Below are 109,864 nucleotides of genomic sequence, written 5' to 3'. Positions count from 1 at the left end.
CTGAAGGAATGTTATATTATAATTACATTTTCCAATGGCAAGAGTCTCTGTTTCCAGTAGAAATGTTGTTGTTGTTGTTGCTGCTGTTATTGACTATTGTGGTTGATATTGATGTTGTTGCTGTTGCTATTGTGGTTGTTGTTATAAGTTGTAGTATTATCTTCAATGCAGTAGTAGCAGCTGTCCAACTTATTTTATTATAAAAGATCAGTTCCTTACCTATCTCACAGTTGAGTTGTAACGTTGGAAACCATGTTATGTTGTGTTATGTGACGTTAATGTTTGCTCTTTCTCTCTGTTGGCGTTTGAGTTGACAAAGTGAGATGCACTTCCATATTCATTCACGTCTGTCTCTGTAGACATCAATTGAGAAAAACTTTCGATTGAGTGGCAGTTGTTGTAGCTGATTGTAGTTGTGGTGATTGTAGTTGTAGTTGTGGCAGTTGTTGTAGTTGACGCAACAACAAACGAGAACAATAGAAAAAAAATGCAATCAACCAAACAGACACAAACAACAACAGCAAACAACATCATAAATACTAACAAACTGCAAACAAACTACAAACAAACAATCAACAATAAAAAACAACATCATAAATACTAACAAACTACAAACAAACTAACAACAACAACAAACAACAACAACAACAACTTTATAAATGCTAACAACGCTAGCAGGTGGTGGATGACTTCAAATGGATGGTATAAAAATGTTTCGAAAATGTAACACAATTGATGAGTTCTGTAAAGTGGTTAAACCTCGTCACCATCATCATCATCATCGTAGTCTCCATCATCATCGTCATCATCTTCATATTCGTAAACACCATCGTCATCATTGCCATTATCTTCATCTTCGTCATTATTGTTCTTATCATCTTCTTCTTCTTCTTCTTCAGCATCATCATTGACCCCATCTTGGTATGAACTCTATGCGATGAGGATGATTGTGATGAGGACGGTGATGATGAAGTTGAGGATGATGACAACGATGACGATGATGATGATGATGACGACGACGACGATGATGATGAGTTTACTGATGACGATACTAATGATGATGACAAGATGATGCTGATGACAAAAGATTCTATAAAAAATGAGTGTGTGATAAATTTGTAATGGATGACGACGATGATGATAGTAATGATATAAGAAAGATATAATGATAACAATGATAGCGTTATGGATAATGATACACTGACGACTTGTTAGCAATAACGAAATATATCAAAAGGTACGAACACGTTGGTTATGTTAGTAACAGTTAAAAAGATCTACTCTTGTTTTGTTTGCGCTCTGAGACAAAATTGTTTGTTTTCTTTGTGTTTTTTTAAATTTCTGTTTTTTATTTCGTTGGCTGTCGTTATGTTGTTTTTTTATTAATCACACACACCACACACACACACACACACACACACACACACACACACAAAGAGGAAGAGAAGAAAATTACTTGTCTATGTAGTTCATTTATTGAAATCTTTACATTATTATTTGTTGTATTATTTATTAGAATATTATTGTAGAATAATTAAAATACGTAATTATATATTTTACTAATCATAAAACATCTTTTAGGCATTAACTATCATCACCATCCACTCATTTATTATCACCAATTCAATAAAATTCATCCTTATCATCAATTGCCGTGCCATCATTACATCACCGTTCCCACCAACAATATCATCATCATCCTCATCATTATCTTCGATATCATTCTTCTTTCGAAGCAATTGTTCGAAAAGCCCAGCAACCTGATGAAAATTTCCAGCCAATCAGCGTCCAGCTCCTCTGAGACTCCTCCCACAAAAACAAACTCGCGACTGTTATAGGAACATATGGCTGCGTCCTATTTTTACCTAATCAGTTTGATATTCATTTATTTGTTTGTTGCATTTGCATGGCGTGCCTTCCGTGCAATTTACTGCAAAATATTTCTAATTGATTGATCCAATTAGAGCCAGATGCTTCTTTATTATCATTACCGTCATTATTGTTTTAATTATTATTTATATTATTATTATTATTCTTATTGTTATTATTATGTTTTTTTTTTGTTTCTGAATAAGATATAAATTTAATTTATTATATTATTACCTTTCGTATGCCGTTATTGAATATGAAATCTTGTTAAAAAAAACACTGTCTAAATCAATAAAAAAGAGACAAATAATAATAATAATAATTATTATTATTATATAATACATATATCACAATTAATAATAATAATGTTAGTTTTTATTCATTTTTTAAACACCTACTCCATCTGTCGATCCTTCATTTATCCACTCATTCATTCATTCTTGCATGCATGCAGTCTTCGTATTATTCGCAGTTCGTCTGAAGGACGGCTGTTTCCAATAACCTCCATCACCACCACCATCATCATCTTCATCATAATCATCGTCGTCGTCATCATCATCATCATCATAATCATCGCCGTTTTCATAATCATGGTCGTCATCATATTCATCGTCGTCATCATAATCATCATCGTGTCGTCATCCTCCTCCTCATCATCATTGTCGTCGTCATTATAGTCATCATCGTCATCATCATCGTCATCATCATCTTTCTCATTATCCTAATTTTCATCGTCATCATCACATCATCATCGTCATTATCATCATTGATGATGATATGTGATAGCAATGGTAATGTGTGCAAATAAGCCGATAGAAAAAAATTAAAAATGTGAAATAAGAGAGAACAAAAAGAAAGAGAAAAATAGGGAGAGAGAGAGAGAAGGAAAAAGAAAGACAGGGAAAATAGTGAGAGAGTAATAAAGGATTGAAATGTTATTAGAAGGTAAACTTTAAAATTGAAACTTTCCTGGAAGTGACACTAATTGCTTCATTTTGTCGGCTGTGGTTAATTTATTTTCGTCATCAATTTCTTCATCTCCGTCATCACATCATCATCTCTCGTTAGTTTTATTACAATTGAATATATAGTATCATCAGTTTAATGATGAGATAGTGATGATGAATTTGTCTAATCATTTAGTGATGCAGACTCTAAGTATAATTCAGCAATTAACTATGTGGCAAGTGTAAGGTTGATATTGCACGGCAAAGGTCCAGTATTGATTCAAAATTTCAAAGTTTTTGCTAAATGCTTTTAAAATTCATTTCTTTTCAACAGCTTTTCAACGTGATTTACATAAATTAGAAAAACAAAAATAAAAATTGGTCAGTATTTATTGTAATGATTTTGTTGCTGAAATGTTTATGTAATCAGGGTCATAGTAATGTTGTTGTTATTGATGTCATTGTTGTTTGTAATGTTTCTCTCATTGTGGACAACCCCTTAATTTGTTCACGTCACAACTTCGGCGTGTCAGTATGTATGTATGTATGTATGTATGTATGTATGTATGTATGTATGTATGTATGTATGTATGTATGTATGTATGTATGCCCACTAACATAGTATATATATTGTTATGTAATGTATGTATGCATGTATGTATGCATGTATGTATGTGTGTATGTATGTATGCATGCATGTATATGCATGCATGTATGTGTGTATGTATGTATGTATGTATGCATGCATGCATGCATGCATACATGTACGTATGTATGTAGGTATGTATGTTTGTATGTATTGATAACTGCAGAAAGAACATTAAAACTTTGTAGTTGGAACTTGCACCGATCGGTCAAAAGCCTTCGACCGCATTGACCATAGCATTTTGATGGGAAAGTTTAAATATTGTGAAATTTGTGGAACACCTCTAAGATGGATCGGTAGTTACTTGACTGACAGGAAACAGTTTGTTAGATGGCAGAATAAAATTTTGACGATACAATCCAGTAACTTTGGAGTTGCTCATGGAAGCATATTGGGTCCATTAATGTTCGTGATTTTTATAAACGATCTTTCCAAAGATTCAAATTTTTTGATTTTTTTTGTTATGCCGATGGCACTGACATTTTTTAGCAAAGGTGAAAACATCCATGAACTTTTAAATGATCGCAAATACAGATCAAAATTAAAAAAAAACAAATAAATTATTATTTACAATTTTTTTTTGTCAACTAACAAAATAAATCAAATTAATATATTTTTTCCGCAAGTATCAATTATATATAATATGTACATATAAATATATATACTTATAGCAAACTATAATATATATATATATATATATATATATATATATATATATATATAGCAATATTCTCTTTAAAATGGAAATTTTTTTATGTCCCTTGAAATTTTACATATAAAACTTTCTATGAAACAAAAACAACTTCTCTGTAACGAACAAAATTTATTCATAACGATAACGAACAACAATTTCCATAAATTTTTGCACATTCCACCTCAATTAATTTCAATGGAATCGAAACAATCGTTGCGTGGAACAAAGAATAAATTTCCCTTTCAGAGTTTTATTTTTTACAATTGCATCCTACATTATTACTTTTTGTTATCAATAATTAATGACTAGAAGATTGTTTATCATAAATATTTAGCATATAAACAAACACCTTTTTGGCAACGTAGAATTTTTTCCCGAACAAATTCAATATAACGAAATTATTATATAACGAGTTTTTTTCCTGGTACCATAAAATTCGCTATACGGAGGTCCAACTGTAATTCAAAACATCTTCACGTCTTCTTCATTACTAATCACAAATTTCACTGATTGAAATTTAATACCAACAGTGAAAAATCTGACAGTGCTGAATCTATGAAGAATAAAGCGAGAATTAAATCTTTTCCAAAACTCTTCTAAACTAAAAGCGATGATGTTTTCATCCAAAATACCTTCACAAACATATACATAAAACTCTTAAATAAAAACACAGGTAGAAAAACTTTTCTAAAAATTTAAAAAATGTAATAATTGCGATTGACAGTTTTAGATTTACCAAGCCAGGGCAACCTCCTTCTCCCAACAAGAAAACTTTGCATTATTTCTGCATTAAAAACCTTTTGGAGCCCGCCCAAAAGTCAGATAGATTCTCCACATGGCAATAACTGAATTACGGAATAAAATATTTCAATACATTGCTCTCTTATATTTGTGCAAATATAAGCATATGTTTTTATTGATAAACGTACATGCTATATAAATGCAAACGTGTGTGTGTGTTTATATATATATATATATATATATATATATATATATATATAATTATATAATTAATAATTATTTCCAATGTTTTACAAAAGTATCTGCGTAGTAAAATTCGACAAGTATTTTATGGACGTTGCACACACGCACACAAACAAATACACACACACACGCACCACACACACGCACCACACACTCGCACATAAATGGCATCATTTAATAATCATCGTTTCAGCATGCATGCATATTCCATATATAAGAATAAATAAACATATATATATATATATATATATATATACATATACATAGGCTCGATATATATATATATATATATATATAGGATATATACTTATATATATACATATAAGTATATATATTTATAATAACCGAAATTCACATAAGCCTACCGTTCAAACCTACATATTTTAAAAATGTATTGCTTACAATAATATGTATGATATAATGATAATAATGATAAAGAAAAATTAATTCCATAAGGTCTTCAATAAATATATACATACATATATCTATATGCATAGGTATATATAAATACATATTTAGAAACATAACTATATATACATATATACGTTAATAAAAAGTGGAAATGTTAATGAAGAAATGTTTAATAGTGAATTTAATAATAGATGGAAGTTGGATGCAGTTGTTGTTAGTTGAGTGTTAACTGTTGTTATCGTGTTGTTGTTGTTGTTGTCACAGTGTTGCCAGCTTTGTGCAATATAATTAATGGACTTTGAGATCCAAATTTGTGAGATTAAAAAATTATTTATTCATAAGTTTATTTATCTTTTATTTTTATTTATTTTATGCCCTAGCAAAAATTTGTTAAAAGATACACTCGTTCTAACTTCAGCGCTGCTACGATTTTTTAATGTTCAAAGTTTACAGATAATTTCTTCAACATGTAATTTTTTTGGGAGTTTTATAATAGAAGAGTCACATTTTATGATTTTATTGCAGAACCATCTTAGTGAAGATTTTGTTTTTAGCTAACTAAAAAAGGCAGGTTAACATCAGGTTGAAAATATTTCAAACTGATGATCATCTGGTCGTTTGCAAGTTAACAACTTTTCAACACAGGAATTTCTCTAACTTACATCGTAACATCGAATGATATGATATGTTAGCCACAGGAACAACTATTATTCTCAATATTTTATTTTATGCGTATTCTAATAACGGTAGCAACAACTACACCAACATCCAGAACATCATCAACAACTACATTAGTCATCTAATTGATTACTTGATAACGAAAAAATAACAATAAAATAGTAAGTAAAAAGTTACAAAGATAAACATTATGGCTCTACCATGGCCACTTTGGTATTTGGAGGCTTGCAAAGCTCTCTCATACCCCCACAGTAACAACAACAACAATAATAATAATCAGAATAACAGCAAAAACAAGTTAAACAGCAACAACACTGCATCAATTCAGCAACAACAACAATTGTTGGCTTTTGAAATGATGCAAAGAATGGCGTACCAACAACAAATACAACAACATCAACAGCAGCAAAAGCAGCATCAACAACAACATGTTAATGATAACAGCAGAAACGACAACAAAAATATTTTCAATGGTAACGATGACGTCAGCAAACGAAGTAAAAGTAAAAAGACCAAAAACCTCTCCAGCACAGACGAGAATATTGATAACGGGGATGATGATGATAACAGCAGTGTTAGTAATGATGATGATGATGAAGATGGTAATGATGATGATGAAAGGATGAATACAGCAGCTGATGTCGACCAAAGTGATGATAAAAAATCAAACCATAGCGTTGAGTCTGCCTGTAACAAGAACAACAATAACAACATTAATAACAACTTCATTGAAAACAACAATAGATACAACAACAGTGGTTATCTTAAAAATGATCACTCACCTCTAACTAACAACCACAACAACAACCACAACAACAAATACGAAGATGACCAACACTGCAACGAAAATTACCGCTACAACAATGACGACAGCAGGTCTTTTAAAACGTCATCGGCAAACTACTTCAATTTCAAAAACAACAGTAGCAATAGCATCGACAGCAACAACAACAGTACAAACATTCACAACCACAACACTGATGCCACCAGTAAATCGAAATCAGCATCTAAAAAGAAAGAGGAGAGCGACAATAACAACAAAAACAACAACAACCAAACAAACAATAACAACAAACGCCGTAAACAACCCCGCAAAGCTCTGCTGACAACTCAGCAGCGTAGACATGACGTCATCAACGGTTACCATGACAACAACGACAAAGAAACATACAAAATCAATTCATTAAAACTTAACAAACAAATTCGACCGAGTGGTCCAACAGATGACAAGCCACAGGATACGGAAACAGCGGGAGATGAAAGGAGGATACAACAATGCAAGCAGCTGGGATTGCTGGCTCACCATGGAATTGTCACCTCCCTCTACAAGCCACAAGATGGCTGCCACTTCCAGTTCAATGCATCGGATGATGGAGCTGATGGAGAACGTAGTGTTTCGATGGAGCATGATCGTTAGTGCTTTATTGGTGTTGTCGTGTATGGTATGTGTGTGTGTGTGTGGTGTGTGTGTATGCGTGTGGAAGCGTGTGTGGAGTGTGTTTACACAATGTAGTGAAACCTAGTAAAGTGATGAACTTGTAATTAAAAAACTTGACTTGAAAATCAGGCTCATCATCTCATCATCTCTCGTCATTTTTTTATTTTTTAAATTGTAAGAACATCACACATCTATGATAAAGGATACATTTAAATGCAATTTGTATAAACTTACTACAGAATAGAAATTATTATTTTACGTGGAATGAACCTTTGCTGTCACACAATGAAAAATTTGTGTATGTGTATGATTTATGGAAATTATTCTACGTACGAGTGATGTTTCAATAAACTTTTTTTTTGTAAAACTTCGTCAAAAATTTCTTTGAGTTCTCTAGCTTACTCTCCTTCTTTCTTCTATTTTTTCTATGTGTCTCTTTATTGTTATCTTTCTCGCTCTTTCTCATTTTCTTTTCCTCTTTCTCTCTCTCTTTCTCTTTCTCTCCCTCTCTTTTTCTCTCTCTCTCTTTCTATATATATTATATATATATATATATAAACAACTTTATATATATATTTATATATATAATGTATCTGTTTTCCCCAACTAATTGTTTAACGTTTTGCAAAATGGAATGAACTGAATTAAAATATTTGCACGAAGGCGTCAACACACCCAACTCCTTATCATCGAGCACCGACAACAACGAGGATGCTGGTGGTGACGATTTCAACAACATCAAGACTGCTGCTGCTGTTGCTGATGATGATGACGATGACGACGACGATGATGGTAGGGATGGTTCTCGAAGGAATGTCCAAAATATAAAGAATCGTTCCACTGATGATGATGATGATGATGACAACCAAGATGATGATGAGGAGGAGGAGGAGGACAAAAAGAAGAAGAACGATAATGATGATGATGATGCAGAAACTGACGATAATAACGGATGTGATGACGAGAATGATGATGACGACATGATGGATGAAGAAAGTAGAGCTTTGTATGGATTGCTCAGGAATCCTGCATTCAACCCTTGGGGATATGCTGATGGATTGAGTGAGTTGTTTATTAAATAAATGAATGATACTTGTATATATCATCAACTGATCAATTACAATTTCATGCTGAATCGCTATTTTTTAAGTGTTTAATGGTTCATTATTGCTTAGTCAAAAACACAACAAACAGACTGCAACATGTAGTCGCGCAAAATAGCACAACCAATATCTGTCAACATATGAAACGTTGGAATCTGTTCGCTTTCGAATCAGGTCACTGCGGCATTGAAACCGACGATCCAACCATTCAGTTGCTAGGCTTAGATCAATAATAAACAGAGGAATATATAATAATAGTGAACTAATCTAATGAATGATTAAAAATAGCTTGTGCAGAATTTTTTTTTGATGGATGAACAAGTATTTCTTCAGAATGCAAAAAAAATAACAAATAAAAAGCAACTGAGAAATAGGGCACAGAAAATTATTTCAATCTAAAAATCTTTCAATCTTCCATTATAATCAAGTGTTATCATTTATTAAAATATTTTTTTGAATGTGTGAGAAAAAAATCTATTTTTCCATATGCAATATTTATTTACTGAGCATCAAATATTACAATGACTTCAATCTATATAAAAACAATTTGATGTTAACCGCTGTAAACTTAACGGCTGATGATGTTGACTACACAAGCTACAGACGACGCAGCGTCTCCGAGCCACAACAACGTCATGAACAACAACAGCAACCAACATCACCATCGCCAGCAGCAGCAGCAGCATCTTCAGCACAACCTCACGTTGATGGACCACAGGTTTATGCCCTCACCACCCCTCTCACCGAACTCACAACAACAACAACAACATCAGCAACAACAGTGGACTTTTGAAGAACAGTTTAAACAGGTCAGACACACACAGACAAACAAACATACAAACATAGATACATACTTACTTATATACAAAAAACAAACAATCAAACACACATTTATTTTCCTTTATATAGGATTTTGTGGTTGTATGTAATGTTGGAATGGATTGAACATTATTTGAGGTTTGCATGTCTGTATGTTTGTTTCTTTCATATTTGTATGAATGTCTGTATAAGCATGTTTGCATGAATGTTTGTATGTATGTATGTTTGCATAAATGTATGTTTGTTTGGATGGATACTTGTTTGTATGATTTTATGTTTGCATAAATGTTTGTTTGTGTAGTTTTGCATTTTTAGTACAATGTTTACTTTGAATTTTTTTCCTCAATAAGTTTTCAAATTTTATTTTAAATTTGTTTCTTTTTATGTCACATAAATATCCTGATCACTAACTAAATCTATAGGAACATTTATTTGTTCATTTTTTTAAACAATTATTTGTTTTTATTTTTTTAATTAGTTGTTTGTTGGTTGGTTGGTTCGTTCGTTGGTTCGTTCGTTCGTTCTTACACTAATTTCAACTTTTTAAGAGGGAAAATTTCAAGCCGCAACTTAAGGTGAGTTTTACTTTGACAAAGGCATACAAAAATAGATGCTGAAAATAATTTTAAAATATGAAACATTTGAAAGACGCAGATTTACATTTTTCGAAATTTGAAATGTTGTGATGAAATGAAAACAATTAGGATGACAGTTGAAGCTCTCTGATGATGCAATAAATGTCTTTTTAATGGTTGAAATAATAACACTAAAAACAAAAAATAAGAATAAGTACAAGTTATAATATAACAACGTTATCCTAATTAGTTATCTTGTTACTTCATTGTGATTGTTGTATAACATCTTTAACCAGTTTTAACATACTTATTAGTTCATAGCAGTTTATAACATTTTGATATGTAATTATATGCTTGTTTAATTATTATTTATGATTATTTTCATATCAGTAACTGCGGAAATAAACATTTCCATATATGGCGGCATTTATAAACAAAACCACATCTCAACGGTACACAGTGGAAAAGTTTGCAATCTTGCAAACATACCTCAAAATATGACGGAATTCATTGAGGTTCATATGAAAGCTCAACTACTTACCGTATATAAATCTTGATAATATTACAATGTTTGTTCTTCCTATTGAAGAACTTGCGACACAAACGAACAGTTCACTTTGCACTGTCAAATAATTTTATTATAACATTGAAGCACTTAATTTAGGATGTAACGTAATTACTTCAAACCATACTTTCAGCTTGTTCAATCTATATTGTATATGCTTTTATTCATTATTCAACTTAATTCATAAATAACTTTTGAGAAAAATTTAATTTTAAACTCTTCTTAAAGTCAACGAGACATTGAAATGATTAATGAATACATAAAAGAAGTGTAACAGATTGAATACATTGCCATCAATCAGTCCTAATGAAACCAGCATTTTGCGGAGGTACTTCTACTTACGTAACGCGTTTGACACTTTGTTCAACCAGCCAAAAAAACAAATTTAGTAAAACTAGTTTAGGTTCGTTGATTGATAAACTCATAAAAATTGAAACAGGCAGAAAGACAGATGATGGATGGATGGATGGATGAATGGATGGATGGATGGATGGATGGATAGATGGATGGATGGATGGATGGATGGATGGATGGATGGATGGTTAATGGTTGGATGGGTGGGTGGATGGATGGATAGATAGATAGATGAACTTTTTATTCATCTACTACAAAATTAATAACCATTCGTATGGACCTCAAATAAGATTTGAGGATTGCGTTTCCAAGTATGGCTACATTGTCATGCACCGAATGTCAGAAGTGTTAAAAATTTTCAGAATTTTCAGTCATATTTTGAATCAGCATTAACGGTAACTAGTGTGGGAGCCTGGCTGCCGTTGGTGGAGAAGAAACAAAAAAATATCAAAAAAATTCAAACTGATTCGTCACAGAACATAAAAATCTGAATTATATTGATATATAATCATAAGGATAGTATAAAAAATGTTATAAGAACAATTTATTAAACAAAATCTGTGATCCAAATAAAATCTGTGTTCCAAATAAACTCGATGAAAAATAATTTCTTAAAAACCATGTTTATAAACGTAATAGAGTACGCTAGGCAACGAATCCTAGCACATTTTCGGCATTTAGTTCGTCTTTTCGATTTTTTATCTTTCAACGAAAAAACATCTTAAAAGACTATATATAAAATTTTTTCAATGATTATATTTTTTTCTAATGATATTATTATCGTGACATCATCATTGCTAACACAATCATCATCATCATCTACACATTCATCCAACGCCAACAACAACATCATCAATTAACATCATCATCAATTAACATCATCATCATCATCAATTAACATCATTATCATCAATTAACATCATCATCATCATCAATTAACATCATCATCAATCATTTAACATCATCATCATTATCAATTAACATCATCATCATTATCAATTAACATCATCATTATCAATTAACATCATCATCATTATCAATTAACATCATCATCAATAACATCATCCTTTCAAATGCGTATATTGCACGGCACAGACGAACGAACGAACGTAATAGTTAAGAATGATGCTTACTGATGCTTGTTGACGTGTCGGGTCATCTGGCAGATGATTCACATTTTGCTTGATGGCTCCGTAACATTTGAGAGTAATAACCGACCGGCTTCAAATGCGGGTCGATTCATCTTCAAAATAATAAAAGATTAATGACGTTTGTGGTTTTGACTGGAAATGAATTTGAAGCAATTGAGATAGTTGACGTTGTCTCAGCGTCTGATTGATCTGTGTAGATTGAGAGAGAGAGTTGAATTGACTTTCCTAGTTGAGGAACCGAACAACACCTCTCAACATTGTAATCGCTGCTGACCTCAATCTTGAAAGCAAAACAAACATCCACATCTATCAGATGAACCACCAAACTACTGAACGAAAGTTCTAATAAAATTTATTAATTAATAAATCTCGTTTAAACAATAACTAAACGTCTTGATTGTGCAAAAAAATTTGATAGAAATTGAATTTCAAACAAATATTGAATATTTGTTTTGTAAGTGCCAAAACGACAACAACAACATCAGACGCAATAACAACAACAACAAATACAATAATAATAACAACAACAACAACAAAAACTACAAAATATTAACAACAGCAACAACACACCAACAACAACAACAATAATAATATAATAATAATAATAATACAAATAATAATAATAATACAAATAATAATAACAATAATAATAACTTGAAACAGTTGTACGAGTTGTCTGATGACCCGAAGAGGAAAAATTTCCTGGATGATTTGTTTTCCTTCATGCAAAAAAGAGGTGAGTGAGGTTGATGATGATGACTATGATGAAGATGATGATGGTGATGATGATGATGGTTGTGATGATGGTGGCGATGTTGATGATTTTGATAATCATGATTATGATTCTATGGTGACTACAATTATTATTTGATGCAAAAAATACTAGTCTGATGATGATGACGATGTAGTTTGATGATGACGATGTAGTTTGATGAAGATGATGAAGATAATGATGACGATGATGATGATGACAAGAATAGTAACAAAAGTAATAATAATATTAACAACAAAATACTGATGATACTGACCAGAAATTGTGAATAAAAAATGATGATGATGAAGTGATGAAGATGAGTGAAGTGACTGGAGTTGGGATGTAGATATCGTAGCGATGAATTTATTTATTTTTCTTTTCTTATTCCTAAAAGTTATTTTGATTGATTTACAGTGCGTACACATATGTGGTTCATTTAGGCTTTTTGGCGGCCAGCGTATCTCAAATCATCCTACCTACCTCATGGTCATTATCATCATCCCCACCACCATCATCACCATCATCGTAATTACATCATTATTATTACTATCATCATAATCGTTGTCGTCGTCATCATCATCATCATCACCATCATCATCATCATCACTACCATCACCACCATCATCATCAAATCATCATTATTGGCGTCATCATCATCACAACATCACACATTATTTTGCGATTCTGAATGTATATTTAAATACTAATTTATTACATTTTTATATAGCAATATAATGTATTTGTATAATCCTATATGGCATTTCCTCCTTATCTCGCCACCTTTTGAAGGGTCCAGGTACGTATGTAGGAACGGGGGGCTAGATTAGCCCTCCTTCTCCTAATCATCATCATTTATTTTATTTATTTATTTATCATTCGTCATTATCATCATCATTTTACGTAACATCATCAAATTTTCTTTGCCATCACCATTAAGTGCTTGTGCTTATGTGCGCTGCAGACGAGTTAATTATGTAACACCTACAAATACGTGGAGAAATACCCATGCCACCATTCAACACGCAAAATAACTTTTATAATTTACTGCTAATATATAATGAAGCAGACAACATTAAACAACTTTAGCGTGTAGTTTTATCGAATTTATTTCATTATTTATTTATTAAATATTTCTAAAAATATTTATTTAATAGAACTAAAAAGGAATGAAACATTTTGACGGATCCAATGAAATACAAAAATTGTTTTCTAATAAAATAATAATTCAAGTGCCACGGTTCCAAGTATTATAGCACATTATTATTTAGAGGTTTTAAAGTAACTAGCCTTTTCACGTCGGTGTTTATAATTTCTTCCTCCTACTAAAAACTGAACAAAATCGACATACTAAACTCATTGAAGACATTTTGGTTTGAGATAAAGTTTACCTTGTTTACGAAAGGTATGGCCAGCTGTGGACACAAAAGTCTTTTGATATTTTCCACCCACACCAACAAATAACAACACAATCTTTCCAGAGATGCATTCAATTTCTTCTGAATGCCGCAACCAGGGCGGTCACTGGCGAAAAAAGTACCGATCTATTTTACGCCAGGAAAATAAAGTATTGACCAAAAATAAATAATACTTGAGACGACTTTCAAACCGAACGAAGAACAAAATTCAAAATCATGCTGTTGGTCAGGGATTTTCTTGCTTGTATCTGGCATCTGGGTATCTTGGTGATGGGTTGGTTCTAGTATTCAATTTTCTGTGACAACGTAACCTAAAGTCTGTTGAGGATGGGAACCTCTGGCTGCCAAAAATCAACTTGTCACGTTAAGGCAAACGACGATATTCAGTGCCGTCTGTTCAGTTCTGGAAGGTTTCTCCGGTAGATCTTAAGAGATATGATGGCATTTCGTAAGGCGAGCTAAAGAAACGTTTGAAGCATTTCTATTTTGGCGGTCCATAAAATCGCCTCTGAAGTAACCACACGAGTGGTGCAGCAAAAATTTCTTATCCTCATCCTCACCATCAACATCACCATCATCAGCGTCATCATCACCATCATTATCAACAGCAACAACGACGAAGAAAGGTTACATATACAAAACCCATCGAATACAAATTTATTCATTGGCCCACTATCAATGATAGAAACTAAAAGGAAGATTGGAAGTCGGTTTTCAATGATGCCTTCAGATGTCATAGCAGAAAGGAAAGAAGAGCTGATGTAAATTGCATGAAAGCACTCACAGTGTCATTGTCGTAATCTGCCTACTATTATAAATTAACAAAAATATTTTTTTTAAATAAATAAATTGTTGATTTTTTTCTGCAAACCACAGAACAGAAAATAAAAAAAAATCAACCTTGGTGAAAATAAAAATAAAACTGACAATGAGTGCCGCCGACACAAATTAACAACAGCAATCATACGAACAATAAAAATAAAAACTAAAATGCTATCAACCAAAAGTGAATAATAAAAGTAAAAAATAAGCATGGCGAGCTGAATGGAAGAATAAATGAATGAATGAATAAATGAATGAACGATCGAACGAACGAACGAACGAACGAGCGAACGAACGAACGAATGAATGAACGAACGAACGAACGAATGAATGAATGAATGAATGAATGAATGAATGAATGAATGGATGAATGAATGAACGCATGTATGTCTACTTGTGTTTTCAATTTAACGTGACGAGCGATTAAATTTTCTTTGAAGTCATAAAAATCTTACTGTCGACTTGTTCCTTTCTTACGAACGAGTATCATAAACCGGGTGTGCGTCTGCATTCTACATGAAACCTATCTCTATATATAAATTATCGTTATACATTATACATTATATACACAGATATATGAATAAATACATATTAAACTATAAAATACTGATATATATATATATATATATATGCGTGTGCGTGTGTGTGTTTGTTTTTTTTTAATTTTTTGTGCTATGATGATCAGACATGAAAAAAGGGAGGAAGAACAACTGGTCGGCTTGTGACATTTGTAAAACGTGTGTGTGTGTGTGTGGTTGTGTGTGTGGTTATGTGTATGTCTAAGTATGTGTGTGAATGTGTATGTGGTTGTGTGTTTGTATTGTTGTCTTGATTGTCTTGTGTGGTTGTGCGTGTGGTTATGTGTATGTCTAAGTATGTGTGTGAATGTGTATGTGGTTGTGTGTTTGTATTGTTGTCTTGAACATATGTTCGTTCCTATGTGTTATGTATTGTTTAAATGTGTTGTTTAAATGTGTTGTTTACGCGGCAGGGTAATGTGTTTTGTATAACAATGAATATATATCGGCTTTGAAAAAGACGATCGTTTAAAGTATTAACTGAAAAACATGTGAATGACGATTAATTTTACAGATTGTTATGTTGGTTTAACTTGACAAATATTTCTTTTCAAATCCTCGTCAACAATCGCTTCATTGAAACTAAGCTTTAATACCTAAAACAATTTCGGTTTTCTTGGAACATTCGTATCTTTTCTGATGAACACTTTCTTATTGAATTTGGGATTTTAGTTAGACACAGAATTATCTATGAAACATCATGTGAAGATGCTTGCATCAACATGTTTGTTGCAGATCAGAAAACTAAGGCTAATTCGCGATTCAGTCAATGACATACATGACATAGCAGACTCTGGCACACGCGTTGGTACGCGTTGGCGTTTGCATTACTGCAACAGTTTGTTCTTCAGTATACCGGACCGGACAAGACTATCAAGATACTGCAGTCAATTCAAAATCACGTTGCCAGAGTAGTTGCTGGACGGAAAAAATATAATCATGTTACGCCCATCTCAAAAGAGCTATATTGGTTGTCAGTTGAAAGAAGAATTATTTTCAAAATTTCCACTATGGTCTACAAGTCCTTAAATGGTCTGGCACCAACCTACTTGTCGGATGTGCTGATATAGAAGTTGCCAATTGTGTCTGGCACACATCTGAAATCCGATGATTTAAACTCGCCTGTGATCCAGTATCGAAGTTGAGGACGAAGTTTTACAAAGTTTGGCTGTGTCGGGCGCCACCGTTTGGAACCCGGCCAACACAATATCATTAAGTCTCATTTAGTTTTCAAATCAAATATAGTTGATTGAATAAAATAACTTTTAAATAATTTTCAAACTGAAACAATTTAACTTTCATACAGAGACAATTGTGAGGTTTTTTCGAATTCATTTGCTAATGTGTTCAACGTGTGTCTGTGTGTACGTGAGTGAATTATATGGTTATATGTGTATGTAAGTGTGTGTGTGTGTGTGTCTGTGTGTATACATGTGCGTGCATTTTTAACTTTGATTTCATTCTGTTACTAAAGTTACTAATTGGAAACCGACAGAGAGGAGAAGACGGAGATGAAAACTTGAGTTATTGTTTGTATTTGCATTCACGTGTCCCGCTGCTGAAAAAAACCAACACACCTCTGTTTACAAAATTAAATTAGCATATGTATTGTACTTTAGCAAACACTTAGAGAATGGATGCTAATACAAGTGAGTGTTTGGACATAATTTGATATGTGGACCGTGCAACAAAATGTGAGAAACAATTTGTACTTCATATATTGTTTAGTGTGAGTGTCGCTATTTTTTGCACAAAACTTAACATCATTTGATTGTACGTTTCAATAGCTTGTTCAAAATGTAGTTGTCACTTAAGCTTTTTTTATTATTTTCCTGCTTGATAAGTCTAATTAAAAATTGAATCACCATTTTTCAGAAATATGATAACATCAAATCTCCCTCTTATCCAACCGCTTGCATTCCACCATGTAATCCAAGCATCCAATTTTATACAACAGCATCCAACAATCAAATTTATTTTTTATGTTGCTAAAATTTTTGTTTATTTCTTTGAACTGATAATTTTATGTTAAAAGTGAATTGAACATCATTACAAATTAGATGATGGTGACATATAATAAAATGGATTTGCGCTGCGATTATCTGAGGAACATTTGTTTCATCTAACAAAATATTGAGATGGAAAGATGAGCCGCAAGAAAGAACGTTAATGACAACATAAAGCATCTTAATCGTGACGTATCATTAATAAACAAAATTTATTAACCATTTCAACCTGTCGAGTTTGTCTGCAAATCTTAATAAATGAAACAACATCTTCTTATTATTATACACTTATTTTGCGACAGTCAACATTTTTTCTTAATTTTTTCATCAATTTTTCCTACATCTTTTCAAATTTAGTGTAATACATAACGACACATTCGCAAGTCGCCATCCATTTTATTATTTACGATAAAACGTTATCAGTTGGTTTCTCATTAGTTTGAAATCATCCAAATATAACCTTCGATACTAGGAACGCCAGTGAATCGCATCCCAATCATGGCCAAGCAGACGTTAGACTTGTACGAGTTGTTTCAGTTGGTAGTGTCAAAGGGAGGCCTGGTGGAGGTGATCAACAAAAAGTTGTGGAGGGAGGTGACCAAGGGACTCAATCTTCCTTCCTCCATCACCAGCGCCGCATTCACACTCAGGACTCAGTGAGATTTTGAAATTGTTTTTCATTTTTAAACATTTTTCAAAAATGTTGTTTTTCATCAGATTTTGTTTTTTAAATTTTAATCACTCCACGGTTTTGTTGAAAAATGTATGAACACACAGAAAAAATTTTCTGTTGACAGGTACATGAAGTATTTGTACCCGTACGAATGCGAACGTTTGAAGTTGAGTACGTTGAGCGAACTTCAGTACGCTGTCGATGGAAACAGAAGAGAGGGCAGACGTCCTGACTCTTACGACAACCCACCCAAGATATCGTCCCTGAATGGTGCCAACGTCAATGGCGGTCCTCCCTCTCTTCCCCCTCCTCCTAATCATCCTCCTCCTCATGGATCCATGTTCAATCCTGTTGTGCAAAGGATGGCAGAAAGTTTGGCTGCAGGAAGAAATATTGAACACGGAAAAGGTCAGTCGGTGTATTGGTGGTGTGTTTGCTGGTCTATGAGTCGGTTGGTTTGTTGGTCAATCAGTATGTCAATTTGCTTGTTGGTCAGTCTGTTGGTTGGCTGGTTGGTCTCTCTGTCGATTGGCTGGTTGGTCAGTCTGTCGGTTGGCTGGTTGGTCTGTCTGTCGGTTGGCTGGTTGGTCTGTCTGTCAGTTGGCTGGTTGGTCTGTCTGTCGGTTGGCTCGTTGGTCTGTCTGTTGATTGGCTGGTTGGTCTGTCTGTCCGTTGGTTGGTTGGCTAATCAGTCTGACTGTTGGCTAGTTAGGCGATCAATCTGTCTTTTAACTGTTTCGTCAGTCTGTCGGTTGGCTGGTTGGTAGACTGTCGGTAGGTCAGTTGGTCAGTCAGATTTTCTGCTAGACGATTGGTCGATCGGTTGTGTAGCTTGCCATTTTTTGCTTGCACGGTACGTTGTATTACTGGTTGATTTTTTGGCTGGTCGTTTCGGTTTGATTTCTATTTGCCCCATATGCCTGTGGGGCGTGTTGAAAATAATGTAAAAGATTTGTTATATTTTACAACAACAATAATAATTATGATGAAAACATGGTTGGCATAATTCACGCAACAACAATGCGCAACATCGATGTTAAGACTTTAAACTGTTTCGACAGAAGTATAAAAAGTAACATTGTTATTAATGAAAGTTGAGAAAATGAGATATTCGTTTGTAAAGAAAAAAAAACAACAAATTCAGTTTTTCTTCTTTGTTGCAATTTCAATTATCAAAGCAAATATTTTTTAACATCTTAACTATTCTGTTAGAAGCAACATACCTCTAAATTTTGCTGTGTACCACATGGTGCATCATTTCAAACAACAGCAAAATTAAAAAATTTTATATAAATTTATCCCACATAAATTGTTTCTATGGCACATTAATGAAAAAAACAAAATCATTAAATCATAAACAAAGCAAATAAATAATAAATAAATAAATAATGTATATATAGAAAGAACAGGTGTCAAACAATGATTTACACTTTCAGCTTTTAAATGTCATATTTGTAAACAGAATTCATTCGTTCAGCAGATGCTAATAATCAATTAAAAGTAAAAGACAATGTCATGTGTTGCGTGCAGGTAACGTACAAACATCTCTCTCGCTACTTTACAACGCTCCCATCAAACAAACAAACAAACATGAAACGCAAACATTTGACGCTCATAAAAATAGTAAAAGTATAATAACTTTTATGAATATATCGCTATATCGATGCGAATGTTTAACTGATATAAATACCTACCTATCTGTTTGAGTGTGCCTTAGCGTGCGCTCGTGTATAAAAAAATTATCTGTCTGCTGGTGAAGAATGTATGGGAGAAGACATATGAAAATATGAAAGAACAAAAATGGGATGATGTTGATGGGATTAGTACGGTGGCAAAAAGTCAAATCAACAAAAGGGAATACTAAACATCGTACTTTTTTCAAAGACCATTTGCGGTATAAAATTATAAAGCAAAAAACCCGTGTGTCTGAGCGAGAAGATTTATAAGGAGATGTCAGGCAGATAACAAAGAACATGGGAACTGCATAGTATCCGAATGTATACATTTTTGTATCTATATACGTGTATTTATAATTAAAAAATAGAACTATAATGTTTACATATATATCATTGTTTATGTCTTTGTTTTCAATTTCTATGTTACTGTATGTTTTGCCATGTCTATATTGCTCTATGTTTTGTTATATTGTGTTTATGTTCATGACTGTGTTATTAATGCCAAAATTATTGCTAATATTTCCATAATTAAACCTGTTTTAAAATCAAGCTATTTCTTGGAACTTAAAGTTTCAACAATTTTTTCTACTTTCATATTTTCGTCGGTCATATTTTCATATAGCTAGTTGATCTTTATTTAAATGGAAATATATTTCAAATTGCAATTGTGCACAAATGTTGAAAATAAAAAAAGACGTTTGATTGATTTCAAGGTTAACCAATCCTCTGCTGAACTGTTTGAAATTTTTCGCAAGATATTATAACAAATACATCGGCAAAAAAGCATTCACAAATGAACCGCTGCATACATACGTACTGAGATGCAAAATCTCATCTTTGCGTCATAAACGATGTGCAGTGCATATGTACCGCAAAACAATTTAAATTAACAAGAAAATTAGTAGTATAAAAAATCGAACCTCAAATTAAAAGTGCTGATTCGATGTTTTAAAAATATTAATACTGACTATCAATTGTATTTGTTGACCTTAGGAAGTTTACGTTTAGACTGAAGAAATTTATTTTGAGATAGCGTACATTTATAAAATGTTTTCAAGTTTTCAGTGTTGTTATTTTCTAATGTTGCAATAAATCTTCAAAGAGATCACCGCCTACCAGAGGTGTGTATGTGGCGTGTTTGTCCGTGGAAAGTTGATTTCATAAACTCCGCTATATAAATGACTCACTAATTTATTTCTATTATAATTACATAACTTATTTATATCATAAGTTTTGGCAATAAACAAAATTTCTTTTTTTTTTCTTCTTTAATCTTTTGCAGATTAAAACAAATTAAATTGCCTAAAACCTCAGTTCCGTCGTCTATATAAAATAACATCAAGAAAATAATAATCATATCATATAAAATGTTAGAGTCTTTTCCTTACTAAACATTTTTAGAAGGCATTTTTGAAGGGCCCTGCCATAAAAACCTAATGTTGAATGGCATGGTATAACCTATTTAATATTATGCATTGATATCCAGAGTAGCTTTTGATACATGATGCTTGGTCAGAATTGATGCGACATCAATGATGTGCGGTAGAAGTTGTAATGATTCTCATGAGTCATTATGAACAAGCGGTCATTCTCAGCTAGATATAAATATTTTATCTGCAATGGAATACATTGAAGTTCCTAATTTTATTTAATAAATTAATTATTTAAAATCAAACTAATAAATAGCTAACTAACATTTTTCAACAGAATAACAAAGTTATGAATGGCCATGAACACATACACAACACACATACACATTTTCAGCACACACACACTCACACACACACGCACTCACACATACACATACACACTTAGAGGTATAAACTTGTATAAACGTTTGGTAAGAATTGTGTTAGGGAGTGAAAACAACACAGATACCTACCTACCTTCCAATCATATCATGTAATAACTCTCTTAGGAGAGAGCATCAACATTAGCAGAGATACTGATGATGAGTAGCAACAAACCAAGTGAATGTATTGAATGTATCGAATAATGGGTAAGTATGCTATCTCTATGAACTTATAGTGCGTGTAAAGTGATATAAAATGTATTGTGAAATGGCATATCAGAGTTTTGAAATATTATTTTGTAAGTTAATCCACTGTTATCCTATTGTTATGTCATCAACCATTTGTTGCGTGCCATATGATGTGTGGTTGTTGTTGTGGTTGTTGTTGTTGTGATTGTTGTTGGTGATGATGTGATGTTGATGATGATGTTAATGTCACGATGATAATGTTATAAACTTGTTCATTATTAAAATTGCTGCTCTTCAATCTGTTGTGCAAGTTGCTCTTTACTTAATAAAAAGCAATTACAATTTTTAAAAAAATTAATAACTCAGTAACATGCATTGATCATAAATTCTTTTTAATAACTAAAAAATAACGACAGGTTGCATGTGGTGTTGCTATTGAAGCTGCTGCTTATACTGCTAAATTTTTTTAATAATATTTCCTAAATATAAATAATTGCTGTTTGAATGATTTTTACGCATTGGTGTGTCTCATAAAAATGTGATTGTTGATTGAAGCCTTTTGATGATTTTGTGCGACTGTTTTGATTGCTTTGGACGATGCTGCTGACATAGAGCTAGAACTTATTTTAAAAATATTTCCTCGATTGAAATTGTTGATTTCTGATTTCTGATTATATCCTCAGTCAACTGAAATTTTACAAAATGGTTTCGTTTCTAACGCCAGATTAATTTTTAATTTTTTGGTCGTACAAGTTTTATCATCATTAAAAAAGTATTGTAAAACATTAAACGTTTGCAAACATTTTGAAACAGTTTAAGTCGGTTTGCCGTGGATCTAATTTTTTTTCAATTTGAAGTGTTAAATTGCTGAAGTGAAGAGTTAAAGTCAAATCTTCCGATGTTGTTAAAAATGTTGAATCTTAATTAATGAGTTAATGTTGTTAATGTTATAGTGGTTGGGCCAACCACAAAGAGACGCTGTTACTTTTCGCTCACCGCTGCACATGTTGTAGTACTAAATTTCTAGTTCAGAGTACTTGTGTACTTCATAAGAAAACATTGTAACTTGATAGTGCTACTTACTTTCCAAACTTTTTAAATTGACACAACAACCTATTAACTTCCTTCCAGGTAAATATATTTATTTTTCCGTGGCTTGAATCATGTTGTATTCGTAGTAAGTTTTGGAGTTGTAAAAATTATCATTCTGTTTATTTCAGTCGTTCTTTGCTTGTCATTATCGCTTTAGGGTAAAAGAAGAAAGATAGATAGCCAACCGAATGATGGATGGATGGATGGTGGTAGGGATGGATGGATGAATGGATGGATGGATGGATGGATGGATGGATGGATTGATGGATGGATGGATGGATGGATAGATGGATGGATGGATGGATGGATGGATGGATGGATGGATAATTTTTTAGTGTTCATCATTATCGTCATCATTACCAGCATCAGCAGTAGTATAACCAAATCAAAAACTACACTACAGCGGTCATAAAAAGTTAATTACCTCTTCCAATAATGGAACGCATGCAAGAAAAAAATCAGTGGAAATTATGATGATGATAATAAAATTAATAATAAAAGTAATAATAATACTATAATAATAACAACAATAATAATCATTATTATTATAAAAAAAATAATAATCATACTGATAATAATACATATAATAATAATATTTTTAATAATGTAGGAGCAGTTTTAGTAGCTAGCATTAGTTGAGTAGCAGCTGTTCGTCTTTATATCGCCTGAAACTCATAAACGTAACGGAAGGACCGCGAATTATAACAAAACAAAGATTATTATTATTATTATTATTGTTATTATTACTACTACTAAACTGCTACTGCTGCTACTTCTACTATTACTGCGGCTACTAATACTATTTCGAGGTTTCGATATTAATTCAAAAGACCCAAACACTTATTAAAGATTTGATTGTAGAGTAAATATATATATAAATCAAACAGAAAGAGAGAAAGAGAGAGAGAGAGAGAGAGAGAGAAAGAGAAAAGAAAGAGACATGCAAAGATAAAGAACACAAAGAACAAGGGAGACAGACAGGAGAGAGTGAGTAAGAGAGAGAGAGAGATAAAAATAAAAAGAGAGGGGGGAAGAGAGGATGGATAGTGCATCTGAAGCAGTTATAATTGAAAGAATTTGCTGTGATGAATTTCAAACAGACGTGTTTTTAAGAAGATTAATGATTGAAAACATCACAATAATACGACCATTTATATATTAAATGGTCTTCATTCCATTTCCTTCATCAAATCTTTCCCATCAACTCAAATATCTCAGTTGTTAAAACTTAAACGTGTTGCTCCGTAGTATGTGTAATGTTCATTTGTCTTTGGTTCTTTGTCCTTTGATAATCTTTTTAGGCTTATATTTATTTTTTGTCAAATTTGTTGTTTTGTTTTGAGCTTTACTTACCTTTTATGTTCTAATGGATGGTCGTTTGGTCAGTTCACTTTTTTGTATGACCAAAAATTAACAATTTGAATCACTCGCAATTAAAAGCATTTTCATTATTACAAAACAAAATAAAACAAATAAAATCAGAAAATGATAGAAATGATAGTTGCACAAAGATTTTTCAACTTAAACATTTCAATTTTAAAGTTTATAAAAAGGTTTTGTACACTTTTACAAGATGTTCCTACTGCTGTAAGGATTCCATCGGCATGAAACTCCATCAACTTCCTCAACATGAGATCTGCCTGCACCCGTCACACACGCAATCAGATGCACCGCCCAAAGCGCCCAATGCCATTTTCAAACTTCATCTTTCGATGCACATTCAAATGATAACAATTATTATCTATTATTATTATATTATTATTATCTATTATTTTATTATTTATTGTTATTATTACTAGATCAGCAACAATTCTTAGTGTAAAATTCCCATACTTATCCAATAAATAATCATTTATATACAATATTATATATATATTTATACACACACACGCACATATATATATATATATATATATATATATATATAGAGAGAGAGAGAGAGAGAGAGAGAGAGGGAGAGAGAGAGAAAGAAAGAGAAAGAGAGAGAGAGAGAGAGAGAGAAACAGACAGAAGTTATACCATTTATATAATATATGTGTTTGTGGTGTGTGTGTGTGATGTGCGTGTGTGTGTGTGTGAGTGTGTGTATGTAAAGGTATATATTTTCCCCACACATGTATTCAATTAGAATAAAATTGTAGAGTCTGTGAGGCACTCATATTACAAGACGGGTTAGGTTGTTTCATGGTTGATCCGGTCAGCCATCGTTGCAGATTGTATACACCTACGTAATGTTTCAGCTATTTCGTGGAGTCAATTCTTCCTGTTTTGTACTGCAAAATCTCTCTTTCTTTCTCTTTTTCTCTTTCTTTTTTTCTTTTTTTTACTTTCTCCGTCTCTCTGTATGCATACATGAAAATTTAAATTTAGCATCTGAAAATGTTATAATAAAGTGTGTATTGATCACCAGATAACAATCAACATAATACAACCCGCACTCGTACATATTTATTACACGTGACCAAATTGCATCATAGTTACTAGATCACATTTTATTCCATCACATGACATTACATCACATCACAACTTTATCACATCACATTATTTAAAATCACATCAACCTTTTTATTACTCATCTTAAAAGCCGGGAAGTATTTTGCCTGCTATATACATTTAAGCGTGCATGTATACAATACATACATGTACTTATGTACGTACATACACCGATACAAATCTGTATTATAAACAAACACAACCATTGAATCAGTTAGATAGATAGATAGATAAATAGATAGATAGATAGATAGATAGATAGATAGATAGATAGATAGATAGATAGATAGATAGATAGATAGATAGATAGATAGATAGATAGATAGATAGATAGATAGATAGATAGATAGATAGATAGATAGATAGATAGATAGATAGATAGATAGATAGATAGATAGATAGATAGATAGATAGATAGATAGATAGATAGATAGATAGATAGATAGATAGATAGATAGATAGATAGATAGATAGATAGATAGATAGATAGATAGATAGACGAACTTCTGGCCACAAACCATCATTCCGAGAATGCTATAAATTTGTTACCTTACTTTATGAGGCACTTTTTGTGTTTGGATTTTTTTACTCGTGGAAGTGTGATGGCATATCTTTTATAACTCTTTTTTATGAGTATGAGCTTGTATCTGCTTGTTTCATGTGAACATGTGTGCGTGTGTGAATGCAACAAATCATTGTAACAAATTTTCAAATGCAACTAGCAATTATTAACTAATCAAACTGTGTAATGCGCACGTGATTTCAGCCGAAGATCTTACAAACACCACCACCTCACATCAACCAACTTTCAAACAACAAATAACATCAACCATCCCACCAACACCACATCACACACATCAACCATCCGACACAACAACCAACTTACAGCCAAGAACACATGCTTCTCTCGAGGTTAATGTAATAGTTACCTGATTGCCGAATGAATGTTGTGCGTGTGTGTGTTTTGTGCCTGCTTGTGTGCGTGTTTGTGATCCTGCTTCTGGCATGTTTGTGCGTTTGTACGTGTCTGGATTTATGCGAATAAGTCGCTTGCCTTTCATAACTTGGCGTGATAAATTGGCCGAGAATGATATTTTCGTGCCAATAGTCTTCATTATATTTCATCCGTTACTCACTAATGACTTCGCTTCTATAATCCTATACATTGGTGTATCATGAACCAGCCCCTACTTTCATAATTTTATGATTTATATATATATAATAATTTTCATACACATTGACCTTTGCACGATATATGATAAGAAAGTATGTAAATGCGAAATGTACGAAAGGAAGTATATAAATGCTATAGATATATATTAGGGTGTCCCAGAAATGCACTGAAATTTTTTTTTTTAATTAGTTGATGTCTCACCCTCTGAAAGATGTCTCTTGGGTACAATAATTAAATTGATGAAGTTACAGCTCATTTGAACAAGTTTGAGAGGTCCCCCAAGGGCTTTTAAAATTTTACTATCGAGTTAATTCAAAATCCATATCAATAATCTTAAACAATTTGCACAAAATAAGTGAAATAAAGCTAGAAATGCAAACTAGTTTAATTATCTCAGTGCAGACATTAATAAGAGTTTAAAATATTATTAACAATTACCTGTAGAATGATAATCTTTATTAGAAAATGCAAAAAATGTATATTTTTAACCAGTCAACTCGCTATGTTACTGGTGTTGTCAACGTAGATTGGTTACCTGTCCTGCTCTCATCCCTTGTTGATGGCACTACAAAACTTCTTGGAGTTCCAAGGTTAGCATCTGGATTAGGACGATCAGCTGCTGATGCAGTTCATGAACATAAAATCTTGAAAGTGTGAATCAATGGTTATTGGCATGTGCTTTGACACGACAGCTTCCAATACTGGAAATCTCAATGGAGCTTGCACTCTTCTAGAAAAAGCCATGGGACGTATTTTATTATGGATGGCTTGCCGTCATCATAAGTTTGAAGTGCTGCTTGCCGGTGTATATAGTGTTTGTCTTGGAACATCCACTGGACCAGAAATTTTATTCTTCAAAAGGTTTCGTGAAAAATGGACAGAAATGAATCACACACCAGAAGCCAGATCAACCTCTTTGATAATTGTTTCAGATGCAATTAAAGCATTCATCAAATGTCAACTTGAGGTCAGACATTCACGAGATGACTATTTAGAGTTTCTACTTCTAGCTGCACATATAGTTGGGCTGCAGGTTGATGTAGCCATTCGCAAACCTGGTGCACGGCACAGGGCACGATGGATGGCAAAAGCCATCTACGCATTAAAAATTGAACTATTATTCACCGTAAATAAAACCATTTTTAACTTAACAGCTCGAAAATTACAAGGTATTCAACGTTTGAATCGGTTTATCATTTGTGTTTATCTTCAGTCGTGGTTTTCATGCAGGCTCACTGCTGATGCACCTGTGAATGATATTTTGTTGATACAGCGTTTGCATGACTACGACGATGCAGTTCTTGGTTCGACTGGATTAAAAATGATGCTGCGTCATTCTTGGTACATGAGTCCAGAATTGGCAACTCTTGCTCTTTTTTCATCTCTCCTGTCTGACAAAGAAAAGACTGATCTTGTCCGCACAATACAAGCAGATCGAGAACACTACCACAAAGTTTTGACAATTTGCGTGAAACATCCAATATTGATGCCAGTTTTCTTGATGTACTTGTTGAAAACTGGTCAGATACTCCTTTTTTCCAATTTGCAGCAGTGTTTGTAAGGAATCTGGTTTGCATCAATGACTCTGCAGAACGGGGTGTAGCGTTGGTAAAACATTTCAATGAAACAATCACCAAAGACGCAGAGCAGAAACCATTTTTGCTTCAAGTAGTTGAACAGCATAGGAAAAACTTTACAGAATATAATCGTGAACTGTTAGCGAAAATTTGAATTATTTGCATTAATTAATATTCAAGCGAACTGAAATTTAATAAAATCTTGTTTTTCAATCATTTTTGACCTAATTTTTGAAATTAAAAAATAAAAGGCATTGCAGATTTATATATTTTTTCACAATTATATATTTTGTTTCATTTTTATAAACAAATCATAAAACATTTATAATCATATCATATAACACTGTATCAAAAGTTGATAGCGAACGATCAAACACTAAAATCTTAAACTTTCGACCCCTTGGGAGACCTCTAAACATTGTCCAAATGGGCTAAAATTTAGCAGGTAAATTACTGTTACCATACAGACATATTTAATGGGGTGAGACATCAATATTTTAAAACTTCATATTTTTGGGACACCCTAATATATATCCGTAATCACTGTGAAAAGCATTTATTTCATAAAACATCATCTGTTCTTGACTTTCTGCTTATTGACTCTACCAACCTACCTACCATTAAATTTCAGTAATAAATAATTTCTACGGCAAAAAAACTTTTTTCGTTTTGCTGAAAATATTAGCTGTCAGGAGTTTATTGGAGGTGCCAGTTAATCAAAATGTGGAACTGCATCAACTTCCACAGCGTACCTCCAACATATCAGTCAAGTGAATGAACTGAACGGCCTCAAACATCGAATGGAGATCTGTCCTATACTACTGATGAATTTTTTACGTGCAACAAATAATGATGGTGAGAATTCTTTAAAACTGGCCGAGTGAAATTTATTTTAATCTCTGAAATATTTTGAAATCAACGTCGTTCACAGTTGGGCTCGTGTCTACTAATTCAATGTTTTCAAAGTGACAAATTGTACCGGCCAAACAGTAGTACTAAAAAAAAGTGGTTCATTATAATTATATAATATTATAAAGTACACATTATTATTTTAATTTCATTTTTCACATTTTAAACTTTTAATATAAACGGCAAAAATTAAAATAACAACTAATTAAATCAATAAATAATAAATAAACAAATATTTAGATATCATATAAAAACTATTTAATGCGTGTGTGTATATATATCTATATTTGTATATATGTACTTGCACATGTATTATTATTTGCACATACATGTGTGTATATATAATAAACGAAAAGAAAACATCATTTGATGGAGAGAAGGAGCCCAACATATTGAATGAATGAATGGATGGATGAATGAAGTGCATCTGAAATAATTGAGTCTAACTGTGCATTACCGAATTCTTGAAAGTTTAATTAGAGAAAGATGTTTTGTTTTACATATTGATGATGATGATGACGACGATGATGATGATACTGATGATGATGGTGAGGACGATGACGATGATGATGAACGCAGATGCTGCTTTTGATATTTGTATGGAATGATGCTGATGATGAGGATGATGATGACGAATGATGAGATAATGATGATGATGATGAGGAAAAATTATAGAAATTATAAAGACAGAAAGGATAAATTTTGCTTAAAATTATGACGAGGGAGGTGACGATTTTAATGTATTATGAAGTGAAACTGATAAAGCACTGGTAACAAATTGGTGCAGAGTTCTGAGAATAAATTAAATTCAGAGATGAAAATTCGACAATGTGATTCATGACACTCAGAACTGACCACCGATTGCATTATATTGACCATTTCATGATGACGAAATGATGACGAGGGTGGTGGTTGCAATAATTTGCGCCAGATTGAATTTTGTTTCTCATAAAAATAATGCTGAATTTTTTTTTTTAAACTTTGCAATAAATTACGATTTGGTTATAGAAGTGTCAAGATCAGTAGTAAAAATTTTCTTTGTTGAATATAACAAAAAAAAATAATAATTATTTTCAATTTATTGACATGAATATAATTTGCAGAGCACATGAAACCCTCACCCACCGATCTGATGAACCACCACACTCATCTCAGACTGCCACCACCTCATCAGCCAATCAACGTTCTCCATCCATCTTTGCTCAATTTGTCACCGTTTTTCTTCCCTCCACCTAATCCTAGCTCGCACGCCAACAATCATCATTCCCATCCTAATGATCCTGTCTCCTTGGCAACCAGGGCAATGGCCGAAATGACGAAAAGAATGGAAGATGCTTCGCGATTGGTCAATGCAGTGACCAATAAGAAAATAGCTGAACAACTCAACACTCCTATTGGAATGCCTTTCAAAGCCCTTAAAAGAGAAAATGTAATTTTAATTATGTTTTTAAAATTTTCAGTTTTAGTAATAATTTTAAAATAATTAAATAAAATGTGATCGAACTTTTTCATCTAGCCGTTTACTTCCGATTCAAATTCTACTCATGGTAAATCAGAAGACACCAGTCCCTTACCATCCAAACAAGTTTCATTGGGTACTGGATCACAGAAACAAACACAAACTGACCAATCACAGCGAAGTTCACCGATTTGTATGGCCGGTGTTAATATCAAACTGACTAATAAACGTAAGAAGCGAACATAATTTCAATTCTAATTTGATAATAGCCAGCAACATCCCGATGAATTAACATAAATAATGTATTTATTTTCAGTTGAGATAAAAAATTTTAAATCGCTGCAGATGAGGACGGCAAGAAACATGATTCCATGGAGGTGAGCATTGAGTTGAATGGCACGCAGTACAAAGGTTTCTTGTATCCGCAATATCAACAACAACACCAACAAAACAATCATCAACAGCAACACAATCAACAACAACATCATCAGCAACAGTCTAACTTTAGACAATCCGACCTCAACGATCAACAACACAAGCAACATCAACCTGATCACGCACAGCAACAAAACATCATGAAACTAATGAACAACAACATTTTCTTTCCCAACACTCCTCAACATTACCTGCAACAACAACAACAACTTTCACTGCCAGGAATGCAACGCTACCCTCCTGCTGTTCAACATAAACAATCATCCCCCTCACCAACACTACAAACAAACGACGATGATGACAACGAGATAAACTCACACAACATGAAAGATACAAACAACAACAACAATAACACCGCAGAAAACAACAACATCCTTGATGATAATTTTTTCACTGACGATTACATTAATAAAAATAACAGCAACAACAACAACAACAACAAAAATGTTATGAACGATATCTCAAACAAAGAATAGTCAATAAATTAATCACATGTTTTTAATTTATAAAAAATGTTTTAAACGTTATTGTTTGCAACTCTTACTCTTTATATTATTCATTATATTTCCATGTTGTTCTTCTCTATTTGTGTTTATTTGTTTGCTCATATTTTGGCACTTCATATCTCAACAAGTATTTCAATTGTTCAGTATTTCCTATTTTGCCCGCATCTATTATTTTTTCTTTTTTTTTACTTTCATCTCTCTCTCTTTCTCTCTTTTTTCTCTCCTCTCTCTCTCTTTCTTTCTGTCTCTAATCTTTCTTATTTTTTCACTTTCTTTCTTCTGTTTTTTTTTTCATATTTTTGTTTATCTCTTTTCTCCTAGTCTGTTTCAATTCAAAGAGTCGAAGTGAAGGAGGTAGCACGTAAAAGCCTTTATTGTATTTTGTACCTTTACGAGACAATTGTCCTGCCTGGTCATATTGAATCAGTTTCTCAGTTGGTTGGATTAAACCAACAAATAATATTGATTTAATTAGATGTGGCACGTAGCGCACTTAACATTATTCATTAACTTTGATGATTAACACACAACAAAATTTGATTTGATTGTTTACAAAAACCTTTTAGTTTTTTTTTTAACATTTTGAGACTAATCCATGACCAATTATTTATTAAAAGTGCAATGAATTTACTGACAATTTAAATATTTGTTAAAATTATTTAACTGTTTGTCTCTTCAACTCAATCGTTATTTATTTGTAAATTATTATATTGTTGAGTTGATTATATTTCGTCATTGACATATTTTTCAAGTGACTTCTATTATTTCGTTAAACTTTTGTTGTTGTGAACTTGTTGGGAAGCCGTCAGATTGTGTCAAGTGATTTATTTACACGTTATTTGCTTTTTTTATTACAGTTTTTCTTTTATCTTTTTATAATTCATTTAATTACAAGAAGCCATAGAGATTGACTTATTTGCACCGGGCTCATCACACAACGTACGTACATGTCTATCATAATAATTTTAGTGCTCATTTCACATCAATTTTAAATTTTTTTAGTGTTGCAATTGTGACGTGTGCCTTTCAAAATGTTTATCTGTATACAATTTTGAAAAAAATATTAGTTCGAACAAATGCAGACGTTTTCAATTCAACCTACGAAATACTAATCTTTAGAAGATACACATACAAATGAAAAATGCATATATTAAAAGATGACGATGTCCAAGTTATGAAAAGAAATCAAACAAATTTTGAACAAACTCGGCAAACGAAAAAATAGCAAACATACAGTGAAGTGACTGGGTGCATGCGTCTGACAATTTTACGCCGCTGATGCACCTAGCGAATTAAATTACCTAAAAATGAAAAGTTATCTCACGTTCTCCTCAGTTAAATGTTTAAAATCCCACAATTACTTAGTTTATTAGTAAATTAGGATGCATAATTTACAATAATTAATAATATTTGCAAGATGACCAGCCAATACAAAAAACTGACACCTAATTTCCATCTAAGTTCATTTTGACAAAGTCAATTTCCATCTAAGTTCATTTTAACAAAGTTAATATTTTCCTGTGTGTGTGTGTGTGTATGTGTGTGTGTGTGTGTGTGTGTGTGTGTGTGTGTGTGTGTGTAATTTGACAGAAACATCGCAATATGCCATACACATATATGTGAATCCCGCGAAGAAATATAAGTTGAAAGCCTGATAGAGGTAGGCAGAGAAATTATTTTCAAGTGTTCCTCAAAATTATTGATTTAGTTATTTATATGTCGAAAAATTCAAATAAAATTTTTTTTTTTTGCTTTGTGTTTAACATACCTTTTGTAATTTTTTTTATAGAGTAGAAATTGTCCAAATATTAAAAAAATGGATAAATCAACGACACTTCACACTGTTGTTGTTGTTGAAAAATACGCTGTCCAAAACAAAGAAGGTAATGTGGATGCTGATGATTCGGAACGTTTGGTAAGTTAATTTGCTTATTATCTCAATGCTATTGTTGCAATGTCAAAATTGATATGCAAGTGTTTGACAAAAAAATTTATTTTAATACAAAATGTCTTGTTATTTGTATGTGATAAGATGCCTGTTAAGGAAAATTTGTAATTGTTGATGCACCGTTACTATAGAGCCCTGTACGCTCTTAGAATCAACGTAGGAGTGAATGCATAGGTGTCGGAGCAAGACGTCGTACATGCCCGGAAAGAGCGGGAGGTCTTTTAGCGTTCAAAATTGGTCACTGCAAATCTTTCCATTCAATCAGTGTTAACCTAGCCCGGCAGCCTTTCAAAGTGTTGCAACGCCGTCCACAACAACAACAAAATGAAGAACTGCACCGTCACCAAGGACAACTAAAGGGTCATCAATTTCAGCAGCAAAACAGCGAAACTGTCGAGATTTCTGAGTTAAACAAGTAGCAACAATCTAGCCCGACTGCCAGGACATCTGTAAGGGACTCTTTGAATTTGAACTTATAAACTTATAAACGAGGAAAGGAAAATTCTAATGAAATGGAGAGTTCACCTAACAAAAATAATGATGAAGAGGATGATGATGATGTTAAAAATGAAAATAAGCATGACGATGATGGCGACAAAATGATGACGATAAGTATAAAAAGAGGAAAAGCTTTGACGCTGACGGAAATGACGTGAAGAAGTCATTCAACGAAGAGCGTGAAGACGTATTCTTCAGTTTTGCTGAAGAATAAGGACCTAATTATAATTTGAATGAAAGTGAAATTTCTATAAATTTATTGTTAAACGTTTTGAAAGTATCAAATGTAACAACAATATTTATTTCCTCCTCAATGAAGGTCAGTATGTGATGGATAGTGTCCAAGTGAATATTGATGAGGCGCATCATGAAAACACCACCAAAGACATAAATTCATTTAAAAAACATAACAGCAGCACCAACAACAACATTAATAATCACAATGTAATAAGCACTAATAATCATATTAAACACACATCAGCAACCAGCTTACTTCATCTCCACCGTGGTCACAAACATCATCGTTATCACCATCTTTACCGGTCTTCATCCCAATAATGCAATATTCAAACATTTCCATACCATCTACATCCCAATCATTGCCTCTAACATCAGCAACAACATCATCATCGTCATCACAAAATATAAATGCCACATCATTAACATCAGCATTTATCTCGTCTAGGCATACATACTCACATTCTAACACACTAACTCGGTCATCAATCTATCAAACGACAAACATAAGAAATCACGCAAACAACAACCTTTTTCATGATAACAAGTTTGCCTTCCAAACATCAAAATCTTGTGAAGTTATGACATCAATGTCATTAAGGACATCAACAACAACAGCACATTCAACAACATCACTGTCATATACACATTCAACAGCTCTACCTCCTGCATTTCCTCTTAAAATATCCGACACTGTTTCGACGCATGCTCCAAACACACCAACAACGTCGACATTACAAACCCCGCCAATTACAAAATCATCCACATCAATCTGTCACGTAACGACACCAACTGTAACAACAGCAGCAGCAACATCAACAACACCAACAACAACAGCAACAACAACGACAACAACATTTAATAATTTTAAAACTTCAACTCATTTCACTTCGAATATAGAAGACCTGCCTGCGAATTCTCACACAACCTACTCCACTTCAAAAATCAGCGCTGGCCCCGACCAAGCCAGCAATCTGCAACCATCGAAACTTTGTGCAAATGATGAAAACGTCTACCCCTGTAGCAATTTAAAGAAGCAATACGAAAATGACTTAATTATGAATAATATCCTTGGGTTTTCTAAACACCAAAAATTACCGCAACAACAACAGCTGCAGCAGCAACAATCAGAAAATAACGATGAGCATTGTTACATAAAGAACGATTATTTACGTGCAAAATCGTTAAACTGTTGCTCTGATGAGCAGAGTTGTGAGGACGTTAAAAATTACGGAGTTGATGAAACTTTATACCAACCGACCAACGACATCGACGTCTGCAAGGAAAAAGAGCTGTCCATGTCTTCTGCGTTGCAGCCTGATCGTGATCAGCGATGTGGTCACCATTCAAGCAAATGTTCTTTTTTAATTAATCATAATTATTGCAAAATCGAATCTAGCATGAATGAATTAATAGGCAGTTGTACAACAAACGTGAACAATAACGAAATTTGTTTGATGTGTAAGAGAAAACTAGAAGCTCTTTCAAAAAATGAGAACTCGATCGACAATTTATTTCTTCAGAAGCGTCTCGATGACCAGCTGCTCAGTAATCTCACCAGCAGAACCTCTTACTTGCTACAAAAGTGTGACAGTCCCGTTGATGACTATCTCTGTCTCTCGGCCTACCAAATGACTTATTTTTCATCTTCTGGATCAAAAAATAATCTTGGCTCACTAAACAAAAACGACAACATCAGAAACCCTGCAAGCCCTAGGATGCCCAGCAGCCACAACAACTTCAAAACATCAAGTCTTAAAGAAACAAACAAAACCATTTCTTCGCTGCTTAATTTTGGAACTGGAGGTCTTAAAAAGAAGTTGTTGAAAGATCAGCAACGACGTGCTTCGAGCAGAATAAGCAGCAGTGGGAAGATAAGATACAGGACTGTTAACATGGAGGAAGCTGACAATAAAGTAAACAGTGATTCAGAACTCAGTGGCATCGAGGTCATTATTGATAAAGAAGATTCAAACAGAAACATTTCATCGTGCAACAGACTCTGCAATATTGATGCTACTAATTATACAACCACGCAACAACAGCAGCAACGATTGCAAAACGACATCATAACAAGCTCGCTCGACCACGTTCATAGCAACGACATTTTGTCTAATCATTCAAAATTCGGCTCACAGAGTAAAGATTTCGATATGCTTCACAAACCATTCAATGAAAAGAGATTTGAATCTAGTGAAAAAGCCAAGATCTTTAAAGAGGACTTCAACTTTTTGAACATGAGTCCATCGATGAAGAGCCAATGTGAGCCAAAAGCTGGCCCGAATAGTCCATTGAAACATCCTAACAGCAACTTCCTACGGGAACATTTAGTTTCCTTCTTCCAGCCATCAGATAACAACAAGTTGGCCATGAAATTGTTTGGCAATCAAAATGCATTGAATCGAGAGAAACTTCGTCAAAAAGCAGCTGGTTCTTTGGTCATCCATCCCTGCAGCAACTTCAGGTCAGTCGGGAGAGTTGTGTGGTGTGGTGTGTGTGTGCGTGCGTATGTATTATGTGTGTGTGTGTGTGTGTGTTTGCAACGGGCATAAAATACAGTGTTTAAATGTCACACGCACCATTTATTTGATAGTTTTTCAAATTTGCGCAAGCCGCATTCCAACACAGCTAACTGGCAACAGAGCAAGACATTGCACTTGTACTCATTCATTTCCTTTTTTAACAGCAATTTTAAAGTATTTTTTTATAATGTTTTTAATTTTTTTACTGCGCTAAAGTCAGTTGTCGTTATGGTGTTCAACAGTTAAACGTTATTTTTTAAAATCTTTGTTTTTGTTTTTGCTTCCACTGCTATTGTTACCCACCTTTTTGAAGTTTATTGTTTTTACTGAACTGTGTTTTGCAAAGATTCACATGACACCATGTAATATTCTGCATGAACAAAACAATGCAATAAAAATTTTTCATTATGAAAAAGCACACCCACTCATAATTCTCGCTTGAACTGGTGCCGAGGCACTGAGGAGCACATAAACATGAATATGAACACATGCCTACTATTTTTAAGAGGAGTGCATGAACAGGAACACATTTCCACCATGTTTACGAGGAGTGCGTGAACATGAAGACGAACACATGCCTCCCATGTTTACGACACGCATTTGTTCACATGCGAACATGTGTCTTGTTCAAAGTTGCGAATAACTTTTTTTTTACCGTCATTAACATTAGCATAGGTTCTGTACATTTTAAAAATTACAATGAAAATTATTTTGCCTACTGTGTGTACAGTGGAGTTCAATCATTCATTAATTTGCATCGAGTTTCAGCATTTAATATTTATTGCAAGTAGTGATGTTTAGATGGAAAGTTTATTGAAATTTTAAAATAAAATATTTCCAACAATAAACACCTATGTGGACTGTGTTATGTGATTTGAAAACACCAATTTATAATGAACTCCTTAAGAATGAGTGATGTTCATTAACTCTGCTCGAATGCACGTGCATGAAACGTTGAAGGCATCATAAATCAATCAACAGACAACATGTCAGCAGCCGACGACATTTTTCCTCGTTTCGATTTCAAAAAATTTCAACTTACCCCCGCTGTTCTGGTGTTTTTGAAATGGTGAATGAAAAATTATGAAGGTTTCGCTATGGAAAAAATTTTAAAAATTAACATTTCGATGATGATGGTGATGACAATTATGTTGGTTTCATTGATGATGATGATGATAATGTTAGTGGTTGTTACGACGACGACGATGATGAAGATGATGATTATTATTATTATTATTATTATTATTATATTGATAATTATGATGCCAATGATGATAACAGGCAACGATGAAAAAGAAGAACAGGTTGATTTGGAACGTTGGAGAAAATAAATGTTTGTGGGGGTTTCGGAACTTATAGCGAGACAGCATTCGAACAAGACAACATATGCTCGTGTATAAATATAATCATTCAATCATTACTTGCGCGTTCTCCTAATAATCAAATAATTAGTCTATTTACATATCATACATTTGCATTAAGTTGTGTTTATAGATTCAGCTTGCAACAACATATCATTTACATTTGTTTACAATCTTCAAATAATTTCTTGTTCGTGCAGTTAAAAGTATCAATTTCTGTCTACAATTATTACAATTATATTTTTATTACTGAATAATTAAGAGGAGCATTTTTTTGAAATATTCGCAAAAACATTAATTCCATGATGAAGGTGTAATTGAAATAGGTACAATAATTGATGCAACTGATAATAAGAACTGGAATGCATTTGCAGAGCAACAACAAAACAAATAGCACCAATTAATCCTTAAACCGACAATTTTGCGAGCATAATCAATAGGATGGATGCAACAAATAAAATATAATGAGCAGTTGATTGTTTTTATGCATGAAATGTCTTTTACTAACATTCTTTAACGGCATACACGTGTTAAAACATGTTAAATACACATACAGGCACGCACGTGCAACTTTCATATTAAACATAAATATGTAATTAAATCATTTGAAAAAATTTAGCTGGTGTTTGTGTTGTGAGTTGATTTGTGTTGTCGTCTGTGTACGTGTGAAGGTGCAGTGAGAAGGAACGGAAAAATGCATTTCTATCTTTTAAGGGGAAAATGTAATAAAAATACAAAGGTACGAAACGTTTAAGATGTTTGTATGGACATTAAAATGGGTGCGCTTTTGTAGTTCACCACGTTTTTGTAGAGGGCAAAAGTTGTTGAAAAAATAATTTAAAATTGTTAAAGAAATAATAAAATAATAATTTAAAATATTTTCTCTAACCATTAAAATTTTCTTAGTTCGTCATTGATGAGAATATGTTTATTTTTTATATACAGGATTGATTATTACCTACTTGCTCGAAAGATTTACAATGGCTCGTGCATTTTTTTTTCAATAATAAATTTTTTTCCACATAAAAAATTATTATTATAAAAAAATTGGAATAATAATATAATAATATCTCTGCATAGAAACAGAGCTCAATTTTTCGTGTGTCAAGTTCAACAAAACAAAATCATTCGAATTAATTTTTTATTTCAGTATAAAATATCAGGAACGTTAAAAATTAACGATGGTAAATTATTCGAAGTAGCATAAAAAATATTTTACTAATGAATGTTGGAATATTTTGCAAGATTCATTACCAAATTGTTTCGTTCATGTTCATGAGACATTAGGTTTTAAAGTTTACAGATTTTACTCAAAACTTCAGAAATATTCAACAGAAACTTTCTCCAAAAATGGCGTCGTTTCGATGACAGCTTACAACGTAACCTCGCTTCAAACAAAACAAAACGAACGAACGAATAGGCAGAAGCGCAAACAAATAAACAAATTGATTCTGCGTTTTTTGTTGACATTGGCTGGGAAGAAATCAATTTTCCCGCCAAAAATAAACGAATGTCAAACAGAACTCAAGTGCACGCGCACCACAGCAAGAGATATCCTTGATAATACAAATTTAATGTACAATAGGCAAACTATTTTTTTAAATATGACAAAAGAATGATAATGTTGTGCGTCGTTTGGATTGGATGGAGGTGTGGAGTGGATGTCCCGCTGGCACGCGGTCAATATATCGACTCTCTATTTTACTTTGCTTAGGTTTTCATTATGATAATTAAATTTTTATATTTCATATTTTAATTGGATTTTTTTAAAGTAGCTTATTTAACACGTAAAAATATTGATATAAAAGTATCATTAGCAAGAAGCTGGTTGGTAAAACCACAAAAAAGAAACTTTTTTATTGTTGATTTGATAGCTTGCCATTGTTGGTCTGTAGTGGGCATTAAATCAGCGAGAATGTGTTAGAGATGGGCCGTGGTGATACTACAGTGCCGCACATAAGTTAAGTCAACTATCATTGTTTCATTTTTAATCTTTCTCTGTTTACTTTTAATCATGGAATGAGAAACATTGTTTTCGTTTTTATGCAATTTTTGCGGTTGTTATTCATTTATTCTGCGAACAGACGAACACCCACCCACGTGCGTGCGTGTGTGCGTGAAGGAATCGTATTTGTAACTTGAGTGTAAGGTATGAAGGAAGGATGCATGGATCTGTGTGTAAAAATACATACATACGTGTAAAAAAAAGTGTGTTTGTTTGTGTGTGTGTGTGTGTGTGTGTGTGTGTGTGTGTGTGTGTGGGTGTATGTAAGATTAATTTTTAAGATTATATTAATTAAGACTTGCACGTTATTGGAAAAAGTCTAAAAATTGAATAAACTTAATACATGCAGCTGATGCCTTTATATCGCTCACATCTGCACGTCTGCAAATCTTCTCCCCACAGCTCCACATACAATTATCGTTATCATCAAGCCGTCAAATTGTTTTGTTACACTGCTTTGTGAAAGTTTTTAACATTTTTAAAATCATATTTCGCCTGAACACCTGATGTTTTTTTTATGTTTTTTACTTGCATGTTTTGTTTGTTTAACATCTATCAATCTGCATGCATCTGATGAAAGATTAATTGTTGTGTGAATGAATGCAGACAAACAACCAATTGGTCAATTAATTAATTAATTAATTCATTAATTCATTGATTCATCCACTTGACCAGAAGCGCTTATTTGATAATTTTTTTCCAGGCAGCCATCCAGTTACAATATTCAGAATATCCATGTGTAGAGATTGTATGTATATTATGTATATAAAACTAGCTACGTATATACTCTCCATCATATATTTTAGGTCACGTATACATAGATACCTACTTAAACGAACATAAACACATAACATTCACACACATACAAACATACAAACACACATTCACACACACACACACAAATTATACACACGCAGATTCTACTGGGACTCGTTCATGTTGGTGTTGTTGCTAGGCAACCTCATCATACTTCCGGTGGCCATCTGTTTCTTCAACGATGATCTGAGCACGAGGTGGGTGGTCTTCAATGGAGTCAGTGACGTCATGTTCCTCTTGGACCTCCTCATCAACTTTAGGACAGGTATCACGTGACTATAACATGATTATGGTAGTGATGATGATGACGGTGATGATAATGATGACGGTGATGAAGATGATGACGGTGATGATGATTGCGATTGTAATAATGACGATGATAGTAATAGGCGTGATGGTCTTGGTAATGATGCTGGTTATAATAATGTGTGCGTGTCTGTCTTTCTTCTGTATTTTTATAGACTGTCACAGTCACAACATAACTTAAAAGAAATTTGATAAATCTTCATGAACAAAAGCGGAGCGCATGAAGTAGATTATCGGCGACTGATGATGAGATTAGACAAACCCAAGTTGTTCAACATTTATTGCAACTTTTCTTGAAACTTTCATTTGCCAGCTTTCAATCGGACAGCTCCTTATCACTGAGATAATTAATATTTCTTTTTCTTCTTTTCTGTCCCGTGGTTGATGATACATTGATGTGAGGCTAATTATTTGATCTGTGCTATCTACATTGCGAAGGAAAGATCATTCTCCCGAGACCCTAAATAAAATAAACGAAGCTTTTTTCATGTTTTCCTTCTCATCCATTACATTATAGAGATCTATTTTTTTATTGAATATACATTGAAATGTTCACAACACAGAATTAATAGTGTTTTGAAACATACAAATCCTAGGTATGATTTAGCGGACATATTAAGAATTCGACAAATTGATGTGAAATTTGACATTGTTTTAATTGTAAGAAAACAATTTTAAACAAGTTTGATTTATCGAAAACATTTTAGTAAGCTTTAGCAAATAAAAATACATTAAATATACATAAGACTCTTATTTTAAAATTCAAAACGAGAAATTTTCATAATTTAAAAAATTCATAATTTAAAAAACTCATTTCCCTTCATTTGTTATTTGTTCTAATCAAGGTAACAAAATGTTTCAAAGATCGAAAAAATACTTAATAAATTTCGTGGTTTTTTGTTTGATTGTCAATCTCAGATCGTTACTCAAGCCAGATTCATCTTTGTGGACTTATATTTTCAATGCGGTTTCTTTGCGAATAATTAATTTTGCGCGTTAACATAAACCAGCTTCATTTCAAATTCAATTTCGTAAATAGTTACTGTATGAAAAAGTAAGTTTTATTTTAAATTTGTTTAAAGTTAATCACCAACAAATTCATATGCACTACATTGCTTCAATTATCAATACAAAGATAAATGCTGACAAACATTTTCAAATACGCAGATGTCTCTAGAAGAAATTATTGAATAATTTTGATTCTTCTCATTCTTGAACTGTTTACAAAGCAATAGAGACACGCGCCCACAAAAAAAATCACATGAGCACATGCAAACATCGCAACATCATTCCATCCATTCCAAGCAACTAAAATAACATCCCACGCTATTCACCACGCCACCTACGTACGACGTACGTGTTAGCGGCCCAACGCAGGTGTTAATGGGAGGGAATTGAAATTATCTTGGAATCATTACGCGTTTACATAAAGTTCCTAAATCAGAGTGATGAATTGTTAACATTATTCTATGATTATATGTACCTATAAACACATAAACACGGAATGATGAACTGTAAACATTATGCCAAGGTCATATGTACCTATAAAATAAACACATATCTTCGAATGTTTCAGTTTACAAACCTATTAGCATTTTAGTACATCCGATAAGTACGCGAGCAAGAGCGCATTGTAAATTTCCGAAGTTATAGGAGTTGAGAGGCAGAATGAATATGGCTCATGTACTGTAGTGCAGCGTGATGAGATGGGATATCTGGTGTGTAATATTTTGTGGTGTTTGTTTTGATATCAGATGACTTGATGTGATGTGATGTGATAGGATATGATGTAATGTGATGTGATGGGATACGTTTTGATGTAAAGCGATGTAATGTGGTCTAATGAGTGAAATTGTAAACACGGCAAATGTGCTCTGACTACTTTTGAGATAGTGGACTTATCAAATTTTTCAGTAAATCATAAGCAGTATAAGTGCCACCATTAAACGATGATGGAGGTGACGAGGACGGGTTTCATCGATGTTTAGTACTTTGCTGTTTGCCAGTTAATCAAGCGTACAGAAAACACGACTGCCGTCAATTTTTAAACATTTCTGTCACTGTATTGAACAATATTTCTCATTTTTTGTCATTTGAAAATATAAAACAAATATTTTTAATCAAAAATATATTCAAGTGAATGGAATTAGTCAAAATATGAATATTTGGAGAGTGTCGTTTACTGTACATATAGCAGGGCTGTCCAACGTGGGGCACTTCATTCTGGAGGGGGACTTAGGGTGAAAGAGGAAATTGTTGGTTATAAACGGTATACAACAATGGGAAAACACTGTATACAACCATGAAATATAAGGTGAATAGATGGTTGATTTATAATGTTGATAAAACAATCTTAAGGTATGAACAATTTTTTTACCAAAGTTGTGAAACCCTGTTACAAAGAGAAAAATCTGGCAAAATTAACTATTTAATGTGGCAGTGTCCTGTATTTTGTAGCGTTTTAAGTTAAATTTGAAAATTAAGTTTTTTTTTATTTTATCTCCGATTTCGTTGAACTTTGTTTTATTGTATACAACTACCGGCAATAATTTTTCATGTGTCCTTTCCAAACAACAAAATTGCAAAAATATGCATTAAATAATATTTATCTTAAATATAAATAAATAGAAAAAATAAGTAATAGTTACTAACATCGCAGTATTTGTTTAGGTTTCCGTTTTAAATTGTCGTTTCGCAGTTTGAACAGACTCCCGCAAAATGCTTTACTTTCTTCTCTCCAAATAGATATGCATCGCACGGCCGAGATGAACGGCTTTGTAGTAAGAAGGGCAAACATTAATTACCGATAAACGAAATAAATAAACTCAATGTCACGAGGTTTAATGCCAGGAATGCAAAATAATTCTTGTTTTTATATTTGCACTACTGTTAATAGTAAAAGATAAATTGTTGAAATATGAAAACTTCTTGTTATTGTTGTTATATGCGTTGACATTATAAGACCATCAACAGAAGATTTGCCCCCGTTCAAAATAGGGCCAACCGTGAGCACAGGAAAATTTTTTAAACAAATTCCCACCCCCCGGTCACCAAATTTTGTGTAAATTTCAAATTTCTCACCCAGTCCGGCGGTCATCTACTTTTTTGTTTCAAAATTCCTCCCCGGTCGTCAACTTTTATAGAAAATTTTCCTCGGTTGTCAAATATTTTTCAGAATCTTGTCTAAATCTAGATCCGCCACTGGTGAAAGTTAAAATGTTTTGAAAAAAGATAAAAGTTTTTGATTCATTGAACCAAGTCTTGTGCAAAATTTAATTAGCTGATTTCGTTGAATGAAAACTGAATTTTTTTTTAAATAATTTACAAATGACAGTATCTTATACACTTTACTGAACAACGCTACATTTTTGCTATTTTAGTTTTGCTGCGAAAAGTCATTTGCTTCGAAAAATAAACTTTCAGACAAACTCCATAAACTTTCACCCACCTTCACCCAGGAATCATCGTGGACAACTTTGCGGACGAAATAATCCTGGAGCCACGCAAAATAGCGGAGAGGTACATGAAGACGTGGTTCCTCCTAGACTTCATCAGCTCCCTACCCATGGATTACATCATCGTCGTCTTCAGTCCGGAGTCTACAATCACACAGCTGGCTCACGCTGGTTGGTTGGCATTTTAATGTTGATGTCATCTGATTTGGTCATTTCATTTACGACGCCGTCCATCGTTACGTCATTTCAGCTTCATTGGCCACGTTGTTTCCAGTTTCGAATTATTGCCTTCTTTTTGAGAACTTCCAGTGAAATAATTTAACTAAAACTATGTACACATTTTGGAACATACAATCACATAATGTAGGCACATATTAAGAAGAAACTTTACAACCCTCGCTACGTTAAACACACGCGTTGAGTTTGATTGTTCAAGATTAGGGTATATTAATCTTGTTAAATTGCTTGGAAATATAAAACAAAATTCAAAATATAGAACCAACATTGCAAAATACAAATTTCAACGCCTGTAGTGCAAACAAAAAATTCTAAAAATAAGCAAAGAAGAGCAGAGAAACTCACAAGTGGAGTAAATAAGAGAGGACATGTTGTGTAGTTAATGATGGAGTAATTGCTTGGATGACAGACCTATGTTATATAGTCATTAAACGAACGTTAACTGGCCTTAAAAGATTGCTTAAGTCAAGATTTGTATTCACTTGAACGCAAATCTGTGACGTTGTAAATAAATGAATAAATGTGATATACAAATATGTGTATATGTGTGTGCGTATATGTGTGTGTGTGTGTGTGTGTGTCTGTGTGTGTGGTGTGTGTCTGTGTCTGTGTGTGTGTGCTGTGTATATGTGTGTGTTTGTAGTGAACTTTTATGTAACTGTACGTAGATGTGGTGTTTTAAAAATGTGAAATTATAGAACAACTTGTATGGCATATCATAAGAGACTATTTGTTAATTTCATCAGGTCTGTCGATAAAACAAAATTGGAAGCTTTAATGACCAGCCATGGTGATATTAAAATAAGAAAATTAGATGAAGCCACATATTCACCACACACTCACCACACATACACAGAGAGGCAAGCACGTTTGCAGAAATATACGCACACGCATGCACACACAAACACACACACATGAACATAAACAAACATAATCATATGCAAAACATATAAAACAATCCAGTGGACATGCATGCCATCATCTTATTTGCAAGCACACTCTTATGCATGAAGTTGTATTTATGGAAACGTTCAAGCATTTATAAATATATCTTCAAAGACATATAGACAGCATAGAGTTATATACAAACAAATTATACAAGCACATACAAGCAAACGTTTATATATTCGACGGTGTTTCAAGATTACAAATAATTTATTTCTTAGTGTTTCAAATAGTGCTCTCAAAATTATCTATTTAAGTCCGATTGATTAATTTTGACTTTTAAGATTATAAATGGAATTTTGAAACTTCAAAGTGCAAAAAAGTTCCTAAAAAATATGAAAGATTCATCAAATTAAATAAGCATTGTTGTTTCTCCAAGTAGGGCAATCATGTTTTTTGAGGTTGCCTCAAAACTTCAAAACCTGGAAAAATATGAGATCAGTTATTTTGCGTTCTTTTTCCCTTCAATTATTTAAAATGGAAATAAACCTGCATTTTGGCATCAGAAAATTTTTGTAAAACATCTCCCATGTTGATGAATTTGTGCTGAACAATTCACCATCAGACTAAATTTGTTATTTTTAAAAGTTTTCACTTTGCGTATAAAAATTTATTGAAAGCCACGATGAAAATTTTCAACTGCAAACAAATCTTGATCCCAGTTTTTACAAAAATTTATGAAAGTAACACACTTAATAATTTTTGCCACCCTCCAACAAGCTCGTCCTTTAATACCATGAAAACGTCAGCGCCACAGTTTAGCCAATGAAAATATAAATCAACACTAACTTGAATAATTATATTAAATTATTTTTTACTGTGTGAATTCTAATTTATTTTCCAACAAAACTTGTTTATACCGGTTTTAAAAAGCTTGAAATACGGTCGATGAAATTCAAATTTATTTTTTGACAGCAAATTACAAGTTTCAATCATATTTACAATTGTTAATTTAAAAAAATTAAGTACTGTTTTTATTTCAATATCAAATTTGCGCTCACTGGACAAACTTGTGAGCATCTTTTTTAACATGGAATGCAACGATGATGTGCTGCAGGAGGGGAAGTATATAAATCTATTTTAATTGTTTTCTGCCATTCGCTCTTTATTTTCTAACTCTTTTTGCTTTCTCTCTCTCTCTTTCTCTCTCTCTCTTTCTCACTCTCTCTTTCTCTCTCTCTCTCTCTCTTCTCTCTCGTTTTGATTATTTTTTAAATAGGATTATATTTTAGCAAAAAGGATGTACAATGACTTTCTTTTCTAACAAATTTGCACTGACCTGTTTTAGATGAGGATCGATCTAATGATACATGCCAGTCTATTTGAAAGTAGATTTTTATATCTACATGTAGTCTTGTGGTTTTGCTTTTAGGGTAATCAGGATTATAAATATAAAAAATTATGGAAACGAAAGAAATAAAAATGGAAATCTTTTGAAAAACACGCGCGTTCGAACAAGGACACAAATGTGTGTGCACTCATTAGATCTACACGGAGAAGACTACTTGTTATACTTAGTGCTTGTTGGCTTTGATGCTTCTTATCTCCCTTCAAACTTACAAAGTGATTCGTTGTAGAAGTTTTGCACAAATACGTGGAAATAATTTGAAAGATGTTCTTCAACTGAACCGAGCGTCTGCTAATTAGCCGGATTTATGACAAAAAATTAAAACCAAACATCGCAAAATTATTTTTAATACACACACAGTTTATTGATTATGCGTAGAAGATTGAATGAAACTATTACAATTTTAAAAAATTCATGTTTTTAATTTGGTTTTTTTGAAACTATGACAGGTAGAGCTCTAAGAATTTTTCGTCTGATAAAACTATTAAGCCTGTTGCGTTTGTTGAGGTTGTCGAGGCTGGTGAGATATGTGAGGCAGTGGGAAGAGGTGGGTCCCATCCCGTCCCGTTGTTAATCATCATTCGTTTGGGTGTGGTGTATCATCGTTTATTATGGTGCGGTGTATTATCATTTAATTGAACGTTGAATGTACCATCATTTATTATAAAACTGTGTTCGATCATATGTTATGATGTTTCGTATTGTCATTTCTATGACACTCTATATCATCATTTATTACAATAGGATGTTGTTTAATTGATGATTGTTAAAATTTTGCATTATTTTCTGTGTTGATGAACTATAAATTAATTTGATAGTAACTATTTAATTTCAAAATATTCATTATTACAGGACATAGGCCAAGTAAGTGCCTTTTATGTTTTGAAACAAAAAAAATTTTCGACTTCAACTTTTTTCTAAATGTTATGTAAGCATAAATAGATTGAAATATGGGAACAAAATAACGCTCAGACTAAAAGACCTAAAAGACAAACATCCGCTTATGCAAACATAAGCAAAGAAAAAATGCGCAATAAGTAAAAATTATAATTTATCAAACTTACAACATTTTTTTTTATTGTGGAAACAAAGCGTAACAACAAAGTTTTCAAATGCGTTCAAAACGTTCTTTATGTGTAATCTACTAAAAAATGATGAAATGCAAACTGTATGAAGTTTTTAAGCATAGCAAGCATGTTCATGCGTATATTCAACCTGATCTTCATGATGCTGTTGATCGGACACTGGAATGGATGCCTGCAGTTCCTCGTACCCATGCTCAACGATTTCCCACCTGACACCTGGGTCGCCATCAATGACTTGCAAGTCAGTTTCAATGCTCTGATGACCATGGCGCTAGGGAGATGTTGATCGTGACGATGATGTTAATTTTCTGATTATATAACATCATTTTGAGAATGTTAAAACAAGGAAAAATTACGATGTTATTAGCAGAGTGATGTGATGTAATTTGACATAACATTTTAATAAATGTTAATTTAAAATATTTGGTTGTTTAAGTCGTACTGCATTTTTTCATATAAAACTCCTGTCATTAAAAATCAAATGACACCTACATGAAGAAAGCTCACTGGACGGAACAATACACGTGGTCACTGTTCAAGGCCCTCTCCCACATGCTGAGTATTGGCTACGGCAGATACGCTCCACAGAGTCTCATGGATGTCTGGCTAACTATCGTAAGTTAGATTGAGTGAGATTGTGCGTATGTAACAACCACCACACAATTATACAGATATAAAATGGTCGACATCATTTGACGACACATCTTATTTTTTATGTTGTGTTCAGTGCTGATGGAGAGGGCGATGCTTAGTTTATTCAAAACGATAATGATGATGGAATAAAATGATGGCAAGCCATTGATCAAACACTCGGATATTGTATAACGTTATTCTTGTATCGTTCAATAGCCAATTCGTCATTTTGTGAAGACGCAGTTTGTACATGCGGTGCGTACGTGCGAAACCTGCGCAATATTGTTTTATCTAAGTCAAGGGTGGGCAAACTGCGGCTTGCGAACCTTGTTCGCAAAAAAAAGGTCGTGTCGTCAGCAGCCAGATATTATGACCCAAAAAAAAGAGCCACAAATCTTAAAAATTTCCCCCCGATCGAAAATATTTGCTATTTAAGTACTTATGCGGCCCTTCAAAGGTAAAATATTTCTCAATGCGGCCGTCACAGCAAAAAGTTTGCCCACTCCTGATCTAAGCCATCCGTTTAATCAATTAAAAATGGTCACATACTAAGTTTTCAAGCTTTATAATGAAAATCAAATAATTTATTTTTAGGACGGATAAACAAAATGTATATTTTATTCTCCAAGAAATTTCAAATATGAAAAACATAACAACATACCTTTTTAAAGGTGAGCATGGTGTCTGGAGCAATATGTTACGCTCTGATAGTCGGACATACAACAACCCTCATCCAGTCATTCGATACGTCCAAAAGACTCTATAGAGAAAAAGTGATTGACAGTTGTCAGTTGTTCAAACTCGACATATCGCATTAGCTATCATTCATGTTTGACGTCCAATTCAATGATAGCATGATTCTGTTCAATGGACTTGAATATAATGAAATTTTCGATGGCAGTGTAAATTCTTGTGTGTGTCGTTAACACTCTCAATGTCATTAAAGTGCAACATCAACTTTTTATTCACTCTCCATATAATGACCACACGGATGACGAAACAAACACATCTCAAAACAGCTAAAACAGGTGGAGGAGTACATGCTGTACAGGAAGTTACCTCGTGACATGCGCAAACGGATAACGGATTATTATCAGCACAGATACCAGGGTAAGATGTTTGATGAGATCAACATACTCGATGAACTCAATGGATGCCTCAAAGAGGTTTTGTACTGTTTATGTTTTTAATCGATCATTTTCTTCATTTGTTGTTGAAAACATTCGTAGCCGACAACTTTGATTTAAACAATGTTTCACGTGCAACGCTCTTTAAAATAATCATAATGTTTTCGAATTAACTGAATAAAATTATTATTATATCACTTACAATTATTGCTCGTGATGGCTACGCTATTAGTCTCTAACGATAAAATAGATGTGGTTTCTTATTCGCAGGAAATTGTAAACTTCAACTGCAGAGCACTTGTGGCCTCGGTTCCTTTTTTCATGAACGCCGATCCCAATTTCGTTAATGAAGTAGTCTCAAAACTGAGGTACAATTTAAAAAAAACTTTATCGCACAGTTGATTGAGCCGGCTAACAACGAATGTGTTTATTTGTTGAATCGTGCAATTTGTTTCAAATGAAATTTCACAATTCTTTGAAACAAGAAGTCATGATTTTCTGAAACACATTTTTAGATATGAAGTGTTCCAGCCCGGAGATTACATAATACGTGAAGGAACCATGGGAACGAAGATGTACTTCATTCAGGAAGGAGTTGTGGACATCATCATAAAGGACAGCCAAGTGGCCACCAGTCTGTCCGATGGTTCATATTTTGGAGGTTGGTCTTTGTACATTTCAACAAGCACAAGATAAAACGACTGATTTTTTTCTTCAATACAAATTTAAGTGCATGTAAGTCTGTTTTTTAAGTGTCCAATATATTTTAAGAAATTCTGTTATTCTAAAATATTTTTTAGCCAATTTAGCTTCAACGTTTTTAATTCACATAGCATACGCTCCAAGACATAAGCCTTAAACCATATTGAAAACATACCGACATTACAAGATTGAAGAGCTTGTTAATTTTTTCGCCCTTGGGTACAAATTAACTTATCTTACGGATCATTCTCATCTGCTTCAGTTTACACCGACCAGCTGCAAACTTGGCTTACGATGTATATTAACGAATTTGTTAGAACAATTGAACAAATGATTTAATTTGTTTACTAACACAGAAATATGCCTTCTAAGAAATGCAAAACGAGTGGCTAGCGTCAGAGCGGAAACCTATTGCAGCCTGTTCTCGCTGTCCGTTGAGCATTTCAACAGCGTCTTGGACCACTACCCCGTCATGAGGAAGACAATGGAAAGTGTGGCGGCCGAGAGACTCAACAAGATCGGACAGAATCAAAATACGACTGTACCAAAAAAGAGAAGGGAAGCAAAAGACGAGACTAACATAAGCGTAGTCAGTGAACAAAATGAGCATATTGTCGGTTCCAATGATACGTCAGAATTTTTAACGAACATTAAATCGTGATTTTTTCAATTACTATAGTACATGTACACATCGTCATTTCTCACATTTTTATATCATTTTCAGAATATGAATGAAACGCGTGTTATGCAATAAGTTACTTTTTACACAAGGCAGGCAACGTTTGTTAATTATTACGTATTACTTCGTCCGTTATCAATGGGCGGCGTTCAGAAGTGTTTCATATCGTCGGCTCAATTTCCTTTTCGGCGGTGGCTTTACAGGTCAATGTGAAGGTGCAAGTTAGTATAAACAGTGAAAAAAAAACAATGCGAAAAAATGGGATTCGTATATAGGGCAAAAAATGTGAATATTTCATGAAAATGAAGGTCACGTATGATTTGCGGGGATAGATATTTTTGGACCGAGTTGATGGGGCGTGTGGAGCAAGAAAAAATGTGAAAAACTGGTTCAGAGGATTAATCTCAAGTCGTTAAACATGATCTTTAACCAATTACACAAATGTTAACGTCTGACGAGACGATCAGCCTTTAGTGAGAACGGCAAACGCATCTTGCACTTTATAAATTATTAATATTTCAATATAAATTTTTCATAAAAAATTACAATGAAAGCTAGATATCTGATCAGTAGTTCCTCACACAATCACCTGAATAAAAATCAAAAGCCCAAATGTAGAGATACACCCAAATTATCATATTATTACATCAATCTCACAAACCGCTAGAATTGCCATACATGCAGCAGCAGAACAGCTAAAAATTAAGGTTACTAAGAATTTATTTGTTATAATTTTGTTACACCTTTACTATAAAATGCTAAAAACAAGTGTGCAAACAGTCAGTCAATAAAAAAATTAAAGTGGTAAATGCTGCATTTATATAAGCAGCTTGTCAATGGATTGTTGAATGGCTTGGATCTGGTTTTTCAGCTGCGATCCCTCATTTGTGGTGACGGAGCAGGCAATGACAGGGCGAGACACACCACACGCACGGCCAAGAGCTGTTTAGAAATGAAATAATAATTTAAATTAATTATTTCAAGTATTATGTGTTATTTAAATTTTTAATAGCAACTTGAAAAAAGAAAATTAACCTTGCTTGGATCTGACAAACACATACGACACATTCTAAGAAAAAAACATTTAAATTAAATTAAAATAACAGTTGTTGCAACACATTATACATTTTTTAAAAAACACAAAGCGTTATGCAGAACAATTCAAATGCAATATAACATAAGCCGGACAATCAATTGAATATGAAACAAAATCAATTAAACAGAGGAAAAAATTAATGTGAAAAGAACAACCTTATCTTCACAGAGGAGTGGCAGGTGAAGCAAGATTTCCAATGGTTCTGCATCTGCTGCCATCACAATAAACTCCGATATGCCTCGATTCAAGGTTTTCGTGGCTGAATTGTTTGCAAACATTTGGTGAAAATTATAAGTGAAAATCATGTATATATAAACTACATATTTTCAATTTAGCATTTTGAAACCAAAAAAAACAAAATATAAACAATTGACATTTTAACCCTTTTCACAACAACTTTCCAACATAAATTAAAAATCTATGACTAGAAAGCATCAAAAAAAAACTTGTCAGTTTTTTTAACACAAAATAGACGTAAATCATAATGTACATGCCAAAATTTATGTATAATTATCTTATAAACATGCAGCAAAAATGAAAATACAAAATGACTGCCATCAGAGAAACATAAATAATTATATTTTTCAATGATTATATCAACAATTCATGCAATATAAACAATGGTAACTAAGAGAACAGCAGTAACATGAAAGTAGAGAGCCAAGATGAAATAACAAAAGTTCCAAAAAAAACACCTTCATTGGCTCCTTTCCTCAACTGCTTGTAACTGGCTGCCTGCTGAACCACCTCCAAAATTTGCTGGGTCAGAGCTGCATCCGCCAGTGGATAAGCTTTTGGATTAACTTCGTTTGACTGTGAAAATGAATAAATTTCATAAAATTGAAAAGGAAATGAGTAAATTGTATAAAATTAAAAAGAAAGATAAAACAACACAGTTGAGTCAGGGAAAAACTAAGCTATGCTGCTTTCAAAGCATTAGTATAAAATAAAAATAATAAGAAATTAAGCCTAATATGACAGCATGTATTAGGAAATTAAAAGAGAACTCCAATCTTGCCAAATAACCTACTTAATAAATTTTAAATATTAAATTTTGATACAACCATAAAATAAAGCAAAAATAAAAGTAGAAACAATTATTGTACAATTCTGTTACTCATACAGCAATGCTCATAGTCACAGCACTAGGAATAATATTATAAATGCAGTTTATAACTCATAACAGCATAATATAATGATAATCATAATGCATGATTGATAACCAAAGCCTATGTTCTAAATTTAATAATAAACATACCTCATTTTGAATAATAATAAATTTTTATAACTAAAAAATAAAGATAAAAATAAAATAAACTCAATTAAATATAAAAAATTAAAAATGAATTATGTATGAAACTATGAAATGAATCTCTAAAGAACCAATGATTCTTAACATCTCCACTTATTTATGTTGAATAAAGATTATCACTATTATCAGCAGTTTTGCAAAAAAAGTATTTAATTCAATTTTAATTTTGAGTCACATCAAATTCGTTTGAGCAAACCATCCTGTAATATCGCTCGCTCAGTAGGCGAGCACGCAACTTGAGAGTACAGCAGTAGCACGCAATTTAACACAATTAAACTAAGAAAAAAGGCAGTAAGATAATAATTATTAACCCACCATGTTGATGTTGTTGGCGCTTGTGACGAGAATGAACGCAGACGAGCGAAACCTCTCAGCTTTTCTAACAAGCCTCACCGAGGGAAAATATAAAGATAGGGAAAAAACACGTGAAGCATATAACGCAGTGACAAATAATTACTGCCTATATACAAAGACCATAAAACGTAAATAATTAAAATTAAATATTGACGATTAAAAATGTAAATATAGATTACATTTTAGAGATATACCTGAAATTGAACAAATATTTAAATAATATAATTATAATAACTAAAATATATATTAAACAATGCTATAATAGAGATGGCAACGATTGGCAGTGAGTAGGTTCGACTCCTAGATATCTACCCATTGAATTATATAATATAGTTATATAATATAGTCATATAATTCCATGTATCCACCTCGACTATCACATAACGGAAATGGGAAAACTGTGAACAAGTCAGGCAGATTCTACACCCACATCATTATATACAAATTTACAAAAAAAATTATTTGTAGTTCAAAAGCTTTCAGTATCATAAAAAAAATATGGCTTCTACATACGGTTCTTTTGGATATCAGCTTTGTTATTGTAGAAAATTTCTTGATTCGTCCAGAATTAGTTAAGATGATTTTTACAAATGTTAACGGTGCTGGCCCACTGATCTACATTGTTCAGTGTGTTGCCCAGTCTTAATTACACTTTCCGGGAGGCTGTTCCAAATCACTCTCTACTCTTTCGCAAAAAATAGTCTACTCTTTATTCCATTTTCACTAGTCTTGCTACATCGCCTCAAGTTGTTGAAGATTGATTCATTTCCGGATAAGGTATTGCACCTTTATCATAGGCCTGTGTAATCATTTTGAAGACCTCAATCATATCTCCGGGTATCTTATCTTTTGTTCGTATGTCATACGAACAAGATGTTAGGATTTTAAAAGCTCTTTTTTGTGTTTTCTTGATCTATTCAATTTTTCCTTTTTTATTCAGTGACCAGACAGATTGCGTATATTCTAAATGGTTTCTCACCCTACTTGCTCAAATATGATTAGACCAGGCATACATTAAGCTTTGTCGACTTTTTCTGTATGTATGTATTCTAAAAATGTTAATTATCAACAGTAATATCGAAATCGCTTATTTAAATCTAAGTATTTTAATGTATGATTTAAATCATTTAAATAAACGAAATTTTTATATCCTTCACTGTTTATCAAAATTTATTTATCTTTGCTTATAAATTCCCCTGTATATATGTTTGGTATCGTTATTTTTTGTCGTAATAAATCAATAAATAAATTAATTATATTTTTCAAAGTTGAAATTTTATTGTTATAATTTAGAATACGTTTATAATGGCTTTGGAATTAATAAAAAGTGGATACGACGATGACAGTGGCGCAGAATCCGATCCAAACGACGAGGTGAACTTTCACTTCAAAGCACCCGCTGATACCGAAGGCAAAAAGCCTAAGAGACTCGTCTGCTCGGCCCCACCTGTTGCTTCATCGGTTATCCATTCGTTTATCTTTATTTATTACCTATTTATGATTATTTATTTATTCACTTATAAGTTTAGTAGTCAGCCAATCTATTGTGTGATGTTGTCATAATGTTCTCATAGTCATAGATTATCTTTGGCATGCAAGTCGGCCAACTGTAAGTCAGCCAATTAGTTTGAATCCTGGATTTCAGGTCAAAATTAACAACATACATAGGCTTTGGCTTAATCTTTTTTAGCCAAAGGTTTAAAATTCTTCACTAAACTTGTGAAAAAATATTCTTATCATCATCATCAAAATAATTTGTTATAATATGATTAATATATCATTAATAATATGTATTTGATCTAAAATTGTATTAAATTAATGGGGCACATGTGGACAATGTCACAAAATATAATGGCTGCCTTAAAATGTTTTTAACATATGCAGTATTTGGTTGACTTTGCACAAAAACACAGTTTTTCATAATTTAATGTTTTTAATCAACACTACTTATTATATTACAAATAAATAATTATTCATAATATGTATTTGATCAAATATTATATGTATTTGATCAAATATTAAATATTATATTAAAAAAATCTGGATTTCCCTTAATTGAATGGCCTGATCTAATTTTATCTGAAGTGTGATTCTGATCAGACTGATGATGATTGCTTTTAAAGTCCAACAAGCTTTTATTGCATTAACATTAAAGTTATTTATTTTTAATAAAATAATTTAATAGGCTATAGGCTGGCTATAGTGACTTTGTCTAAGAACTGGGTCATACCATGAATGATAAAACTATAAATATAAATAAATTAATTAACTTTTGATTAGGATGATTTAATAGATAAACTTATAAAAAGTGGTTAAAAGGTATTCATCCTAATAAGGATTTTTTTAATATTTTTTATTATGTATATTTTAAGTCTTAATAATACCAATTTTTTATAGCTAAAAAAGGCAAGATTTGTATTTGTATTAAATGATTAACTTGTTATTCATTTCATCAACAGAATTTGTCAGACATCAAACCAATCAACCCAGAAACAAAAGTTCTCTTTTATAATCCAAAATATGAAGAATTGTATGCACCAGAGGTAATTTTTTAGCTTTATTTCATTAAAATAAATAATTGTAAATTTTGAAATTTTATTTTGAAAATTTCCTGTTTGAGATTATTGGATGCACAAGATCACATCTGAGGTAAATACTGTTCTTTTAGTTTAGAAAATTACTTTGTCTGAAAGTGAATACGGCAGCTCATTTATTTTACCTTGTCGTCAGGCTTGGAATGGTATGCCAGGACACAGTGAAATTCCCGGTATCCAAAAGAAAGTTTTTATATATTTAGTTTTGACAGAAATAAAGTTGGTTTTGTTTATATGACAGCTTCAAATAATAGTTTGCATTGAAAATAACTTACATAAGTCTAAATGTAAAATAAGCTTCCTACGTCAGTGTTTATAACCTAAAATGTATTACTATATATAGCTCTAAATTTGAAAAGAAATCTCAACATTGAAATGCAGACTGTTTTGAAGGAATAAGAAATTATAGCCAACCGCATTCAGCGGCAGACACCCTCTTGTCCAAATCAGAAAATTTACTTATCACAAAATTTATGTTCTATTTTTCAGTATAAATTTTACAAATGAAATCATTTAATTTAAAAATTTATAAGAATATATATTCATTCTGGATGACATTAAAAAAGAGGACAAAAGAGAACATTTGCAACAAAAGAAAGAGTAAAAAAGAATTCAATGTAAAAAGAGGACATGTCCCCTTTTTAAGAGATGTTATGGACACCCTTAAATATAATAATAATTATACTAAACAAGTGTTGGGCTTTATATATATATAGAATAAAATATTCAGACATTATTTTTAATATTGTCCAGTGCAGTATAGCTATTTTAGACAAATTATTGTTAAATGTTGGCACGTTGCTAATTAATTCGTCTTTGTTAAAATCTCGCCAATTAGACCACATCAAGTTTTACTTTTAGTTATATTAAAAATAAAAAATTTGTTAAACAGGTTGGTCCAGAGAACCCATTCAAAACTAATCAAATGAAAGCTCACAGGAACATGCTGACCGGTTTTGTTGAAGAATGCCATGTGAATGATTTCCAATTTGAAAATCAACGACGCACATTTACAAGTTATGGTACGTTGTTCTCATTTTTTACAAATATTGTGTCTTCTCACATTTTATTTAATAAATAAAAATAAAAGTGATAATCGACTTATTTAATTAAAATTAATTAAAGTTCATGCACCAGTTTAATTTGACATGCTAACCCTCTTTTTTAGTTCAACACATTATTATTTTCTTAATTTACAGCTGTTATAAAAACAAGAAAAAAACTTGTGTTGTGTTCAATTATTCAATCGTTCTTTTCACATCTTGTGCGCGAATTTAACGCTTCACGCTCACTTAACATTGAGCGCCACTCTTAACATGGCGCAAGTTGAATAAATAAATAATTCATTCAAAATTCGTTTTCTCGGTAACTAGCTCGGTAACCTGCTACATTGTGTCATTGTCATTATTCAAATACTGAGTTTTTCCCTTTTGTGATTTTTGTTTTAATAATTCAAAGTTTTCATTCGTGCAACTTAATTATATCTGCAAAAATATAAGTCATAATGTATTTTATGTAGCTTTTAATTATTGTTTGAAAGTGCGCATATTCATATTGCAAGATACATCATTATATAATATATACATCATGATGTTCAACATTTTATTCTTTGTTCAGGTTACGCTATCAATCCGTCAGTAACCGATGAGGATGCAGCGTCAGGTTCACACATTGGAGACATCGAGAAGGGAGAGAAAAGTAACTGTAAGTAAATCTGCATCGCATTTATTCTTGATAAAATACAATCCAATAATATAACATTCTTTTAAATATACTAATAATTTGTATTCAAGTCAAAACCGTCTACGAAACGACGAAGAAGCGAGAAGGTGATAAACGAAAGAGGTTAAGAAATGATGACCCGAGTGATGTTGATGGGTATCTGGGGCCATGGGGCAAGTACGTTGATGAAGTTACTGTGGCCAAACCAACTGAAGTTTGTATAATATTGATTATTTCGGTTCATTTCAGGAGATCTGATTAGTTATTTCACGTTGTATTTGTTACTAGTGGAATTTTTAGTAATTTGTAAGTTTTTTTTCACTAAGCTTCACAGGTTGTATTTTTTGGGTAATGCATGAACCTTTTCTTAATAACTAAATAAAATTTTATTATTTAAAATAAGCAATTTTATTTCTTGTGAATTTGCGCAATTGGTTAATTTGCTGCTTAAAATTGTAGGAAGAAAAAAAAGAATTGGATGAATATTTAAGCAAGCAGAACAAACGATCGAAGAAGATTGAATTGAAACCAACAGAAGAGAAATCAATATTGCACTGTTGGTGTTGTGTTATACAAAAAATAACTTTACATTTTTTAACATATTTGCCACATTTTTTGCTACAAACAATTTTGTCAACTGTGTCCAATGCCCATTTAAAAAAATCTTTTATGATCGTAATTGATAATGTAATAATTATATCATGTTATTTAACATTTATAAAATAATTATAACTAAAAATGACGGACATTAAACAATGAAACACTAACACACTGACCATCGCCAGTGAAAGAGGCATGTGATTACCAAGGCCGAACATTCATGTGCGAGCCACACGATGTCGGAGTCAACCTCAAAAGTAGGGAACCACCTCAGAAGTGCTTTCTACCAAAGAAATTACTCTACACGTGGACTGGCCATAATAAAGGTCGGTTGAAGTCAATTCTTTCAATTTTCTCTTATGCAATAGATGTGGTAAACGATATATGATACAGAATATTGAATTGAAAGAGTGAAAGAAACATATAATCTAACATATGATTTATTATTTTAAAACAATACAGGTGTGGCAGCTGTCAGGTGGTTTCCTCACACAGCCCATCTCATGCTCACCTGTAGTATGGATGCCAAAGTCAAGGTTACTACTAGCAGTTCATCTCATTTTCTAATTTTTTGTTTGTAGCTTTTATTTTGTGAATTTGTTGTAAAACCTTTCTGTTTTGAGTAGTGATTTTTTCGGTGTCTAATTATTCGGTATTTTTAAAGGTGTTTATAGCTAGATTGGCATATTATGTAATGGGTTATCAGTTTGTGATGCTAATTCGATTTTTCTATTTAATTTTTAGTTATGGGAGGTGTACAACAATAGAAGATGTGTGCGAACGTACATTGGACACAAGGAAGCCGTTCGAGATATCTGCTTCGATAATCATGGTTGGTGAAAGTTCATGATAATAATGAATTAATTTTTTTTAAATTTTTTTTCATCAATGTTACTACTTCTTCATTACATTTGGCAAATAGAATTTCACTCTTCGAGGACTTTTGTGGTAAAATTAAGAGATGAACATTTTTTTCTAATCAAAACCAACACGCAAGAGATACAGATTATTCACCATTCAAAGTTCAGATGGCTGATTAGTATAATTGTAATTAATTTGATTGTTCAGGGACCAAATTCCTCAGCTGTGGTTATGATCGGTTCTCGAAACTGTGGGACACGGAGACGGGGCAGTGCATCAGTCGATTCACTAATGGAAAAGTGAGCAATTCATTCTTTTACACTCCTTACACCTTTTACTTTTTTCTACTTTTAGAACATTTTTAAATTAGATAATAAACGAAATTATTCTTAAAAAATTATTTTTTGTTTCGTTTTTGAAAGTTGAAAATGTATTAGTAGTTTTAGTTTTGGGGCTGTTATGCATGTACTGAATATTTTTATATTAACTTTGATTAGGTACCTTACTGTATAAAATTTCATCCTGAGGAGAACATGCAGAACTATTTTGTTGCAGGCACTAAGGACAAGAAGATCGTCTGCGTTAGTATTGTTGTTGCATTCTGTGATGTCATTGTTGCATTTGTTGTTGCTGCTGCATCCTTTTTTGTCGTTGTTATTGTGGTTTTCTTAAAATGGTAATTTTTTTATCTTATTGTAACGCCATTTACAACTTTTATATCATTTTTATTTTTATATTATGTTATTGGAATGTTGATATTATTTGATTGATAAGTTCCACAATTTTTCAACTAACTCTTGTTAATGATAAAAAATTGCAGTGGGATGTGAGGTCTGGAGAGATAACTCAGGAGTATGACAGGCATTTGGGTGCTGTCAACACCATCACTTTCGTCGACCAGAATAGAAGATTTGTATCTACCTCTGATGATAAAAGTCTCCGAGTTTGGGAATGGTGAGTGGATATTTAATAATAATAATAATATAAAGTGTAATATAAAGTGAATAATATAAAGTGAAGGTTAAAGAATTAATGCATCTCTCATTTCATTCAAATTTGACCAGGAATATTCCGGTAGACTTCAAATACATAGCTGATCCGTCCATGCATTCCATGCCAGCTGTCACTCCATCACCCAATGGTTAGAATTATCTTACATCCGCTCTCAATATTTCTCTATCAAACTGTTTGTTTCTACGTGAAAATTCAATTTATTTCTTAATGTTTTATAGTGATCAGATGTTTCATATGCACGATTCATTAAATAATTTTGTCTCCATATAGGAAAATGGTTGGCATGTCAGTCGATGGACAATCAGATCGTCATATTCAATGCCATCAACCGATTCAAATTCATGAGGAAGAAAGTTTTCAAGGGTCACATGGTCGCTGGTTACTCGTGTGGAGTCGACTTCTCTCCAGAGATGAGGTTTGTCAACAGAAAATATTTTTTGGTAGTTATGAAAAGTTTTACGACAAATCCAAAATGAATTGGCACGACCGAACGTTATTTGATCACGTCTGAATATTAGCACCTTTATATTTCACATTTTTGAAATATTGAAATTGTTTTGATATTTTTTAATTTTTATACAGTTACTTAATATCTGGAGACGGGGACGGAAAGTTGTACATTTGGGATTGGAAGACAACAAAGTTGTACACAAAGTTTCAAGCGCATGATGGCGTCTGTTCCAGCTGTCTTTGGCATCCACACGAAACTTCCAAAGTCGTCACAACGGGTTGGGATGGACTGATCAAATTATGGGACTAATATTGCCAATATTAATATTTTTTTGTTTTTACTATTATTATTGCTTCCATATTATTATTTTTAATATTGACAGATGGAAGGTATATTTTACCAGTAAAATTAGGTCTAAAATTTTCCTTGAATATTTATGAATGCTTAAGTAATGCCGACAATTCAATTTTTATCTGTACGGTATACGAAATTCTCATACAAAAAAATACATTTTATTTGTTCCTATTGTAAAATTATTATTAAAATAACTATGCAAACTGCCTTCTAGCTATGTCAGCTTTTAAGTCTCCCTCAAATGGCCGAGCGTTACCATGAACTAACTGTTTGTCAGCATCGTATAAAACCTATTATGTACTGGTTTTCCCTGAATAATTGATTTGGCTTGATTATGTTGATTAGTTTCCAAATTTAATTTTTGGAGGCTTTCCGATTCCAGTTAGCATGTCAACAACGGCTCAAATAAAATTAAACATTTGGTCAACTGAACACCGTCGCGTTATTAGGAATTAAAGTTAGAGGCTGTACTTTCGAAAACCAAATTTTAGTCTGAAAAATATAGAATATTCATTTTGCCTCTGGCTGGAACTGGGAGGCATTTTTGAACGGTGTTACAACACAGTTGAATTTCTAGCATTTAAGAGGAAACCAAAATATTTTCATTCTTACGTGTTTGTTGTTTACAACCTTCAAGATATAATTTTATGTACACATCTCAATTCAATTAATTGTGCTTCAGGAATACACGCATAGAATCTACTAAAAAAAGAAATACCAAGTCATACCATGACGGTTGAACCGCCTGATCGCCATAAATTATTTGGCTCATTGCTATGGCTTTTGTTACACACCAAATGCTTATATAATCCACAATATTTTAAAGACATTCAAAAAAACGAAAACTCGAACATGAAAAGTTGGAAATATTGTACAAAGTTATTCAATTGTTTGTCATGAAAGCAGTCCACGCAGAATCAATCTTTTTGAATCAGTTGCAACGTCGACAATTTAAATAATTGAATTTTATAATTCAGAAAAATATTAGAAATTCATTGAAGTAAAAAAATATAATCGTATAATATTTACACGAAGTTATTTACTATATGAATGTACTCGGAAATCCATAAAACGTAATTTGGTTGTAATATAAATTATATAAATAAATATACAATATAAATTATAAGTGTCGTTGTCTATTTCAAATGTTCGAAGCAAACGATGTTGTGTTTGATGAAGTTGACCATGGTGACCATGATGACGACATCTTGCTGGATGATGAGTGGCGGTGATGTCAAGTGGAAAGAATAAGTAGGAATCGAAGGTGATAGTGAAAATTGCAAAACGAAATAATAAACAGATATTGAGCCGTCCACGTTGACAAAGTGTCTTCATTGCTTATGAGCAAACATTTGTACCTGCTTATCCAAACTTGCATAGAATGAACGTAGACAGAAGAGAGTCGTGCAAAATAAAAATTAAATAAGCCATATATTAAGTTATAAAGAAGAAAATTAATTTGTTATTGTTAAAATAAGTTGTTTCTGCGCTTAATAAAACTAAGCGAGCATATAATTTAAAAAAACATTAACGGTATATAACAGATTTATAATTTGTTCAAAAGAAGGTGGTAGCAGTTTCTGACTCGCATACACAAGAAGTTCAAATATATGATTGAGTATTGCTTAAAAGGTTCACGTAGAATTTCAACAATTGAAAATAAATTTATCAACAATAAAAATGTCTCGAATAGGAAAGTGAAATAACTTTAATTTAACTTAACAAATAAATAAATAACAAACATGAACAAATGTCGCAAGCTGTTACTTACATATATGAAGTGAATATATGACCAGCATTTGATGCCGTGCGTGTTATGGTACATCGCGTGATAAATTACAAGAAATTTGGAATAACGTAAACAATTAATTTATCAAAAAAAATGACTAAATATTTAACCAGACGACATTTAACTAAGCGAGAGCATATATAATTAAGTGCATTGATGACTGATAAGAAGAATTAAATAATTGTTGACATGAAAATGGTTAAAAAATAATCAGAAATCCATCTATTCTTTGTAGTCCATACTCTTGATGAAGTTGACGGCTGCCACGAATTGCGTCCACCAGTACCACACCTCTCCATCAATCTTCGCGTTTTTGTAGCAGCCATCAGCGGCAAAACTAGCAGAGTCGTTGTTCTTGCAACAGTAACTTTCGATGTACTGGATAGTTGAAAGGAGGTTAGGAGTGCCAGACTGGATGATGACGTACAAGAGGACGGGCACCAGATCATCGGCAACCGGTACTGCTGAATGCTTCACCTTGTTAGTCGATGTTGTTGCAACTGACTTGTTGCTGGACGTTATCGCATAAACGTTGGCTGTATTGCATGTCAGAGACAAGGACAGGAGGGTCATGATTGTGGAGCAGCAGCGGGCAACACATCCCAATTTATCTTCTGGCGTCTGTGGGTCAATTTATAGAATTGAGTGACCTTACGAAAATAAAAATAGTAAAATAGTGAAATATTGCTAGTTTAATTATTTTATTTTCGCACAGTTAATTATTGTAAATACTTTAAAAGCGTTGATCATGATGAGTTCTTTCTGTGCAGCCAACCATGGACATTCATTCTGATAGATGGAAGGAATACGAAGATCTCGATGATCCGGTGTGATGACAGCCGACAACTTTTGCATGTGCTCCTCCAACAACCTATTCAATTCGTGTTCCATTTATCTAATTTCATGTATGCTCTTTAACGCAGAGTGGACGTTGCCAATTAGTATCTTATTTTGTATCGTCCGAACTCAGCTGTTTGTTTAACTTAACAAACAAATATCTGAGCCCGAAGTTAGGAATTAAAATTAAGAGAATGCAGAAGTTGCATTCCTTAAGTGTAAAAAAAAATTAAAACTTTATATAAAAAAAGTTAGGACATTATTCATATTTAATTAATATCAGTCGACCAAACCTGTCCCTGGATGTGTCACCATCGCCGTTCGGGTACATGGCGTAGAGGTAGATGTGACTCATGATCATCCGCTCCATGCAGAGACGTGCCTCCTGAAGTTGCGGTTCTGTTGCATCTGTCAGGTTGGGTGGTTCAATCGCAAGAGCATTACAACTTGCAACTTTTCGACGATTGAATGAAAGACCATTTTTTTAAACAGTAAGAAAAATTATAGTAGTTAAATGAAGAAATCATCTTTCTTCATTACATCATCATCATAATCGCAATCATCAGCAACCAACTCACCTTTCCACATGACATCTTGCCTCATAGCAGCATGCTTAGCCGTCAGAAACCTTTCCAGCAGGTCGGACTGCAGATAATTAAACATCCAAATTAAACGTTCCATAATCACATTTGTTAACATTTCATAACCACATAGGCTAACGCTTTAAAACCATATTTACAAACGTTTCACAATCACATTCATTACTAACGCTGCTATGAAACAATGGTAACATATAATTTAGAAAAACAGTATTTAATGTATGCAGAAAATTATAAACGCCAATGTAATTAGATGCATCTAACATTCACATCATCATTAATTAATTAACTCATATAACCTGAATCACAAAGATGCACATAATTGCACTATCTCTAAATAACATCTGAATGCAAATAATTAAAATTCCCTCCAACTTTCTAATAATTGTTTAAAAACTTTTTTGGAAAAACATTGGTAATTTAAATGGAAAACCTTTTCATCGAAGAGGACTAAACTCTGGAAGTCGACGACAAACTTCAACAGGACCCTCTGATGCTTCTCAAGGAAGAGTCTGGTCATCATTGATATCATGTACTTGTTCAACATCTCTTGGTCCCTGGATGGTACATCAAAAGCAGTCATTTATTAATGTGATGATGCATGATGTGTATGTAAAAATAATTCTCTATAACATAACGCAGAACAATTCCGAATAAATTGCGGTGGATAGATTTTTTGGACAATATGCCCATCTGAGGTTACATTTGTTTCAAGGAAGATTCGCAACTGATTTGCATGAATTGATATAGCTGCCATCATAAAAGATAGAGTTTGTTTTGATTTTGGACGTCGGTTGCATGAAGAATAATATAAATAGCATGAAATGAAACATCGCAGACTGACCTGGTGAGTTCGGCGAGTAACTTTTCATATTTATGGTTGAAGGCTAGCAACGATCGTTTGCATCTGGTCAGGTAGGCAACGTAACAGGAGCGCAACTTGTAATCCGCACGCAAACTGTTCAACACCCTCTTCAAACTGAACAATACAGGTGGAAGTTTTTGAAATAAGTTTTACAGTGATGTTCTTTTAACTTTCTTACTACAACATCATTTTATAAGGAAGGTTGGCCGAATAAAGCCATCGATATTTAACCTCAAATATAACCACGTCCACAACAAAAGTACCAGAATCATCAAAATACATACGCATCATTATCACCAATGCCGTCATCGACAGTATCACAATCTTTTCACCGCATCCATATTTGATCCCAGAATGACAAAGTACTAACTCATAATGCCTGAAATTTGAAAGACATTTGATGGTAGCTTGGAGCTGTGTTGCCAGGATTTTGTCGCCAACGACCAGCGCCTCAGACAGCAAATATTTCAAGAAGATCATCAACTCATTATCAGCAGTCTCATCCTTCTTCATTTCAGCTTGGGACTTGATGGCCATTGTTGACAGGCGAAACTGAGGACAGGTGATATTAAATTATTTGGTGATTGAGGTCAACACACCATCACAACACGTTGCAGCAACCATCACAACATGTTTCAGCAACCGTCACAACACGTTGCAGCAAACATTACCTGTTCACAATCAACTTTACTGAGAACCAATCTTAGCTTCGTTTTTGCCTCAACAAAACGATCAATGACACCATCCTTGTTACCATTCATATGGTTCGGACTGGCACCGCCATGATGATGACGGGGATGATGATGATGATCGATGCTATCTGGGAATGATTTCTCCCAGTTTGACGAATGAGCCAATGGAGATGGCGATGACGATGATGTGGTTGGGAGTGATAGTAATGATGTCTGCTGATGAGTGGTCAATCTCATGCCATTAGAATTGCAGTCGTTGTTGTTGTTGGTGGTAGAAGACGTTGATGTTGTTTGCATTAATGCAACCTGTGGCTGCTGTGGCGACTTTCTGTACTTCTCTAATATTGTATCTGTTTATTTAGTAATCAGTTAGAAAAGATTTATACTTGCAGAACAAAAAACAAAACTCCTTGCCGTTTCAAAATATTCACGTTCACTGAAACTTGGTAAAAACAAACCCACTACAAGAAAACAGTGGAGTGAATAAAGACACCAGCACATGAAAAAGTGCGGTTCTCATGGTGCAAAATATTTCAACGCTGAAGCGCCGTCTCACTTCATCATCTCATAAATGGGCTTCACGTATTTTCATAGCTATTTATTACTGTTTTGTGACAGGGTGGTTAAAACTGGTAAAAAGAATAAATAAACAAGATTTAAGTGAAGGCAATAAAAAGTAAGGAAACAAATTAAATCTATTATCGAGTTAAAAACACAGGCATGACAAGCATCAAATCCCTCCTAGACTCTCCAACTTCCAAATGAAAATTGAAATAATGAGGTATACAATCGAAACATATATACATACACGTTCGTAACATAGTGGCATAAACAAGAAAAGGTAAAATGAGTAAAACAATAAAATAGAATAAAAATAACAAAACGAAAAACCGTTCTAATTTTAAACCAGGAAAAACAAATTAACAATCACAATGGTAAAGATAAATAGCAAATGGAAGAATATTATTATTATTATTATGATAATCAGTACGTCAGTGAATAACATTAATGAATAACAATGAAAGAATGCTCACCATAATCAATATTGGTCGAATTGTTGTTGTTTGAAATCTCTGCAAATAATGGTTGAAAATTTTGAAAATTCAAGAATAGTCACAAAACAGCAAAAGTAAGGTTCTAGACATGACAAGACATAGCAACAGAAATGTTCATGACATCATGACACATAACAGCAGTAATAATTGCAGTAAGGTTCGTAACATGACAACACAACAACAGTAAAATTAATGACATGATCAATAATAAATGTGTAGAAGTGCAATGAAAACTTAATGAATCAATTTACATTTGTCAGCATCTAATTAATTAATCAATTAATTAATCATTCCTACAATAACTTGTAATAGCAATAACTATTATAATTATTGACTTTATATCATATTTTAAAACCATTTCCAAACAATGTATGAATAAATAATGGCCATTCCTCTGCCGTACATTAACCCGCACAAAAAAAATGTGTTAACAAATGAGCGAACCATAATCTAAAATGGAAAAGAAATGATGTGAGTGAACCTAATGAATAATAAATAAATGATGTACAAGCGAACCTTGATTGAAATCGATAAGGATTGAACTTGGAGGAGCCCGGTGCGATGAACATTCGTTACCATCTCCCAATACTTTGCGCTTGTTTGAGGAATTCACTATGTGTGTAGGAAGGAAATGTTTCACACAATACAATTCAGTACTTAATTTTTAATCAGTCATAGTGAATACACCCAAATTTAATTATTGCATCTCAAAAGATAAGTAACATTTATTGAATTTCATGCTGGGATATTTTAAAAATAATCAAAGTACTTTTGGTTAATTTTTCTTTGAAGTGACCAAAGATGCCAGATTTCTTCTTTTTTTCATCTACAATCTGAATAAAAATTATAATATAGCTATAATAATAATAACAATAATAATATAGATATAACAATGAAAGCATTCACATTTATTACTACTTTTAGAATTAGTCCTAGTTAGTGTTAAGCAACCACATCATGCGTGGAGTATAGTAAGTCCATTCCCACATTTTATAGCACTTGCAGTCGGCACAAAATATTTAAGTTTAACGACCATTGTGGATATAGAATTATTATTCAACAATTATTATTCAATAATTATTCAACTGAACAAATTTCAGCATCATCACCATCGCTATCATAACCATCAACATTCTAATCATGACCATTGTAATCAGCACAATCACCACAGACGATGGAAACCTTGTTAGGAGTGAGTGATGATGAATTGAGGGATGAGATGGAGTTACTGAGGTTGGTGACGACCAGGTTGGATTCGGATGCGATGAAAAAGTTTTGGAGGTGTGTCATTGAAGATGATGACCGTGTGGACATCATGCTGTGATTGTGGTTGCTGCCGCTGCTGCTGTTGATGTTGTTGTTGCTAGTCACATCAGTGATGCTACCCGTCATATTGTTGTTGATGCTGTTGTGGCAGTTGTTATTTATATCCTTGTTTAGATCTGTCAGTAGCATATCTGGTTCAACAAAAAAAAACCATAAAATATGATTCAATAAAATCGATGAAATGATGAAAACTGAAAAACGCAACTAACTCAAATTGTCAGCTGATGTTGAATTCATCTTAGAGGCTTCAACACCGCTGAATGAACTTAGAGGATCAAAAATGCTGAATGGATCATTTGGTGTTGCTGAAGTTGCAGAAGTTATCGTTGCATTCTTCACTACCATGTTAGGAGTGTTAAAAAATGTTTCTAGATTATCAAAGTTCGATTGAATATGCTGTCGGTTGTTGAATCCAACATTATTTTGAGTGTTGCTGCTGTTGTTGTTAATGAAGACATCTTGCTCAAAAGAATTGTTAAAACCACTGCCATCTTCACTGCTGTGCTCCTTCCTATGGCATTCATCTCTCTGGCTAACAGCTTGTGCTTCTGTAGAAAAATGAAAAAAAATTACATTGGTCTCAACAGACCATAAAGCCAAGTTTATATAAGCTCATATCATACTGCCAGAAATTTGTTGTGGCTGTGAAGCCAGTCAATTAGAACCTGCCTTGATGATTCCAAATACAATCATGTGGATGTTCAGGACAGTATCAGAATTGAAAAAGCTTTCAATCATGCAGGATTGCATCATCATTATTAACGGAGATTTTAAATAAAAATTATGGCATAAAGTCTTCTTAAAAATTGTCATGGACGAAATGAAAAGGCACTTCCACAATATTAAATGCTCGATCGAACAAAAAACAACAAAACCGACCTCTCCTCTTGTAGCTGCCCTTCAGAGTGAGATCATCAACATGGCTTCTATGTGCTGCATAAGATGTTGTCACTTGGGGCAAGACTACTCCTGAATTAAGTGGCATGTTATCAATAAAGACGTCTTGGTGCTGCTGCTGTTGCTGCAATCTCAACAACGACGATGTCGAATAGTTGCTTCTTCCTGATAAGCTGCACACATCATCCTGAGGAAGTATTTTAATTAGGACAACTAGAAAAATTGAATAATTCGCTCCCTTACAACTTGATCAAATGATTTCTTTATAAAAATAAACCTCTAATGTCTACCCAATCTTTTTATCAACATTTATACCTGATCAAGTTCAAGCAGTCGGTCGGCCTGCCTCTCACTCGTGTCACTGGCCAGCACGTCCGTACTCCACGCATCACTGGCCGTCTCTGAAGCCTGGCAAATATATAGATGATCATCATACACATCAATAATATTCAAATAAAATTTTCATATGACAACAAATTTTTATTACCAGCATCGTGTAATTAAAATATATAAGGCTTTTTCGAGCTACTTCTAGTAAATTTTCAACAACAATATGAACCATTAGCTACATTAGCAGAGCAGCCATAGAGCATTTTGTAAACATCAACAACAACAACACACGTTTAGACGACATTTTCCCCGAGATCGGGGGTTGCCGTTTGGCTACCTATGATGAAACCGAAATACCCCTCGACGCCATCCACATCTGTCACTCGCCTCAGTATCACGCAACCCCGCTTTCACCCTGTCCTTCTCCACCTGCTCTCTCCATCCCAATCGCGGACGACCCCTTCCCTTCCATCTATAGTGCCTTGCACCGCCAAACTATAGAGTGGGGTGCCAGTAGCCAGACCATCCACAGGGCCTTGCACCACAACCCCATGGACTGGGTCTCCGGAGATTCTTCGCACCCTCTTCTGCCAGATTCTGAGGGCCATTGTTACTTCCGTCATCATAAGTATTATTTTTAGCTCGTTTTTACGCAGGACGCCCTTCCTTACGCAACCACAGTTATAAGCGGTGGGCCTAGCCTTTGATGATCCAACATCACTCACAAGGCAGTGAGGGTCAGTTTAATGTCATAACCAGGACACAAACATTTTTGTAAACATTAAAAATTTTCAAAAGTCAAAAGCGAGGGAGTCTCGAATTGTAAGCAAATTATGATGCCAACAAACTTCTGCAGTGAAGATTCCAGCATTTGCAGCAGAGGGGAAGACCCGAACAACCCCCCTCTCTTCCACGACTTCCTCCAATCGATCCAGTTGGTTCTGTTCAGGTGGTGGTTCCGAATCAGAAGCCAACACGTCAGTGCTCCATGTGTCACTCACTGTCGACTTTGCTTCATCTGAAAAATTCATTGGTCAAAAGAAATTGGTTGATAAAAAAATTGGTTGTTGCACGTAACGTTTAAGAAATTAATAAAAAAAAAAGAAAACTAGGTAAAAGACTAATGATTGAAAACTTGACTGGTGCACAAAAATCTGAAGCTATAGCTATATAAATTGAAAAAATGCAAATCTAACATTCCAAATCCTGTTTTATGTCAAACTTTCCAAACTTGTCAGTCACATCATCCCTTCTTCGCCTGCCGGTCGTCATGAGAACAATGCCCACACCACCTCTGCCCACGCCTCCCATAGAAATACCGACAACATTGGAAGCAAGATTATCACCGGAGGCTCCAGGATTATGCCTGACTGACGCCATAATATTCTCCCCCGGGATATTTCCGATGTTAGCCGCATTGTCCCCACTGCCAACATTCAAACTGACAGCAATATTTTCCATCGGGCGATCCCCATCTCCATCAACGACACCTCCTCCAACTAGCTCTGGTGCTCCTGATATCAGTGACACAGGAGTGTCTCGACCGCTGACCAAGCTGGGCGTGTTGTGACCCGAGAGGTTTGCAGAGTAAGCCATGTCGGATAAGTTATCATTGGAGTTGTTGTCGTCGTTGTCGGTTGAATGACTGGACACTGCTTCCTCGGATGCTCCCTCATTGTTGTTGTTGTTGTTGCTGCTGCTGGGTTCTGTCATAAGACACAGAAGTTTATGTATTAATCAAAATGAGTCCATAAAGTAATATCTTAAATTTTAACAGGTTTCATGTGATTTGAAACAGTTAGTTAATCAAGCATTTCTACTTTGCAGTATAATAAAGTCATAAAGTCCAACAAATTTATTGCATTTAAATGAATCCCACACATTCTCTCAGCAATGAAAAAATGAACATTTTTTGTTTGTGATGTTCAAGCCATCAAATATTGTAAATCAAAGACAGATGATGCAATAATTTGTTAAAAAATAAAAATTAACTTAAAATAACCTTTTAATTAACTTTAATTACTTCACTGCAATAATCAAAATGTTACATCATAAAGCTATTTTTAAACAAAACGCATAAGAATATATTCTCTATCATTATATTTTTATTGAAAAATTATCAGCGTGAATTTTATTGTTTTATAATATATTGAAAAATTAAATGGAACCGAACCAGCAGAATCATGGTCATGTGACAAAGAAAATCGAGTTCGTTTCTCACTGACAGTTGTGTTAGCAGCATTATCTTTATCATGTGCCTCCTGATGATGATGGTGATGACGTTGGTGTCTATCATTATCATCATTATCTTCACTTGGCTTGTTTAAAGAAATTCTGCCTTGCTTCAAACTTTCTTCTAAGATCTGCGTTGGGTGTATTTGTTGACAACAACAGTCTTATCATTATCGCAAAAACTTAGCCATACTGATGGTGATGATGACAGCATAAATCCTCGCTATCATCATCACCACAATCAATAATGATTTACGAAATCTCTACAATCCTTTTTTGAAAAATAGCAAAGTTCATACATCATCCCCTTTACAATCATCAACATCATAATGATCATCTAACTAGTTAATAAGAAGTTTCCCCTTTTTCCCTGTGTAGTTCATCATACCAACTCATTATAAGCATATGATCTCAACACAATCATCATTAATATAACGAAATCATCATTAACATAATTAATTAAACAATTTGCCATCATTAACCTATAATTGCCAACATTACAATTCTTAATTGTTGCAAGTTTTTTATGCATAATAACTATCACCATCTTCAAGCTACCAACAACATATCATCATCGTTATATCTTCACCACCACCATCATTGTCGTCATCACTGCTGTGATCATCATCATCATCATCATAATCACTTTATTCTCAGGCAGCATTCCAGGGCATTCATTGTAAATACCAAAACTGATGATGACGAAGGAGTTGAAGTTGTTGTCATGATGATGATGTTGTTGTTGTTGATGATGATTCTTGTCATCATTGCTATCTGGTTGGGAGGGTGGTGTTGCTGGAAAGAGTGGCACTGCCCCACTCGTCCTCTTGTCTACTGGCCTCTTCTTCCTATTGCCTATGTTGTTTGTTAATAAAAACTAACTACACTTGCTTATATATATACTTAGGTAAACTTTTATTTAATGTTATCAAATTTTGTCAAATTCGCGGAGATTTGTCTGTATGTTGGTATGTACTGAAATAATAAATGTGGGTGGTTATCTCATAGTAAGGTGGTTTGGCTTTAAACCCTTTTGACAAATTGTCAAATGGTTGAAATTCTCCTCAGAGATAAAATATACAATGCTTTAGTAAACAGTTGTGAAACATATGTCCAATAACTTTTACCTAATAACTTAATTATTAAAAAGGGGATTGATAAATTTTGTTAGACTACATGTGGTTTTTGTTGAATAATTGAAAGCTTGTGCAGTTGGCGTGAGCTGAATATGCCATTAACAGTATCTGCTTGCTGTGAGAAAATAATGCTTACCTGATGTTGTGACACCAATACTATAAAATTGTTCCATACATTATTCACACACCTTGTTAATCTTTCCAACAACTTTCTGGTTGTTTCCATATTACTTTAAAATGTGCCATAGTTATTTACTAGTTAAAAAACAAGGCATGGGAAAAATAATGCAATAATAAACTGTTATATTTCCAGCAAGCTTTAGTAAGTGTATTAGTAAGAGCCTTTTAAAAAGATCTCTGAAGCCAGTTTAATTAATGTTTTGAAAAGTTTAATGGAATATTGAAAAAAAGAAGAAAAAAAGAAAATTTTAATCATTCATAATAATAATTATTCATTATAAAATAAGCTGGATCAGCAAAAAACATCAATCTGTCCAAAACTTTATTACAATTGTGAAAACATATTTTAAATATTAGAGGATTTTATCAATAAAATAAATGTAAACATTCTCAACTAACTATCATTCATCTTCACAATATGAAGAATTTAAGACAAGGCATAATACAAAAACACTACTATTAATACTATTACATCTGCTACAACTACTACTACTACTACAACTACTACTACTACTACAACAACTACTACTACTAATACTACTACTACTACTAATACTACTACAACACTACTACTACTACTAATAATAATAATAATAATAATGTATAATAGTTTACAATAACAAATATCATCATCATCATCAGTACATTGCATCCTGTCAAAAAAATGAACCTGCAGATGTTGATGATGATGGTGTTGTAGGCAGTGATGATGTTAATGTGTTGTTGTTGCGGTTGATGTTGTTGTTGTTGCGGTTGATGTTGTTGTTGTTGCTGTGGTTTTCTTGAGAACTATCCAAAAATTGTTTATAGCAAGTTTTTAATGCAGATACAGGGGGAAGGTTTGAATTAACTATCAGCTGATGAAGTCGTCTCTGAAGTTGTTTATGTTGTTGCTCATGCTTAGAATGTTGTTGCTGCTGTTGTTGTTGTTTAAGCTGTTGATGTTGTTCATATTGTGTGTTTTGTTGTTGCTCATGTTGTTGACAATCGTCAGATAATGAAGTGCTGTAGACCAACTCAATCTTTGAATAATATGGATAATTGATCAAAATATAATTATTAACAAATAAACAAATCAGCAGTCAATTTTTTTCATTGTCGAATATTACAAAGCGGCTGTGTCACAGATTCAATATGAATTGGGATATGTTGATTGTTGCATGTATGAATATTTTGATTGGCTAAAGATCTATTAGGTTATTTGATCAGATAAATTGATTGATGTCAATTGGAGTGATTGTGATTGGATTGTAGTGATTGGATGAATTGATTCTCATATCAATTTATTGAATGGTACATGATTGAATGCATTATCAGATACATGAATTAATGCAATATCGCACTTGAGTCATAAAGTTAACTGCCTCATATAAACAAACGAAACTAAACAGAATGACAACATGTTAGGTCTAAAGTACAATTTGAAAGATTTCTGAATGAATATAAAATTCTACTTTCTTGATATATACATAGTTCTCATATATTATATTATATATTATCATATAATATACAATATAATATATGACCAACAACAACAACATACGTTTAGACGACATTTTCCCCAAGATCGGGGGTTGCCGTTTGGCTACCTATGATGAAACCGAAATACCCCTCGACGCCATTCCATCATAAGTAATTTATTTGGTTAATTTTTATGCAGGACACCCTTCCTTACGCAACCACAGTTATAAGCGGTGGGCCTAGCCTTTGATGATCCAACATCACTCACAAGGCAGTGAGGGTCAGTTTAATGTCATAACCAGGACATAATATAATATATGACCAAACAATGCACAAAATAGTAAATAAACATAAAAATGTAATAAATAAATAAACAAAGAAGAAGAAAGACAAGCGAAAAAACAAAAAAAGGGGCAAACCATTTGAAGAAGGTCGGAAGGAATCATCATGAGTGAAGATCTTTGAGGAGAATCATTATCATCTCTGCACACAACCTCCCCATCCTCCTCCTCATCATCTTCGTCATCGTCACTATCATCCTCTATTCGTATAATCATATCCAGCAAGAAAGATAAGCAATCCTATACAAATAAATGAAATGTAATATGTTGAAAAATAACGTTAAGTAATGTAACATAATGTTTTAAACATGTTTCCTGGAGAAGTTCATGCATGAACTGGTTAATAATGCATGTAAATTTATGGAAATATTATGAAGCAAAAGTGTTTTGCACTTGAAATAAGACAAATTATATTGAAAGATTATAGCCAAACAAAAATCTAAATATGAAGAAGGGTCTTGGGCCAAATCATTTCATTACAAAAGTAACAGATTAAATGAAGGGAGAAATATCTCCATTTGAACTTGTCTATTTTTTATTGAACAAATAATTTACAGATACTTATTTCTAGTTTGAACTGACACAACTGAAAATAAATGACAACATAATAGAAACAAATTTTATCAAACCTTATCAAACTTATCATAGAGTTCACAAGCTGGAACATCAACATCATCGACAGTGGAAAGACACAGATTCTGAATGATGTGAGCAATCTGCCTGAGGTTGTGCCTGCTAACTTCACTAATTGGAGTATCAGAGACTACTCCACCGAACTGCGGATCGCATATGGCGAGACATATGAACGAGTTCAGTACCATATTCAGAAGGGCTTTCTTAATATCATTTTCATTACAATCTGATGAGAAGTTTGAATTACATGCACCATTCATAAAAACGTTGTTGTCGCCTACATCCCAGTTTGCTTCATTGTGATTGCCATCTTGCTGCTGCTGCTGTGAAAGATGTTGTGATGTTGAAAATACTTTGTAAATGTTTTTGAAGATCCTCGCGAGGGACTTTGGAAAGATGGAATGACAACTTTTCAAACTTTCAATGAACAGTTTTGTAAAGTAAACTAATTTGTCCATTAGTCTTGTATGGTGAACCTTGACCTTGACATCGTAATCTTCACTTGATGCCTGACCAAATCTTCTGAGTGCTTCAGCAGGACCCAGTCTGGCAATGCAACTGCTCACATCGACATCAAAATACCATTCATCTTCTGAAAGTAACGAAATAGTTGGACTGTGGAAAGCTGCTGTCAAGAAAGTCTTTGAAGAGGATAGGCATTCAGTGTACAGACGATAAGCAATGTTGAATGCAGTTTCGGACTTTAAGAAATGTTTCAATGAATTGGTGGAGTGTTTCTGAATCTATAAAATGAATATCATTAAATGTAGGCAAACATGTAAAAATTATCCATCCCTACCATTATGCTACATCAAAACCATCATTCACGTAAACAGATTGTTCTACAATTTCCTAACAATCCTCACAATATTCACCAACACAATTAAATGATGCATGTACAAACTTGGAAGAGGAACAAATGTTGCAGCATCCTGCCAGCCAGGACTTCATCCTCGTGAGTGATCAGTCCCTCATACAGCTGCAACATAACAACCCTGACAAAGTGTTCCACACAACATGCCTCCTTCGATGACTCCAACTCTGATATACACAAGGCAACTAATTTCGGATTTCCTCGAAAAGATTTGAGAAATCGACCGACTCTCAATTCATGGTGGGTGAGAAACTTATAACCATCGATGAAATTTGCTTTTGAAAGAGAATTGAATCTGTTACGGAAGATTGATGTTAATATTGTTAAAATTTAATGAAGTTGATGTGGCTATTAAAGACAAATAAACTCAGGCAACTAATAAAGTTAATAATAAAAATAAAAAGTAACATAGATATTTCGTTTAAAAGTTATGTCAAAAAAAGCTACATAACTTTAAGAATGAGCTCATTTGATAAAATATAACAAATAATTAAATAATAATCAAAGTTCAAACCAACTTTAAAACCGTAAAATGATACTTAACTATAAAAATAAATAAACTAGCTCATAAAAAATTGTACCATTATTTAACTTTACTAAACTACAATTTAAATAAAATTTAACAAAAAGTTTGGAGTAAATACACAAAGTTAACAAATTTATATAGATATAGAAGATACACAAAACTAAAAAAATATGCTTGACATGTTATGTTTTCCCTGCTTTTACAGTTTTTATTTTAAAATTATTTTGAAAAATGTAAACATAATGTAACAAACAGTTAAACTGAAAGCTACAGCAAAACCAAATCATTATAATTATATTACAATGAGGAACATATTATTGGTAAAAATTATCATCAGCACATTTGAAAACATGAAATACAATTGATGAATATGTCCATGAAGAATGAATTAATATTTTAAATCAAGTACCATGGACTAAGAGGCATGAGGAATGAAGTAACCTGATGATGAAGTAACATGATGAAAGAAGTAACATGGTGATGAATTAACATGAGGAAAGAATTAACAGGATTATAAGGGAGGGTATATAAAGCATGTGTGAGAGCAGCGATGGTATATGGTGGTGAAAGTTGGGTGTTGAGGAGAGAGGAAGAAAGTGTACTGCAGAGGGCTGAAAGAGCTATGGTGAGGATGATGTGTGGGGTTAAAGTGAAGGATAGGAGGAGTAGTACAGAGCTGATGTCAATGATGGGACTGAATGAGGACATTGTGACATTGATAAGGAGATCGAGATTGCGGTGGTATGGACATGTGTTGAGAAGGGATGAAAGGGTCGGGATTAGGTGAGCGTTGGAGTTCGAGGTTGAAGGAGTGGTAGGAAGGGGTCGTCTGCGATTGGGATGGAGAGAGCAGGTGGAGAAGGACAGGGTGAAAGCAGGGTTGCGTGATACTGAGGCGAGTGACAGATGTGGATGGCATCGAGGGATATTTCGGTTTCATCATAGGTAGCCAAACGGCAACCCCGATCTCGGGGAAAATGTTGTCTAAACGTGTGTTGTTGAAAGAATTAACAGGATGAAGATTTAAGTAACACAATAAAGTGAAGTAACATGCTGATGAAATAACATGATGATGAAGAAACATGATGAATTAAATCAATCAAATGACATCAGGTATGTTAATGAATGTAGTAAGTAACCAATGAATAAAAACCTAGAGCAGCATATCTGAGGAGTTACTCTGCATGAGCCAGTGATCAGATCATTTAACAGACATCGTTGTTGATGTACTGACATATTCAACTGGTGAACCTTCATGGAGCTATTATCAACTAAGCTGTAAAGTTTTTTAATATTTTCCTTTTCATTGCCCACAAATGACTTTTCATTCTTTAAGTGATGAGCAACTTCAAGAAGTTCACTCCTAAACGAAGAGTTGTTTAAAATATTAGCAGGACCCTTCTGGTGAGTTGAAGTGCAGCCAACACTAGCAGCCATTGTGTTGTTTTTTAGTTCTATTTGTGGTGGTGATGGAACTATTTATTGAACACTGCTTACTACACTATTCTCCACATTTGCTTCTGTAGGTTACTTGTTCAGTCTTCTTAATTAACACTGTTAATAAAGTAGATTTAACAGTCAGTGCTGAAAGTAAAAACCACAATTAATCAGCTGTTTATAATTTATTTTCCCAAACCAGACAAATTAAAACCATTAAAAATCCACCTAGTTGAGTATATTTATAAATTTAATTTAAGAAAGTATGCAGGACAGATAAATTCATTTAATTTAATTTTAATTTTTAATGCCAATCAGTCGAGTCTTGATGTCAGATCCAAATGAGTTCAATCAAGTTCAAGAGATTAGAAAACAGAGGTCCTACCAGCCAGAAATGGCTACTGCAGCTGCTATCACCAAATTTACAAATTTTTTATCAAATTATTTAAAAGTGTAAAATTTAAATAAGAATTGGACTGCCTTAGTTTTGTAGTCTTTTATTTTTTAGTTTTTTAATTTTTAATTGTTAGTCAGCTTGATTTTTAGATTTTGGTTTAGCTTTAGTTTTTTTGATTTTATTTAAGTCAAATTGAATTTAATAATGCTGAAATTCAAAAAAACCTACAAAAATATCTGACATCTTGAAATAATAACGAGAGGACGACAATAAATTATTTCTTGTTCGCAAGTTGATTCAAACTTTTGACTTCAAAGTCTTAATTAAGGACATCATTTCATACAAAAACAAAAAATACTCGTCGTAGGAGTGTATCAAAATACAATCGAATCATTTTCTAGCGTTTAATTTATCAAATTTGCAGATTTTATTAGCTGATACCCCTGATACCAGTGTAGGAATATTGGAAAAGTGGTAAGCAGCCAGTAGATTAGTATAAATCAATTAGTGACGTTTCCAAAAAAAGAGATATTGCAAGATGTACAAACTGTCGCACAGTAGCACTGATACCTACGAATAAGATTGAGAGGTGCATTGGAAGACAAACTACGGAGAACACCAAGGAGGATTCAGAAAAGATCGAAGTGCCATTTGACAGATTTTAACATTCCAACTGATTGCTAAAAAATTAATCTCAAATCAAAACATATCTGTTTCTTCCAAAGTACAAAGGCATCATCAACAATACACAAACCACAGTAAGAATACGTTAATAAGTGCTAAACGACGCAACACATGCACTACATCTGATAAGCGTTAGTGGCGAATCTGGAGGGGGGCAGTTTTTTAATAAAAGTCAAAAAATCACCGTTTTATTTGTGAAAATGACCAAAAATTAGACGTGATAAGCAAAAAAGGCCACACTACAACAAATCTTGGCCCCTGCCTGTGAAAATGTTGACCTCCTAGTGGCTTCCCGTCAAAGTTTTCTAGATCCGCCACCGTGTGTGTGTGTGTGTGTGTGTGTTGTGTGTGTTGTGTGTGTAAATTGATAAATTGTATATTCTAATTTTTCTAACAAAGTTGTTGTTGGGAGAACTGAAGTAGAGAACATCGAAATTTTATTTTATCAAACAAAGGAATAACAACGAACATGAATTCAAGCAGTTGGAATGTAGGAAACTAATATGTACATAGAAACCATTATATAGAGACAAAACTAATTTACTATAAACAAGTTGAACTAATACATTCCGAACAACAAAGTTGACATCCTTTGAAAATCACTGTGAATAAATAACATTTTTTTTATCAGAAAGAATATGTCAACATAATGTGTGTTTAATTGTTTATATTTATACATATATAGCAGCAATGCAAACGGTAGAACACGAAGCAACATGTAATCTGTTATAAAAACAGTTGTTAAAAATTGATATAAAGTTGAAACGGTAAATTAAACATCCTTGTATATAGAATTTTAAACGTATGATGGTAGGTAGGTAACACAATAAAATCTGTTCATGGATGATGAGGAAAGTGTAATATGTTGAACCTGATGAAATCTGAGCGATTATCGAACAGAATGGTACAAAAACAACTAAAAAAAGTAACAGAAACAGCAACACTGTAAAACTAGCTACCAGTGAAAATAGAAACGAAGGCAGTTTAACTTTTTAAAATAAAATATTAATAAAATTAATTAATAACTCATTAAAAGAAAAAATGAATGTCTCAATGAAACCTTATCGCTCTGATGGATTGCAACAAATTAAGACAACATCAAAAACGTATGAAACAAAGTTATATTTTTAAAACATATAAGAGAAAGCAATGGATCATAATGGATCGCCTTGTTTGTACAAGACTCCTGAGAAATGGTCTTAAATAAAAAATATACCAACTCATAGTTAATGTGGCTCTTCAATCTCAAACCTCAATGTGATTATATTCAAAAATAAAATTTAAAGTTGAAGCTGAACGAGTTTTCAATGTAAAACTTCAAAATCCTCCCTAAAATCTATATTCAGTGATGATCATGATCGTTTTGTGTATGTGATTGTCACATTAATTAACAAAAAATATAAGATAGTTGCAGTATCAAGCAGCTGATTGTAAATGATGTGCATGATATTAACAGCTATGAGCATGTAAGCAAAATACAACGGTGAAATATATAAAACAAACAATAAATATATACAGACCAAATATATATTTTTTATAAAGTGTGCAGTGCGTGTTTACTTTTTCGTACCTACTCAACTGCCTGTTATTATAACTACTCAATAGATAGACAACAATACTGATCAACTAAATTATTATTAAATACATCATTATTACAATTATTGATAGTAGAAATATTCCAACTATTACATACTATTTCTATTTACTATAGAAGTATAATATATATATATATAAATATATATATATATATATATATATATATATATATATATATATATATATTATATCGCTCTTGTCATGTTTGGATAAATAAAATGCATCGTTAACATAAAGAATCTTAACCATCACTGAATTTGTTTTTACAAACGTAATGCAATAAAAAATTATAATAATTATAAAAATAACATATAATAAATAATAAATACCATGCGATCATTAATTCTGCCAAGGACAGCTTAGTAGAAAACTTATAAAAATATGTTTTCGACAGATTGATAGATATGCACTGCGATTAACATTAATAAATGCATTTTTTTTATACGGCTAGAGCAAAACTAACATTGAAAGTAGCGTCTAGCAAAAGTTTGTAATAAAATATATGGTGACTGAGATTGATAGGTTATTAATTTCATTTGCAAATAATGTAACAACTGTACAAGTTATAAATATATCGACAGAAATAGTTATAATCAATAAATTTAAAAATAATTTTTAAATTATTTAAAGTGAACAACTTTCAATCGGCACTTGTATCAAATGTGCCACCAGCTTCATTGTTGCTATATTCATTCATAACTTCTCGTTCGACGTTTTCAAATATGCTGGGTTTCCCCGTCATTTCACTGCCAAATTCATTTTGGAAAATTCCTTTCTTGCTGGATTTTTTGTCAGCGAGTTTTTCATCAACCGCCTTTTCTTCATCTGTAGTTTTTGAATCGTTATCCTGCCCAAGTTTTTCTTCTTGATCACTTTCGGAAAGATAAGCAGCAACAGGACTGGCCCCCACCACTGAAATGGTCGGTGGACAGAGAGTGTGGTGCGTTGGTTGGTCACCTAACTTCTCTAGGTCTGCTTCGTAACAGTCATTCACAAGTTGCGATAATATCAGATGTGCCTCTAAGTTGCGATAAAATAGAATTTAACACTAAATATTATTTAAAATGACTAATGTTTTATTAAATAAATAAAAAAAATAAATAAAAACGAGTATAGGCAACATCGATGGTAAGATCTGACCGCCTGGTCTAGTTATAATGACGTAGTTTTCTTGATAAAGAGACGTAAACAGTTGGAAAACGCCGTTGGTTACTACCGAAAAAGCGATAGTTTATAATTAAAGGTTGGTAATGATTAATTGATCGACTGAAATGTTGATTAACCTTTTTTCTCACATTCTTCTTTGATGAGAAGTTCCTCGCTAACACTTACCACATCCTCCGGTACGTTGTTTTCTAAATCAACTTCATTCTCGCTATTATTCCAATTTTTCAGTTGATCGTAAAATTTTCGTTTGTTCTCAGCCAAATCCTCTTCTTCCTGTTTCGCATTAGTCGGTGGATCAATTATTTTTTGTGCGACGAATGTCGGAGTGATTGGAGTTTCGTCGGTTTCCTTTAAAAAATTTGTTGTTTGCTTTCAATTAAATATTATTTTGCAAAAATAATTATAATATCAACGAGTACATTCGTTGCCAGCGTATGAATTTTGAAAATCAACACCTAATAATTTTGACGCTAAGCATATATATAAGGAAAAATATTTTTAAGCATTATATACTTGATTTATTAGTTTGGATTCGACAGCAATAGTTGTAAACTTCTTGTTTATGGAGCTGCCATCGACGAACGACTAAAAATGTAAAAACGTTTAAAATTTTCGAAACTTTTCACGATAAATTTTTGTTTAATTATAAAAAAATTCATATTTTACAAGATTATGATGACAATTATAATCCCAAAACAAAAATTTTATTGAATTCCTAAATAATTTTAATAAATATTTATTCATTTAATCATCGTTGTTAACAACGATTTAGAAACGGGATAATTTAGTCAAAATGTCGATATAACCTGTTCGGATCGTTCGGTGGTAACATTGATGATGACATCATCATCAGAGTATGGATCACTCACTCCCACCCCCATGATGACCGTCCTTTCATTGACCTCTTTGCTTTCCACTTCTTCTTCTCCATTCTCATGATGGAAAACATTTGTTGTTGTCTCCGTGCTTTTTTTTATTTTTTTTCCATTTTCCGTTCTTTCTACCGTTTCCTGAATACGATTAGGTTTGATTGAAAGTATTTGCATTTTGTAACTAACAGAATTAATTCTTTTTGTAAGTATGGAAAACAGACGAAGAGAAGAGAGAGTTGGCAATGCTGTGATTGTATATGTGAAAAATTTTTAGTAAAACGGAATATGTAGAATTTTTTGATAACCTCAATTTGTTCTCGGGAAAAAACACCAGATCCTAGAGAGTCAAACCCATTCCTATTTTCCGGTGTATAATTGATGACGTGTTTCAACCTAATGTCTGATTCATCTTCGCACTCTTCTTCATTCTGCTTTTCATCTGTTTCATGTTTTTTATTCTCAATAATTTTCTGCATGCCTTACTTTTGTTAAATAATAATTTGTCTCAATGATATTCAAATAATCTGATTTAGACATATAAGTTAATAACTGGAAATGAAGAAACAACGTTCACAAGGTTCTTTCAACTAGAAAAAGGAAAGGATTAAGAGGTCATAGATACAATCTCTTCAAGAAGACAAAAAATCCAATAAAGCAATGATCCTTCAGCAGCAGGGTGGTAAACGCCTGGAACGAGCTGAGCGATGACTTTGTCTCAGTGGATTCAATCAACAATTTTAAAATCAAGCTAGGAGAGGTAGGATACTAAGACATTTATTTTGTAGTGGTTCTTACACAAATGCTAGTCTACTGAACCACTTTAAACTTTGTTATGCTGTAAAAAAATAAAACTTTTTTCCTAAATAAACTAATCAAAAAAATTTAATAAAAGTTACTGAAATGTTGTATAATAAGAAAAACTGATATTAACATAAACCCACCTTTCGATGTAGATTCTTGATCTTCATCCATCTGGTTTGGAAGTTTATTAAATAACTTGACTTAAGAAAGTTAATTGAAGTAGAGATGAAACTATAAAGTGTGCTTACTTTCTCCTCGTGTTCGTATGAGATGTCCATCATGGTCTCTCTTTGAAGAGTGGAGCCTCTGGACGATGCAAGTTCCGATCCTATTTCTTCTGTCAGTGCATCGTAATCTGTTTGGAAAAAAATTTTATATTGGGAAATTTTAGATAGGAAAAAAATTGATTTTAAATAATATAAATATTATAAAATGTTACTTTTATCAAGATAATCTTTTTGTTGGTTGGAATCTAAAACGAAAGAAGTTTTCTTCTTTGTTACTGGTTGTTTCAAACTAATCAGAACATCATCCCGCCCAATAGCTTTCAGAGCTTCTTCAAGTTTTTCAATATTGTTTCCTTCCTCGTTACGGTCGAACCACAATTTCAACATGGCCATTGTCTGGTCTTCCACGTATTCATCATTGGATCGTATAGTTTGAATTTGATGAGGCGTCATGTTCAGACATTCCGCCAATTTGATCCAATCTGATTGCAAAACACTAGAAACTCTTTGGAACAGAGATTTTCCTGTAAAAGAAAAAGATAGTTTAAACTAAAAATAAATGCTGTAAGTAAATTAGCTTAGGCTTGAAAAAATACGTTTCTTCATTCATTGGAACACATAGAACCTAATTCATTATTACTATCGAACGTACACTCCATGATGCGATGCATATGATGCATGCTTGTTTGTGCTTGTACGTGATTGTGTGATGTGGTATGTAGATGAATGACTTATTGATTATATTGCATGTCTTTAAATTTTAATAACACGATACACTTGCATTTAACAGCCATTTCTTACTTTCGTCTTCCTTCTCGTTCGATTCAACCTCGGTTTCTTCTTTCACCATGCTCAACTTGGTTCCTCCAGCATCATCAACCATCGCTTCTTCGTCATCGCCATTGATTCCTGGAAGAAGGATACTCAGACAGCAAATGGGAGTGGCAATGGTGTTGCTGATGTTTCGAAGCAGAGGCAGGAGAGCTAACGTTCCTGTGGCTTTTTGGCATGTGTCTTTCACTCGAACGTAGAATGTTAGTTTGGAATCGTCTGAGCTTTTGTACGTTATGAAGAGCTGCTCGTCAGATTTTGTGACGGGGGCCAGGTTGCCTGACATTTCAATGTGCATCGGCTTGCCATCCTGTACCTGCAATCCACCGTTGACATATTTTAAATTCTGCATTTCATAAGTATTAATTTTGATGTTTAGATAATCATTCTCTTTAAAAAGTAAAATGATTTATTTGAAAAAAAATGTTTGAAATAAAAAAAATATAAAAAAACCTTACTTCAACAACTTTGCTTCTAGCTATTTCTTTGAATTTTTCTTGATTTTCCAGTGCACTTTTGCCGTCAAAATCTTCTCCATCGACACAAGCCACAACGCGTAAGAGAGCTTCCTTCATTGAAACGCGTTTAGCATATATCAGAAATCGTGCCAAAAATGGGACTTTAATGAGATCGTTGAAAATCTCGTTCGTCACAGTTATCGTGTCTTTGCTGCTTTTTGGACAGTCTACCAGCCAATATCTGTTAGGAGGTAAATCAATTTAGTAATATTCAAAGTTCAGCTATAATTTATTTTGTGATAAATGACACGTGTTCGTCAAAAAAATTTTTTGAAAAAACTTTCTATAAAAAATGTTGTCAACCAGTATCAGTTAGGTTAACAAAATTGTTAGAAAAATATAAAGGCTGATTTATAAATTAAAATTTTAAAATTTGTTAATTCACAGTTTTTAAAAGAAGCATGAATAATTGATTAAAAGAAAAACAAGAGCTACAGCGTTTATTTGTAAAATAAAATAAAAACAAAAATGTTATTGATTAGTGACCTGGCAGCCAGCATCGCGTTAAACGAAGCATTGTTCTCTTGGATTTTAAGGGCCGTTGTTGCCGTTATGTCCTGCCAGTTGGCTGTTGGCGCTTGTGTCAAAATATTTTTTTTCATTTCCACTTGTTAGCATTTGAATTGTTAAAAATAAAAATTTTCATTTAATTTTAATTCAATTAATTCAGTCAATTAATTCAAAAATATAATTTGCGGCATATCTATTTGAAGTTAGCGAAGGAAATGCACTTCACAGCAACAAACCATGTTTCGAAAGCTTCATGTTGCTTTTGTTCAGGTACGATTTCATGTTACTGTCTGCAAAAGAAAGTTATAAAAACTTATCACTTTATGCAAAGACGATCGCAATTTAATATCAGTTATACTCAATATCATGTTCTCATTCAGCAGTCTTGTGTTTTTACACAAACAGATGCCAAGCTTCAAACAATGTCACGGTAAATTTTTGTTGTTTATAGAAGATAGCGATTTCACTAAAATATGGCATTGAAATAATTCCGGCTGTCAACTAACTTTGTAGCAAAAAATTTTTAATTTAAAATATTAAAAAAATTATTTTTGTTAACCTTATAACTAGATTAAAACATTTTCTTACCTTAATTTGATTGTAACTGCTAAACAAATTCGGCATTCTCATATACAAATTATTTAAAAATAAAGGACGTGACCGTTGTTGACGCACGAGCAGACAGACAAGCCGACCTACCCGTGAGTGACATCATGAGTTTCAAAGAAGAAGCGGCATCCTTGCCATACTGGTTGATCATTCCTTTCTGGGCTGCAGTCGGCAAGGGAGTTGTCACAGTGATGGCCTTCTTGAACTGCATGTGGTGTGGCTCGATGCTGATGATGGGAGCTACTGCTACACGGTTGCCAGCCAACTTTACGACCGTATGTGGAGATATATCTTCGGTCTGATTGGTAACAGTTTCAATTTTTTAACATCATATCAAATTACATTTCATTTAGCTACTCCCTATTTGTTGATGAAACAAAGAAATGAAATTATATTCGTGTGCATTGTATAATCAACAACAACATCCATAGAAAACTTACTTGAAGTCCAACGAAGCTTTCATTTTCCAGAGCATTTGCAGGCACAACGACTTGGACCTGTGGTATAATTTTGGAACTTATTAAAAAGCCATTGCTCGAAGCTTTCACAATTTCCATCTTCACTCTCGATACGAGGGCGAAATATTTTGGAATGTCGCTGGTTATGATGGGAGCATGGGAGACTGGAGAGTTGTGCGATTTCACATCGGATGTGTTATTCTTGTTACTGTTGCCCTTGTTAGTTTTCGTTCTGATGAAAGATGCATTGGAGGATATGTCCAACTCTATAATTAAAAACATGTTTTGAATAAATTAAAAAATACTACAAATCAAAATTTGTTACCTTAAAGTTAGATTTCAAAGTTTTTTTACCGTTCATTTACCCGCTATATAAAATGAATTGATTACATTAGAAGTCAACCGACCGTTCATTTGATTGAGGAGCACATCCATCTTTTCATCGCTGCCCTGAGTGACTTCGTGCACCCGCCAGTGCACGCCATCATCACTTCTCAGCACGACGATCTCTCGTGAGTTCTGCAGGGACGCATAGTACGGAGCTGCCAGCAAGATGGGGCTTATTTGTGAAAAATATTATTATCAACTTTAAAATTTCAAAATGCTTGAAAGAAACTAAATTGAGAAATTTAAAAATTATGCAGTCTAAATTTAGTTAATTTCTTTCCTTCTCAAAAAATAGAAATGAGTGATACCCTGATAATTTGATTCCATAGGGGGCCAGTTCGAGGACTCGTCCGGCCAGGGCTTCTCCGAGGCAGAGAGGAGGAGGGTGGTTGAGTTTTTCACATTTGACCAACCTGCACATCACCCTCAGTGGCATGATGACGTGGTTGGCGGGCACGATGACTTTCAGGCCCGAGTGACGGCAGCCCTTATAGAGGCCCCCTCTTGCATCAACCATAAAACTCACAAGAAAACTGCACAAGTGCATATAGATCAAAATCGTCGTTTTTATTTGTCATCTAATTAATCAAAAATACTGCTATAAATTTTCTAATTTTGTCATCTATTAACTCTGATATATTTAACGCCATTTATAATTAGAAGCTCGATAACAAGCGCAGATTACTAACCTCGTCCAGACAGACCTGAAATGGAAAATTTAAACATACTAATATTATTAATAAATTTCAATAAAAAATGAAACCAGTTGAACATGTAGCGGGCAGGCAGGCAGACAGACAGACAGACAGACAGACACGATAGCAACCTAGAAGTAAGGATCGCACTTTCATCGGCACTGTCGTCGTAGTCATCGTTGTTACACACCCAAGTCATCGGATCGCTGCGAACTTGCACGTTTTTCTGGCAACAACATCATCATGTTCACATTGTTATAATATGCAAAATTTTTCGGTATAATTTTATTCATTTAAAAAATGTAACTAATATAATAAGAAACGCTATACAATTTTATCTGTGTCCGCACAACAAGTATGTGTCGCTGCTTTAGTCTTCAAACGTTTATGACAAAATCTTCGTAGAAAATGTGAAGAGTCAACCAACCAACCAGCCAACAAACCAGCCAGCCATCCAACCAGTAAACCATCCAACCAGCCAGCCATCCAGCCCACCAACCAACCAGCCAGCCAACCAACCAACCAGTCAACCAACCATCCAGCCCACCAACCAACCAACCATCCATCCAGCCCACCAACCAATCAGCCAACCAACCAACCAATCAACCAACCAACAAACCTTCATGTACATCATTTCCTCGTGCACGTACAAGTTGGAATCGTTGCTTGTTTCCATAATTTGTTGCTGCAACTTGCTTTCTAGTTGCTTGTTGATGCTGTTGATGAGTTGTTGTTTGCTGTTGTTGGTGTCGTTGAACATGAGTTGCTGTTGTTGGAGTGCCATGGAATCTAATGAATCGTATCCACGTGGAAACTGGTCGTAAGACTTGCCAATGAACATGGTCATGGTATCCTCAACTGATTTAAAATTTAATTGGGTTTCTCACTATTGCATTCAAATCTTTTGAGCGTTATATAGTGCGATGTTTTTGGATGTAATGGAGAAGCAACTGAAATAATTTCGTTTTATAACTTACGAGTCTTTGGTGAATGTTAATTGAGTTAAAAATAACAAACATAACACAACATATTTCTAATAAATTTTTTGTGAAATTTGAATAGTCAAAAATAATTTCTTTAAATATATCTACCGTATTGGTCATAACTGTTATGGTGCTAATCTGTATTATCCTCATCATCAACACAACGCCATGTCGGTAGCATCGAATCATTGATTCATCATTATTAAACCATAATCCATAAAACTTTTTTTAATCCTCACCGAAATCATCATAATCATCATCACCATCATTTTCATCATCTTTATCCTCACCACCATCATCATCACCATCATTTTCATCCTCACCACCATCACCACCACCATCATTTTCATCATCGTCATCTTCACCACATCCACTATCATCATCGTCGTCAAACCTCCTCCAGCGGTTTCATCCTCCGAATCGGAAGTAGCAGTGTCGTGGATGACGTCAGGAAGGATGACCTTGTACTTCTCAAGGTCATCAACGGCTAAACTTACATCCTGTTTGGTGATTGGACGCAGGATCTCCACGATGGAAACGTATCCGAGACGACTTGCGATGAACATCGGAGACTGACCAGCCTGCACACGTTCGCATTTGCTCAGTTCGACGTCAAATTTTACACGAGATTGTAGAAAATTTTTTTAGTCTCCAAGTGCAAGAAATTCATTTTCTATTATTTTTATATTTCGTACATAAATCTTATACACTTTGATAGCTAATTATATCACAGTAACGTCAATGAAATTTATTAGACTTTAAAAACATACAGAATCAATAGAGACAGATCATTAGTTAAGAAGATGATGATGGTGATGAAATTGATTATATGATGGTGGTCAAGATAATAAAGATTATGATCAGTTGATGATGCTTATGAGGGATAAGATGATGATTGAGATGATGAAAATGATGGTTGAGATGATGAAGATGATTGTTGAGAAATCCAACTTGATTGAGAATGTTTGGATCAGCTTGATATTTCAGGAGGGCATCAACAGCTTGTATGTGACCTTGCTGGGAGGCATGGTGCAAAGGTGTGTATCCAAGCTGGATCATGTTAATGATGATGGTGGTCATGACGATGTAATGATAATGGCAATTATTATAACCATGTAATGATGAAGGTGATGACGACGACGTAATGATGATGCGGATGACGTAATGAAGGCGATGATGATGATGATGATGTAATGACGATGGTGATAATAATTATAACTATAATGTAAATAGTAATAACTGTGGCTAAATAGGACCAAAAAATAAGATTGTTAGACACTTCTAAATAAAATTTGTTTCATTTTTTCTAAACATCAAAGCAGATGAAGATGTTAGTGAAATTGTTAAAAATAAACTGATGACAGTAAAGCCAAAACAAAAAAAATGAGATAAAAATTTAATTACAAAATGACGTGGATGTTAGTGATGAGTCTTGGAAACAAACCTTGGTAGTGCTGTTGACGTGTGCTCCGTGCTGCAGAAGGAATCTTATCATGTTGATCTGACCGAAGTGACAAGCTGTGTGCAGTGGAGTGTAGCCCGCCTGTTTGTGCATTTGAAATGTATTGTTGTCTCTATAAGATTACTAATGTAATTATCAGTTGTATTATCATAAGCAGCAATTGCACTGTGATCGTTATCATTTTTATATTCTGGTTGATGCCCTGATGCACGTACCTTAGTTTTGGCATTAACATCGGCCTTGTATTTGATTAATACAGGTGCGACTTGAACTTTGTCTTCTTGAGAGACCAGGTGCATGGCTGTCACTCCGTTCACGGCTTTGTGGGTGGGATCGGCCGAGTATTCTAATAAGAGTTGGCTCATCTCCTCGTTACCTTGCTGACAAGCCAAATCCAATGGAGTCATTCCATTCTGAAAAAAACATTTCTTCGTTATCTTACGTTGACAAAAATTAAAAGATTTTTCAGTGCCGTTTTAATAATTTAAACTTAAAATGTATCAGCAAAAAGACCGACATGTATCTCGGGGTTCCTTGGCACACCTGCCTCCAACAGACTAGAGGCAATCTCCATTCTGTTCTTCTTTGCAGCTATGTGCAGTGGTGTGTAGCCGTTCTGTTGCATGTTCACAGTAAATGTTCACATTTCAATTTTTCAACTTTAATAGGTTTTAAAGATTACAGATTAATTTTTCAAAACTAAAATAGTAAAATTTATGCAACCTTAGCCTGCAAGGTTGGATCAGCTTTGTTCTTCAGAAGCAGATGAATAATTTTCAAATTGTTGTAGTGGGTGGCAACGTGGGCGGGGGTCAGTCCACTGTGGCTCGTCACGTTGGGATTGCAACCTTTTGCCAGCAACAACTCAACTATCTCCAAATGATTGTTTTTGCAGGCCAGATGCAACGGAGTAAAACCTTTCTATAATTTAACGGATGTATTTTGTTAAAATTTTAATAGCTACTTCAAGCCAAAACAAAAATATGTAACAAATAATAATTATTTACAAATGTAAAACTTTTTAAAAAGGTGACAAATTCAAACTTTTGTACCAACTAGCCGACAAATAGATTTACGAATAATTTTCTCACTTTGTTCTGCCCCTCCTTCTTAGCTGCATGATCCAGGAGGACAGTGACGACATCTAAGTGACCTTCCTTGCTGGCCAGGTGCAGAGGGGTCATGTGCTCCTTCGTAAGATCATCCGGGTTGGCTCCGTGACGCAGCAGCAACATGAGGTTGTCGAGGTTGCCCAGACGAGATGCCACGTGCAGAGTCGTCTGGTCATCCTGCATTCAAGGAAGAGCTTCGATCATCGCCATGTTGTACATTTTAGTGATAGCAATGAAGGACATGGTTTAAAAGTTGCAGTGTGAAAATGCTTCACAAAATTTTTACGTCATTTAAAATCAAAGATTGAGTGCAGGTGGAGTTTTTTCAGATGATTTAACAATTATTCCAAGTTTCGGATTTTTCATTTAAATTTTATGCATGGTTAATCCTGTTCATTGGTTAATTCTTAATTACAATAAAAACGTGTGCGTGATGTTTACCCATGATTTAGAGGAAACTTGCGCTCCATTTCTCAACAGGATCCTTTGGAATAAAAGAGAAATGAACATTTAGGTTATCAAGTGTTTGAATATCTGAATTATTGAATGTAATAAACTAAAATTTAAAAATTGAAATGACATGATGTATAAAAGGGAAATTGTAGCAGATAGAAAACATGAAACCTGATGATGTCAGTCTGGTTGGCCCGGGACGCCAGATGGAGGGCAGTCTCTCCTCTGCACGTCGGTGTGTTCGGGTTCGATCCGTGTTGGATGAGGTGGACGACGATGTTCATGTGACCCATGAAGGAGGCCACGTGGAGAGGGGTCAGTCCCGACTGTACGGATGCGTGGGTCGATGCGTGAGTGTATGAATGTGTGGGCGGGTAAATGGGTGGGTGTGGTTAAATGAACAATTTTCCGAAACTAAGTGATTGATCGATAATGTATCGTGTGGTATGTGTTATTGTTGATCTGATATTATGTAGTTGGTTAAAGATTAAAGCATGTGAATCTGTTTATATATGTTTAAAATTTGAAAAAAACGAAACTTCGGTAAGTATGACACGACAATTTGAATTTGAATTAAAAAAAACGTTTGCATGAAATCGTTTGCATAGTCCAAAACCCGGATTTCAAATAACATTTCAATGCTGTATATACAATAAATAATTAATACTATTGTCAAACAGTAGACCTATAGCGTTCAATAACCGATCACGCAAGCAGACCTCTGTGGTAGCTTCTATGGCGGCTCCATACTTTAGCAACAACTCAACGACTTTGATTCTATTCTTCTTGCATGCGATGTGCAAAGGTGTAAATCCATTCTGTAAGGTAAAATCCATTATCCATTTTTATTAATTTGAAAAACTTAACTTATTAACTTTACTGACCAGAGCTCTGGCATTGACTTGGCATTTTTTATCTTGGAGAAGTAACTTGGCAGTCTTCACGTTGCCACAATGAGCTGCTACGTGCAGAGGGGTCAGGTAATCCTGAATGTGCAAGTCACAGGTAAGGGATGTGTGATTGTCCGCTTATATACGTATATATATGTATGTATATGTATATGTAAATGTTTGTGCGTGTGTGTGTGTTTGTGTATAAGAGTGTATGTGGGTGCGTGTTAAACGTTAACTAATTAATTAGTTAAGTATGTAAGTAATTAAACGATATTCATTTTAAACCATACATTACCAGCAAACTGGCAGCCAAGCATGAATGAAAAAATAATGACCACAGTAGTTTGATTGATGTCTGAGTTGTTGAGCAGCAGGATCTTTGCACAGACATCATGATCGCCCTGGATCGCCATGTGCAGAGGTGTCAGGCCGTTCACTGTCTTCAACTCCACCTTGGCGCCTCTCTTCAAAAGCGCCTCTACCACCTGATGGTGGCCACTACGTGCTGCACAGTGCATCGGCGTCAATCCGTCCTATGGTTCATTGTCGTCAACATTTCCTTCTTTTTTAAAATAACTTTTATCAATCAATCGATCAATCAATCAATCAATCAATTAGCTTATAAAGCGTTATTCCCGCGATGTTCAACAGCGCTCCTCAATGAATTTTGAAAACAGAAGGGTCTTGAGATCCGCTCTGAACTTCGCAAGTGATGGAGAAGTAGTCAGAGAAGTAGGTAGAGAGTTCCAGAGAAAAGGACCAGAAAAAGCAAAAACAGATTTGGCAAAAGAGTGTTTAACACAAGTTAAGAAAAAGCGAGAAGAAGATCGAAGACGATCGTAAACCGGGGCGTTTAGGTTCAATTAATATATCTGATAAATGTTTTAATTCAATGTTTTTATTTTACACAATTTTATTATAACTTAATTACCAACTTTGTATTAAAGTGTTTTTTAATTAAAAACTACAGTAGAAAAAGAAAAAAGAATCAGCAATGGATACCGTCTCACAAACATTATAGCAGCAACAAATTTAACATTAAAAGACATTGTCAGCATCGGCTTCAAATAACTCTAACGACGAACTCCAAGCAGCCTCGACAGCCACACAGAAACAATCCCTTAATGACAGTTGTACATACTCTGGTAGTGGGGTCGACAGCCGCTCCACAGTCCAACAGCATGACCACCATCGCCAATCTGCCCCACTTGCTCGAGATGTGCAGCGGTGTTATCAGGTTCTGCAAATTATCATCGTCATCATCTTTGTCATTAATTTCGAATCGTCGCTATTAAAATTTTCATAATCACCATCACCCATAATAATCGTCTACATAGTTTTAATAAACACTAAATGATTGGTTGACCAACCCTGGCTTTGAAATTGACATCAGCTCCGTGGTCGATCAGCAGCCTGCCAACCCCGCTGTTCCCGTAATGAGCGGCAATGTGCAGAGGAGTGAAGCCACTCTGTTTGTTGGTGTTCAGCATTTAGTAAAATTAGGCTGACGTTGTTATTTTCGGACGGCAAAATATTTACTAGTTATTTAAAACTAAACAAGATAAAAAAATAACTCTAGCTAGGCTGAATACATTTCCATCTTAAACCTTGGTTATATCGTTGACGAGATTTTTAACTTTCAACGTCTTGTCGGAATTCAAATTGTTCTCGAGCAGCAGCTTAGCAGCTCTGACGTCATCCTTCTTTGCTGCGATGTGCAGAGCTGGCAACCTCATTTTGCTGCCCCCACCGTCATTTTCAAGCAGCAGTGCAACCACTTGCTGGTGACCTTGCTGCAGGGAAACTGCCAATGGAATGAATCCGTCCTAAAATGTTTTAATATCATTTTGATGTGTGTGTTTGTGTTGTGTGTGTGCGTGCGTGAATGTGTGTGTGTGAGTGTGTGTGTGTGTGTGAGTGTGTTTGGGTCAGTATATAATGATAGACACAGAGACAACTAGATATGCGTGTTCATATATCGTTTAATACTGTTAAGGTGCATAACAACGCAAGCAGTTTATCGTATAGAAATATATTATAGTAAATATATTGAAATATTTTAAAGTAAACCTCAGTGGCAAGCGATTGGTTGGCCCCTTTTTGAAGTAGCCAATCAACGACTTCGATGTGATTCTCTTGTGATGCCATGTACAACGGGGTGAAACCATTCTGTTAATTATCCAAATGCATGATCGTAATTAACAATCTTTCGTTTATAACATCAATAAGAAAACATAAGGTTGACAGTTTCGAAATAACTATTCCATATTTTAACACCTGGACAATATTATTGGCAGAGAAAGCATTTTCGAAGCGCAATGCAAGCATGACGTAATTTAACCAGCAACTGCAGCTTCCAAACATGATTTGGTAGAAAAGGGAAATTTTATTTAGACAATGTGGAATCGTACACAGCATACATTCGACAGAAACTTTTCAATGCGTTTAACTGATAATTGGTTGCAATGAAAAAGGAATGAAAAAATTGGTATTATTGAAATTGATTCATAAAAATAGAATATAGAGAAGGACAAAGTAGAAGATGCAGAAGGAACGACAGGCTTACGTGGGACTGTAGGTTGACGTTTGCTCCACTGTCAATCAACATTTTGACGATCTTCAGGTTTCCCGCCAGTGACGCAATGTGCAGAGCCGTGTTGCCTTTCTAGTCAGAAAACGTTTTATACTATATCTTATCATCGACCACAGTTATTATATCAATAAAATTAATAATAAAATTTTGATTATGAATGGAATTGAATATTTTATGAGTGCTTCTATCGTGTTATATTGAGGAACGCTATTTATGTTGTATTTTGTATTTTGTATCAGCCATTAAATTTTTAAATCAAAAATCATTTCATTAATTTTAAGAACAGACAGTGATTGTAATATTTGCATACTGCAACATTACCAAATTCTTAAAAGTCATTATCAATTATGACGTCACTAACTCGCTCACCTTGGTGTATTTTCATTGGTTTTATTTAGTTTACATTCCATAGTTTACACTGTAATGTTTACTTTGTATTCTTTACATCGTATAGTTTACATTGTAATGATTACATTGTGTTGTTAACATTTACATTGTATTGATTACATTGTGTTGTTAACATCTACATGTAATGATTACATTTTATTGTTAACATTTGCGTACATTGTGATGATTACATTGTATTGGCAACATTTAAATTGTAACGATTACATTGTATTTGTAACATTGACATTGTAATGATAACATTGCGTCGTAAAACCTTGGTGGTGGCGTCGACATTAGCTCCATGTTTGAGGACGAAGCTGACGACATCAACATGGTTTTCCTTTGAGGCCAGGTGGAGAGCGTTCAAACCATTCTTGTCATTTTTATCAAAATTTTTTCCATTTCATTTATTAATTTCATTCAATTTATTTTATTTACTATTATTATTATTATTATTTGTTGTTGTTGTTATTATTATTATTATTATTTGGTGTGATCATTTTCTTAAATCTGCAATATCTTCGTCTTACGTTATTTACAACAATAGAAATGTGGCTTGAATCAAGTTTTACTCATTCTCATGCGAAGAAAAGCTTCGTAGACTAAATTAATATTCTATTTGACATCTCACTTCTACTTTTATTTCATTCTATTTGACGTTTTATTTTATTTTATTGTCATATTCATTGCTTTTATCGCTGAATAAAAGATGGTTCTCATTCTCATTATAATTATTATATTTTTTATATAATTAGTTCTACTTATTTTTATTATTATTATATTATGAAACTATTTTATTATCATTTTATTTATGTGGCATTTAGTAATATACTAACAATACGATCTTTTCAGTGTAATCAATCAAGTAATATAATCATATAACATAAATATCTATTGGGTATAATCCATCGACTAAGCAAAGCACTGAATTATGAAATCTATGGAAGGTAAATCTGAAAATTTTCTGAGCCGCATGAAAACACATAACATAGCATAACTTAACATAACATGGCATAGATCGCTCATTGCTACTTTTTGAATGATTGGATTTAAACTTGTGCGTGTGAAATGAAATGTCGAATGTATTGTTTAGCGCATGCAACGCAATGAATTTCGACAGAAACGAACATTAAAAGCTTGCTCTATCAGTTAATAAAATTATGTTATTTTCCCACGTCAAAACATTAAAAACTATAATAGATTTAAAAAATTGAAATTACAGCATTAGAAGCATTGATGTCAACATCAAGGTCGACGAGTTCCATCATCTTGGGAAGGTTGCCTGACCTGGCGGACCTCAGAAACAAAGTGTTCAAGTCATCCTGTTCAACAGTTTCAGTTTTATTCATATGCATTTTTAATTATATTTATTAATATTAATTATTATTATTATTTAATATATCTGAATACCATTATGAAATAAGTTAAGGTTAGACACAAATAAGCCGCTGAAGCTTTCTGCTAAGTTTTATTTGGTTATTTTGCCGGCAGTTCTTCACATTTATATTGTGCGAATAGTTTTAAAAATTTCAAAGTAATTAAGCGTTCTCAACAAGCGGTTTTGTGACGACTGTGTGTCTCGATGTTGCTTATTTTCAAAATCAATATTGGGTTTATGTATAAAATAAGATGTCGAAAATTTCAACGCATGTGCACTTTGACGAGAAGAACGAAATGAAAGGAACCTTTTTGATGCCGGCGTTCTTTCCATCCTTCTTCTCCGACAAGGATGTTGGAATGATGATGAGTTCCGATTCAGACATCTCACTAGTTAACTCTTTTAATTTTCATTAAATTATTTTCAAACCGAACAGACGAATCAATCCCTCTTATTTATTTTGTTACAAAACTTATTTAGTTCAAAATCAAAAACAACAGTCTGTATTTATTTACGTTAATTTTTTAATTTATGATAAATTCTATTGATGCGATAGTGGTGAGCAAACGTTTAACATCTACTATAGTATAAGTATATATTATAACGATAAATAGCCTTTCAAAGCACACAACAATATCTTAGAACGATCAACAAATTTTTTAATCCGCCAATATGATGCTTCAATCAATTTTTGTTTTGTTTTTACTTTTCAATGTTATGTATGACGAACTTTGGTTGCAGACAGCGTTCATAATAAAAAAACAAACACTGATGGCAGTGATGGTAGTGACGGCGAATGATTACTACGCATAATGAGCAATGCATACGTATATATATATATATATATATATATATATATATTATATATTATATTATATTATATATATATATATGATACACTAATATACATATATACACCAATGAAAAACATATGTATGCATACATACATCTCTACAAATATGTGTGTATGTTTTGTTTCGCTTCCAACGACGCACAGAGTCCACCACACAGACACACGCACTGCTGGTAGGTGGGTGGGTACTTGGGAAGCAGTGACGCGTGATGTGTACTGTACGTACATGAATGAATAAGACTGAAAAACACGCACCTATTTTCCCACACACGTTAACAGAGGGGCATATAAGAATTCAATATAACCTACGTTACAGGCAATACTAAGTCATACTAAAATGTGAAGGTGAAATTGTTTGATAAATTAAATACTTGTTAATTCAAAAAGATTATAGTAAGTTATTTACAATTTATTTTTTGCAAACTGCAACGCTCGCAAAATTGTCAACGCATTAATGTATGTGGTTATACAGTGTACGCCAAAAACGAAAAAACGTTAAAAAATGTACATGCACATACATGTCAAACTAACTCGCATACACTCTCGCGTAATAAGCTTGTACACATTCACGTACACATAAGTGCGTGTACGCAGGTTTTCCTAGTGCTGCAAACTTGCTGTACTGTATATGCTTGCTAAGCTTCCTCGGATAGATCGAGGCCGACATCGCAAATACAATATCTCACTCCATACAATATCTATCTCACTCCATACAATATCTATCTCACTCCATACAATATCTATCTCACTCCATACAATATCTATCTCACTCCATACAATATCTATCTCACTCCATACAATATCTATCTCACTCCATACAATATCTATCTCACTCCATACAATATCTATCTCACTTCATACAATATCTATCTCACTCCATACAATATCTATCTCACTCCATACAATATCTATCTCACTCCATACAATATCTATCTCACTCCATACAATATCTATCTCACTTCATACAATATCTATCTCACTCCATACAATATCTATCTCACTCCATACAATATCTATCTCACTCCATACAATATCTATCTCACTCCATACAATATCTATCTCACTCCATACAATATCTATCTCACTTCATACAATATCTATCTCACTCCATACAATATCTATCTCACTCCATACAATATCTATCTCACTCCATACAATATCTATCTCACTCCATACAATATCTATCTCACTTCATACAATATCTATCTCACTCCATACAATATCTATCTCACTCCATACAATATCTATCTCACTCCATGCAATATCTATCTCACTCCATACAATATCTATCTCACTCCATACAATATCTATCTCACTCCATACAATATCTATCTCACTTCATACAATATCTATCTCACTCCATACATTATCTGACTGCATACGTACGTCGTCTTACTTGCAGAGGTGCAGACGATAGAGTGGTGCGTGCAAAACATTGTAACAGAAAACATCGAGGCAACATCGATGCTCTTACAAACGATATACTGCCGATACATCGAGAAGGAAACTCTTAAAAATAACGACGACAAAATTTCGGTATGCTAAACAAAAGTTTCAAACAATAATTAAGTCGACCCGTTAATGTATAAGTAGAACGAATCGCTGCACTTTAGGACTACTGAAGCCAATTAAGTAATAAAAACAATTAACATTTCCCAGCTTGAGTGATGTTGTTTCACTCTCGCAAGTTATAAACATTTTGACATTAAGATAAACTTAAACACTTCTCTTTTATAAAATTCAAAATTAGTTTGGATAGTGCATTTTTCAAGTTAAAACATTTGAGAACATTTGAAAAAATAAATAATTGAACTCACCGTGAAAAATTTTGGTTGAATTTTCTCAAGTTAGTTGTTAGTTTTTAAATTTATGATTGTTTTTATTTCTATTTTGTAGATAAAAATAATAATTACATAGCCGTTTGCAAGACTGTTTAGTTTTTAAAATACAACCAGGCCTAAATAATATTTGTGCTCATGATTAATTACTTCAATTTAAATACACGTTTACGAACCTATTACTTCTTTCTTGCAGAAAACAATGCCACTCAATAAATTGAGGAGTGAAATTTGGAATTATTTTATTAAAATTAGTAAAAAAGAAGCGGTTTGCACGATATCCAATAAAAAAGTTAAAACCTCAGGAAATACGACTAATATTCGTAGTCATTTAAAAAGTGTACATTTACAACAATTTTATGGTTGTGAAATTCCAAATAAAAAGACAAACAAAATTAGTAACATTGCTAGTAAGTCAAACAATGTCGAATTTTCCAATTTTTCAAACAATTTAAACAGTGTTAAAAGCATAGCTTTGCCACGATATTCATTAGCAAATACACCAGCAACATCAACCATGGCTGTTCATCGAAAGAACGAAGCTTCTCAACCAAATAGTGATGACTCCGTGAACAATATATAGAGTATAACTAAGCAAGATGGAGAAAAATCTAAAAAAATAACAGAAGCTTTAGCTAACTTTTTAATTGTGGACAATAAACCATTTTGCACTGTTGAAGGCAAAGGTTTTTTACAGCTACTGAAAGAAATTTGTCCATTCTATAAAGTACCAAGTCAAGAGACAATAAAATCCAGAATTGATGCTAAATATGACGCTCTTAGTAATATTTTTAAAGCATATATAAAAAATGCTGAAAATTATTGCATAACTTACGATACTTGGACAGAGACAATGCAAAATAAATCGTTTATAAGTGTTACAATACATTTTTTGGAAAAAAATAAACTCTTTAGTGGAACAGTTGATGTTTTTGAGTTGCCAGAAAGTCATACATCGGCTTACATAACTGAAAAACTTTATGACATTTTCTTCGAGTGGAATATCTCCACAGACAAGGTTTCAGCTGTCACCGCAGATCATGGTGGCACTGTAATGAAAGTCAGCCGTAATATACTTGGAAAAAAAAAAATTATTCCTTGTTTTGCTCATACAATCAACTTATTTGTAATAAAATCTATAGACAATGTCAAACATTGGCGGGAATTATTGGATAAGGTTCGAGATATATTAAAATTTATTGAAACGAGTTTCAATGCAAGTGATGAGTTATGGAAAAAACAAATGAAAATAGAATTGAAAGAAAAAAATATTCAAAAAATAAATCTTGATGAACGCACAAGATGGAATTCGTGTTTTTACATGCTGCAACAGTTTATAGAATTAGTGCCCATTGTAGGAGCATCACTTTCAACTGGAGCGGGAGCTTCTCCAATGATCTCAAGCAATGAAATTGATTGCGTGAAGGAAATGATACAATTGCTGAGCCCATTTGAAAAATTGACAAAAGAAATTTCTAGAGATAGTTACGTGACTGCCAGCCAAGTTATTCCACTATTGAGTTGCGTTCAAGAAGTAATAGAAAACATAAAGCCTAAAAATGAAATGATTTTAGAGTTTAAAAAAGAGTTACAACGACATCTTGCCGAGTGGTTTGTGATATAGAACATTGCGCAATTTTCGCCATCTCATCAACTCTCGATCCAAGATTTAAGTTGATGCACTTCAAAAACGTCGTGGCTAAACTAGAAATAATTAATCACTTAAACGAACATTTGCGAGAATGCGACAGTTTACCCACCGCCATTAGTGACACATCTGACGAGTCCAATGAAGATAATGCAGAGCTTGATATCTGGAAATACCACAAACAACTGACTCGCAGCAACATAGAAAAAAATTTGTCTGCTAATCTGAATGCTACAGGTACATCAGAAATTTTCAGTGAAACGGAAGTTCAGATGTACTTGTCGTCTCCGGTCATTCCAATTAAAAAAGACGCAATTGAGATTTGGGAAGGCATGAAGTCTATGTATCCAAAACTTGCGAAGATTGCAATGGTATATCTGCCGATTGTTGCCGTATCTGTACCGAAAGAACGTTTGTTCTCAGAGACTAGGGCAACTATCCCTAAAGACAGAAATGAGCCTCTGGGGACTGGATGTTCTAAACTCCGTTTCAAAATTTTTACATCTTTCATAACTGTAACTGTTATTTTCTTTAAATTGTGAAGTTTAAATAAATAAATTTGCCAAATTGAAAAAAAATGTGCTTTATTATTTTTAAATGATTTAATCATTTGGAAGTTAGCTAAACTTTTGCTGACTGTTCCACTAGTGCAATAAAGTTGCATGACGGATGAGATGAATTAAATATCGATGTATCGTTTTAATTTCACCTATGTTTCTAAAAGCGATCTTATTTTCAGAAACACGTATGTCATTTATAGGGAAAAAATATTTAATGTTAATAATTATTTGTATGTCTATAAATATTTACTGTGCGTATAAACAAATAATATACATGTAGTATTAGTCAAAATCGATCCAGTGGTTCTCACACAATATACCGAACCACTATAATTCTTTTTATGTTATTTTGTGTTGTGTTATGTTATGTTATGTTATAACTGTGTACGTGTGTTTGTGGTTGTGTGTCTGCGGTGTGTTGATAAGTGCATAACAAACAGTGTTAAAAACATGTCCATAAACTGCCAAGTAGTAAAATCCAAGTTCTACATTTTTTTTAAATGATTTGATTTATCTTGAAATGAAATAAACGCTTGGAACTATTTCAACCTATTTACGTTTAAAAATAACTTCTCATCACGTGATGATTTGTTCGGGGGCTTGGATCAATGCAAACGTTTGACATTCGTTTAACCAGCGTAGGTATGTGTAAACGGATAATAAAACCAAAATTTTAGAAAATAAAAAATTATTATACTATTAGTCAATGATGTCGATATTTAATTATTAAGTATTATTGATACAATATGATTATTTTACTGGTAAATAGTTGTAATTAATCTGACGAACATGCGAGATGACAATGCGACAAACTGAAGAACTTAATGAAAATGAGTTATATTTAAAAAAAAATAAAATAAAAATTATATGAATGATTGAAAAAAAACAATTTATTGTTTTTATGACTTTATGAAGTTGCATTTTACAGTAAGCGCTCTTGATCCGCACTGAGTGGTGACACTGCTCCCACCTTATCCTATGAATATTCAGAAACAGTCCTTACGAAAATATTTTCAAACTATTTTGTCGTTGTCTAAATTAATTAAGTTTGCCAGTTATATATTTTTCAGACGAATGTGCGATTTTTACTACTGTAGTGTGTTTCAACTTTAATTTTTCATTATATTGATATGTGGACTAAAACGTAGAAAGCAGCTCAGTGATCGGAGGAAATATTCTACCAATAACATGATTAATAACTTTTTTAAATTGTAATTCAATCTATCAATCACTGTATATTATGTATGTAAAGCCCTTTTTAGCTTTTAAGGGTGCTTTTCAAAAATTTGACAAAAACATAAAGTATAAAAATGAAAAATAGTGCATTCTACAATTGAATCTTCAATAGACATTTTTCATCTTTTGTAAATATTGTAATTTTCTATTGTATTCAAACCAGGTAACTTCAACACAATTTTTTGTGTCCTAAATCATGAGTAACTACCACATTACCTCAAATTCAACCAACATGTGCATCAGTAAGAAGTTTTCTGTTTGTTTGGTCAGTTGTACAAAAGTTTTAATGTTTTGCAACTATTTTATTGCAATCGAAACTTGACAAAAATTTAGTTTCAACAAATGATAAAAAAATAATTTTAAAAATTAAATAGTGCAATAAATAACAATGCCAAACAAGCCAGCATAATGTCGGAAATTATCAGTAAGTTAGATTTATTTATTTCTGAAAAACTATTAATCCAAGATAGAATGAGGCAAAGCATATCTCAATGTTGCTTAATTTCGGTACTTGAGTAGGAATAAATGTCAACATCTATTTTGCTTTTGAGGCATAAAATCCCAAAATTCTCTCGTATTATTAAGTGCTGCATGTGAATTATTAGCGTTAAAGTGCTCTTAAACATTCGTAAATTTGCATTCGATTGAAAAGTTTGTTTTTTTTTATCACCAATTGCCTTTGCAGTTCCATGCGTTTCAGTTTTTAAAAACTTCGTTAATTGAGAATGTATGTAAGATTTTTATGCCTTCAAACTTTATCGAATACTGTTTGATAAGATGATTTTAAGCAGAACTACTACGCAACACAATCAGAAAACATTCATTAAGTATTTTGCATCGGAAGCATAATAACAAACTTTTATTATATTCTGGCATGTTATTGTTGCTATAACTTTAAAAATTTAATTTAATTTAGTGTTTAATTAAATAAAACGTTGACTGCGTGGTAATTTTTGTTGGAGTCTGATAGTTTCTGAATGGATGAAACTATGCGAAATATGTGAGATTGATGATGAAATGATGACGACTAACCATGGAGCTATGGACCGTGACATTTGCTCCTCAAACCAATGGGACCCATCCGCTCTTCTCATTGTTTGTCTGATCAAAGATTTGTGTTGTATAATTTTCAAAATTAAGTAGTAATATTCTTAAAAACAATTTTATTGCCAAATGAAAATATTTAGTTACAAAATGAACGGCTGATTGAATGTTTAACAAAAGTTGATGAGCAAACCACGATGGCATTATAATTTTTTAATTGTTGTTGTTGTCGTTGAAACTTTTTGTTGCAATTACATTAAAACATTGGTGCAAAATGTCTTTGTGAAATTACGTTAATACAACAATGTTAAAAATTAGCATCACTTGCATGAAGAACTCTTCCAAAGTTATTCAACATGCGCTCAGCACGAAGCATTCACTTCCAGCAGCTTAAATATAAAACCCGCAGACTTCGCGTCTATTCAAATCGAGAAAAAGTTTAGAGAGAGGCGCCAGCTGAAGTTTACATTTTTATAATTTCACCTGATTACATTCAAGTATTTTCTGTCAAACGATAATCATAAGATTTGATAGCAGATTAATCCTCGGTTCGCGGCTAACAAATTTGTTAATTATATATAACGTAACGTTGAATTTATTATCTATTTGAAAAAATATGGGTTAGGTTAAAAAGATAATTAAAACTTTTATACATAAGTTTATAAGTGCTTAAATGTAAATATGCTGATTTTTGCAATTCTATTGAAAGCACTGATAATTCTCGCTTCGACCGCTGACACGGTCACCTTACGTGGTTACAGAGCAAACAATGACGAATATGAAGATGAGCTTGCGGGTTACGATGGAACAAAAATAAGACATACCAACGCTGAGGATGACCTAAGTAATTCTCACCATTACCAAAATTTGGTGGAACTTCATGGAAAAAAACAGCCAAACTTTGCTTCTCATCAGCAAATACTTCTGCCCCCATCATCGGAGGCGACATCATCATCATCAGCGTCCTTGCAAATGACATCATCATCGTCATCCGTTCATAACAAAGCCTTCGAATACATGATGGATCTGTATAAAAAGTTTTCCAACGACAAATACTCCCATCCCATTGCAGACATCGTTCGAGGATTCGTTAGTCTCACTGAAGGTTGGTTCCCGCTTATTGACTATTTTAACGTGTTTGCTGTTGTTTATTTGTACGCTTTACGTTTATCAGTTTTTTCTTTACTGTTCTGGCAATGGTGTTTTATAAAATTAATTTTAAATAATTAAACACAAACGAAAAAAATGTTACTAGCGATTTAGCCTACAAAATAATTTCAGCTGCTATATTAATCTTAAAATTCAAAAACTCTTTATTAATTGACCAATGACGACACCATGTAATTAAATTAATCAATTTTAGATGTATTCAAAAATTTTATTTTTTTATTAAAGTCATATTAAGACAAAATAAATATTAAAGGCATATTTTTTATTTGGATACATAATTTTTTTGAAGAATTTATTTAAAGTATGTGAAATAAATTTACAAAACGAAGTTTCCGAACTGAGTTCCATGACGTGGCACTACAAAGGCAGCGCGAAGACGTGGAACCACACGATGTCCTTCAACGTATCCAGCATTGACAGCTACGAAATCATTCAACTGGCTGAGTTAAGGTTTTGTTCTCTCTCTGAGCGTGATCACCTCAACAACAATTGTTAGTCATCAAAAACATATTTACAACAAAATTTTACTGCAGTTCAATAACTTTTACCACCTTGTCTTTTGTCTAGTTCCCGAAAGAAAAGTAACCTTGTTCGAAGTAATCAATGGATCGGATGGAACAGTTGAATATCAAACCATTCTCAATCGGGATGTCAGAGGTCACCAAATGAGATGGGAGACATACAGCATGACTGAGGTACTTAAAAGATGGATCAAATCTGATAAGTATGTCAATAGAACCGTCATGGTGAATGTTGAAGTTACGGAAACTATTGAAAATGAAGATAAAACAGAAAGTTTAAAAAACGACCAATATAAAAACAAAATAAACTTTTTTAGTGAAGATAGTGATGATAACCGCTATAACAAGTGGAACGACGATGATAACGACGAACGTGACGAAGATGAAGTAAGAGAAGATGAAGATGCCACTAATGATCATCCGACATTTCAGCCTATCTTGGTCGTATTTTCGAATGACAGAAAAAACAGAAAAATAACTAAGTCCAAAGAGTTGAGAGAAATTGAGAGACATGAACCAAAAGATTTAATAGATGGAGATGATTTGAACAACGAGTTTGATGAAATCGATATTGATATTGTAGATGAAGATTCAATTAGCCATGACGATCACTTTTCAAACGAGGTTGAAAATAATTTTGAAAATAAAACACATATTCGAAAAAAACGCCAGATCGGAAATAAAAAAAATCGAAAAGTGCAGGACAGTTGCAGAAGAAAAAAAATGTACATCAACTTTGAAGACATTCATTGGAATGAATGGATTGTACAACCTAGAGGATACCAGGTAAAATATTTACAAATAAATTTTTATAAGGTGCTTAATCACTGAAACATCTTGATTATAATCTTAATTTAGAGCGTTATCATTGGCAGTGATGAAATATTATATTCTAATTCCAATTGCAAAAACTCAAATGTTAATTTATTAAAAACCCTCTGCTACTTTAGGCATACGAATGTGTGGGACAATGTCACTTTCCTCTCAACTCTCATCTCACTCCTACAAAGTACACGGCCATTAAAAGTCTTCTACACGCAACCTATCCGAGAAAGATCAAACCGGCTTGCTGTGTTCCAACTAAATTGCAGCCTATATCATTGCTCTACTACGACGATAACAACGTCCTCACCTACAAGTTCAAGTACGAAGAAATGATGGTGGCTCAGTGCGGCTGTAGATAATTTTGATAACTTCCTTTTGGCTCGTCAAATTTCGTTTTTAACTTACCTTTTAAAGTTGCTTCAAAATGATCAATTAAATAATATTCATAATCTGCAGTACAATGTTTCGCACTTTTGTTGAGCTTATTACATGAAAGATTGAACACATCATGATATATCGAAACTGCTTTTAATGAAAATTCGTCTTTGGATGTAATTTATTTTTAAATGCGTGAAATGTGAACATTATTAAAAAGTCTTCAAAACAATTTTTATGACGAAGTTTAATTTGAACCGAATAAAATAAATGTGGCTTAATATTTAAATTTTCTAAAAATGCATTTATTTGTATCATGGCATTTTATGGCTGATGTTATCCTTCCTTCACTTTTAATTGTAACCTGCACTGCAAACAAGAGCAGTCAAGCCTCCGACCTAAATGTCTCGTGTATTCTTTAGATTCGTTGCTTTTTTGTATCTTAATCATTGCCGAGAAACAAACTGAGGTCCTAACCTAAAAAATAAAAACATATACATAGTTTTATTCTTCTCGCTTTTTCTTGACTCGTGTTAAACACTCTTTTGCCAAATCTGCTTTTGCTTTTTCTGGTCCTTTTCTCTGGAACTCTCTAACTACTTCTCTGACTACTTCTCCATCACTTGCGAAGTTCAGAGCGGATCTCAAGACCCATCTGTTTTCAAAATTCATTGAGGAGCGCTGTTGAACATCGCGGAAATAGCGCTTTATAAGCTAATTGATTGATTGATTGACTGACTGACTGACTGACTGACTGACTGACTGACTGACTGACTGACTGACTGACTGACTGACTGACTGACTGACTGACTGACTGACTGACTGACTGACTGACTGACTGACTGACTGACTGACTGACTGACTGACTGACTGACTGACTGACTGACTGACTGACTGACTGACTGACTGACTGACTGACTGACTGACTGACTGACTGACTGACTGACTGACTGACTGACTGACTGACTGACTGACTGACTGACTGACTGACTGACTGACTGATCGATCGATCGATTGATTGATTAAAATTGAAACTCAAAAAATGCACTCAATAAAAGATGATAGCAATTTATTAGTAACAAAATGCAGAGGGAAAAAAAAGGTTTGGGGAAAAAACGTAAAAATTGCTACCCTTCTTATTTGGATACTCTTTAAACTCTATTTCAAAAGCCCATTTTTGAAAAGGTTCCGGTCAGTAGCCCTATCCTGTCTTTTGCTCTCTCACAAATAGGGCCAATGGTTTGAGACAACCCTATATAATAAGAATACAATACGGGCAAACTAAATTACAGGTGTAATTTAGTGCAATGTTTAAACGAATGCAATTTTAGTCAATTTATTTTGGTCCAGTTCCGATCAATAATATTATTGGAACTGCTTTCCCACAATGGTATATTATACCGGTATTGTCCGGTCGTACCCATGCCATTGTAAACTATGCTTGTTTTTATGAAAAGTTGTCAAGCGCATTGTTGCCATGGTGTTTATAAAGCATTTGAATAACTATGCCATAGTATGATTCCAA

General features: G+C 33.3%; 13 protein-coding genes across 13 annotated transcripts; 10 read left to right on the top strand and 3 right to left on the bottom strand.

Annotated features, from left to right (window-relative positions):
• Window positions 1-6,419: 6,419 nt before the first annotated feature.
• Window positions 6,420-8,749, top strand: HELRODRAFT_160461 (hypothetical protein; the record flags this gene model as incomplete). The annotated part of the gene is made up of 2 exons (XM_009017417.1): window positions 6,420-7,641; window positions 8,331-8,749. The coding sequence occupies 2 exons, from the start codon at window positions 6,420-6,422 to the stop codon at window positions 8,747-8,749; spliced, it is 1,641 nt and encodes a 546-aa protein (XP_009015665.1).
• Window positions 8,750-12,888: 4,139 nt separating this feature from the next.
• HELRODRAFT_64754 (hypothetical protein) lies at window positions 12,889-18,694 on the top strand (the record flags this gene model as incomplete). Its single annotated transcript, XM_009017416.1, has 3 exons — window positions 12,889-12,970; window positions 18,282-18,465; window positions 18,607-18,694. Coding segments are annotated over 3 exons (354 nt in total), but the record flags the coding sequence as incomplete, so codon positions are not given.
• Window positions 18,695-27,559: 8,865 nt separating this feature from the next.
• On the top strand, window positions 27,560-28,629 carry HELRODRAFT_160458 (hypothetical protein; the record flags this gene model as incomplete). The annotated part of the gene is made up of 2 exons (XM_009017415.1): window positions 27,560-28,418; window positions 28,490-28,629. 2 exons carry the CDS (start codon window positions 27,560-27,562, stop codon window positions 28,627-28,629), a joined length of 999 nt encoding a protein of 332 aa, XP_009015663.1.
• A 567-nt stretch (window positions 28,630-29,196) lies between these two features.
• Window positions 29,197-31,754, top strand: HELRODRAFT_160457 (hypothetical protein; the record flags this gene model as incomplete). The annotated part of the gene is made up of 4 exons (XM_009017414.1): window positions 29,197-29,245; window positions 30,488-30,813; window positions 30,901-31,072; window positions 31,189-31,754. 4 exons carry the CDS (start codon window positions 29,197-29,199, stop codon window positions 31,752-31,754), a joined length of 1,113 nt encoding a protein of 370 aa, XP_009015662.1.
• A 1,846-nt stretch (window positions 31,755-33,600) lies between these two features.
• On the top strand, window positions 33,601-37,547 carry HELRODRAFT_160456 (hypothetical protein; the record flags this gene model as incomplete). Its single annotated transcript, XM_009017413.1, has 5 exons — window positions 33,601-33,699; window positions 34,712-34,861; window positions 35,125-35,194; window positions 35,368-36,931; window positions 37,406-37,547. The coding sequence occupies 5 exons, from the start codon at window positions 33,601-33,603 to the stop codon at window positions 37,545-37,547; spliced, it is 2,025 nt and encodes a 674-aa protein (XP_009015661.1).
• A 3,744-nt stretch (window positions 37,548-41,291) lies between these two features.
• HELRODRAFT_160455 (hypothetical protein) lies at window positions 41,292-45,244 on the top strand (the record flags this gene model as incomplete). Its single annotated transcript, XM_009017412.1, has 3 exons — window positions 41,292-41,436; window positions 44,936-45,103; window positions 45,183-45,244. 3 exons carry the CDS (start codon window positions 41,292-41,294, stop codon window positions 45,242-45,244), a joined length of 375 nt encoding a protein of 124 aa, XP_009015660.1.
• A 2,336-nt stretch (window positions 45,245-47,580) lies between these two features.
• Window positions 47,581-48,833, top strand: HELRODRAFT_160454 (hypothetical protein; the record flags this gene model as incomplete). The annotated part of the gene is made up of 4 exons (XM_009017411.1): window positions 47,581-47,677; window positions 47,912-48,009; window positions 48,315-48,326; window positions 48,639-48,833. 4 exons carry the CDS (start codon window positions 47,581-47,583, stop codon window positions 48,831-48,833), a joined length of 402 nt encoding a protein of 133 aa, XP_009015659.1.
• A 206-nt stretch (window positions 48,834-49,039) lies between these two features.
• On the top strand, window positions 49,040-51,670 carry HELRODRAFT_160453 (hypothetical protein; the record flags this gene model as incomplete). The annotated part of the gene is made up of 6 exons (XM_009017410.1): window positions 49,040-49,162; window positions 49,852-49,953; window positions 50,200-50,346; window positions 50,578-50,675; window positions 50,823-50,968; window positions 51,366-51,670. 6 exons carry the CDS (start codon window positions 49,040-49,042, stop codon window positions 51,668-51,670), a joined length of 921 nt encoding a protein of 306 aa, XP_009015658.1.
• Window positions 51,671-52,183: 513 nt separating this feature from the next.
• On the bottom strand, window positions 52,184-54,540 carry HELRODRAFT_184927 (hypothetical protein). Its single transcript, XM_009017409.1, has 6 exons — window positions 54,412-54,540; window positions 53,480-53,597; window positions 52,940-53,043; window positions 52,724-52,757; window positions 52,367-52,630; window positions 52,184-52,344 (listed from the first exon to the last, which is right to left on the bottom strand). The coding sequence occupies exons 1-5, from the start codon at window positions 54,412-54,414 to the stop codon at window positions 52,506-52,508; spliced, it is 384 nt and encodes a 127-aa protein (XP_009015657.1). The 5' UTR covers window positions 54,415-54,540; the 3' UTR covers window positions 52,184-52,344; window positions 52,367-52,505.
• A 1,098-nt stretch (window positions 54,541-55,638) lies between these two features.
• On the top strand, window positions 55,639-62,198 carry HELRODRAFT_94015 (hypothetical protein). Its single transcript, XM_009017408.1, has 15 exons — window positions 55,639-55,911; window positions 56,910-56,993; window positions 57,937-58,066; window positions 58,662-58,748; window positions 58,838-58,980; window positions 59,226-59,322; window positions 59,552-59,692; window positions 59,829-59,902; window positions 60,111-60,198; window positions 60,435-60,526; window positions 60,725-60,808; window positions 61,048-61,181; window positions 61,292-61,368; window positions 61,512-61,656; window positions 61,824-62,198. Exons 1-15 carry the CDS (start codon window positions 55,756-55,758, stop codon window positions 61,999-62,001), a joined length of 1,710 nt encoding a protein of 569 aa, XP_009015656.1. The 5' UTR covers window positions 55,639-55,755; the 3' UTR covers window positions 62,002-62,198.
• A 1,859-nt stretch (window positions 62,199-64,057) lies between these two features.
• HELRODRAFT_64757 (hypothetical protein) lies at window positions 64,058-66,649 on the bottom strand (the record flags this gene model as incomplete). Its single annotated transcript, XM_009017407.1, has 8 exons — window positions 64,058-64,306; window positions 64,367-64,456; window positions 64,568-64,706; window positions 64,966-65,080; window positions 65,251-65,317; window positions 65,705-65,828; window positions 66,116-66,250; window positions 66,507-66,649. 8 exons carry the CDS (start codon window positions 66,647-66,649, stop codon window positions 64,058-64,060), a joined length of 1,062 nt encoding a protein of 353 aa, XP_009015655.1.
• Window positions 66,650-76,409: 9,760 nt separating this feature from the next.
• Window positions 76,410-79,256, bottom strand: HELRODRAFT_64951 (hypothetical protein; the record flags this gene model as incomplete). Its single annotated transcript, XM_009017406.1, has 4 exons — window positions 76,410-76,622; window positions 76,701-77,162; window positions 77,324-77,588; window positions 78,973-79,256. 4 exons carry the CDS (start codon window positions 79,254-79,256, stop codon window positions 76,410-76,412), a joined length of 1,224 nt encoding a protein of 407 aa, XP_009015654.1.
• Window positions 79,257-107,847: 28,591 nt separating this feature from the next.
• HELRODRAFT_137522 (hypothetical protein) lies at window positions 107,848-108,320 on the top strand (the record flags this gene model as incomplete). The annotated part of the gene is made up of 2 exons (XM_009017405.1): window positions 107,848-107,925; window positions 108,090-108,320. Coding segments are annotated over 2 exons (309 nt in total), but the record flags the coding sequence as incomplete, so codon positions are not given.
• Window positions 108,321-109,864: the final 1,544 nt, after the last annotated feature.

Source organism: Helobdella robusta (assembly GCF_000326865.2).
Source record: "Helobdella robusta unplaced genomic scaffold HELROscaffold_2, whole genome shotgun sequence".
Lineage (NCBI taxonomy): Eukaryota > Metazoa > Annelida > Clitellata > Rhynchobdellida > Glossiphoniidae > Helobdella > Helobdella robusta.
This window is presented reverse-complemented; position numbering and strand designations above follow the sequence as displayed.

What these genes read in the sequence shown, in the direction of transcription:
- HELRODRAFT_184927 (XM_009017409.1), bottom strand. An exon ending in GAGGAAAGGAGCCAATGAAG is followed by an intron (nt 53,044 to 53,479) that starts GTGTTTTTTTTG and finishes CAAACAATTCAG; the next exon opens with CCACGAAAACCTTGAATCGA. An exon ending in CACTCCTCTGTGAAGATAAG is followed by an intron (nt 52,758 to 52,939) that starts GTTGTTCTTTTC and finishes TTTTTTTCTTAG; the next exon opens with AATGTGTCGTATGTGTTTGT.
- HELRODRAFT_94015 (XM_009017408.1), top strand. Translation starts at nt 55,756, where the DNA reads ATGGCTTTGGAATTAATAAAAAGTGGATACGACGATGACAGTGGCGCA. An exon ending in GAAGGGAGAGAAAAGTAACT is followed by an intron (nt 58,749 to 58,837) that starts GTAAGTAAATCT and finishes TTTGTATTCAAG; the next exon opens with TCAAAACCGTCTACGAAACG. An exon ending in GTCGATTCACTAATGGAAAA is followed by an intron (nt 60,527 to 60,724) that starts GTGAGCAATTCA and finishes AACTTTGATTAG; the next exon opens with GTACCTTACTGTATAAAATT.